At 41.5% G+C, this 144,179-nt stretch overlaps 2 protein-coding genes across 20 annotated transcripts; one reads left to right on the top strand and one right to left on the bottom strand.

Moving 5' to 3' along the window:
* Window positions 1-34,293: 34,293 nt before the first annotated feature.
* Window positions 34,294-79,212, bottom strand: ANKS6 (ankyrin repeat and sterile alpha motif domain containing 6). 18 transcript variants are annotated; one of them, XR_010371532.1, is made up of 20 exons: window positions 78,731-79,207; window positions 75,447-75,946; window positions 71,340-71,384; window positions 67,825-68,029; window positions 64,634-64,740; window positions 63,059-63,207; window positions 57,051-57,261; window positions 56,428-56,477; window positions 55,194-55,397; window positions 52,832-52,997; window positions 52,059-52,228; window positions 48,385-48,574; window positions 46,840-46,956; window positions 44,887-44,954; window positions 43,503-43,619; window positions 42,284-42,380; window positions 40,625-41,011; window positions 39,085-39,573; window positions 35,677-35,882; window positions 34,294-35,064 (listed from the first exon to the last, which is right to left on the bottom strand). XR_010371532.1 is itself a non-coding variant. In XM_064443210.1 (18 exons), the coding sequence occupies exons 1-18, from the start codon at window positions 79,081-79,083 to the stop codon at window positions 34,819-34,821; spliced, it is 2,805 nt and encodes a 934-aa protein (XP_064299280.1). In that variant the 5' UTR covers window positions 79,084-79,207; the 3' UTR covers window positions 34,294-34,818. The 18 variants fall into 18 exon arrangements, 5 of the variants coding, with proteins under 5 accessions (XP_064299280.1, XP_064299282.1, XP_064299284.1 ...); XR_010371536.1 differs by lacking the exon at window positions 35,677-35,882 and having other exon boundaries at window positions 34,294-34,705; window positions 35,019-35,064; XR_010371531.1 differs by lacking the exons at window positions 39,085-39,573; window positions 40,625-41,011 and adding an exon at window positions 35,150-35,309 and having other exon boundaries at window positions 34,294-34,705; window positions 35,019-35,064.
* Window positions 79,213-90,508: 11,296 nt separating this feature from the next.
* On the top strand, window positions 90,509-141,780 carry GALNT12 (polypeptide N-acetylgalactosaminyltransferase 12). 2 transcript variants are annotated; one of them, XM_064443208.1, is made up of 10 exons: window positions 90,509-91,077; window positions 105,083-105,252; window positions 105,966-106,155; window positions 108,711-108,896; window positions 111,218-111,335; window positions 118,617-118,793; window positions 121,459-121,590; window positions 128,948-129,061; window positions 133,756-133,911; window positions 141,216-141,780. In XM_064443208.1, the coding sequence occupies exons 1-10, from the start codon at window positions 90,686-90,688 to the stop codon at window positions 141,273-141,275; spliced, it is 1,695 nt and encodes a 564-aa protein (XP_064299278.1). In that variant the 5' UTR covers window positions 90,509-90,685; the 3' UTR covers window positions 141,276-141,780. The 2 variants fall into 2 exon arrangements, with proteins under 2 accessions (XP_064299278.1, XP_064299277.1); XM_064443207.1 differs by lacking the exon at window positions 141,216-141,780 and adding an exon at window positions 137,432-141,081 and having other exon boundaries at window positions 90,510-91,077.
* The last annotated feature ends 2,399 nt before the right edge of the window (window positions 141,781-144,179 follow it).

Genomic DNA, 144,179 nt, shown 5'->3' with positions numbered 1-144,179 from the left:
AATAGAAAGGCAGGTAAGCCAAATGTATTTATCTGCCTTGTCAACCTCCTTTGAACCAGCAGGCAAAACAGCCATGAACCAGCACAACCTGAGAATGCCACGGAGATGCAGATGTCTTTAAAATGTCTTCTTAAACATCTGTCTGGGCAAACACATCAAGAGGGTTTCTCATCCCACCAGCCCTTTGCCAGTCTGACACTGATGTAAGAATTGCCATTTCCATGAAAATACCAGCCCGTATTCAGAAATTTATCCAAAGTCCCTGTGAGCACAGAGAGCTCCATATTCGTTATATGTATATTGTTTGTATCACAGAACTGGATTATTTTGTGGTTTTAAGTTGATACGCTTCTTTGCTGACGTACTGTAGAGGTATGGATGTATTATTCCTCTTTCCCAGCAGGAAACTTCTTTTCATTGGGAGAATTTTTATGATTGTCAGCAAGAGGCAAATACTGGGTGAATTATTATTAAACACAGTATGCATGAGTTTTCCTATGAGTCTAATGGCAGCTTTGTTTTCATTTGGGGATCACTCAAATCTCTCAATTTAAGATTTCTTAAGTTTTTAGAATCATTCTCTTTGACCTCTTTAAAAAAAAAAAATCAAACTTCTCTTTTTATTCTTCTAATCATAATTTCACAGCAACACTTCCTCGCAGGGGAAGCCAGCTGCCACAGCACTCCTAACACCAGGCAGAGATCAGTGAATGATGCCACACTCCCCCAGCCTCCAGCTTACTGTGTGGGGACACAGAGAGGGAGAATCACTCTGCAAGTCTCCACTGTTGTGGTACTTCAGAAAGTTGCAAAGGGAACTGGGTCTGTGGTCACGTTCCCATTCCTCTGCTGTGGTGGTGGACAAGGCTAGCTGATGAACAAACCACCAGAATCTGCTAAGACCATCTGGAGAGTTACAAAGAAATGGTGGTTTTACTCCCATGGTGGAGAAAGAAGGAAAAGAGTCTACTGTCACTTCCCTCTGTGGTGAAGAGAACTTAAGAAAACTTGGCTCTTCCAGCCATAACAGGACTCTAAGATAACATATCTTTCAATTAAAAATGTTGACATTCTTGTTGAAAACTCCACAACTGCATCAAAAATCATCTTGCCTTCAGATATGAAGGAAAAATTTCTTATTTCCCTGCTTATATTGTGGCATGTGATCAGTCTAGCTACGTGCATTCGTGAGGGCATAGACACCTTTAGCAATAAACATAGCTTATAGAGCAAAAGCTCCTTCTCTTTAAGAAGTAATCTATAATAACCAACAGCTGAATAGCCTGAGAAGATTCATAATGAATCATGCCTAACACTACATGGTACAGGTCGCTCCAAATAAAAGGGAAGTTTAATTTATAAATTTAAAACTCCTCTGGTCCTGCATTGATGTCCCTTTTCTGATATTCCACAAGTTGCAGAGTGAAAACAAGAATCTGATGGTTTGACCCCTTGGGTCCTATTCAAGCGTGTACAGAAATGTAGCTATTCTTGATGTTGAAATATTTTCTGGCATCAGTGCCGTCTCGCAGCTAAGCACCAAATGTTACCATAATACCTCCCTCTCTCCCCCACGCAGTATTTGACAACACAAAATGCTGCTCATCCAGACATGAAAACCATATATGGATGCAGCCTTCAAACAAGTGCTGAGCACTCCAAATCTTCTTTCAGATCCAGCTGCTATACACATCTGTCTGTAAGTACCAAGTTAAAGCTTATTTATGCTTTGTCAGCAAGCAGACTTTCTGTTCCAGGCTTCCTCAATACCCACATTATTAGTCCACTGAATGCTGAATTATCAGAGGATAAGCAGGAAGCAAAGCTGCTCTGGTTGCTTACCACAGGGGAGAGGTGGAGAAATAGCAGGAAATCAGAACATTCAACAATTGCACATGGCTTCTCCTCTGAAAAATGTCAAAACAAAAGGAGGGAGAAAAGATTAATTCCCTCTCCAGGAATCTTCTTTTCAGTTTTCCCTTAAAGGGAGCATGGTCTACCTCTTCATAATAACACCAGTCATTCCCAAACTTAAATACAATTAATTCTCAGCAGACAGAATACCAGACTTACAAAAAAAAACCAACCCAAACCAAAAACCAAACTAACCAACCCCACCCTCCCCATGTATTCAGATCTACAGAGCCTGGAAGAAATAATTTGAGAAGACATTGCCAATATTTCTGTAATCAAGCCATATTTGAAAAATTTAGCACCATTCGGGGCTTCTGCAGGGAGAGCTGCTTGCCTGTCCCTCCTTGCTATCTCAGTCTTGCCATGTCTGCTGTGCTTCCTCTACTGCAAGAATGTGTCTGGCAATGATTTCTTAGCTCAGAATCAGTACCTTATTCCTGCTACCTCAAAATATCCCTGCTGCCTTATCTCTCACCGCCTGGTTAGAAACCGGCTTCCCTGGTGAGGAATCAGTGCCCTGCAATATTTAGGAGTCAGGATGATCTCTAAACCACTCATTCTTGAGAACTTGGAGAGGTTGATAGAGCAGCAAAAGTGAAACAAAGTACTTAAAAGGAAGGAAAAGGAAGATACAAGGAATTACAAAACATCCCAATTTCAAGACCTTAGAACTACATATTGAGGAATCAGGGTTTAAGCACGTAGAAGACAAAGAATTTGCCAACACACTGAGAACCTGTTGCATCACATCAAGCTCCTCATCTTCTTTAATAGCATAACTATAATAATGGAAAGAGAGAAGCAGCAGATATGATATACTAATTTTTCTAAAACTTGATATTTTCTGTCATGGTAGTCTTGTAAGTGAGCCTGCAAAGGCAGTGGAGATTAAGTTACAATAGGGTGACCATTTACTTGGCAGAAGACATGTACATTAGGAATATCAGTGTCAGATTGGGAATACATTTCAATTGGAACAGAACATGAATTTGTCTTTGGCCAAACTGTATTCAACACATTAATTTAAAACTTGAATGGCAGAGGAAAAAAATTACCAGTTTGCAGATGTCACTGATCTGGAAGGTCTCACACCAGAGATAGAAATGGTATTAAAATTAACTTAATAAGTCAGGAAGACATTCAATAGGCAAATGCAAAGAACTGCGGCCTGAAGAAGTGAAGTGCATAATGTGATATAAGAATAACTGCACAGCTAGAGCAGAGAGGAGTTATTATGGTCCATAAACTGACAGACTCAACATTGTGATTTTGCTGCTGTGAAAGGAAAATCTTTTTTAGCATATACTGGTAGGACTGTCATATACATGACCAAAGTGATAAAGATCGTTCTACTCTGTGTTCAGTCAGCCTTGGCTGGAACACAGCGACCAGTTCCTAGCAACATACTTCAAGAAAGCAGAGAAATTAGAGAAGTGCTCAGGAGAAGAACAGTGACAGGTCTAGGCAACATTGCCTGTGAAGACTGGTGGAAGGAATTATGGCTGTCCAGCCTTGGAAAGAATTACTGAGGAGCATCTCTCAAAATATTGTAAGATTTATAGTAAAACATAAAATTACCAATACTCTTTCATATTCAGTGAGAGAGAAACAAAAATAATCAGCTTCAATGGTAGCAGAAGACACTCAGGTTAGATCTCAGGCAAAATTTTAAGAACCGTTCCACTCTGGACAAAGTTGCCTGAGAGGCTGCAGAATCTCAGTCATCAAAGCTTTTGAAGAAAACGTTACATGGGTATCTGTAAGGTTAGGTAATTTATCTATGAGTGGAAAGGCACTAGCTGGCCTTTTTGAAGTCATTCCCAAACTTATATTGCTATGAAAGTTATTATTTGCTTTGTTCAGGATTTAGGAATGCTGTCAGGACCCTGAGTGCAGACTGCGAGGTGGAGGAAAGGTTTTGCACAACCCAAAGGCCAGACTCCACAGTGCTTGGCTCAAGGCTTAAGAAGGTCCAAGGCAACCAGCAAGGAGCAGCAAGGCCTGGCTCCTCCATAAAGGAAGGGGAGCCAGGCAGCATGGCAGGCAGAGGCTTCATCAGCAAGGAAGGACACAGACCCTCAGACCTAAAAAAGACCAAAGCAGGTCTAGTGGCAGCAATCAGAAGCAAGAGTTCAGACTACTAGACAAGTCTGTAATGCTGGGGCACATCCAAACAAGGCATTTAAGTCCACAAGTCGGTGTCTGGCTCAGTGGGGTATGTGGCCAAGCACAGGCATAGCTGCACTAAACATCAGGCAGCAGCAACAAGCAAGGGTCTGAGCTTAAATACAGCACTCAAGCAAAATGGGAATGAACCCAAACAAGACTTCTCACAGCTCTTTCTCACACAACTACTTTCACAGCAGTTGGGTCTAAGGCCACACAGCTGCACCATATCAGCACTTACCTTGAGCCCAGGCTGCCAAACCCACAGAGGTGAGTGGGTGCACTCAGAGACCTGGCAAATACTTTGGAAGCAACATGGAAACCAGTGCTGCATTCATTTACCTTTCTTTAGTAGGTGCTTCCTAATATTTCTGTGGTTTTTTATAAATATTATCTGCAAATTCCTACTCTGACATAAATTAACATTTTTAGTTGGCTCTTCAGGGGTGCTAGTACAGTTCCACAGTGAAACAACTGAACCAGCATAATAATATAAAATCCTAGCACATGCATGGATAATACTAATACACTAAAAACATTGCCTTCTTGGAATGAATACATATACAAACAAGTAGAAAATTATAGCAAATGAATATAAATGTTCAGACTGGTGATAGTAACTGCAATGTTTTTAAATGATAGTATTGTTTTGGTAAGATAAATTTTGTTAAGTAGATCAATTGTGAATGTATTCTCTAATTCCAGTATCATTATTAAAATTAAGAGAGATGAGGTTTGCAAGTATTCTTATTGATATAATAAGTAGAAGTACTTGAGAGTATGCCATCTGTTGAGTAAAAATCATAATGTAAATGTGATTAAAATTGTCACACTAATTAATAGCAATGCACCAAATATTTCCTTTTTAAAAAAGCTTCAAATATTTCAAAGCTACACCATTACAGGAGTGGCATACCCAGATTCCATCCAGGGATCAACTACATCCCTTTAAGGTAGATATTTCACCTGACCTTCTAATCTAAAGCTTGTGCTTGCTACTTTACAGTCAGCTTTTCTTCAAGCCAACTTCTCAAACACCTGGGTCACATTTTCCAAATGCCAGAGATAATCTGAAGAACGATCACCCAGAATGCCTTATCTTCAGGAAACCAATAGGTGGGGTCATTCTCTTCTGTTAAGAGAACAGAAATAAATGTTCAACATGACAAGTCTCAGATCTCTGAGAGTCAGCTAACCATGCAAAGCTCCGCTTATCAGAACCCACAATTCCCCATCAGCTTGGATTCCTCTCTCCTTTTGAAGAAAAACCTACCTGCCAGCTTGAACTGCTGCACAGGGTCTGGGCTTCCCCACAAACCTTCTCTAGGAAAAGGAGACCGTCCCTAGCCTGTCACGTTCCTACAGCCAAGTACTCTGATCAAATCTCAACGGAAGGGTCAGTGGTGGTCTGATGATAGACTGGTGAGAAAAATACATACCAACTGCAGTACTACTTACTGTTTTAACTATTAGAAGCTCCAACACTGCTGAAATCAATGGCCAAAGATCTGGAACAGGATTTTAGTTTTAAGATGGCTTAATCTTTATAATAAATGTGAGAAGTTCTCCACTATGTTTAGTTCAATTGTTGCAAATGTAATGTGTTATCTGTTGGGTAAGTGTGATTTTTCAGAGCTAATCTAGGTAGGTGATGGAGATGCTGCTGCTTCTGTATTTACATTCTATCTGTCCAACACTAGTCTTTACCTAAACTGGCACACACGTGAGGAATTGTGCCACCTGTGGTATCTGCTATCAAATCATTCAATGTACACAATACATGCAACTGAATCCTTTTAATATTCTACCACTGAGTGTAAAATTTGATGGATTAAGTCATTAGTTGATGCTTAAAATGATGGAATTTGCCAAATTATACTGACGTGGGATGTTGTAAGAATATGTCAAAAATTAAACCTAGAGTTTGGTGACAAATCAGACAAACTATGAAGTGTTGTGTTAATCAACCCCTTCACGATTCCTCCACCTCCTTGTTTGCCAGAGCCCAGAGTAGATCTGGATGCTTTGGCATATTTCTGTAAAAAGACCTTTGCATTATTAACCACATCCCAAGAACAATGAGTGACTGGAAAAAAGGCTCAGAGTTGTGAGATCACAGTTTATGGGGCAACAGTATCTGGAGATAAAAGAGTGAACTGACTAAATGTACTGAAGAGAAAAGGACAAATGAGGACCTTTCCCTCTGGATATTAAATATGATAACATTTGATATATTAAATAATTCTCATCCTTTTCTCAATCAAATGCTTTCCAAATTAAAACCAAAAAAAGCATTGTCGTTTTTAACGTTAAAGTTATTCCTTCTAGATCCTAGACTGCAGTTCTTCTCTTCTTCGCTAGCAACCCTTATTTTCTTAAAAACTTACTGAAATGTTTCCTCTGGTTCTTTTTGTTTAAGAAGACACACAAGATACTTTTATTTCATGGACACTACAAGCAGGTAAGAATTTAACAATGAATAGTGTGTTTTTCATACTAGTAGTGCCAATTATATGCTGTTTAAGCTTATTATCTAATTGCATGCTAGTGCTGGCTTCAGAGATGGCATGACATTAAGTCAGACTTGTGCTGCATTCCCCAGCAGTGGAATATTCAATTATTTGTTCTGACTCATGTAATTCCCTGTATTCCAAGCTTGTTAATGTCATTACAGGGCTGAAATAAAGTGATTACTCTAAATGAGTATTTATCCGAAAGGCAATGCAATTCCTGCCCCCTCCAGCTGACAACAGATGATTGCAAGTGTTCTTCTCTACTCCCTCACCTGCACTTGCACCTCCCCCTCCTTCCCCTGTCAAGGAGGAAACCATAACATTGTGGTGCTCTGTGAAATACTGTCAGATGGCGTAAAATATATATAATAAAATAAAAAGTAGTGCAACCTTCCCTGGCAGAGTTAAAGCTAATGACCACTGCTTCCACTCCCAGTCAGTGATGACAGGTTGAACTAACTGATAATGGCATGCCTGCTGTTGAGCTGGCCACTTATGTTATTTCTCTTGACATGGTTCTAGGGAAGGCCTAATTTTTTTGACATTTGACCATGCAAATTTGAGTCCTGATACATTATTCTGCATTTACATCCTCCCAGTGTTGCTGTTTAAAATGTGCTACAAGCTCCTTGAGCTCAGCTAATAAAGGCCACAGAATGAAAGAAAGTTAAATATGAATGTAAGAGGAGACCTAAATGAAGGGCTAGCTTGTACATCTCAGAGATGACCTTCTGGAAATGAGCAAGTGGAAAATCCTTTTTAAAGCAAATGGTAAGAGGTGTAACACTGATTTTTTTTCCTCAAAAAATTTTTTAAAGATTCTAAAATATTCACAAAAAGGAAAACATTAAGTTTTACATAGACATTTCTTCAGTCAGCAATTCAGCTGAGTGTATTTTAAGCCTAGGTTCCATTAATGACTCTTAGTCATACACCTTTCCCAAAGAGCCAGAAATTCATAGTGCTTCATTAAATATAAGGAAAAAATATGGCTTGCTCTCTCTTTCTTTTCACTTGCTCTTAAATTTTTCATGTTGTTGAAGTCCAAATGTATTACCTGTGAGCAAACTCAACTGTTTTCCATCTCTTAAAATTAATTTGTATAAATTTACTGCTTATGAACAGCAATAGCTTGACAGCTCTGAGAAAAACACATCTCCTTTCAGCACAGGCTGGACCTGGGACTCCTCAGCTAAGGGTTTTGCATCAGACCTGAATGGGTCATATGCAGGGACAGGTCAGCATTGCATGGGCTTTTTACATGTCTGGAGTCAGGGAAGTTGTGGTAAAACTTTCATTCCCAGGTTTTTCTTTGTTGTGTTCTCTCTTATTGACTCTATTACAATGAACCTCTCAGTGCATAAGCCAATATCCACTGAAGTCAACAGAAATTTTTCTGGCTTATGTGCTCTGCTTCACCCTCCCATAAAAACTCCAATAATGAGACGGCTGCAAGAGGATTACACTGCATGTAGCGTCCAATGTCTGGCATATGATTAGCACCCAGAATGTATCAGACTTCCCCCAGTCAATCACCCTGGAAAATAATACATTTTATAAAGAACCTAAATCAGCACCTCTAAGCACAAATATGATGAACAAGAAAACTTTGGTGTGGGCCTCCAAGTAAGCCATCCACTCTAAAGATACTGTAGCTTGTTCTTTTATGGTACTCATTTATGCATTTCTTACTTTCCTTGCAAGTTCCTCTGATTTCACCTGCATTTGCCAACAGCTAAAAACTCTGCAACACAAAATAAAGACACAATCTATGTGATATTGGTACATTTTAGCAAGAAAACTTGAAGATGTTAATATGGGACTGTATCTTGTTGCTATGACATTATACTATATCATATTGTTACCAGCTTAGGACATTATGTTGTAAACAAAGTGAAGTAACACCAAATGACTGATTCCATTTTCTTTTATTTCTACTATCTGCTGGTATCAAGACGGAGTTTTCAAATTCCTTTTTTGATGCACATGTTAGATGTATAACTTAAATCTAGCTCAGACTGACCAACACTGGGAAAAAACATCAACGATCTTCTCATCACTCACTAGCCATTTAAATATGAAGGTACTTCCTCCGGTTTTCAAGTGTTTCTTTTGCAAGACCAACACCACTGACAACTTGATCAGTCATCTTGTAGTCACACTGAGGACAAGGAACACGAATAATTTCTTTACTTGCTCTAAATGGATGGTCCCTCCAGAAGACTCAGTCAATTTGCACATATATCTGATTGTTAACCCTTAGCATTTCTCCTTTCCTTCTCACCTGATCAACCTAATCAACAAGGAATACCTCGATGAGAAGGAAGCCATTTGACCAATCTGTTCTCCTGCCTCTGTGGCTTACACAGGCCACAGGGTAATGTCCCCCCTGCCCTAGTGGAGAAGCAGGTGACTAGCAGGCAAGTATCCAAACACACATCACAAAAAGGAATACAGCAGTCCAAATAACTGTCTGCATCTTCTCATTTTTTACCAGAGTCTTCCTACTTCTCCTGTGATACCCTGTGTTCCCAAAATGTTTCTTCAAGCTACTGGGAATAGCCCAGTTTCTCCTTTCCTCCATTTTTTAAGAAGTCTAATTTAAAATAACATGGTAGATTCGTAGCACTGTACTGACCAGAATTTTCATATCATTTAACAGAAACAAACAGAAACAAACTCGAGTATGCATTCACTCTGCTAGACAGTGTTGTGAGTGAAAATCAAGGGAGGATGGAGACTATAGGAATTTTTCTTCTACTGAAGTAAATGCTAATGACATTTGAACAGCCAATAAACTAATTCAGAAATCAATTAGATTGCTACCAGGAAGCCTCAACTTGAGCAAATATCAATATCTCTAGTTGGTCAGAATGTGGCAGTAACAGCACCAACACCTCAAAAATATCTTGCAGATTTTTCTTTTTACTGCTGTCAAGAATATAAGAATATGTTCTTATCCTGCTAAAGCATGAATCACAGTGAAAATCCCCCACCTCAAGTGCTGCTTCGTTCCACAGCAGCTGAGGCTGCAGGGGAAGCCATGTGAAACAGCTGGCTATGCAATATCCTCTCACCCATTACCTCCCTTAAACTATAGAAGATACAATCGAAGGTACATGCTCCAAATCAAACAGCCTTTCCCTCTGCAATACTTTAATTCCACAAGGATTGATACCTAGATACATCAGAACATCCATGCTGGGTACCCATGATACAATTTTCAAAATAACAGTGTAGGCGTAAAAAGTCCCAAGTTTCCTTTGTCATTTCTCTTTGAAAACTCAATAGACACCTGTAACATTTGCTTTGCTAAAAGGAACTCTCATTTTGGCACTGTATTTCCCGGGGGGGGGGGGAAGTCACAAACACCCCAGTATTCATCACCAGTCTCTTTACGTAATCCAGTAAAACAATAACCATTAATCCAGTAATACAGAAAATAAAAGTTCTGAGGCAAACTGCCACCAGTTTTTCAAAGAACTGTGGTGCAGACAGTTTTTAAACACTGCAGAGTGTGTTTGTCTGGGGAAAAATAGATCCAAAGGCACAGTAACATGAGTGGAAACTGGAAAAGGAAAAAAGGACACTGGCCAACGCTATAAACACCTTGAAGATCATGATTTCTCCCCTTTTACTATTGGAAAAAATTCCACTGAGTGCAAGTGCTGCTCAGTAGTTATTTAGTTAGAAAGGCTGATGTCCGGCCATGTAAGCTCAAGGGTTTCTAGACTTACCCAAGCTGTCTCCACCTCACTACCAACATTTCTCACCTAAGTACTTCCCAGGGAAATGAAGAACTAAAATAAATGCTAAGAGATAATAACAGAATGGGATCCGATTAACCCCTTAGTAGAGAGTAAAAACATGAGCATTGCTATTCTGCTTCAAATATATAAGGCCACTTCTCAAGGTCAGTTTATTACACCATTCCTATACCAAAAAAAGACAAGTTAGGACTTGCAAGTACCTTACAGTTCTAATCTAATTTGTATAACAGATAACAACACTGCATAAATTGCAAGAGCTGACTGTCTTCTCGCAGATTCAGTTTAGCCTATTTCTACAGCAAATTACTTCAAATATTAGCATTTTCCTGTTTATATCTCAGCAAAACCAAATTTTGTAGCCATATTGAGTAACAGCTATTTACTACACTATTTGTCACATTTTTTTCAAGTGAAAGTGACTTTATAATGAGTAATACTAATATTGTTCATATTTATGCATTAGATACATGCATATACACTACTGTGCTCTGCAGAATAGAATTATACCACCTGCAGTGCTCTCTTTGAAGCCAGGGTATGTTTTTAAAATATATATAACAGATTTTGAAGCATTCAACTTCTATCCATATACTCACATAACTCAAAGCATACATTTCATCCTTTCCCCAGTTAGGACAATGCTTTATGAAATCACATTGCATCCATTCAGATTTTCACGTTGCAACTGAGAAGTATTTAGCCAGCAGCTGCATCTTTAAAAACGCAACCTGAGTTACTGACCGGTTATTAAAACATCAGTAAAACTCCCAAACTGAGACCTCTAATGATCAGTAGAATTTAAGGGCTATTACAAGGATTTCAAATAAATTCATAAAACTCACAGATAAGTGAGCAGTAAAACTAGGCTCTCTACTTAGCCAGGTTTTTAACAACAAAATCAGAATAGCAAATTCAGTTAATGCCTAAAAAGAGAAAACTGGTCTATGCAGAGGAAGCAGGTAGATCCCTTCCAAAGACCTCTATTTCTCAAAATCCCATCTCCTTACAAGATTAATACAGGCTTAATATCAGTGCAGCTGTATTTTTGTCACTTTAGCTAACCACAAATATTCTGCTTCTACATGACATTACCTTAATGCTAGCTAAGTATAACTCGCCATGCTCTGGGGTTATTTGCTGTTGCAATTTTAGCTTGCGTCCATACTTTGTCCCAAGCAATAAATAAAAAAACCCTACCTGACTAAAATAACTTTTGCCAGAGCCATTTTGATCTTGCCTGTCCCTACTTGCAGTTTCTGCTACCTTTGCAGTTTCTGTTATTAATATATATAACCTCGATTAAGCAATAGTTAGGTCACAAGCTTTCTGCTCTATTAGGCCTTGTGGTCTGTTAGACTACAGTCTTTATGCTCAGGTTACAGAAGTGACCTGGATTTTCCATTTTCCAGAGAGTCTATAAAGTAGCAGTTAGTTAATTTGGAGAGAAGAAACAGCAACTTACAATGCCAAACTTGTAACTAGAAGGCATAAAAACTCATTTAGCGACCAGGCTGAACAAACAGAGAACAAACTAACAGCAAGAAGCTGGGCAGCAAAGACCAGACAAATGACCTGAAAGAGCAAAAATGCATTCCCGACAGGGAGGCTACAGTGACGCAAACTGGAAAGGATGTGGCAATACAGAAAAATGAATAAACTCCTTTTCAAAATACAATCACTGGCTGTTGCTTCTAAAAAGAAAAATCTACATCAAAAGTACGAGAAGGACCACAGGCTGCAAGTGCACTGCAGAGGGAAATACTCTCCTGGCCTCTCCATCAACGATTCTGTCCAGTTCTCCCTGCCCTTGCCCTGGGAAGCCGAAGGGCGGCCCCTGCAAGTCCCACACTGCTTGCTACTTGAATCAATCTTCATTTACTGCTGTTTGTTTACTCTCACTACCAGCAATAAACACAAACAGCAAGCAGTATATATTGAAAGCAACATGAAAAGAGGAGGGAAGGCAGACTTGAGTGGGAAGTGGGAAGAAGGAGAAGGTTAAACAGGGAAGCATGTGCTCCAAGTTACTTCAGGCAACTCAACAGTAGCTGTAGTAAAGCATCATTCAAACAGTCCTGAAGTAGCTCTGCTGTAAAATTACATCCTAATACAGAGCCATGACTAACTCTTAGCAAACCTAAAAACCTACTCATGCCATTTCTCTATAGGACTTGGACTACTGGGACCCCTAGGAGACGAAGCATGGGAGCTGGCAGTGTAACACAGAATGTGCCACAGCCAGAGAATATTTCAGTGCTGTCAAGAAGCAACTGGGTCAAACACAATCTGATCTCAGGACAATGCATTATTAGCGGCTATGCCTCTCTTTCTTGAAGTGGCTTTCTGTCACTCTTCTTGTGTGGTGATCTGCTTACCTCCCATGTAGGTGCCATGTGCCTCATCTTTGCCAGATACGATGCCTTGCTCTCTTTGGAGCAGTTTCTGCTGTTCTGACAGATAAAAGGGGCTTTGGACATTTGTCCTAGACTACACGTCAGAGCAGAGGCAGTAGTGTGGTCTACTTGCCTGATGCCCAGAACTCAGTCACAAATGACTACTGCGTGTGTGCATGGCACACTTTGGATTTACTACTCAGGTGCAGAGGAGTCACTCTGGACACACAGCACAAGCTCAGCAAATCCAGAGTGTGTTGGATTTGCTGCACACACAGAGCTTGCGTGCACGGTGAGCCTGGCATGACCAGTATGTCAGAGTCATTGCACGTGCACAGCATCATGTGGGGTGGAGGGAATATAGCTGGGTGCTAAGCTGCTGGGCAACCTGGAAGTCCCAGCTGCACTGCAGCCAGGTGGTGGGGAGTGATTTGCAGGCTCACTGTCTGTACATACAACTGACTTAAGGGTAGCAGGATAGCCCTTTAGAGACAGTGCAAGCCTACCAGGGAATCTCAACACCCTCCTGACCCAACAGCCCTGCAGCCATAATGGTCATGGAGGTGTGGAGAGTAGCAGCTGCCATTTCAAGAAACAATCCAAAGTGACATCCCTGAGAAGAAAAATAGGGATGGAGCATCTGTGAAAGGAAATATCAAATCACTGTCCTCTTTCCCTCAGTTTCATGAAACTGCTTGAATACATGGTGGCTAAATCTCCTTAGTTTTGCCAAGGCTATCAAGTCTACAGAAATGTCACCTCTGGCCTTGCAGTTGGAAACGGCAAAGCACCATGGAGCATAGTTTAGTCAGAAATAAGCTGACCCAAATGAGGTGGTCTGTTTACACAAACCAATGCTATGAAGACAAAGTGTCCTGAAAAGAAAGTGTACTTTCATTACTCCAGCACAGACCTCTGCCTAGGCCAACTGCCTCTTTGCAGAGCTAATTAGAGCAGAGCGCATTAATCCAGACACTCCGCTTACCTTGCCAGCTGCTCCACTGAGATGCAGAATACAGTTGCGTCCTCTCAGCCAGCCACAAGACAAACGCATTAATGTCTGCTGTGGAAAATTCATTGTTAATACCCATTCTGTAGCTGGCAAGCTCTCATTTGTTACTGGTCTCATGGAGTGACTTCAAAAGATGATGAAAAGGTTCTTGCAAAACTAAGAATCTGGCTGCACATTTGAATATGACAAACACAAAGGTGGATGTATTAACAAGACCTTTTTATGGAGACAAAAGCAGAACAAGCATCAGGGAATTGAAGCTGGCATCCAGTCTACCCAGCTGATAGCAATGATGCTAGGTGAGTGAGTTCAGATACTCTACTAGGGCATTCACATGAACCAGGAAAACAAATGTTAATGAACACAAAGTTCTCGCTTATGAGTCGCAAACTCTTCGCTGGTGCTTCTGGAGTGTGAAATCACCCTGTCCTGTTTGGGGGAAAAATATCGTGAACTGCTTTTTCATAAAATAGTTGATAGAATGCGCTTAGAATTGGCCTCTGTATGTGGTTACTCTTTTGGAAGATGATTATATTTTTATATAGTAACAGAGGTATAACTTACTTTGGTTTCCATTTAAATCCCAACTTCTATTTGAAAGTTGTCCTTCTGTAAACATCAATATTGTTTCGTATTGTTTCAGAAGCCAGACCATTTCATAACTTTGCTATAGTGATTGTATTCTAAAACTTCCACTTTAGAAGTGGGAAAAATTGGTTATTCTAGGTAATAAAATTGTACAGCACAGCAGCATTTTAAGATATTGAATCCTACACTGAAATTTTGGTTTTGTACTTTTTAAAACCTTTGGATGGCATATAGAACTTGAAAGCATCTATTTACTTTTTTTAAATTCTCTCCTTCCAATGCTAGTGTTCTGATGGTTTTGTGAGTATTAGGCTGAATCAAATTTAAGGCTTTTTTTTTTCTTTTTTTTCCAAAAAGAGCTAGAATTTGGTCTGTAGCCTCATTTTCAGTAATCTGGAGCTGCTATCAGGCCTTTGATCACACTAAGCCTCACAGATGGAAAAGTTCTACAGTTCTACTTTAAAATTCCCCATGTGTTTGCGATGTCAATAAAGTTAAAGTGTCAGAAGCGATTGCTCTGTAGTTTTGCTAATACCTGTTACAATGGTATTGTCTCCAGTCAGAAGAGGATATAAAGAAACAACCAAATGAACCCTTCTTATTCCCCTACCCACTCCAGACATTAAACAACATACAAACACCTAGGCACATAAACGGATGCACACATGCACACACGGATGCCACCCTGCTTCTTTGGAAGGAATATATTAAAGTATTTCCACTTTGGGATAATGAAGGAAACATGTAAATACAGCGCTCTATTCTTTCAAGAAAAGCTTTCAAAACGCACATACTCCACTCCCCCTAAATTATGATGGAAGATGGGTCATAATAGCTGATGTAATAGGCAAGGAGGGAGAATGGAGCGCAATTCCCTAAACTCGATAAAATAAGCAATTACTCTTGTTATCTGAATGGCTCTGTCAGTGGAGAAGTTGTCTGTGTCATAACAGAATCTAACAAAGCCTGTTGCCTTTAAGCATCAAAGGCTTTGGCCTTATTATCTTCCTAAGATGTGCATGTATAATAAGTTTTCCCAACAAATGGTGAGGAAGCGTCTCTGGCAAAATATAAAATGGTGATAAACTATGTCCAAATGATTAATTCACAGAAATTCTCCATCACACTGCAGCTACATGTGCCCGTCTATTCTGTTATGCCCTTGGAGATTTTCACACTAAACGTATGTGCATATTTTTCATGGCTACTGATATTTGAATTGCAGCCTGCTCCCATGCAGAACATAAAACACTTCAAACCGCATAATGCCGACTAAATTATAAGTTCTCCAGTGGCCTGAGGTAGCAAGGGCCATAATAATGAGTGTGCTTAAGTGGTTTGTGTAGATTTTTTTCCCCTTTAATTTTAATGCCCTGACTTGCTGCTGCCTTTTCTAAAGCTAGGGATTGTCTCATACAATCATAACAACAGGGAAATAGAAACTGCATTATGCTTTGAAACACTGTAGGATGCAAAGCAGAAGCTTCAGTCATCTAGCACAGTGATAGCCAATTCAGCCCTGTTGGCCACATGGAATAGGAAATGCTTTGGTGACTTTGTTCATATTTGTAATCATATTTGGGTGTATAAAGACAATTCAGACCACATTTACTGGATACACCAAAAGAGCTGCAATCCTTCCAATCAAATTCACATTGCACATGCAAAAAATAATAAAACAAAATTTAAAAATATTCAGCTGAAATCTCATTTAATTGAAATGATAATGAAACCAGGTAAATGAAGCCTGCCAAAATACTGAGGACTTTACTCATGGCATTACAATAGGTCAAAGTGGACATCTGTATGAGCTGTAATGAACACTTACTGATTTTGCAATGTTTTCAATATACTGCTATTGGTTATTTTTCTTGGTTTTACTCAAAAGACAAATGGATGAAAATGCTTACACTGCAGCAATGCTCACTTCCATGGTAATTGGAAAAATATACACAAACTATGCTAATATCCATGGATGTTTATAGTCAGGCAGCTAAAAAGGACCTGGGCACATGTTAACTGTTTCCATCAACTTCCCCCACCTCTAAATAGAGACCATTTTTGGCCAGCACATTGAGGAGCAAGGAGCTATTGACTTCACAAATCAGTGCAGAGGAAGACAGGCTCCTTGCAAAATCCTTTTCATGTGCCCCTCTTTTGTCCCACAATGTTTTGGGAAGCTCATTTCTACATTCCCTGCTCTACAGAATTGAGGCAGATGTTTAAACTCACATCTCACAGGATTCAGACCGACCCCCATCTGCACATAACCACTTCATCTGGACTACAATCTGAGGCCGTCTTTGCAGAAGACTGAGAACCAATGTAGCTTGAGTGCTCCTATATCAATCTGGATACACAGATCTTCCTCTGGCACCAGTTTTTGGACCTCTTCTTCATTGTGAAAACACTGGCTAAAATTCTTTTGTAAGCAGTATCAAGACTTAAATGTGAGGAGTGAACACATGGACTTCTGCCCTACCTCCAGGTTGCTCCAGAATCCTGATGTGAAGCTCCTGTGTCAGGGAGCAGTAAGGGTGGCTGTTTTGGCATAGCAGGAAAAGATCTGCCATGGCTCTGCCAACTGCCTACATCAGAGAAGAACTCCTGATACAACAGCAGGACATCCGTGCAAGTATTGTCTCTTCCCTCTGGCCTCTCTTATGCATCTTCCTTTTTCTCTTTCCCTAAGTGAGGGTAATGGATACATCTCTCATTTGGGTGTTTAATTCCCCATTGTTTTGGATACTGTTTAGCCATTTTACTTACTCAAAGCAGGTCCAAAGTGAGACAATAAAACTACTGGTTAGTTTTTAGAGAACACAGCCCTACTTGTTGCAGTGTCTAGACCCTCTGCAGCTCTTTTCCTCACTAAAATTTTACACTTTGTGATTCAGATATTTGGTTGTAAATACAGATTAGAACTATTTATTTAATCTGTCTTCATACCTGAAATAAAAGCATGGCATAATTCACAGAGTCACAGCATGACTGAAGTTGGAAGGGACCTCTGGAGCTCATCCTGTCCAACCCCCCACACTCAAGCAAGGCTACCTAAAGCTGGCTGCCCATGACCATGACTGTTGAACCTCTACAAGGATGGAGACTCCACAGCCACCTGGCTCCATCTTCTTTGCACACTCCCTTCAGATATTTGTACAAGCTGATGAGATCACCCCTGGGCCTTCCCTTTACTAGGCTAAACAGTCCCAGCTCTCCCAGCTTTTCAACGTATGAGAGATGCTTCAGTCCCTTAATCATCTTAGTTGTCCTTCACTGGACTCTCTCTAGTTTTCCATCCACCTCACTTTCTGCTCAGACAACCCATACTTCATCAGCTTCCCCATGAAAACCTGTGGGAGACAGTGTTGAAAACCGTATGGAAGTTGAGATAGACAATACTCACTGCTCCCCGCTCATTTTCCAAGCCAGTCATTTCATTGTAGGTTATCAAAGTGGTCAGGTATGACTTCCGCTTAGTGAACCAATGCTGACTACTCCTGATTATTCTCTTGTCCTTCGTATGCCTGGAAATTGTTTCCAGGATTAGTTGCTCCATCACCTTCAAAGGGGTTGAGGTGAGGATTGCTGGCCTGTAGTTCCTTCAGTCCTCCTTCTTGCCCTTCCTGGAGCAATATTTGCTTTCCTCCAGTCCTCAGACACTTCTTCTAGTCACCCTGATCATTCAAAGATTATTGGGAGTGGCCTTGCAGTGACAGCCAGCTCTCTCAGCACTTGTGGGTGCATCCCATCAGGGCCCATGAACTTATATATGTCCAGTTTGATTAATTATTTTCTAACCTGATCCTCTTCCAGCAGCGGTAAGTCCTTGTCATGGTTTTAGCTGGGATAGAGTTAATTTCCTTCCCTGCAGCTGGCACAGCGCTGTGCTTTGGACTTAGTATGAAAATAATGCTGATAACACACCGATGTTTTGGTTGTTGCTGGATTGTGCTTGTACTAGTCAAGGACTCTTCTAGCTTCCCAAGCTCTGCCGGGTGCACAAGAAGCCGGGAGGGGAGGGGGCACAGCTAAGAGAGCGGATTCAAACTGGCCAAAGGGATATTCCATATCACGTAACGTCATGCCCAGTATGTTAACTGGGAGGAGCTGGCCGGGGGAGGGAGGCAGCAACTGCAGCTCGGGGACCGGCAGCATCAGTTGGCAGGTGGTGAGCAGTTGTATTGTTTGCGGTTTTGGTTTTTTTTCCTTTTTCCCTTTTCCTTTTTATATTATCATTATTGTTATTATTATCATAATCATTATTATTTTATTTTAATTATTAAACTGTTCATACCTCAACTCACAAATGTTTTTTTTTTTGCTTTTGCTTTTGCTCTTCCGATTCTCTCCCCCATCCCACAGGGGTGGGGGGAGTAAATGCGTGGCTGCGTGGTGTTTAGTTGCCGACTGGGGCTGAACCACAGCAGTCCTTCTTGCTCCAGATTTTTTCCCTGGTCTCTGGGCTCTCAGATTTCTGAAGGTGGGTCTCACTAGTAAAGACTGAGGTGAAGACGACATTCAGGACCTCAGCCTCTTCCATGTCATATGTAACCAGGGCCCTTGCCCAATTCAGCAGCAGGCACGCATTTTCCCTAGACTTCTTTTTTGCTATTTATGTACTTCAAGAAGCCTTTCTTGTTACTTTTAACATCCTTCACTAGATTCAATTACAGATGGGTTTTAGCTTTCTTAACAGCATTTCTGCATGCTCAATGTCTCTCTTTTTTATGTTTGAGTTTTGCTAGGACCTCCTTGTTAATCCATGCAACTCTCGTGGCATTTTTGCCTGACTTCCTGCTCGTTGCAATGAACTGCTCTTGATCTTGGAGGAGATGATCCTCAAATATCAACTAGCTTTCTTGGGCCACTCTTCCATCCAGGACCTTATCCCATAGGACTCTACCAAAAGATCCCTGAAGAGTTCAAAGTCTGCTCTCGTGAAGTTCAGGGTTGTGATCTTGCTTTTTGCCCCCATTTCCCTTCTCAGGATTCTGAACTCCACTATCTCATGGTCACTACAACCAAGGCTGCCTTCAACCTTCACATCCCCAAACAGCCCTTCCTTGTTGGTAATTATGAGGTCCAGCAGAGCCCCTGTCCTCATTGACTCCTCTGTCATTTGGGTCAGGAAGTTGTCCCCAGTGCTCTCCAAGAACCTCCAGAAATGCATATGCCCATCTGTGTTTTTCCTCCAGCAGATATTAACGTGGTCGAAGCTCCTCATGAGAAACACAGCCTGTGAACATGAGGCTATCTCTGTCTACAGAAGGCCTCATCCATTTGTTCTTCCTGGTCTGCTCAGGCCACCTTTAGCACACACCCACTACAATGTCACCCATATTGGTCTGCTCAGTAATTGATACTCATTAGCTCTCAGCTGGCTCATCATCCAACCCTAGACAGCTCTATATACTCCAGCTGTTCCCTCACATAAAGGGCAACTCCACCAGCTTGTCTTCCCAGCCTGTAACTCTCCATCGCAGCACTGCAGTCCTGCAAGCAATCCCACCTCATCTCTATGACCCCAACGTCACAGCCCTTCAGCTGCACACAGATCTCTACTTCCTCATGTTTATTCCCTATGCTGCATCCATTAGTGTAGAGGCACTTTGGAGAGGTACCCCAGGATGCTGATTTCCCAGTAAAGGTCTGGGGTCTTTCCATAATGGTGCCTTGTAAGCACTTCCTTGCTTATGTGCAAATGCTTGAGGAGACCCTGCATAAGCCCTGTTTTGTTGACTTTGATTACTATCACATTACCACTGTTAAAATTAAACAAGCTACTGAAAGCCCAGTAAAGAGGAAGGTGTTGGTCTCTGAGCAGTTTCTTTGGCCATGAGTATACATGGCTACCCATAAGTAATGAGATATATATTTATTCATTATTGTTGTACAGGGTGTGCCATCAAAAATAGGCAAGACTGACTCAGCATACCTGATTTGATTTCAAGGGGCATCAGGCATGTTTCATAATCTTGTGAAACATCTATCTGCATATTTTGGTACCTGAAGCTGTCTGACTGATTTAATTTCCAATCTTTGCAGGCATAGCTAGATCATCTGTTTGGTTTGGCCACCTTTTTCAATGTATTATCTGTTCAATACATTGCCTTTACTGGCAAAATTAAGTCAGGCATGTATTTTAACACATGAAAAGTCAAACAGGTATCTTGGTTTGTCAATCTGAATTCATGTGACAGAGATTTTTAAAAGGCAAAAACCCTGAAATTATTCTGTTCAGCTGTGTGAAGACCCTTGCTTGCTGAAAAAATAAATGGGTGGTCATCTGGCTTCAATTTGTTTCTTTGTCTCTTTCTCTAGTGTAACTTGTCCTAGATTTTAAAGAGTTGAAAGGGCTACTGTTTGTTACGGTGGAAGTCTCCTGCTTTGAAGTGCTTGAGGGCACTCTGGGCCTGCAAGCACCTGCAGGACAACAGTCTTCCTGAAGTCAAAGGTGCTTCAGTCAGCCCAAGTGGACCCCTAACCTCAAAGTGGCTTTCTGAGGAAAGTGCCAATTTTGATTTGTATCCTTATCTAGAGAGCAGTGAGCTGAGAACTCATCTGTGGCTTCAGGCAGATTTTAATTTAAAACTAAAAATACTACTACTAGAAGAGAATAGTTGTCTCCACCGACAGCATGGCATGTAGCCATCCTACATAACACTCTTCTGAGGCAGGCATTCCAGCTCTTAAGGCTGAACAAAATGTTTTCTTTATTGTACTGAACTTTGCTTATCCCCCGAGGATTTTTCAGAGAAAGTTTGAAAATAAAGGTGTGTTTTAGGAAATCTCATTTACAAAGCAGTATGTAAAACAGTCAGGTTTCTTTATATTTTAATGAGTGGGTAAGCTTTGTTTAGACCTAGCTTCAGAAGTGGAATATTTATACCACCTTCCACAGTAAAACAATTCATCACTTTTCTCTTGGGCATTCACGTGTGAGTCTTGTCAAGATCTATTGTGGAGTTTTCAAGTGTAATTTTTAGGATGAAAGATTCTTAGAGAAGTAGCTCACAAACAAACTTTCAAGAGTTGATTGATGTTTGAGGCATCTTGCTGTGAGTAAGACACTGTAGTTTGTTCAAATTAGTTTACAAGAGTTCTCATTTCAGCTCATTAGAAGCACAAATGTTGGTTGCTAATGACTTATGGAAGTAAGGTGATTTTTATGTATCCCCTTAGAACACACCCTGTGTTCCCTAGCCCTCTTAGGATTTAATACGCGATGAAAGGTTCAGTTTATAAAAGAGAAGGCTAAATTAACAATAAAAAGGGCTTTCACCCAGTACTTCAAAAGGACTTCTATGACATGCCTCCAAAATTCTACCTAGATTTTATGTTTTAATTAATTTCTGAGTGAAATACATGCACATTTTTCAATCCCACTGAACTACACAAGTTTTGAGCACCTATGTCCACCATGCCCTCTGGTAAACTAGATCTACCCTTTTCTAAATTCAAACCGAGTGCTCATAATTATGCTTCAGATGAACAGTCAGAAAAACCAGAAACATATTTTTCAAGCAAAATGCTGCACAAAACGGTCACTCAAACTGAAAACTTGTCTACCAAGGCCCTGTTTGTGCAGCACAGCTTCCTTGTTAAAGGATTTCCTTACCCCATAAGAAACAAATTCAGCTTTCCTACCAAAACCTGCCCTAATGAAACACTTATCAAGAGCAGCAAACAGGCTGATAACTTGGTAATGTGGCCACCTGTCAGTTAGGCACTGGTCCAACGTTACTGACTGATTTCTTAGAGGCTGCAGAAAAAGCATTAGCTTGTAGTAACTTCCAGGTGTAACTGGCATTGGGTGAATAGATCTGATGTCCCAGAAGGAGTAGGTTACTTATGCTGCAAAATTTTAGTTTCCCCACCCTGGAACATCATCTCTTTGCAAGCTGAAATAAACAGCGGACACGTGTTCCCTTTCCTTAAATTACTTTTGCTTTGGTATCATTCATGGCATGATTTTAAGGCTGCATAAATAAAATACAAGCCAGCATGTTAACAAAGCACTGGGCAGAAATAGGAGTGTAAACTGGTTCTGCTCATGGCTGTAAATAAATATATGCATTGTAAGACTTACTTTCTAGCTTCTGTGTACCACCCAGTAAAACCCTTGGCCTGGGTCTGTGAGGAATTACCCACAGCCAAAAGGAAGCCACAAAAGCTAGGTACTTAAATTAACCCCTTACACATGCCTGCGTAGTTAGGCACCTCACTCTTCTTGGATTTACAGTAATGCCTCCCACACACTAAAATTACCTAACAGGCCTCCAATTTTTACCTAAAAGCCAGTCAAACTACTTCTCCATTCCACATCTTGCCACCAGCTGAACAAATGTACTAGCTACAGTTCTTGTGGCTCAAGGGATACCATTGTCACTATCAAATCTTCCTATTAGCGTAATTGAACACTTTCCAGAGCAGTTTGGCCCACCCTAAGGAGATGTTGCTGAAAGACAAAAGGAATAATTGCTGATTACAGAAATATTCTATTGTCAGAATTATATACAGCATTTGCTCTTTATGTTAATTCAGTTTTGAGACTGCATCCTTCTGACAATGAAGACAGGTCATAGAGCTTTAGTGATGAAAAGGAGCACCTTCAATCCCCTTAATTTATAAAGTATTTAAATCTTTGTACTTCTGCAAGGGCTGTCACTTGCGTTATTTGTCCTTCTCTTTTTAATGGATAGTTGTAGTTCCCCTACGTTGATCTGAAATCTGACACATTCTTTTCTAATTAAGGACATCTAATGGGAAAGTTACACTTTCCCATGATGCCTGCTACAATAAATCTTTCTAATTATTAATGTATCCAGGCAAGTGACATCTCATTATTTTGGGCGACTTCACAAAACCATTTGACAGGAAATAATGATGACTCAACCCCAAACCTAAATTTGGAAGAATTTAAGCAGATCAGAGATTTTTCACTACCATAAAAATTTTTGATTCATATGGCTTAAACTAACAGATACCCAACCTGGAGGGTCCAACTTCTTCCCACTGCAATGGGAATGCTGACCACAACGCAGAACAACGCTGGTGTGTTTTGAGGTCTGTGTGAGAATGTGCCCTTCCAAGCACATTTCTCTTCCTTGAGCTTTCTACACCCTATTCCTACAGTAAATATAAATGATCATGTCTGGGGCAGAGGATGCACAAGGGCAATTTTAAATGGTACTTAAAATTTGGTTTGCTGCTCACTCACCCACGGGTATTATTTTGTGGGCTCTCCTTTCCTGTACATGAACAGGGGAAGCTCAGATCTCGCACCTGCTGGAGAGACGGTTTGGCGAGCTCACCCAGCTTCCCACGAAGCTGCCACAGCATCAGTTCCCGTGCAGCAATTGTGTTAAGTGGGAGAGAAACTGCCAGAAATGCTCTGATGGTGGCATTAAGCAGTCACGTCGGTGCAAGCTGGCTCCTCAGCCGTCCTCTCGCCGTAAACTTGGTGACTCTGTTCATGGTACAGCAAAAGAAGAGGTTGCAAGTGCTTTATGAGACTCCCTCAGCACCTGAAGCTGCTGCTGTGAGGGACGAGCGAGCTGGGCCGCCGCCCCACCGCAGGACACGCAGGCCTTGGCTGCAGTGACACTTTCCTGGCCCCCTACTACCGTCCTCGGGGAACAAGCCAGGGCCGCGGGCCACACCAGCTCCCCTCGCTGTACTTGGCAGGACCAGCGTGTTTAAACCACCCCTGACGCTGGAGGTGAGGGCTCCGTCCCTGCTGGGAAACACGGGGCTCCCCGAGAGCCATGGCGCAGCGGCTGAGGCGAGGCGAGGCGAGGTGATGTGGGACGTGTGAGTGCCTGTCAGCTCCACGGCGGTTTCATGAGAAAAGAGCCAGCTGCCAGCTATCCCCCCACTTGTCCCAGCGATCCCCCAGCTTGTCCCAGTGATCCCCCCGCTTGTCCCAGCTATCCCCCACTCCTGCCAGCTACCCCCCCCCCAGCTTCCCCTACCAGCTATTTCCCCCCCACCCCGCTCGGCTGCTTTCTGCTGGCGGCCGCCGCGGCCCCAACGCCGAGTCGGCAGCGCCCCCTGGCGGGCGGCCGCCGGCACCGCGCTCCTCCCGGCCGGGGCCGGGGCGGCGGCCGGGGCAGGGGCGGCGGCCGGGGCCGGGGCCGGGGCTGGGGCTGGGGCCGGGGCCGGGGCCGGGGCCGGGGCCCGGTGGGGAGGGCCGCGGGGGAGGCCCCGACGCTGAGGTCGCAGCCCGTAATCTCACTTAATCTTTGATCATTATTATCACGGTGCTGCAGTGCGCTCTCTTGGAGCTTTTGCTGAGGGAACGTTAATTTCTGTGATTGTGAAAGCCTTGAATAATTCAAAGCATTGTCGCAGAGACAGAGGTGCCCGTGATAAGGGTATCGAGAGGTCAGAGGAGACTCAAACTTTTCGAAAGTAAAGGGGAAACTGTTAAAGTAGATCTCTGATGCTTGCTCGGCCTGTATCAGCTGGCTCTCGCTAGCAGTTTTCATCCAGAAAAGTCCTGAAATGCTTAATGCACCCTTTCCTTTCCTGAAATGCGGCAGGAGGATGCAGGGAGCTGGCAGCGGGGGTATTTTCCTCTACAAAATGTCAAGCTTTCCCTTCACAGAGCTGACACAAAAGCTGACACGAGGCGGGAGGGGCTGGGCGGGACACTGTTTTTGGTGGAAGCCCTTCATTACAGATCTGTCGTTTCAAGGGGCCTCGGGAGGTTTAGTGCTCTAATGCAGCCCCCTGCTCAAGGCAGGGCCACCTACGAGGTAAGAGCAGCCTGTCCAGGGCTTCATCCACTCAGGTCTTGAAGTCCTGCAAAACTGGAGCCTGCACAGCCCTTTGGGCAGCCTGCTGCACTGCTTGGCCGGCTTCATGGTGAAAAAGCATCGCTGATACACAGCCTTGTTACAGCCTATGACAGCTGCCTCCTGTCCTCCTACCCTGCACCACTGAGAAGAGCCTGGCTCCATCTTCTCAATGGCCTCCTCGTGGGTATCAGAAGGCTGCTGTCTCCACTAGCTGCATAGCTACCAGAAGGTCACCTGAGGTCCTCTTTTCCCCATGCTGAACAAGCTCCATTCCCTCAGCCTCTCCTAACAGGGCGAGAGCTCCAGTCCCCAACCATTTTCATGCCCTTTGCTGAACTCACCCCAGTTTATCCATGTCCTTCCTACACTGGGGATCCCAAAACTGTATGCACTTGGGGTCTAACAAATGCTGAGTAGAGGGGGATTGTCACTCCTCTCAGCCTGCTGCTACTACAGCCTAGGTTGTTGGCTATCTTTGCAGACACTCCAGGCTGTGTCTTATATCCACTGGGCCCCCCAAGTCCTTTTCCACAGAGCTGCTCCTTCACCACTCTGCCTGTATTGTTGCACATGGTTTTTCCTTCTCACGTGCAGGACTTGGCATTTGTCCCTGCTGAATTTTGTAAGGTTTCTGCTGGCCCATTCCTATACACTGTGCAGATCCAACTGCATGACAGCTCTGCCCTTGAGCATATCAGCTGGTCCCCCAGTTTGGGGTTACCTGCAAACATGAGGAGAAAGCAGTGCATCACCTCCTGCAGGCCATTGATAAAAATGTTAAACAGGACAGATCCCAGGATAGACTGCTGAGGTACTCCACTTACTACTGGCTGCCAGGTAAAGCACGAACCATTAACTACTACCATTGGGGCCTGATTATCCAATCAATTTTTTTCTTTACTAGTTGTCTACTCATCCAAACTGTGGTATCTCACCTTGGATATAAGAATATTGTGAGACACAGTGTTAAAGCATTGCTAAAGTCAAGCTTCTGTCCTTGCATCCACAAACCTACACATTTTATCATAGGGGACAATCAGGTTGGTCAGGCAGTTGGTAAACTCATGCTGACTCTTCCCAATTACTTTCTTCTCCCAGCTTTCATCATGAATCCTGGGAAGGAGCATGATCCAAAGTCTGGGGGAGGGTGGTGTTCCTGTCTGGGCACCAACACATTTGCAAACGTTTTACAGAGTTTTTACTTTCTCATTTCAATGCCCAGAAGAAAATCCAGTTTACTACCAATGCCAATGTTAACTCTTCCTGGAGCTTTCTGTTGTCAGTGCTGGTCACTGCATAACCAGCTAAGGATGAAATATTACTAGCTGTCTATTGTTGAACGGAAACTCTGGCAGAAAATTGATTTACTCAACATCACACAACGTGTCTGTTGTCAAGACAGGATCAGAACTCAGGACCTCCTGGTCACATAATCATCCCTAAATTCGTTACATGACAACTATTGCCAAGAACATACTCTTCCATTCAAACCCATGAGACAAATAAATACTTCTTCCATCCAGTGACCTCAGCCTGAGGTTTCATTGCATTAGAAATATGCGTGTCTAATTTACAGACAAAAAAGCAATACAATGGTGAAGTGAATTATCTGGATTGCAACATGCACTTGGCTCTGATAATAAGCACTTACAGGGAACACGAGCTCATTGGGAATGTTAACAAACCTAGGATGACAGACTGAAAAAAGCAGGTACATGAACTGAAAACAGGCAAAAAAAATTCTGTTGGAAATGGAAAATAAAAGTTTCTTTTTTGGTGTTTTTATAAGAAATTTATAAATGTGGAGGGTTTTGTTTTGTTTTAAAAATACTACATTTCAACAGAAATGTAGTTATACAGCTCTCGTTCATGTTTTAAAACTTTCTATGCAATTTTTAATTTGAAAATGCAAAAAGCACAGAGGGGTGTCTTTCCCCCCCTTTCCCTTCCTGAATTACCCTTGCTCCATCTAAGAAATCACTGATGTGTCTTTGCCAGAAGTCTTCTTAAAGGCACAAAATGAAGAATCTGTTATTCTGTGCCTGTGTGGAAGTACACTAGAAGGAATCCAGAGTAACACAGTGAACCATACATGGAAGGTGAAAATGGCATACCATGGATTTCTATCCTATCATCAGCTCTGGCTTCTGTACTTGCTTTTTCTTTGGCTTTTCCTACCTGAGGAAGAAGAAGCTGCAGCAGAAAGCTGAGAATGCTTTTGTGAAACGGCTGTGCGACCCTTCCTATATTGCACATTGTTTCCAGGAGAGAAAGGAGGTGTTAGTCATGCTGTGCTTACGTACAGTTCTCCCAAATTAATTTAAAATATACACATGTAGATAATGGCTAACAAATGACAAGGTTGTTGCTAATTTTCACATAATAAACAGGCTAAATCATTTGCTTAGTTATGTTGCTATATCCAGTCAAGTCTGGGTTTTCTAGTGGGTTTCTTTTTAGTTTTCTTGTGTCTTCTTTGTCCCCCCATCTCTACTTATGAACTGCTTTTTATGTTGCTTTGATCCAACAGAAAAGAAAGGCAATATAAAATAAGTCCATTACTAACATTTATAATACTTGTTTTATCACATTTCTGCTTATCAGACCAGAGAGCAGCACGGCCTTCCAAGGTGTTAGACAGTGGCACAATGATTGCCAACAGGGAGGTGAGCTCTGACAAATTAAAGTGATATCTAAAGGGACGCAGCAGGCAAATTCCTCGTTACTTGTCTTAGAATATACCTATAGTCTCCTTGTGTACACACCAGGCTTGCACAGAAATGATGCAGTCCAACATGGTGGGTGGGATGCTCCATTTCCAGATTATCTCAGCCCAGATTCTGTTTCAGTTCCCTGCACTTAAATCCAGAGTGGCTTGCATTTGGTGGAGTTACACCAGTACAAATCAGGACAGTATTTGGCTCTTTATTTCATTAGTTATTTCATTCTTTTTTGTTAGAACTTCTCAGCAAGCATATTGGCCACAAGTAGAAAACCATTATTACATTTAAGCAGTACTATCACAAAACCCAGCACATTGAGGAGCTGTCACAGGGCACTACCTAATCTGAGAACACTGAGCAACAGTGTTGCTCTAAACAGAGCAACAAATTGACAATATTAATGTTATAAATCAGTATCTTTGTCTGATTATCAAGGTTAACATTTCAGGATACTTCAGAAGGTGCATATCTCCTCAGGCAGAGGAAATAAGGAAGAGCTTGGCAGCAAGTTAATTATTTCTGTGTGGAAAACAGCACCTGGAGCAATTGGCTTCCCCGAGAGTTGGACCCAGGTCTGCTGGCTAGCTGGCTGGCTGAGTCATACTACTAGTCAGCATGACTTCACAGTCAGTCTGTTATCTGGATAAAACACAGGAAAACACCTGTGGCTACACTAATAAGAGGTATTCTATTATTGCAGGATTTTATATCTGTTTCTAAATCTAATAGCTTGCTTCCTAACTGTGTGTTTATTTGAATGAATTTGTTTTATTGTACTCGCCAATGTAGTGAGTGCCAAAAGTGATGTTAGGTTGATTTAGGAAATATAGGGTATTGCAGTCTTTAGTATGTACTACGTTTTTTTCTCAGATTATTCAGAGCCCACCAAAGTCTCAGCATTTTAAAATAGACCCTCACCCACTTCATGATGATGCTGGACTTGCTTGAATGCTGGTAACACAAGAAAGGGTTGGCAAATTTTAGCTGGAACCTGTTCATTCAGTTTGCTCAAGGAAGTGGAAGGAGGACCCCAAAGTTGATGGGTCACTGTGTGTTGTGACACTGTTGTCACTGTGTTGCTAAGAAGCAACACAGCATGCCCGAAGAATGGCAACCATGAATACCATCACTGTGCAACCAAAATAAGGGGATGCTTGGAATATAGCTGACAAACTACTATGAAGCTCATTGTAAGAGGATGCCTATAAAGCATCAAAGGACTAGCAGAGGTGTACGCAGAACACCTGTGGTATTTTGTGGGGGACATGTAGGTGACAAAGTATCCTTATGTGACATTCCAAGACATGTATGATATACACAGAACCATGGGACCTGATGGGGGATGCACCCCTAAGTACTGAGGGAGCTGTTTGGTGTCATTGCAAGGCTCCTTTCAATTATCTTTGAAAGTTAGTGATGATTGGCCAAGGTCCCTGAGGACTGGAAGAAAGCACATGTCATCCCTCTCTTCAAGAAGGGAAAGGAAGAGGATCCAGGGTACCAGAACAAATCAGCCTCACCTTGATTGTGGGGAATGTGATGGAGAAAATAATACCAGAAATAATTTCCAAATATTTTAAGACGGTGCTTGGGAGTAATCAGCATGGATTTATGCAGAGGAAATAATGTCTGACTAACCTGATAACTTTCTACAATGACTGTCTCAGTGGATGGGGGCAGGCAATGGACATGGTTCCGGACAACCAGCTCTAGGTGGCCTGCTTGAGCAGGGAGGCATTGGACAGGGTGATCTACAAAGGTCCCTTCCAGCCTCAGCCATTCTGTGATTCTGTGAAATGAATCTGTGACATTCTTAAGGACTACAGTTTGTGTGTATGCTTGACACATACACCAAATAAGCAATTAAAATGCATGATAGGAGATAAACCATACAACGTATTAGGAGCATCTACAAATCAGAGTGGTATTCTGCAGCCCAGATGGCTGGAAAGGTGGACCTCTTCACACACCATTTAATTACCAGCACAGAGAATGCTGCTTCCTGTTTGCCTTCTGTCTGAGCAAAGGATTGTGAGCAATGGATTTTGAACTGAGTCTGTGATAAACAGTAAGTGCTTTGGAGTCCTGAGCTGCTGAAGAGAGTCCCAGGGCATTCAATATTAATTCTGACTATTCAGGAAACAGCCTAAAGGAGAGGCAGATCCTGGAAAGAAAACCAGTAATTCCAATCTAGTAAAAATCTCCTTCTATCCTTTTTTTCAGTTTGTTTTCCTTTTATTTCATCTTCCCCTTCTTAGGACAAACTGGCAGCCCAGGGTGACTTGGAAAAAAACATATATGAAGAAATCTGTTGAGGACAATTGATGTCAGGCCCACGGTGATCAAGTCCACTGCACTTTGCTGGCTGCTCTCTGTGCGAAGTTATTTTGTTCCACAAGTCAGCAAAACAGAAACCTCTCCTCCATCTAATTGCAGGCCACCGATTCTGTGGCGTTACAGATCACTTAGGCTTACTGTAAACAAGAACTCACAGCCGCATATCTAGTATATGTAGGAACACAGAATATTTTTAGACTATCTGTAAGAAGGTGCCTGGTTTTCTACATTCACATTTACCTGTCACCTTCAAGAACCCTGCTCCAGTACGGCACTAGCCACTCTGCTAACAGCCATGATACGGCGCTCCTCTTCAGACCAGACAGACCTATTTTGACTGTTGCACATACCTACTGATGAGAACTGAGGGGAATAAGAAGCCAATTAAAATGCAATAGATGCAATGTTGGGAATATGGCAATCATACCTCAAAAATCTGTTTGCTTTTGTTTTTATTACTGCATGTTAACTCCATTAAGTTTTAATGCACACTGGAATGCTGTGAATGACAAGTGGCAAAAATTGCTTTGAAAGAATTCTTTGCTGTAACACTGTAAGGAGAACATTGCATTAACAGTTTATTTCAACAATACAAACTTCTGAGAGACTGGAAATTACGTATCCCAAATGAACTTCAAATATAGCAGATGAAATTTCGCGGTTAATGGACAAAGCCTGTTCCCACTAAATGTACCCTTGTACCGCCAAGAGGACTTTGAAATAAAATAAAATCTAGAAGTGTCAGGTTTGAGACTATTAGCGCTAGAGACAGACCAGCCAAGGAATTCTAAACTAAGGTCATCTTGATATTAAAGAAATCTGTTTGCATGAACTTTTATGTTCCACTTCACTCTGGAAACCAAAGTTGTTCCCTTGAGAAGCTATCCTGCTTCTGAGGCATTCGCTGAAGCATAAGAAATACTACAGGTGACTGCTTGAATCATTTCCAGATAATGAAGTATTTTTATTTAAAATCTGATCTTGATCACTGCTCAAAGTGCAGGAAAAAAAGAAAGTGAAATTCAAAGAACTTCATAAAAGCTTCTTGTAAAATAACAGTACTCCTCAGCAAACTAAGCCATCTTAGAGTTAACAACTACAGATTAGTCAAGTCCATAATTCTAGACTGCATCAGAACAAGAACTCTTTCTTCTAGTGTTTACTTCTTCGGCAAAAGCTAGAAAGTATCACTTTTCATTATGAGGTAAGTAAACTTGGCCAATGATGATTTTCATTTAAACTAATGAGGGGGACACAGAAAATGAACAGCAAATGGGGAACAGCTTTTTACCTTTCAACATCTGTGACAAATCAGGACAGGTCAGTGAATGACAGTCTCCATCTCTGAATGGTCTCTTTGTCCAAGTGACTGTTTGCAACAAACAAACTGATCGTAACCTTCACTTAGTGCCACGTCTGGCACACCTTATGGGTGCTCTGGATGCCTTAGGGCATGCAAGTGCCAGTGGATGTCTGGGCAACTGAATCAAGCTTCTGGTCTCGGCTGGTCAGATACTGGCTTCTGAAGCCCCAGTGACCATGCTGACCAGGCTTCCTGTCGTGGTTTAGCGGCAGCTCAGCCCCACACAGCCGCTCGCTCACTCCCCCACCGTTGCTCGTGGGTTGGGATAAGAACAGTTTAATAATTAAAATTAAAAGAAACAACAACAGAAATGCAACGTAAAGGAGAACAACGAGACGCGCAAAGCCCCGAGGGAGGGGGGAGCGAACTGCCGAAACAAACCGCACGTGCCGCAGCCGCCCGCCGACCCGACGCTGCGCTGCTCCCGAGCCGCAACCGCCCCCCCCTTAATGTACTGCTCGTGGTGTCACGTGGTATGGAATGAACCTGCCATTGGCCAGTTGGGGTCAGCCGCCCCCGCCATGGCCCCGCCCCTCCCAGCCCCACCCCGCCACGCGGCAGAGCGCGGGAAGCTGGAAAGGTCCCTGACCCCCACAGTGAGGAGAATTAACCCCTTCTCAGCCAAAACCAGCGCACCTCCACTGCCTACAGTGGAGTTCACACAGCTACCCATGTCAGCCCTTACACACAGACACATAAACATAGGTGTTGGTCTCAAACTTACCTCCTCTCAGAACTATAAAAAGCAGCCGTGGTAAGCAACCCGTTTTGTTTCTCTGCTTACAACAGCAGCTAAATCAGGCAGCTAAATAAACCACCTTTAGGAAGTAAGTGCAGCAGAAGATATGAAAGGTTCCCAAACTCTAAAACCATGTCTTTTTGTTCCTGTGTCAATAAAGCTAATTCTTTATGTAGTGGGACTTGTGGATGGGACAGTCTGAGGAACCCTTTCTGGCTGTTGTGTAAACACAAAGCCTACACTTGTGCTCCAGTAGGTCTCCTTTGATAGTGCTGTGTTCCATTTAAACCTCTCTGCTCCTCATTCTTTGACTCACTTTGGCGAACATTCCCAAATTTATAGCACTGTTTATCCTATGTAGGTTAGGAATTGGAAAATAAATCAACTAGAGGAACTAAAGCCTAACTCTTCTCCATCCTCACCAATGTCTTATGGGGCAACAACCTGTCAATCTTGAATTATTTTCTGCACAGTGAGACAGATTCAGCCAGAGGAACGAAGCATGCCTCTACCTTGCCTCACAGCCTTAATGTTCCCACAGTCTTCTGGGCAGTGGTAGGAGTGGCTGAAGGAGCTGGGGTTGTGTTGCCTGGAGGAGGCTGAGGGGAGACCTTATTGCTCTCGGCAACTACCTGAAAGGAGGTTGTAGCAAGGTGGGTGTTGGTCTCTTCTCCCAAGTCACTAGCGACAGGACGAGAGGAAATGGCCTCAGGCTGCATCAGGGAGGTTTAGATTGGATATTAGGAAAAAATTCTTTACTGAAAGAGTGGTCAGGCATTGGAACAGGCTGCCCAGAGAGGTGATGGGAGTCGCCATCCCTGGAAGTGTTCAAGAAACATGTAGATGTGACACTTCGGGATATGGTTTAGGAGGCCTGGGGGCGTTGGGTTGATGGTTGGACTTGATGATCTTAGAGGTCTTTTCCAACCTTAATGATTCTATGAAAGTCTATGAAATTTGAACCCTCTTAGACTGTAGAAAGAATGCATCTCTCAACCTTGCAGTGTTTTTCACACTGAACTACTGTTCAATGTCTTACTAAAAAGGACCTTAAAAAAACCCCACACCAACCAACCACCCCCTCAATTTATTGCAGGTGAGTACTTCTTCCAAAGAATAAGGCCTGCAAGCTCTTATTAGGAATGGCTGAAGCCTTCTTGCCTTGAGGTTTCCTTATTAGCTGGCTCGAGGTGACTCTCTCCAAAGTGTATTTGGATGTTTGGATTGCCACCTGCTGCACTGAAAGCACAAAACTGTACAGGGAAATTGTGCTGCCATAGGGCCCACAGGCACTAGGTACTAGGTGAGATGTTTCACCTCGTTACAGATCACTTATTCCCAGTTACACTGACAGGGGCTCCAAGGTGCCACTGCACGTTTTTGGGTCAGAAGCAGTGACTGCTTTCTTGTCGTAATAAGAAGCTGCAATTACTTGTCTGCTGCATTTGGAAGTGTTTTAACCAAAGCCGTCCACAGGTTTGTTCAGGAAAGGACAAGGCCGTTAGCTTAATGCTATATGGTTTGTACCCAACATTTCTATAGATCTGGCCTGCCATGTCATCTTTAGCAGAAGCTCTTCAAAACCGTGAAAGCAGAAATTACATATTTATGAAATTAATCCTGAAGCACAGTTCTGCATAAGGAGTGGTTTTCTTAGGTGTAAGGCATGTTGGAAATATAAAATACTATGCTAAATGTTGTAAGTTTCTTGACATATGTGCACTGAAAAACAGAACACATTGTTTTGTCCATGTACACATACATGTGAGTCTTCAGAAACATAAATATCATGTCAGAGGCTTCTGATGACTTGTATTTTAATTGCTCAAGAATTTGTATTTACTAAGCAGAAAATTATGTCCACTCATAATTACTATAACTAGTCCTTTCAAAATTATTTAAAAATCAAGTTACAAAAACTTATTTTAAGGATCTGCTAGTGTTACTGTTCAAAAAAAACCTCCAGCCAGTAGCAGTTAAATGGTTTTATTCTTAAAACAACCAATCAGCAATATAAAATATTTTAACACTATTTGTTTAAATATTGGTGACAGATTATGCATTTCCTTAAATAAAGTGCTCTTTTTACAAATAGACATTTCATATTTACTTTTACTGCTGTTCTAACCCCTTAATGTTGAATAGATAAAGTGTATTTTGGTTAATGAAGAATGCAGCATTACTTTTCCTTTATACTCCTTCTCATTAAACCATGACATTTTGCATTTGGACTCCTTTATCTGTGTCCAGTCAACAGAGGCATAGTCCGTTTATATATTCCTCCGTATAGAAGCTCTCGTAGTTTGTGGTGGTTTTCATGCCTTCTTCCATGTTTTTATTGTTCTTGATTGTGCCCATGCAGGCCTCCTATGGGGTCTTCATCTATGGGCAAGAGTAGAATGAAAACATCAGTCTTCGTATATGGTCATTTATTCTTCCCGCTCTTCTTTGTTCTTCTCAAATCCAGACCACCGATGCCTTGAACAATTCAACACTTAGGTTGAAGTATAAAAACAATATCTTCATTATTTTCTTTGATTCTTTGTGGGATTCAATTTTTAAGCACATTACTGCAGAAAGTCCTATACAGGTGTAGTTAGGACTAACTTCAGACAGTCATCTGTACACTTGGATTTACTCAGCCAGATGCCAAATTTCACCATAAGAAAAAAAAATCTTTTTTTCCAGTAGCTACCTTTTAGGAGGAACAGCTTCTTGTGGTTTTACGGAGCAGCCAGGTGCTGTAAGAGAAAAAAAAAAAAATCTGAAAAACTGCAACCAGCAAGACTCGCAGCTTTAAAGACGACAGAGGAATTCCACAATTACCGGAGACAGGCCCACATTTCCCAATATCACTGTTATACCAGACTTCAGGGGGGCTGGATGAGACGATCTCCAGAGGTCCCTTCCAACCCCTGCCATTCTGTGATTCTGTGACTCCAACAATTGGACCCTGTTCTTGGTTTTACTCATCTTAAGCCCTCTCCTGTACAGAGAAGGTATGAAAAGACAATGTCAAATGTGAAAAGGTCATCTACTGCCACAAACTTTTCCGGTGTTTCTCTTTTTGCGATCTGTGTCTTTCCAGCAAGTTACTACCTGAATCCCGTATGATTTTTATTTGCAAAGCTATATTGGTTTTGCTCCTATTTTTACTTCTCACTCTACAATCTCTGTACCTTCCTCTTCTGGATAACTTCCATTTGGTATTTCTCACTCTGAATCCAAAAGTAGAAAGTAAATATACAAATGACTCCCCACTGTTTTCCACTTTGTTCTGTCACATCCTTTAAAATACCTACATGTGTATCTACAGATACATATGTGTAAGTATGTATCAATATGTAACATACCATCATATGTCAAGAGAAACTGGAAGACCAGAATTTCCGGAAAGAATTATAGATTGAATGGCATCATACTCTTTTTTTCATCATAGGCATAGTTACTCTTCATTTAACTTGTATCTGGAGAATATTCAGTTTATTCCTTTGATATCTAAATCCTCCCTTTGTTCAGTGCCCCTGCTAGATGGCGGGGTGTTCTCTTTTCTTCCCACCTGTTGTAAGAGAAGTGTTATATTTAGGTGGGAGAGAGAAACCAAATGTCTATACCAAGTGACAAGGCTCATCTTTGTCTTTTGAGCATTTCAATAAACTTGATAAGGTAAACTAAGCTAACTGGCAGTTAGCTTTACCTCCAACAGATCTTTGTTAGTTTTTTTTTATAATGAGGTTAAGAAATGCCCCAGGAGAAAAAGAAGATTGTGTCCTTGCGCTAGTTTCGGTGGGGGTAGAGTTAATTTTCCTCCTGGTAGCTGATGCAGTGCTGTGTTTTGGATTTATCATGAGAATGATATGATAGGACACCAATATTTTAGTTGTTGCTAAGCAGTGCTTATACTAAGTCAAGGAATTTTCACCTTCCCATGCTCTTCCAGTGAGGAGGTGCACAAGAAGCTGGGAGGGGACAGCTGGGACAGGTGACCCCCGCTGACCAAAGGGATATCCCACACCACGTGACGTCATGCCCAGCGTATTAACTGAGGGGAGTTGGTCCGGGGACAGCAATTGCTGCCCAGGGACTGGCTGGGCATTGGTCGGCTGGTGGTGAGCAGGTGCATTACTTTTTTTTTTCCTGGGTTTTGTTTCTTTTTGTTGTTTTCTTTTTATTACAGAATTATTACTATTATAATCATTAAACTGTTCTTATCTCAACCTAAGAGTTTTCTTTCTTTTGCCCTTCCAATTTTCTCCCCCATCCTAGCTGAGGGGGGAGTGTAAGCGAGCAGCTCCGTGGTGCTTGGTTGCGAACTGGGGTCAAACCACAACAGTCCTTCAGAATATAAACCTTGGATGCTCTCTTGCATTTTTAATGTCAGTTTTGTAGAAATGGCAAATTCTGTTACAAGCCTCAGACTTGGTCAAGGGAACTCCATAAACTGTTTCCATTTTTTAACACAGATCTAAAATATAGCACTTCCTTACGTATGTATTGTAACTAACATATGGAATTTTATTTCTACTGTTCTGGAAGAAATCATTCCACTTGGTTTGCTCTTTCTCTCTCCAGAGAATTTAATAGAATCCACATGAACTTTCTTCAGTTTTTAATTTCTGATTCAGCAAGTCTGTGTTGAGATGCAGTGCTCTCTCCTTTGGTGTAATTTCTTTCAAATTATCCTGCAGACCACTGCCAGATCTGTTCAACCCCTTAATTATCCACCTGATGACTGCATGAATCTTCACACACACACTCCCCTCCCAAACCGTAAACAATTAGTCCTGGCACTTAGGCATTCAAAAAGTCTCATTTTCTTTTTTACCAGAATCACGTAGCAAAAAGGTCACCTCAAACTACAAACATAAGCATTTCCTGGGGTGATATAATTTCTTAAATCCAGTTTCCTCAGAAATCTGGACTTCACGCTGCCACTTGCTGTTTCATTGAATTTGGAGTCCAGACCAAGGAGGAACATTTTGTTCCCCAGAGCAGTCATCTTGCCTCATGCCTCCAAGGGCTGGTCATCTGCTCTAAACCTAAATGAAGAAGCAGCAAGCTAATTCTGTGTTTGTTTGACACAATTCACTGGGTTATAAAGAAGCAGTATCTTCCTAGTAGTTTCTCTTATCAAGGACAGGGTGATTAGCATGCATGGCCAATTTTCCAAGCCGTGTTTTTATCCTTGAGAACTACCAAAGTGTCAAAAAACCCTGTAACATTCACACTTGGAACGAATTAATTTCAGCAAAATTTTCTGAAGGTAATTTCCATTAAAAAAAAAAAGAGATGGGGACAACACTCTCCATGCAAGTAATGTTTGCCTATTCAGAACAGGGACAAGGACTACGATGCCCCCAAACCTAATGACTTATGGGTCCACTAACCACTGAATTATTTATACTGGAGTCAGGGCAGTTATCTGCCTTATGCAGTTCAGGCAAGGACTGGAATATGGAGCTCCTGCAGCATAACCTAGGATCAGTGGCATGGGGTGGGGAGGATGTGGTTGCTGTATCCTTCTGACAGAAAACAAATGTATGTGAAAGCCTGTTTTCGACAAAGCAGAATCATCTCACTTCCAGTCCCAGGGATGACACAGCAACTGACGTAAAAAGGAACCTTTCTCCCAGCAGTGAGCTTTATTATAATTGCAATAGCTCATCTGCCAAAACCCAACAAACACTCAACAGTTTTCTGCAAGTTCTTGCAGTGAGTATCACAGTGAGTTCAGGAGCAGTAACCCCAGGCAGGAGGTGCTCACCCAGAAGCTAGCTGAGGATACAAGAGCAATTGATTTTCAACTGCCCAAAAAAACATGGAGAAGAAACTGTAGTATCTTCCCTAAATGACCCTGTTGTGTGAAATCAGTTTTACCACCAATCCTCTACTTCTGATGGTCTTGCTTTTACTTTATCTGCCTCTCATTGTTTTCCTTCTACTGCATGTCTTAGAAGCGTAAATGTAGATAACCACTGTAGTTCTTGACCATTCCAGAAACACTCATCTAGATGCTTTTCTATCTCTGATGCCTGCCATCTCACCCCAGGTTTAAAGAGCAGCAACAGCTGATCCTGTGGCACCAAGGGAGGGGCCGAGACTGGGCAGTGTAGATTGGGGCACTTTGGGGCAAACTGAAGCTGAGTGGGCTTTGGAGCTACGGATGCGGAAGGATGCAGAAGCTGTAGACATTCGCAAGCTTGGTGATGGTAGCCAGCCTACAGACCTCCCACAATTATAAACTACATTTCAAGAAAGTGAGGATTTAGTTTCTTTCCCCCTGCTTTATAATTTCTGAGTCTTATGGATATATTCAGGTAATATTTCATTATCTTCCTTACACCCCTACAGGTCGGAAACTTCACACAAGCAGAGCTACCTGACAGCCACACTGTTTTGGGTATTGAGCTTTTGAAATGACTGAAAGTATTGAGGAAGTGACAGTGATAGGTGTGAAAACAGTGATAGCGACACAGCTGGAAGAGCAGGATGTTTTCATCATCCTATGAGCTACCTCTAGCTTTCTAAAAGGGCTAATCATGAAGTGGCTTTCTTGCTAATGGTGTCCAGACAGGGTCCTAGGGAAAACCTATAGAGAAAGCAACGGTTGTGGACCATGCAAAAAGCATAAAAATTTCACTTATTACTTCTCAAACACATTACAGGAGCCAGCCAGTTACAGATGCCATGATGCCAATCAATTATTAGACTGTAATGAGCTAGAAAAGTAAGTTCACATCAGAAAAACTAAATGTATTCACCATGCAAAAGCTTGGGAAGGTTCCCATTTCAGAAGCCTTCTTTATGTGGGAGTCCAAGGTATCTTAACGTGAAGTATTGGTAAAAAAGGTTATGAAACAAATACACAAAGCAAATAATAAGTTGCTAAGCAAGACATTCTAAAGGAACACAAGGATTAAGCAGCTGAACTGCTAAGTACAGAGCACAGGTTCTTGTTTAAATTGCCACATAACGGAGAAGTGATAAAAATGATGCTAATTTTTTTTTTTAATGGTTCAAGGCAAGATCCAGGGAAACAGACCAGTGAGAAGGCCAGTAGTACCAGGCAGATTAACATATACCACAATAAAGAATCTGAAATTTTGTGGAAAACAATCAAAAAGAGATTTGAAAGTCTTGCATCACCAACCTACTGGAATTCCTTGAAGGTGCCAACAGTTTTGTAGATAACAGCGGTCCAGTTGATGCCTGGATTTTTACAAGGCATTTCACAAGGTCCAAGGCTGGCTCTTAAGACAATAAGGAATCCACAGGGTAAAAAGAAAATTTCTTGTGTGGATAAATAATCAGTTAGGAAGGCAGAGGACAGATCGTGGGAGTAAACAGTGATTTTTTCCATAGCAGAGAAATTCACCTCTAGCATTTCATAGGGATTCGTATGAGGACTCAGGATATTCAGTATATGATTTCAAAAGGGCATATAGAGTGAAGTGACAAACTTTCCCAAGTTATCCACGTAAATTAAAAAGAAAGGCAAACAGAAGACTGGCAAAAGGACTTCATGAGACATCAGTGCCCAAACAATAAGATGGCAGACAAACTTTGATGAAGATAAATATGAACTAATATGAAGCAAGGCATATGGAAAAAATTATGTATGAGTGGTTATATAAAATGACAGGGTCTGAGCTCAAACTCAGTAGACGAGCTGGTTTGTAAAAGGTAGTTCCCATTAATACCAATTCAGTCTTCAGTTAGAGCCAAAAAAGCAGAGTACTAGAAGTAACTGGGAAAGGGCAAGAGAACTGAAAATAGAGACCACCACTGAAAAACAAACATCACTCTGTCTTGTGTAAATCAACAGTATGCCTGTGTCTTTACTATTGTATGCTAGGCTGGTACCTCCCAGTCTGAAAGGATGTAGTGGAAAAGGAAAAGAGGCCAGAAAAACTATGGTATAGGGAATGATTAAGCGGCCTTTAAGTCTTCTGTCTGGAAAAAAACATGACTGAGGAAGAGTATCACAGATATCTGTAAAATCATCAGTGACATGGAGGCAGTGAGGAGAGAATAGTTGTCCACTGTATCTTCTGATCCAGTAGGATGAAGCAAAAGAAGTCAGGACATGGCAAGTTCACAGCAAATGAAAGCAAGAAGCTCTTCACACCAACGTCAAATGAGACTGGATGAAAAAGCTGAACACAACGGTATGCACCTTGGATCTGACTTGGTACAGCTGCTCTTACACTCTAAAGTATTACACATTCCTGGAAATTACTTCAAGTTCCAGAGACTGCATAAGAGTCCCACTGCTACTTTTTACAATAAAAAGCAGCTTACCTGGTGCAGAAACTTCTTCTATCTACATGTGCTCTTCCTCTTCCTTCTCTGTTTGTTGCTGTTTCACAGCCAAATCTCTTTCATGGAGCTCCAACACACAAAAACCCAAAAGCTAGATCTCTGATGGCAGCCTCCTTGCAGCACCTTGTCAACTGGTCAGCAGGAGCAACTGTTGCCTCCTTTCTTAGAAAAGGATGTTCTTCCCAGCTCTGTGCCACCATTACTGTCTTTTGCTGTTTTCAAGACACTTTTAAGCTCAGTGGTTAGGCTCAGCAAGTTGCTTGGAGACACGTTACATCTGTATGCTTCTTCAGTTCTTGAGTAATTCCAGTTCATTGCACCACATTATCAAATCCCAAATAGCAGCTTCTCTTCACCTAGTAGTACCTACAGAAGAGGCTCTTCAAGTCTGGGATGTTATCAAGAGACATCCAGAAGTTCCCACACATGCTGACTACTCTGAGAATGGGAAGTGAGCTGCACAATGCACACAGTGACACTCGATAGCAGCTTTCAGCCAAGCAGACTATACAGAATACAGAAAGTGGCCCAGGTTGACCAACGACCCCAGCAATGCCCAGGCTTCCCAAGACAGCAGTAGGACTAGAGTTAGCACCTGCTTTCCCCTATCTGTTGATATTCAGCTGACTGAGATTGAACAACTGGGACTTGCTCATTATTAAGGCCTCCTAAAGCATACAACACCTGAAATATTATTTAACTTAACCACTAAACAAATGGAATGATTCAGTGAGTGGATGCAAGCAGCAAAATAAGCAACTGAAGGAGAGTAAGCGGTGCTTTAACATGGTGAATTTCTCGAGGCTATTCAATGGCTTTCGTGTTCCTCCGAAAACATGGATCCAGAAATACACATTTAAACAGGTTTTGACCCATTCCTTAACCCTGCGTTACAGATGCATATCTGCCTTTGGCTCAGGTGCCTGGCAGGACAGAGATTTGCAACTTTTATATCTAGGGGTGACTGTAGTAAAGGTATTCGTTTTTTACAGGTCAGCAACACCTTTCTGTACATTTTGATTATAGATAGCACACTTTAAAAGGCAGTTTCTTCAGCAATGGCTAGCATTTAACACTGGTGGTTGGAATAGGTGTATTCCAAAGAAATTGACTACAGACAATCATATAAAAATATCACCTATATAAAACAACTAAATACATACATGCATAAGTACATAATCAACACAGCTCTCTAAGGCAGTATACTAAATTGTAAACTTTGAATATATTTAATCTACCTGATCACACTAAAGAAAACTGTCTCCTATAAAGAGTATGCAAATCTAAATTATGCATCATAAACACACCTCCCACTGCTGCTATATATATACACACTCACTATATACAGTATACTGTATACTATAGTTTGCTATACTTACGTCCATTTTCTGTGTTTAGTAACGCATAACAGAAATCTTATGCTTATTTAGATAGTACTGAAGCAGGTATAAAAATCTTAAGAGATATATCTACCTTTTTACCTTGAAATCTTCTCTACAGTCTCAGCAAAAGACACAGACGTGCATCAATCATTAACCCAGAAAGCAGTTAACTGGCTTGTTTGTCATATTCTGTCTTCTAGCCAGTATTAATTCAAAGTATTCACACATTTTTTAATTAATTTCAGGTGCTACTTACACTGGGAATGACCTGGAGGTCGTGTGTTACTAACACTACTCTCAAACGAAGAGTGGAAGTTGTGTATTGTTTCTTGTAAAATCTGTCTCTCTCGTCCCTGTAAAAGCACAATCAATTCAAATATGGTACTTTTAAATTTCTGTTTAAAAAATACATTTATTAAAAGTTCACCAAAAAAATGTCTAAATAAGTTTGTCTATGCCCAGACAGTCATTGTGTACTATTAGGAATAATAACAAATCCTTACCTCCCAGATTATGTAGAAAAACTTGTAGTCATCTTTTCCTTAAACTACCAGATAGCAATAGAAATATTTTCATTATTTTCTTCATAGCTTTATAGCATGGGGCATCATCCACCTCCCCTAATTTTTAGCCTCATCATTTGCTGCTGTTGATCTTAACTTGGGGAAATTATCTTTGTCTTGTTTATCTGAGCTTCCAGTATCAGAGAGAGTAAGGACCTCAAAACTGAAAAAGCAGCTAAGAAGTGTCAGCAGGCCTAATTAAAGAGATGCTCCGGTCCATAATCCCTCTGACAAGAAAATTGCTTACTGTATGCCACTCTTAGCAAATTTGTTTATGTCAATGGGTACTGGGAGCTGACCTAAGGGTCTCCCTGCCCAGCATTGCCTTTTTGCTCATCCCCATCACAGCCTGGCACCCTTTCTCGTATCATGCTGCTTCATATGCCAGAGGCTCCTTTAGGGTACTATCAGAGTACCTTCTCTCAGAGCCTTCTTATAAAATTAAACTCACTCAAACACACAACAGTCATGAGGCAGTAGAAGTGTAAGGAATGAAAGAAGTGCCATTTACCTAATCACCGAGAAATCAAAAACAAAGGAGACCTTTCCTTTTACATTATATTCTGTAGCTGGACTACAGTTGCCAGATGATTCTTTTTAGCATCACTGAAATAAATATTCAGTAACTGCAATATTGCAAATGTTTATGTTACCAGCAGCTTCTGATATAACTTCCAATAGTCTGTACAAGAACTGTACAGTCACTGAACTAGGAAAGAGTTAATGCAAGAGACAGGGAGTACCACAAAGGAAGATATTTTTCGCTAATCAAATACATTAAATATTTTGTTTGGAAAATATTCATTTGGCTTTTCTAACTAACATCTACAACTGAATTTTGAAATGTATGTTAAATTAACAATATAAGCAAACCTTGAATTAATTTACTAAGTACAGTACTTCAAAATGTACCTTTCCTGCATTCAGTTCAGAAATAGCTGCCAAAATTTGCTGCCTTGATCCATCAGTTTTAATACCCAGCTCTTTCAGATCACCATCAGTAAGTGTAAGGAAGGCTTCCATATCCACCTGCATATTACCAAAAAGGAAAAAAAAAAAATCACTATTACAGGTTAAAAGTGTTTGGTTTTTCTTTTAATTGTATAGACTTACTGTAAATATTGTGCACACAAAAATTTTTAATGAATTACCAGCACCAAATGGTACCCGCTTCACCACTCTGTTGTCAGGTTTTAAATCTGCTGTTAATAACTCAATTAATTATGATCGTATATCTAAAATATTAATTTTTAAAATTCTTTTTCAGACAGGCTCTATCAATACAAAATATATACTCTCCACAAAAATTCCTCTACTTACAGTAGCAGCTAGCTGAATAAGCCTAAGGTTTCTTTCTTTTCTCCCCACCCCTGGTGTTTTTTGAATTTCAGAATATTGTGCGTACGTTTCCAGTGTCTCCTGAGGAGAACCTAGGGTTCATTCATATACCATTTTATATTACATCAAAACATCCATAAGCCTGTGATAAAAACAAACATCTAAAACTTTTCATATTGATATAACCTTCACAGACAGAGCATATTCATTTCTACGAAGCACTCCCTTCCCTATCATGTAGTGGAGCAATAATAAGCCCAGTGTATTGTGATGCTGCTACACAGTCTGTGTTTGTGGTGCCGAATCCTGAACCCTGCAGCAATGTCCATTTATTGTACGTCCATTCACTACCCTCTGCCTCTGGCCAAACAAACACACAATTATTGCTCACTTCTGATACTGCCTTAAACATTGTAATAAATTAATTTTACTTATTTTCAGCAATATTTCCTTTCCTTGCATCCTTCAGGCAAGTCACTGTCACAGGCCTCATCTACAGTGATGCTTAGGTTCCCCAATTTAATTCTCCTGTTGCTTATTCATAGCAGGCAAAAAAGAGAAAGCAGCCATCTTGGTGACTCACACCATGCTGTTCTCTGTCTGGAAATGAGGTTCATGCTGTGATTCCAGGGATGATACAGTACATCCTATAAACCGTTTAGCCACACCGGATATAGACGTATATAGAAAAAGCAGAGTGTAAAAACAGAAAGGGAAAAAAAATCTGAAGCACCTATCTGTATCAAAATTGTAGGTTCAGTGTAAAAAGCACTGATATTTGTGGTACCCTGGAGAATGCCATGAACACCACTTGGTCCATGTTTCAGGGTCCTCTCTGCAACTAGAAACAGTTGTGAAAGTTTAAATTTGAGTTTCTCGATCACAATTCTGATGCAATGTCTGTTGCACCCTACTTTTTCTAAAACAGTACAAAATAAATCTTTTAAAAAAAACGTACCTCTTGTTCCTCAAAAATAGGCTGGTATTTCTCAAGTGACAATTTTTTAAGGATGCCAGTCAGCTCATCTGTAAAAATAGAAAACAAAAAAGCCCCCATGGATCAGGAAAGATTTTAGTGATCTCTGCATTGTTAAATGCTGAAAATATATATTAAAACATATATTCCACCCAGTGATATATGATAACAAAACCCCAATCACATTTACTCTGCATGAGAAATTAAAATATTGGTTTATTGTGTTCTCACCTAGTTCCACATACTGGAATTCCATCTGGTCTTACCTTGCTAGGATAAAATCTTTCTGCTGTATTGCCATTCATTCCTCATTAAAAGGATCTTAACAAACCAAACCACTAAGAACAGCTTTGGCATTTCAATGCCTAAAACGCAGGTGCTTGGCCCCAGATGGCTGACCCAGGTCATGCACGTTAGACAGGAAAACTCCTTAAGCAGGCAATGAACTAAAATGGTGTATTTCCATGTCACGATCATAGGAAGGCAAAGTGTAGAGCAAGCAACCACCCAGGTGCTTCAAAACACTGATACGCAAGGGTATATCTGAACCTCTTCTCCTTAAGTGCTTGATGTCCAGGCATCTTGAACACACAGAGAGCTGACGTCCAGCTAAGACAAGAGCTGGGCAGAATTTAAGCCCCATAAGCTTCTCTTCCAAGGCTAAACACTGGATATTGGGTTTCCTCTTAAAGTCTAAGGAAATTCAAAGTAGGAGGACCTGATACTGACTCTTCCCACACATTTAAGATGTTATTACCCAGTTAAAAAGGGTAAGTGCAGTTTTAGAATAACCCACTATCACCTCCCTTAATTACAAACTACCTCTCTCAACTAAGAATTCTGTTTATTTTTATTGCTTTGCTGTGACAAGCGACTCATTTTTTTTTTTTTCCAAGAAGTACCAAAGTGGTCAGTTAAACTAAGGAGTCAAAGTCAAAATGAAGAACAGGAATGACTACATTGCACAATCAAACTATATTAAACATTTCCCTTATAAACTAACTTTCATTGTGAAGACATCACTGTTCCACTCCCAAATATAATTTGCTTTTATTTATTTCACCTCTTTGACTTTTGACTTGCCCTTTTCTTTCATCATCAGTAGAAATGTGAAAGAGAATCTCACTCTCTAAGCTTCTCAGAAGACATGAAGTATCTTGAGACGGACACACCTTTCCATGCCCCATTCTGGAAACCTCCTTTATGTAGAAGAGCCCATAGAAAAATGAAGTGAAAAATTCTAGTGAAGTATTATTTTCTGCTCGGGTTTTGATTTTTACCTCAAGGCCAATTAATTTGGTACGCTTAACACGATTTGTAAAGGTTGGCATGGTTTCAGGCTAAAGCTTTAGTACCCTGAGGTTAATCCATGGGAAAAGGTAACAAGCTTTAAAAACACAGCACCATGCAGCTTGATGAAAAACACCATCTTACAGAAAGAAAATAAAAGTTTCATTAGAAGCTCTTAGATATATTATTAACCTTTTTCTCTTTTACGTTGTTAGTTAGGCTTCTCATTTTTCATCACACTAGTGTGCTTAAGTTATAGGTTTTGATATGGGAAGAAATTTTTAGTGTCTCTGAGCCCTGAACCTTGCTGTCATAAACAACTATAACATCTAACACTTATCGCACACAGCTGCAATGCTTTCACTTGTAGGCCGGCCTTTCATGTTTGCTTTTCCTCTTTCCCTCTTCCAGTTCCTGTATTATACATTAAGTATGAACAAAACCTGAAACCTCTCAGTTTTACAACTCTTGCATAACATATTGTTTCTCCTTTGCTTTTTCACTAAGTCTTTCTTTTGCCCTACCTTGTCTCCTTACCTACATCCCCAAAGAAAGGAAAGGTTCTCAGAGCTCTTACTACTTCTACCACATTACTCCTATTTAGCACCTCTTTTGTACTATTCTGTAGTAGTACGGTAAGATTACCTTTCTCCCAGTTTTCAGAGCCTCCTTTTACCCTCACATGGTTTCGTCTTTCATGATTCTCTACATCACTGGTTCTCAGAATAGGGACAAGCTGTTGATGGTCCACCAAGTGGTTGCCTAAAAAGAAACCATGCACACCTCTGAACCCTGCTGCCTACTGTTCCTTTCCAGTAATATTCAATGCAAATCAATTTTCTACTTAATGTGAGTTTATTTGAAAGAAAAAGAAAAGTTAACATTGCAGGTCTTCTGTACTTATTCTTCTGATTACTGCTGGGGCTATGAGGATTTGTACTGCTGCTGCTGAATCAAATCACAGTAAAAGAAGCCCTTAAAGGACCACTTAACTGCAAAAGCTTACAAGCACAATGAACCCAGAACTACTCAGGCTTCTGACAAGCTGCCCCTGTGCCTCAGAGGAAACTCACTGTGCCATGGCAGTAGTGGTGCAGTCACAAAGCCCAGCTTCACCAGGTGAGATGAGAACAGCTGATAGCTTGGGGAATTCCCCTTGTTATCCAACAGCAAGTTCTCTTCCCTTTATATATTTCTAAACTGACAACTCTTATGTTATCAAGCCATCGTTATAAAATGGCACTAACTAAAATGTGAAAGGATTTTCTCCAGCAGACAGTACAATATTTTACAGCTAAGACATGATATGAGGACAGAAAGCAGGTCAAATTTCACCCCTCTCTACCATCAAATTGAAGTACGGTGTCAATGGACAAAGTTAGCATAAATGAAAACATTACAAAATCAATATGGACACCTTCAAAAGAATCAAAAATAGTACACAGGGCGTCTTGCAGAAACCAGAAAGAAGGTACCTCTGTCTTATTTGAAAGATTCTGAGTCATGTTGCTTTTTTTCCACTATTTTTGAGATGTTTAAAGACGAAAGCAAAGTAATTGATATCCTGTTTCCAATGCAGTAACATGACTTTTTAAAATGAAGTATTGTAATTTAGACCTAAAAGTTCAACTTAAAAGGCAGTAATCTTGTCAGAAAAGTAGTAACATTTTTATCCTTTCTTATGACCTAAAGTTAAAAATAAGGTCAAAAGAAGGCTATTTTTGCAATTAAAAAAAATAAATGCAATACAGCTCTTAAAAAATCAGTTGCATGTAGCTATGACTTGCTATGAATCAAAATTGTATTTACGTAGTGATGCGTTTCACTGCATTTAAATAAAAATGTTGAGAAAGTGCATTTTCTACCCTCAGCAAAGGATGAAAAACAGGATCTAAGCTAGAAAGGGGGGTAAGGAGGGAGGCCACGTCAAAGTGGCCTACCTACATGCTCTATGCTAGCCTTGAGATGGTACCAATCTCCCTCTAAATGGAAGGGATCACAGCTTTTGGGAAAGAAATAGCCAGTTACTGTAGGAATGCCAATCTCGCAGCAAGAAACACCAAAATATTTCTTCCAGAAAGAAAAAAAGTTCTCACTCGTGCAGATACAAACTAATCCAGTACAGTTATAGCTTTAAACACTTTGTGCTCTTGACGAATGAGTCTCCTATAATTACAGTGACCTACTTACCATCTTCTGTAATGGTACCACTGCTGGAACCGTTGCTCTTGGCCTGTCTGTGAGAAGAAGAGAGAGAGGACTCTGCATTGTGAACCTTAGGAGACGGGGAGGGTGATGGGGAAGGTGTAAGAGTTGGTGATGTGCTTTTAGATGTAGATGAAGTCCCAGATGGAGGTCTTTTGTTCATCTCCAGTTTTTGCTGTAGTTAATGATACAATGATTTCAGTTTAAAAAAATAAAAAGTGTTTACCTATATATGATGCTTCGATATTACTTAAGTTGCATATCATTTCTGCAGAGCATGTAGCCACAGCTAGAAGCTTCTGCTTGATTCCTATTGAAATAATTGGAGCAACATTGATTTATCCCAGGTGAGAGTCTGTCCCTTCAAATTCGTCAAGAAAAATACATTTATTAAGGCTGTAATTCTGGAAAAAGAAAATGGTTTCTTATAAAACAATACTGTATACAAGCACTACAATTACTCTTTTTATAAAAGCTGAAATTATTTTGACTCTGAAAACAGGTCTTTTCCATTCAGAGATTTAATTAAATAAAGCCTCAATTAAAGCTTTTCAAAGTACATCTGATGCTAATTCAAAGTAGCACTTCATGCTGGATTAACCAGAAATATGTAGCAAGCAGAAACTAAGTTTCAGGTGTATTTAAACCCCTTGCTGCACTGGAATGAAAGTTTCAGTCAACCCTTAAAATTATTGCCTAACATGAGTCAAATGATTCAACTTTATTAAATATTTTGCCAGTATTTAATACATTTGGAGGCATAAAGAACAGGAAAATAGAAGAAGTAAAATGAGGAATAAGAATACACATGTACGTATATCAGTCTTTTCCAAAACAAGTTAATGGACCTCATCTCCTAAATTCCTCAATCTACATCTCGCTTCACACAATTCAATGTTTGCGTTATGTGACCTGAAAAGAAGTCTTAGGTGATTTTGCTCCTGGATTCCTGAATTCAGAGTTTAAATTAAAATACCTTTTGCCAGTCAGGCTGCTACAAGAAAAACATAAGAAGAAAGCTGAGCTGGGTAACAAGGCAAGAAGGGAGAATGACAGTGGCGCCTGCCCCTCTACAGTTTTGCTTCTGTGCTATGCCATAAATTGAACTTTGCCAGTCAATGAAAGAGATGCAGATTAAAAAGGTAAAACTGATCTGAGTGGCAACAGTCTTCCATTACTCCATCCTATGCCAGAATCTTCCACCCCCTTAGCCCTGCATCAAACTGACTAGAAGTAATGTAGTATGGTACAAATTTGAGAGGTCTCTGAAGAGCATCATGAACTAATTTCAATTTTTTGTCCCAAATTTCCCTGTATTCTGTTATTGGCCACTTGTGTTTCAGAAAGGTCTTCCCTCTCTAGCACACTGACTGCATTTATTTAAATTACATCACCCTGTAAATCATTATTCAGTTTTTATTTTCCTTTTCTTAAGGCTTGTACAATCCCACCCCTCATGGATAACTTTTGCAACACTGATCAGTGTAACATCTCTGCATTTTTAGATCAGCTATTTCCAAATTTAGACAGCCTGATCCTAGCGGGAGGGCACAAGCATTTCCACAATGGATATAAATGTTAAATTTTCAGCATTTATGTTGTTGATTACAACAACACAGTAGGCTGTTTAAGCTTTTGCAGCCAGCACGGATCCATGTGTGATTGTGTACTCCCAACAGACACTGATGTCCCAAAAATCACCTCAGATCTGTGACACATGAACTTCTATTGCGAGATCCACACTGATTACATGTTTCGTTATTGGTGGATAGACTGAAGTTCGTCTAGACATTTAAGCAAAGAGCACTGAAAGAACTGTTGCCTTTCCAACATACTGGCATCATTTTTATTTAAAAGTCTTTTCAACAGTATGATGAACTGCCCTTCCCTGAGACGATCTGCAGGGCATTGCACCTCACTACTACTTTATCCCCTAATGTCTTCTACCGTCAGTGGGAACAATAGTTAAACTTCTCAATGACAGAACTGTTGTAACAACAGGTCCCAAGATCTGCAGCCCAAAGATCACAGGCACAGGTATTATCTCTTAACAGGCTAACTAATATAACTGGAGAAAAATAAGACTTTTGGGGGCACACAAGCAGCTCTTCTGAAATTATCTCCAAGTTAAAAACAAGCTGAGAGGAACTGCTCAGAGTTTAATTAGAAATATATTGGTCAGCCCACCTCTGAAAGAAAAAGCATTTAGTAGCTGTTGAGTAAACACAACTTTAAGGAGGGAAGAGGATACTGAAGTGGCTTTGTCAACAGGAAAGAGACAGATCATTTATAACCCAGGGAGCAGTTACGTGGGATAGAAAGGGAGGAAAGACTATAATGTGCGAAAGAATCAGTATGAGCCCACAGCTTTTGGGGGTCCAGCAGAGTTATAAACTTTAGCTCCCAACCTCATCTTTGAAAAGCTACCAGTAGTCCCTTCAGAATCAGGACTGATAGATCAGAGACAAAGCGACTATTCACAGAAACTGTTTTGGCATTGGTAATTGCACACTTTTTCTGATTTTTGCCCTCCAGAAATTCCAGTTAAATAATTTACCAGCTTTGTAACTTCATTTATCATTGATATTTACTGATTAAGTATACATATTGCTTACTGTTGCCTTGTAAGACATCACAGTACAAGATAGAAAATATAACAACTTTATACTCTGGCCATTTTTGGTTCTTCAGGCAAAACTTCAAGAAGAATCTCATGAAGAGATGCAAAGAAAACACAACAAAGCTGTTTGGACATTACACAAGAAAAAAGTTGAGAAATTTTGCTCTTGGTCATGTATTCTAACATTTTCAGAATACCAGACATTAGAAGTAAACCCGCAAATTATGCGCTTTCTTTCTCTTGCTCTCTGAAATGCAATGTTTCCCTGTGTGAATAAACCCATACATTTCACACGAGTGTATCACATCTTTTGTTACGATGCTGCTTTCTAACTTGTGTCTCTGCAGATTTTGAAGATTTAAAATCTTAATCCTTAAAAATTTTGTACAAAGCAGTTGTTAACTTCAAAGTACATGCACAAAACCGGGTATGTCATGAGGGTAAAACTATTCCAGGAAATTGATAGGTAACTCAGCGCAGATAACATGGCCTGCACTCAGGATCAAAACCTGACTTTGGTGGTGACAACTTAATGTTCATACTGTTTAAAAATAACACCATGTGGAGCAGACTGGATTCACACATATTGTTGCGGTCAGCAGATCCTGGTACAAATTATCTCATGTCCTGCACACAGGTTGTGCCTTTGGAGGGAAAGTCACTATGCTACTTCAGAGTAAAGCCCAGGAATAACTAACATAAAACACTGGACTCAATCAGGGCCATAGAAAGAAATAACGAGAAACCAAAATAACAGTGCAGATCTACCCTAATATCAAGTATTACATTTACTGCTTTTAAAATAGAGTGAAATTAATAATGAAGCAAAATCATGCTTTATTATTAGGTCTGATCTTTTGTAGACTTGTAATGAAAAGGAAGGTTCGTGGAGCTGACAAGTTTCCACTACTGTAAGAGGTGTTCATTCATTTAAGGCTGTGCAATATCTTGCAGTTACATTTATCAACCATTCATGACTGAGACATGACATATTAAGATTAGCCAGCTTGGAAGTACAAAAATTTACGTTTCCCGGTACCTTCACAACATGTCCATTGCCAACAATTTGAGCACACTGCAGATCAGAGAGAGTGGATGAAGGAGTTGACTGGACTGGACTATGCTGTTGGTTGGGCTTCTGTTCAGGCAAGCCTGCTGCTTTTCTCCTTTGGGCTGCAATCTGAGACAAAACATTATCTGCACTTCCACCTAAGGAAAAAATAAAATCAAAATGGTGTCAAGGAAACCATCATTTAAAAATATTTGTTAATCCTCAATTCACCTCTGCCTACCACTCTCTCTTAAAAACTGACTGGATGAAGGAAGAGAGAGAATTTTAAGGTTCAGACCTGTTCAGCAGCTATCAGCAAATGCAATAAGAATCAGCTACAGCAGAAGCCAGCCTTGTCTGTGCACACACAGAGCTGACTTTCATACTCTTGGATATAGGTTTCATGAGCTGCTTCACCATATTGTCTTTAAACAAAAAGCACACAACATGAGTAGGGGACAGCTCTATGAAATATATGTTGCAATGAACAAGCATCCACCTGATCCATTGTGGGTTGACTCAATAAAATCAACATTTTTTCTGAGAGAGTGGCTAACCTATCAGACAGATGTGAGGCTTTTGTTCCCTTATGTAGGTGTCCAAAGCCCAATCCTGTTCCAACGAAATTTAGAGAAGTTTTGCTTACAGAGCAGTAGGAGCCCTCAGAAAAGGTACACCTTCTACCATCATCACAAACACTAATTTTTTAGCCGAACCAGATACAAACTGCTTTCTTATTAAAAGTAAAGGCAGCATGGTACCTGATCTGTTATGCAGTTCTCCTCCATGCCTGTTAATTCCTGCAATGTTGTTGGATCCACCAGAAGAATGGGGAGAATGGTTGAAGTTGTTGGAATTTGAAGGAGATGCAGGTCTTCTTGCAAATGTTGGTAATTTGACTGGTCTAGTACCCTTGCTAACAGATGTCTGGAAAACAAAAAGAAATATAATTTTCCTCTTTCTCGTTTAAGCAAAACAACACCACCAAGCTGAGTGGGGAAGTAGACACTCCAGAAGGGGGAACTGCTCTGCAGGGAGATCTGGATAGGCTGGAAGAGTGGGCCAGCAAGAACCTTATGAAATTCAACAAGGAGAAGTGTAAGATCATGCACCTGGGAAAACATAACCCAGGAGTGCAGCACAGACTGGGATCCACCTGGCTGGAGAGCAGCTCTGTGGAAAGGGACCTGGGGGTCCTGGTGGAGAGAAAGCTCAACATGAGCCAACAGTGTGCTGCTGCAGCCAAGAAGGCCAACAGGGTGCTGGGTTGCATCAAAAACGGCATCACCAGCAGAGATAAAGAAGTCATCATCCCACTCTACTCAGTGCTTGTCAGGCCACACCTGGAGTGCTGTATACAGTTCTGGTCCCCACTGTACAAACAGGATGTGGACAGGCTGGAAGGGGTCCAGAGAAGGGCCACCAAGATGATCAAAGGACTGGGAAGCTGCCATACGAGGATAGGCTGGGAGAGCTGGGTTTGTTCAGCCTTGAGAAAAGGAGGCTCAGAGGGGATCTCATCACCCTGTACCAGTACTTAAGGGGCAGATACAAAGAAGATGGAGACTCCCTTTTTACACGGAGTTCCCATGGAGAGGACAAGGGGGAATGGACACAAGTTGCTCTTGGGGAGATTCCGATTGGACACCAGAGGGAAATTTTTCACACTGAGGACAGTCACCCGTTGGAATAATCTCCCCAGGGAAGTGGTTGACTCAGCCACGTTGGACACCTTTAAGAGTCATCTGGACAGGGTGCTGGGCCATCTTGTCTAGACTCTGCTCTTCCTAGAAAGGTTGGACTAGATGATCCCTGAGGTCCCTTCCAACCTGTGATTCTGTGATTCTGTGAAAGATCAAACTTCAACTGCTGTTTTATTTATGATAAGCTCTGAAACTTCCACTGAAGAACAAAAGGGATATCTGAAATAATACTACTTTACATATACAAATACGTTGAATATATATTTACATAAATATATTAATTTATTTATACATAAATATATTTATGTAAATATATATACATTGAACATATATATTCCACAGAAGAAGTTACACCATAATAAAGGCTTTAGTTCTTCTTTACCTTTGGCCAACACAAAATGAGTATATGATGCACCTGAGATATGATATACAACATTACAAGCCAGAGCTGGTGGGGGGATTATCACATGTGAAGCTTCTTTCCTGCAGAATCCTGGTTTTGTCTCTCCCATCTTACAAGAGAGCTACCACCTACTTCTCATCCATCACATCCCTGTTTCTTACTAAGCTGCAAAAAGTGACATGAACTTTCCAGTTGCTTTTTCATTTCCCCTTCATTCTAAACATCTATCTGCACCATTTTATTGACTATTGTTAACTGAGGCACTAATGATCTAGCTATACACTAGCCAAATCCTCTGCCACATCCACATCCTCCTTCAATTCTTTTGCTCTTACACCACTGGCCACTGCCAACCATCTGACATACGGCTCCTGCAGCTCAGCTTTTTCATGTTTCTTATCCTGTTGCTCAAATCACTTCTTCCGACTCTACCTTACTAGGATTCTCTCCTTCTCCCTATTCCTTTAACAAAAACCCTTCTTTCCCCACAGAAGGATTGGTGGCTAGTCCTCCCCTACTTCCCCTGCTCCTCACTTTATATACAGATACCAATTATCCACTTATGTTATTGCAATCATCTTTTTTAGGATGATGAACATCTGTCTTCCTATGATCTATCACTTCCCTTCTAATACTCCACCTTATTCTACCTAAATCACCTCTACGGATATTAAGCTAACTTTTACTTAAAAAAGGAAGACAGAAAAAAAATCCTCCTAAAATATCTTCATTGTTCCATCTCTAGAACTGTCATAAAATACAGTTCTGGACTAGTAAAACAAACTCTTCTCTACACTTGGCTAGTACAGTCTAAAGTCAGGGGAGTAAGCACTTCTTTTTCTCCTACTAACTACGACAGCAAAGGTTGTTGAGGTTGTTTTGCTTCCTATCTCAAGATAAACAAGGACAAGGACAAGCTGTAACTGAGACAATTTCTGATCAGAAACACAGTGTGGCTCACCAGCCAGCATGGCCTGGACATAGCACAGTATTTTCATACACATTTTGTTTGCTTACTATATCAGAGTTCCCACTGCTGTTAAAATCATGCTTGATTGCCCTCTGTGGCCAGGCAGTTCTCATCTGTTCAGCTTTGCCATCTTTGCTGAGTCGCGTTCGGTCAGAATTCCAAAGCTCAAAACTTGAGGGCGGTAAGAAAGGCGGTATCACTGCTTTCAGTTTATCGCTGGGCAGCCTGGTAAATGGAGCACTACTTCTCAACTGAGAGAGGGAAACAAAGAAAGGGAAAAAGAAAAGACCCTCTTCATAAGAAAGATTACTGGGAGCTGATGATGTAGTTTCAAAATTTTAAGTTAAATAAAAAGATAGACAAAAATGCATTTTTAAACATTATAAAATGGAAATGAGACACAATAGTGGTATTTGTGAAGATCAACAACACATAACAGAGAAAATCCAATGGACATTCTGGCACCTGTCAGCATGCTCATTCATTTAATACAAGGAATATTGTTCATTAGGTGTAAGAAACTGTCTCTTCCTTCATTGGGCTGAATCTTTCTTCAAATCTATTTTAACAGGAATGTTAACAATTAATTTCCAAAGAACTAACAAGGTAGTCCCTCTCTGTATTCCCAATCAGGACACCTGGAAACAGCGAACAACTGCCTGTTCCTGCTGTACATGCTCTCTAGGAAGAGGAAATACCAACACAACTGGTTTGGCTCCCTGGAGTTCTGTCAGTCAGCCACATCAAAAGTTACTCAATCTTCTTAAAAAAGAACATAAAGCACAACCAGGCAAATTTAATGACATCTCCAGCAAGTAAGCTGTAGGGGAATTTAAAGCTACAGCATAGGGAAAAAGGAATAGAATAATACAAATAAAAAATATCCCAAACGAAATATTTCATGGTTGCCTCTACTAGTAATTTCTCACTTTCACATTTTACATGGTTCCATCCGTGTTTTCTTTACAGCGTACTGCTTGTCAGCAACTAATCAGCTGTTCCATCTTTTTTACTAATTCATCGCTGGTCATACAAGGTATGGGTAACTCTTGAAAAAAAGTCAGTACCTGTGAACAGCTCCCACACCATAGTACTTATAGTACTTCCTTGTCTAAGAACAACTGATGTATCATAGCCTGTCGGTTCCTGTCTAGTGATTACACATAAATGATAGCTCTCTTTCTAATGGTGACTTGGATAGGAGGGGAAAATAATAAAAATTATAGGAGCCGCATGACCTTCTGGACTGGGCTGAACACAGCCAAGAACACTGTGACATACCATGGTTGTCAATAATTCATCATCCTTTTCTCCTTTTGCAGTGTTTACACCTGAAAAATATATAAATGTTGTTTTATTGTATACACGCTCCTACTTTTGGTCTCATGGATAGCTTGTTGTTTTCAAACATTCAACAGCTTTGCCCTCAGTAAGCACACAGAACCAGGACTGCCAATGACACTGTCATGTCAGCGTGGAGAGCTGTACAATCTCAGTAGATGTGCTCTACCTCAGTAGATGTGCTTTATGATTTGGGCTTTTCCAATCTCTCTTTCTTCTCGAAATTATTTATTTGTTTAAATAAATTGGGTTTCATTACATAAATTAGTTTATCAAAGATGCTAAGAACTTTTGAGTGACCTGTCTCTATTGCCCAATTTAATGGTGCTTGCTACAGAACAGTAATATGGTTATATTAGCATTTTCTTGCTTAAATGATGCTACACTCAGCTTTCAGCATGATCAACAGTAAGGAGCTCAAACATCTCTCTACATACTACAAACACATTAGGTGTCTTTTCAGTTATACTAAGCTAAATAAAAACTAAATCAATAAATCAGAAATAGCATAATCTTGACTATCCCATGAGAGCTCACTTCCCACAAGACAACTCTGGCTTTACCACTAGCTTTGTTATTTGTGATCCGAGCTGTAGCAGCATCAGGGTTTCCAGAGGTGTCCGTATCGCTCTGTGGAACTGCTTTTATGGTGGAATTTAATGATGGTTCAGGCTCATCAGGAAAAGGCACAAACTGATTGGAAGGAAATCCATGGCGCAACGTCTGAGTCAACTTCAGCTTGCGGAATCGATTGGACATCCTGCTCCACCAGGACTAGATTGATAAGACGACACAACAATTTAGTTCCAAAGAAAAGAAAAAAAGAAGAAAAGAAATGTATAATTAAGTAAGCCTTACAGCAGTGATAAATCTGCCAAGGAGTTTTTGAGATAAACTACAAAAGCAATGTTAAAGCTGTTTGCAATTATCAGCAGAATCTTTCACCATAATTTGTACACGTAAGATTAATCTCTGTCCTTATTTTGCATCTGGCAAATGTGCCTTACAATATTTTTCCACACTATCTGGGAAGACAAGGTAGATAAAAGCATTAGGGCAATTTGAATAGGAAATTTTACAGCTACATTGCAAATATTTAACCTTCCCATTAACTTCCAATTTCACCATCCATTCTTACACTCTATGGCATCAATGAACTGGCATGTATATTTTCTGCTTTTTGGAGGTGTGCATATTAGTTTATCTGATCTGCATAAAAGCTTCTGCTTATGATTTCCTAAATTGGTGGCAAAGTAGAAGAGCTCTGATAGTATTCCTGTCAAACTAAAGATCCACAATCCATACAGAGCTACTATACAGATAACTTAAACCCTGCCAGATTGGAAAGGCTATAAACTGAAAAAGAGCAAGGCAAGGAAATGTCAGCTGTGAAAACACCACAAAACTTAGGACTATTGCACCTACAACCTCCATCCAATACAGGTACCACATATGCAGAAAATGTTACATGAAAGGACTGTCTTTGCTCAAAATAAAATTTATCCAAGTATTTATAGACGTATACATGTTTACAGGCAGACAGCGCAAGATGCTCCAAGTATTTAGCAGGATATTTCTCTAGACTATATGAGACCTATAGGCTATATTAAGATGACCTATGTGATCTGTATTAAAGATTATGTGGCTTGTAAATAAGTAAGACAGACTATATATATCTTCCGATTATTTCTTAGCAAAGCTTCTTCTTCCCTTTCTGGAACATTTTAAAAAAATAATAAAGTCATATAAAAGTGATGATACTTCATCTAGGCCAGCTTTACTTGACATCCAACCCAGATAACGCACTTTCCTAGTTTACTCTTTATTCTTAGCTATTCCTTCTCACCACACATATTCCCCTCTGCCCTTGGCATTTAACATTTTTCAGCTGCTTACTGATATATGTCTTCCCAACTGTCATACAGTAGAAGTAAGTAATATAAACTGTAAACTTATTCCCTGTAAATCAATCCTTCTAGCAGATGATCATTAAAAAGATTTTAAATCTGCACAGAGCATTAGTAATGGTTAGAGTTCTCAGACCTTTGTATCTCTTTGGAGACATAACTAATAAAGATTTACATTTCTTACAGCAACGAAGACCTGATGGAAAAAGGCAAGAGAGACAAATAGTTCCAAGAAAGCAATAAAAACCACACAGTTCAGCGTTTATTCACCTTCCAAAAGGAATTGAAAGAGCAAAAAAATCCATCTAGTTTTAACACAGAGTACAATGAGCTTACAAAAGAGACTGCTTGCACAACGTGGTTTGGTCTTGTTCACTGAAGCTAGCTTGCTTCTGTAACAAAGATCACTTCTAAGTTCCTATCATCTTTGTTACTCCTCCTCACAGTGCTTCTGCTTCCATAGCATACGCTTGCACCACAAACTAACCTGAAATGGATTAAGTACAGCCACTATGTTACCATATAAAGAACCACTGCTCTCCAGCAAGAAAGGAATGATAGTGGCGAAGTTCATCTTGTCCTCTGGTGTTGAAAGTATGGTGGTCTGAGCTCTGGAGTCTCCCACCTGCCTCTGCAGAAAGCTGCGGCCTCTCCATACACCCTACCACAGCACACACATAAGAAGCTGGAATAAAGGGCATTAAACTAGACTGAAGCAGCCAAGTAACAAAAATGCATTTTTGCTTAAAAATAGCATCTGTCAAAAGGCTGAAATCTAGCAGCAGTGGGAGAAGGCAACAGTATCAAAGAACAGAAAAATGGTGTTGCCGCTTGCCAAATGCCATAGACATTTGTAGCAATATTAGGAATGCAGAATAAGGGGAAGAACTAGAGATCTCTGCCCTCAAACAACTTTAATCTAAAAAAACTGAATGGGATAATTCACACAGCTTTAATACTGACATTGAGAGTATAACTTGCTGAAGAAGCACGGGCAGGAAGAAAGAAATAGAATTTTTGCATATGGGAAAGGCAGAACTTTGTTTTCAAGTCCGCAGAATGGTGAGAAACAAAGCAGTTGGGTACAGAATGAGATCATGGTTATCCAGTACTTAATCAGTAGGTAAAGGAACAAGGCCCTGTATTATGTATAAATTACAAATAAAAGAAACACACAACAAAATCAAAAGCCTACTAGTTAATGACAAAAGTGATCAAACAGGAGACGCTGAAAAGGGTTTCGGTTTTTTAAGCTTCCAAAGCAGCCTACTTGTGATCAAATATTTTAGTATGAATACCATTAAGGCGAGGAAGGAAGGAATATATGTGCATTTGCTTAACAGAGTAAGAATATTTAAATGAGCTTACACAAATTAAAACCAGACAAGAACTGATTAAAATTACCCTAGAGTAATCATAGGCAATATAACTTCTGAACAAATATTGATTATCTTCAAGGTAAGTTAAGAGGATGGAAGAAGTTACAGAAATCAGGCCAAAGGCAAATACATAATCACCCTTACCCCGAAGAGGAAAATCTGAAAATTTACTGATCAAAAAGCTTAACATGAAAGGATGTCACTGAAAAAACTTCATACGTGTAAGTTTGTAAGAGATAGCTGGCATGGATTTGTTGGGAATAAATCCCACCAAATCAATCTCTCTCTCTGATAGAATAACTGGTCAAGTGGAGCAGAAAGGAGGAAAAGCTGAAACATAGCTTCACTTTATTAATGCTTTTATTGCTATTCCAAGTAACATTCCTCAAATGACTGAGGAAAGCGTGGTTCAGGCAAAATTAATATAGGAGAAGCACCATAGCAAAAAAAATATATACTAAGAGACAAATCACCAACAATTTGATCTCAGATTGGGAAGACATACTTCATGGAGTGAAAAAGGAGTTTGGAAATGTTCATTAACAACGGCAGCAATGCAACATATTTTGCACGGTCTACAGAAGACATCTATCTGGTCAGTTTTGTGAGCACCTTAGATACTCTACATTTAAACGCTAAACATTGACATTATTCAGCATTGGTCAAGCTGACAGTTAAGAAGAAATCAAGTGTACAAACACAGAAAAGGAAGTAAGTCACAAAGCAGCTGTACTAAAGAAAAAAAAAGAAAATCAGAGTTGTAACATACCATAAACTAAGCATAGATGCACAGTGTCTTACTGCTGCTGCAGAAAAGGTGAATTTCACTGATAACAGCATGAAGCACACAACTGTGCAAGTAGTTTGTGTACGCCACTGTATGACACTGAGACCCAAGTTGGAATCCCATTACTCATTTTGCATCCCTCCCCTTGACAGATATGGACAAATTAGAAATAGTGAGTTTAGGAAACATAACCTGAAAACAAGGAAATCTGAATGAATGATTTTTGTTTATTCTAGGAAAAAAAGATTGCAGAGAATGATAATTCTTTCAGTATTTAGAGAGTTCTTACAAAAACTAAGGTGGCCACTGAACAAGAATCAATCAACTTAATACACAGCAAGAGAGACATAGATCAGATCAGGGGAAAAAATTGTGACTGCAAGAAGTGACAAGCAGTGGAACTGGGCGCTGATGGGGCCATGGGACCAAGGGACCTTCTTCACCAGAATGAAGGAAAAGGGAACAGACTTCTGTCAAGGATGTTCTTGGCGTGTTCATTCTGTCTCCTTACATAAAGACAGGTGAGCGCCTCTAACTTCTCTCGAGTTCCTTCTCATTTTTAGATTTCCATGATTCTGTAGACCCCACATTCTGTCATTTGCACTGATGTAGACAGAAAATTTATCTACTGGCTGAGTCACCACAAATATCTTTTATTTACAGTCCTGGCTCAGCACGCAGCAGTTATCCACATGAAAGCACTACTGCTACAAAACGTAGGTGAGGTCCCTCACTTTAGCACTCTCTTCACATACTGGTCCAAAGAGAGATAAGTTTGAGGACCCCACCTTGCCAACCTCGAAATGTCATTTTTACCCTCTCTGAATATTTTTTAAAAATGTAAGATATGTAGCATACTTGTGGTCAGACAGAATGGTTAATAAAGCATTAAGAAGTGATGGAAGAGGAGGCTTTATTGGCTTTCAGGTTATATGTATCAGAGAATTATACGGAATACAACTTCTGCTGAAAAAGTGCTTGACTAGGACTTAACTTGTCAACACTGCAATGTTTTGTAGTTTTGAGACCAAATACTTAAACATTCCACACATCAAAATATTAAATGTGTCACTACTCATGTGTACATCTTTATCATTGACAAATCTTATAGTTTTTTAATTTCATGTCACAATCTTTTATGACCCTCATTCCAGCTTGTGCGTCGTAACACTGCAAGAGTTGCAATCCAACCTGTTGTTCATCTGTATTCCATAAAGCCAAAAGCTGTTCTGACAATCTCCCACTGAAGTAACTGCATCCATCTAAATGGACACTGAAGTTGTATCATATAAAATAATAGAATAATATGAAGATAACCACTTGTGGCTTCATAGTTAAAACTGCAAAACAGATTTGAGCTAAAGTAGAACTTTAAATGAACTTTAAAATTCATGTGAATAATAGCCTGGAAATTACCATGTGTATTTCCAAGACCCTGGTAACTTTTATAAAAAAATATGTGAGATCATGGACTCAAGGAAATTCTGAGGTACACCATAATCAAAAACTATTCACCTAAATACAGAACAACGGCAACAACAACAAAATAAACTAATACTTTTTTCTTCTCATTTGCAAACAGACAACATAAGTCGCAATATCTCTGTTTAAGTGGCATGCACTTGTTCTGACTCTATGTTGTATCCTACTGGATCACCACCAGTTCTGAGTTAAGGATACAGCATACCAGAGGACACGTAAGCCTGAACTACACACTCTTTCGCTCTTCATATTAGAATTTTTCCTATGATCTTCCTAATTTTAAATGCCAATAGCCTGTTTCCATTTATGGTTGAAATTACTTCTACCCTCTGTCCCAGAGGTAGAAGGGTTATGGCCCTCAAACTCTTGGGCTGTCCCACACAGAGTCCCAGGAGTATTTTCAAGTACATTACCAGAGCTTCAGCTTCCTTCCTACATCACACTTTCTACTTTTAGAGTCTACTAAATACCATAAAAGTAAAATAAAAGAACTACCGCTCTCATTCCTACATAGAACAAACATATAAATAGACAGTTTCTCACAATGTTAGGAGATACTAGCCAGATCCTCATAACACATCCACTCCAATTAAAAAAAAAAAAACAACCAGAGAAAAAGAAAAAAATTAGCAATGAGTATAAAAACAGTCAACTAAAACTGAAGTACATTTGGATTTTAAAGGCAGATTAAGATCATAATGGGAATTCAGTTCCAGACTTATGAACATGGCACCTTCCACTACTTAATTACAAGATCTATTTCTAGGCACTGAAACACTTCAATGCAAACTCTTCCTTCGAAGTCTTCCCTTTGCCTTGTCATCCAACAAAACGAAAGCTGAACACATGCTACATTTCATAAAACTAGGAAGTGCTGTCAATGAGGAATTCAGAACACACACCCCAAAAAAACAGTTACATATTAGATCCAAAGTACTTCTTAGCAATTACTTTCTCTGCTTCATACATTACAGGAAACAATGCATTAGTTATTTATTAAGAGTGAATATATTTACCTTTAGTCCTCCTTTGTCATCTGGCAACATTGGGACATTTAAGGATTGTCTACTTCTAGAAAAAGGCAAAGATGATCTGTTGTTCAGTTTGTTCTTGTCTTTGTCTACTTGCATGCATGCTGATGCCAGTAACCGTACAAGCTCTGTGTCTAAAATAAAACAAATTAGGATAATGTTTAGTCTGTTCTGCTTTCCCAAATTATGACTGATATGCTGACACTTTCCCTATAAATCGCACATAAGTAGTAATTGATCTACCTCTCAAACACAAAGCAGATAAATCCCCCAAACCTCCTTTCTTGACCTAGGTTTCCCATACCTTCTCCCCACAGTGGGCTGCAGTCTTAACCATCACCTCTCTAAAGGTATTTCTCAGTATAAGCAAGCATGCTATTCAGTTGGAATCAGTCATGTGTGACCAAATGAACTGCCTCCTCTCATACTTTGTAGAAGTTGAGAATGAGATTGTGATGCTCCCTTTTCTCACCTGACACAGAAGAGAGTAGAGAAAAATGAATATTCTTTCTTCAAGCGTAGGTTGCAGAAAAGAAGCTTGGAATTAAATCCCAAAGAGAAAGATGTTCAGCCTGGACAATGAAGGGACTGAAAAGACATGGTAAGTAAAAAGGTGGACAAAAAAAAGTAAGGAAAAAAGAAAAGAAGAGGAAGAAAAAAAAAAAACCAGCATGAGATGAGGACAGGAAAGCAAAAAAAAAAATTCTTTAAATCTAGATTTTATACAGAAGTCAGGAAAGACTTTCAGAAGGGCAAACAGAACTTGTTGAAAGATAAAAAGATAAACTACTCTGTCCTACAAGAAATTAGTTTATCTTCTAAAATTTCATACCATTAGTGATCTACTTTTGACAAATAAAAGGTATCTGCTAGTGACCAATTAGTATATTAGTAAATACAGGGACAACAAACATTAATTCCATCAGCAGTAGTGCTTTTTGGCTTCAGATAAAGCAATTCAGGTACCAGGCAAAGTTAGCAATAACAAATTATATAGGCTAAACAAACTACAACAAAAACTAAATGTGTTTCCCTGAAGTCTCCCCCAAACATGCTGCCTTTTCTAAAGCACTCCCATAAAAACAACCTGAACTCTGAAGTGGGATTTATTCTCAGCCTTTACAGACTTAGTGGGAGGTTCAGCCAGGAGTTCACTAGTTTTGTTCTGCTTGTGCTCTCTTTGTCCTGTCCCTTTACTGCTGTTTACTGAGTGGAAATTGCCAGCTTCAGTTCATAGCTCTGTGCTAATGACACTACAGAACATCTGGGCCACCACAGGCAAATGCCACTGAACTCACTCTGGTGATACAAACAACACATTTTGGAGCATCTTCAAAAACAAAGGCAAGGAGGAAATCTGTTATCCCATAAACGTATACACTCACCTAACCAATTAACTCAAACCCCACCATTTTCAGGCAGCATCCTTTCTTGGTCTGGTCCAGTCCAGCCCAGACCTCAGAGGATACTTCCTAGCAACTTCAATCTATTTCCCAGGTTGGAAGGGATGTTTATCTGTTTATGTTGTACATTTCCTCAGTGCTCTTTGAAGTAACTTACCCGGATCATTCAGCAGCATGATGAGGTCAAAAGCTGTGTATCCATTTTTTGCACGAAGATTCACATCAGCTCCTTGATTTAACAAATACTTTACAACGTCTTTGTTTCTTTAAAGGAAGAAAAAAAGGCATTGCTCATGTTAAAAAAAAAAAAAAAGAAAAAAGAACCAAACCACCAAAAAAACCCCAATACTCCATTTTCATCCTTTCATATCATTGCTCCTCAGAGGTCAGAGTTTTCACCTTTCCTATAGCTAACCAAGTCTAAACTTTGTTCACAAGCTATTCAGAAGCTCCTGTGATTCCTTTGTCAGTCACTGTTTAGTCACTATAAAACAGACTAATCAACATGCAGAAAGACAGCCTAAAAAACCTGATTTGAAGAGTTAGTTTCTTAAGTGGACCCTTTGGAACTGACTCTGGAATTTGTTGCCAAACACCTTCTGAATGAAAGGGCATTAATGCCTAGGGCCAAAAAAAAAGATGGAAAGATACAGGTCAGTCCAGTAGTCATCATACACCATCACTAATACTTCCATACAACTTCATATTCAGAGCAGGTAATAAACTGCATACAGAAAAGCCAAATTTGCAGAAGATAATTTATAAACTCCAAACAGGACTTCACTCAGAGATATAAATTATATAATTGAGAAGAACACACTTCCTTGAGGTGTTTAAAATGCAAAAACAATCAGCATTACATGATAACCAACACAAATACCTTCCAACAAAAGCTCATAAAAGCTAGTTGCATGAAATGGACTCACCACCCCATTCCTATTAGCCTCTCTCCCCTCTCATACACCTGAATAAATAAGCAGGACTTGCCTTGTGAGTTAAAAATAATACTGTAATTCAGCCTACAAAATAAGTGAATGGACAACAAAGCTAGGGAAAATATATTTAATACAAAACTTCTCTTGAGCAGAGACTGACCTTGTATAAAAACAAACTCTGATATGCATAAGCAACGCAGAGCAAAAATTTCTTCAGTTGCAACAGGTGACTGCAAACTCTAACACTGAAGCTGACAAACAGATCTTGACCTCTCCATTTCAGAGCATTCTTATTGGACAGATTAAGTTTTCACTTCTGAACTCACTCCCGATAAAATCAACCTAAAATGGAGGAGGAATGTTCATCCTCTTTTCTAACAAAAATTCTGCTTATCCCCACCACAGTTCCTCTGCATACTTCCCATTACTTTCCTTCTCTTCCTTAAAACTGTGTCATTCCCCATCCTGCTTTCCAGTCCTCCACCTTGAGGGCACGCAGACACATGATCCTTTGGTGCCCCTGGCTGACACAGACCTTGCCTGCTCCCTCCCTCAAACCAGAGACCCTCCACACCACTGTTGATCCTGAGAAAGGGTAAGCTGAGGCTCTGTGAGGGCTAAAGATTTCCAGTTGTTAGGAAAATTCACAACCGGCCCATGCCGACTAAGGAGAAAGGCAAGGATGCGAAGTACAGAATTACACGGGTGAATATTTATTCATGCACATGAGGGGTCCCAGCCACATTGGGGCACCCTGAATGTGGTTCTACACAGGGTTCTTGTACACTCTGAGTGTTTAGGTACAACATGATTTGACTCATCACTGCCACGCACGCTGTCGATTACTAACCACGGTAAAACTTTGCAAAGCAACTGTATTTCTGCAGCATTCTTGCCACTCATCTATTGATCCAGATGTCCCTGGAGTCAGTCTTGCTAACGTTACTTATCTATGATGGCAGACAACACCGGGGGGGCTTCAAAGGTGTGTTAGAGGGGCTATGGTGCTGGTGTTATCTTGATTGACTAGGGGTATCTTTCATCCTTCATGGATAGCTCTGAGTTTCCAAGAAGCCCAGTCCTTATTTCCAAGGCTGGGATGTCCTTCTGGACACTGAGCCCATGTCCTCTAGTTTGCTTTATTTAAGCATGAACACCACCAAAGTCTGCAGTAAAATTCCACTACCTCAAACATTAAGACTATTAACAAAGGCAATACAATTTCATACTATAAAGACTGATTGATATAACAAGGAAGGGAGTTTTCGTAACAGTCCTCCAGGAAACCGAAAGGCCAGTATCTGAGCGCACATAGCACTCAGCTGCGCCCCGTGCTTCCACAGACAAGAGGAGCGCCTGTGCACCAGCAAGGGGACATGCCAGAAGCCCTGCACATTGTTTTCTGCTGGCTGCTTCTACTCCAGCTGTGCGCTGGGGTGGCTGCTGCTAAGCGAAATGGCTGCACCAGAAAAACTGATCTGCAGGCACTTCTGTGAAATGCCTGTCGCTACTATCAGTACTGTGTTGGTGAGGAAGCAGAGAATCTCATCTTACGTAGGCTCCAGGAACTACTTCAGAAATTTTTCACAAAGCAATGACAACTTGACCTCCTATTTTTCCCCTTTGTTGCACTTTCATAGCCCAGTGAGATCTGCTGACTAAAAATAAAAGCTGGAGCAGAATATCTAGATTTGACCAATTAATGAGAGCATTACCAGGCAGCGAAGTGAATCTTTATCTTGCTGAGGGCCTCATCTACAACAATGGAGAAAAGTTTACATTCCTAAAGGAAGTATTTGTAGGCAGACAATGCCAAGTACATGACAGAGATCACACATGAAGTACCAGGCCAATTTCTAGGGTCTGACTCTTAAGGGCCTACTTGTATTTATAAAGTAGCTTGGAGAAAATAGCAATCAGTTCTCCAGTGGGTGCATTTCAGAAAACTTCATAAAACCTAAAGGTCAAATAGGGGAACATAAGAATGGTTTTAAGACTGGAAAATACGGCACATAAAAGGGTGATTGCCTTGAAGTTTCACAACTTGATGTAGGCCTACAACCCTGGCAGGAGGTGATACTATCTTACAAAACTCCAAAAACCATCAAAGGATGGAAGTTGAAATCTGCACCAAAGCTCCTAGTGCCTGCCTGGAGCACTATGTTCCCCGCACTCACTGAGCCAGATTCAAGTTCCCAAATATGACACTCATTCTGAAATCTAAACAGCATTTGGGTCTGCTCTGAAAAGCTGAGGGCAGTGTAAGAGTCATGGAAAACTGAGGCCACAAGTCTTTGAATTTCTTGTAAGACATCTCTGCTCCCAGAGCCAGTATAAAAAAGACCTTTTCTATTGGGATGTAAGAAGAATGAAACTTCTTTACTGCTAGACCCAAAAAGATCGTGTTTCTTACCCGTGGTATGTGGCCTGCATTAGTGCTGTCCAGCCATGAACATTATCCTGCTTGTCAATATCAGCATTTTTCTCAACAAGGAGCTGAACAAGGGGCAGCTGTCCAGTTACAGCCGCAATCATTAATGGAGACGCGCCATCGACATTGGTAATATTGACCTGACTTGGGTCTTCATCAACAATCCCTTTAACCAGCTGAAAGTTTCCTGTAAAATAGTGATAAACACCATCTACATAAGCAACAGAGAACTGCTTAGCCAGTGAATTCATATGTATTTTCATTTGCTGACACTGGCCTACATTTAGTGGAATTAAAACAGAAAAAAATGAAGCACTAGAGCAACTGCAACACTAAAGCTAAATATTTGTACTGATCTTTGGTCTTTCCATTGATCACTGCATCTTCCCAGGCACTGTTTTCCTACATTTTTCCCACCTGTACACTTATAGTACAATCCCATTACAAGAATTGTATTCTGAAATTAACAGCTAAGCTATAAAGACTGTATGAACTGCAGTGCATCCCACATGTGAAGACATGAGTAGGGAATATTTCTAGTAAATTGTCCTAAGATGATGTCATGCAAGGAAAACTGATGATATTGAGACACCATGATTTATCCTTCAGTAGCACAAAGACCCCTGCTGCATTTCCATAGGCTGAAATCACAGAAAGCAATCATTTTAGAATCAAAGATAGTGGGTACAAAGGCACTTTGAAAGGTGGTGGAGGCCATCCCTTACCTTAAGCAGATAGAACAATGCCCCATGTCACACTGACCCGTAAGTTTCTCTTACAAAGGTGGTTCACCGATTCTAAAAAATTCCACTGATACAGTCCCACAACCTCCCAAGGAATTAATACATTGCAGTGCTCAACTTTCTTATATTCAGAAGTTTCTTTTTAATTCTGCCTCCAATATTTAAACTAACTCCCCAGTGTAAAACTTCTCTTTGCTCAAGAGTAATGCATTACTCCTGTCATCTTTCTAGTTCTTTAAGGTAAACCTAACATTCAGGTTTCCACATAGAGAGGCAGGTCGTCAGTGAGCTCTTGTCTAGATTACGAAAGGCAGTACAAAATAGGCTACTGAACATATTTTAACCAAGCTGTGAGGTTTTTTTCTAAATCTTAATAAAGGCAGGAACAAGCACTTTTTAAAATGTATCAGGTAGTCAGGGTCATCTTAAGCAGAGAACTTAAGCTCTCCCAGCTCCCTTATATTTTTGATCAGGTATGGCAGGCAAAAGCACAGAAGAAGCTAAGAGAAAAAAAAAAAAAAATCTCTGTGACCAAATATGTAACACCGTAAGAACCGAGGCAAGAAGCAGCAAATCATCAACTGTCATGGAAATGGAAAAATTATCACCTTTTAAAAAAACCTTCAGATGGTAAACTGCTTCATGACATGAGCTGGCTTCAACTCAATCACAGGCATGAACATTTTCCTTGGAAAGCCAGTCAGAATCCCAGACAACCCCTGCAGGCACTTGAATGCACTCACTGAAACTAACACCCACGCGCACCACTCAGCTAATTTCTTGGAACGGGAAAGATACAAAAGCACAGAACTACTTTTCTGAAGTCCCAATTTAGTAAAAGACACCAGGTGGCTTTTTTAACACAGACACACATCACAGAGTTTGTTAAACACAAACCCTGGAATCTATAGAGACTCCGGAATTGACTTTGAACTCTGGTCTGGACACTTTTTAACCTAGTGGGTTGTTTTTTTAACAGTGCTGCCATCCACAGCCAAGTACTTCAGAAAAAAATGAAAGGAATATGCTGACCAGTATTAATTTGGCTCACCCCCTAAGACTCCTTCCCACCCAACACTGAAGTTTATAAATCTCAAACTAAAAAAGTCACAGGGGTACAAGACAGGCAGCTGAACTCTAAAATCCCAGATGAGATCTGAATGCTAAGGCCAGGCTTGACCATTTAAACCACACCTCTAATTTTCCAATAGGAATGCACTGGCAATAAAACTTGGAAGATAATTGTCAATTTAAAGATGCATTGCTGAAATCCATTTGGACAGATGTTGAGAAAAAAAATGGTATTTTCCTTCACAAAAAACATTCATTTACTATTAATAAACAAAGATCTAAAGATCCATCAGAAGCTGTGAAAGTTGCTAAATCAGAGCTCTCTTCAGGTTGCAGCTCCCTGCTGAAAGCAAGAAGGTGAAACACACCGAAGACTTCATGATTATGTTACAGTCAGGAGTGGGTACATGGACAAATATGCTGAAATGAGAGGCAGTTGTGCTCAACCCTACAGCTCGCTTATTCTGTATGCACATATCACAGTCAGGAGGAGTAGAGTCAGCTTTCCGTGCAGTATGACCAGGTTTTCTATGTCTCAGACATGGAAAGCACAGCCCCAGTAAGGATTATTGGGTCTGCTGCATGCACAAGGCTGTATTACCAATGTTTCCTCATTGTCTGGGACATCTTAGTCCCAAGTAAGGGCAGGCTGACTGGAGAAGAAACAAACCTCTTGGGTCTCATGGGACACCTCTCACAATTTCACTGGATTTAAGACCTAATCTCACATGAGAATGACATCTTCCAATATTTGAAAAAAGAAAAAAAAATAGATCCATCAGGAACTTTTCTTTATGACTGACTATTTTTTCCCAGGACTGCTGGCAATAGGCTAAATGTGCTATCATATAGCTGAAAACATATTCACATGGAAAAATACCAATTGTTAGAGCAGTAATCAGGTAAAGTTCAAGCACTGAACCTCTCTAACCTATCAAAGAGATTGCAAACAGCGCAGAGTTTTCTAACCTGTGACATTATCAGAAAACTCAGCAGAAAAGTGAACAGTTCTGTTTCTCACGCCAAAACCATCAGATAGCAAGCCTCAAGTGAAACTTATCATTTCCGCACTTTTTCCTATGCTGGAAGATCCATGAAAATAGGTAACCAGAAAGCAGCTTGCCATCCACCACAGGTGCAGCCATCAGAGCCTGGATCAAATTTAAATCAACAGGATGGCACTGGCTCTTTCTGTTTGCCATGGAACAGTTTTACCAGTTGTGTGCTCATGAAAGTCACTCTTGCTCATGAGAGAACATGCAAGATCTGACACACTTATTCTTTCCTTGGAGCAACTTTAAAGAGCAATTACAATGCTCATAAAGAGGAGAGGCCAGCATATTTTTTTGCACCAATTAGCACTTTTGTTTTCATACTTCAAGTTTATCAGGAAAGAAAAAAAAGATCACATTAAAAGTAGCATGGTCTTAGAATAACTGGAACTACTAAATTGCACCATTTGGCATGAAGGGCACAACCAGGAGTTCATAAAGATTCTCTCATATTGGAATGTGAAGAAAGATAAACTACAGAAATATATGTTTTTAAAATGAAAAGAAAAATAAGGGAAAAAACAAAGTTGCATGTAAAAACAGAACACCTCATGGTTTTCCATGTTAACGAACAAACATGCTCTGAAGTTACAAGAACCAGACATTGCGGAAGAGTCCTGTCAGTACTTACCCAGTTTCAGAGCATGAAAGACATCAGGTTGCCTCTTTTCTGTGTCTAGAAGAAAAAAAAATATTTCTATTAGCAATCACTGAAAAAGCAATAATTTCTAGTAATATTTTTATAGCAAAAACTATTTAAAATGTACATAAAGGTATTGTAAAACAGAGCAAAGAAAGCAGTGATAACCTTTTCATTCCTTTTGGGAAGAATGACTCACCTGTATGGTCCCTGTGCAGAGTTAAAGCTACAAACTGTAATAAAATACTGGTACAGGCTTTTGCCTTTCAACTTCCATTCTCTATCAGGAAATCGTATTTGGAAACTTCTGTGTTTCCTGCCTGGAAGACTAAAATATCAATTAAAGAACCACAGTATAGTTCTGTGGTCTGGTCTAATCCTCTGTACAACAGCAAACACTCAAATAGCACAGGATTATTTTGAAAGGTGACTCAAAAGGAGTTTTACAAGATGTCCTATTTTTATTTCCTCTTCACTATTGCCAGGTTAATTTGTTAAGGTCACAAAAAAAAATAGTGATGTTTTAACCACATAGCTTGCTATTTTTGAAGATAGATATCCTCCAGGTCCCATATCATCATCCCCATAATAAGAACTGTAATTGTTACAAATTTTAATATTCTGAGTGAAGGATCTTTCCTTCGACATGCCTTCAAAGTGCTTTGAAACTGCTGACACTATGTAAGGTGAGGAAAAAATAGTGACATAGTTTGCACCTTCCACCCAAGCCAGAAAAATATACCATCCTCCATCTTCCAAAGCATTATTGACACTACAGAACCAATAGGGTAAAAAGATTTTAAGGATTTTAAGACCTTGAGAGATCTCCCAAGCTCAATTCTGTCATTTTTATGATAATACAGAAAATGTTAATGTTTAAAGCTTGACTCCAAAGGAAGTAATTTGAAAATAATGAACAAAAGCAATTGCTGGAAAGCCTGCAAAAACAGAAGAAACTCTTATTTTAAGACCAGGAAAGAGAGTCGTGGGTCCTACATTTTCTCCTGGTTCAGAAACTGATCTTATAGAATGAATTGTGTATGAGCCCACCATTGAAAAACAGATTCCAAAAGACTAGTTCAGAAAAGGACAAGATTCTGTACTTGGCATGTGAAAAGCCTGGAAGAGAGGCAGCCTCTGGGGAGCAGGAAACCACCAGGAGATGCCAGAAGGAAGGACTGCCGTCCCAGTAAGCTGAAACAAGGATAGGGACAGAACACAGGCAACACCCAGGCCATTTTAAGTAATTTTGGATTTGTTACTGAAAACGGCCCTGAGAAGAGAGTTGCTTGCTTTTGCATGGCAATTCACCCTATCTACGGCAATGGACCAGAAGACAAGGTCCTTTTCTGCTGCCTTCTGTAGGAAAGGTTCTTTTTTCTTCCCAGGATATACAAGACTCCAGTGCTACAAGAAGACTGAAGCCATGGTCAAAAAACAATGCAGAAATCTGTGTGGAAGCTTAACATTTTTACCCCCAATCAGTTACTAACCTTCTGCTGATGGGAACTCCCCCTCGGCAGAGGTGACGGGAACGCTCACCTGCTTTAACGCAAGTCCGCTCTCCCAACTTAAACAGACTTCTTCAATACTTTAAGTCGTATGACTACAAAAGACTTTCAAGACTCAGCAGGCCAACTCTGCGTGCACATACATTCCACATGTTCAAACACATGGACAAGGCATAAAGCACTACACTAGTGAATCCCACAGATGTCTGATTCTCCCTGTGTACTGTAACCGACTGACGTCTACTCCTCAGAGACTGGTCATAAGCATACGTCTACGGCCAGCTGGTCCTGTCTGGTAGCGTGGCTGTATGAAATCACTAACTCCAACTCAACCTATGAGTCAACATCTGACTAAGCGAACACCATCTCTGAGGCAGAAAGAAATGTCAGATTTTTGACCTTGCTTCTTAAAGTACAAGGGAAGCTTGACCTGCAGGAATGACACCAAGTTTGAAGAAAAATTGACGGCTTGGGGGATTGTGGACATGTCCACATGGTAGTGCAATATAGACATAATTAAGTCAGAGTTAAATAAGCCTATTTGGGTATCACAAGTGGCAAAGAGCTTGGAGGGGACTATCCTACCCTACAGGCTTTCTGCCACCATGGCTGGATGGGTGGAAGCACCTGGAAAAGGTTCTTTCTAGGGCTAGCCACACCCTTAGATTTCATAGTAAGTACTCCAAAGCTGAAAAATCCAGATGCAGCTCTTCTAAACCCTCTTGTTAAGCACCTCCCAGCACCGGTCTACATCATAAAGCACAAATACCTTTAAAAGTGTCCCCAAACAGACACAAACAGAATAAGGTCTCAACCTCTGAAATCACTTATTGATGTTCAAATGTCCAACACAATGTCCAAACCAAACTGGCTGATTTCAGGAACAGATTTAATGCATTTCTGTTAGCATAAACAAACTTCTGGAGAAGGAAAAAGAAGCAAATTCACAATACTTGAACAAAACTAACATAAGACATTCATAACATTATTTTATAGAAACAGCCAGAAATATGAGCTAATTTGGAAAGATATCTGGGAGAGATATCAACAGTAAGTAAAATATTTTTAAAAACTAAATTAATTAACATTTCAAACTGACAGGTGATAGCAAGTAGGTTTAACCTTTATCTTCAATAAAAATCCTAGGAAATTACCTATTAAAAACTGTCAAGAGAATACAAATTTGCTTAGTAATTAAAAAAATAAAACATCTTGGAAAATTACTGGTAAAGACACACAATATATTATTCTGTCCTTTTGGTTGTGTGCGCCATACTGGATATACTGGTTAAGACTGAAGGAAAAATGTTGTGGTCTAAGTTTGCTCACGCCTTCCTAAGCCTTCAGATCACCTAGTACAAGATATTACCTCTCTCTACAAAATCCTGGATTTCTTATATCCTTCCACGCTCATGGCTATAGCCACATGACCACCACACATGAGTTAAATATACGGTCACAAAATATTTATCAATTCTTTTATCTCGTTCAGCGCACATAACGAATGCATTATAGGGCAAAATTAAAAACCATAAAAGCAGCATTTCTTAACTTCATTTTATTTGAGATTTGCATTGAAATAACGTTATTTTAAATTAGTTTTGTACATACACAAGCACAGTGTGTGTGCACACACACAGAGGTATATTCACATTTGAGGGGAGGAAGTTGCTTATAAATTTTATGGAGCCCTGAAGTTAACTGAGTATTCCCCTCTCCAGCAAGGAATGGAAAAGTACGGGACATGCCAACTTGTTATTACTCCACATTAATACTTGGTTTTGTTAGAATACACAGACTACTATCAAAGGACTTCAAGGAGGTTTCACATATTCAGAGAGTGCTAGAAGAAAACATCAGGTTAGCCTCATCCGCCTTTCTGTATGTCACAGGCCTTGTATGCAACACCTAGCGAAAAGAATCTGATGATGAGTTTTAGAAAGGCATTTAACCTTGACTGAAACTGTTACAGATTGCACACCTCTACTAAGTCGCTCCAGGTCTAAGCTTCACTGCAAAACACAGCATCTTATTTCCCAATCAAAACCTTCTAATTTTAAACTCACAGTTTCTTCTTTGGCTGCCATATAAAAAGTGCCTCCAGTATTGGACCTCCTGTCCTTAACATGGGCATTTTATTAATCACACCTCTTAACCACTTCCTCATGAAACTAGACAAATTCAACTTCTTCAGTCTCTCCTTACAAGGCAGGTTTTCTAGATTTTGTATCTTTCAGGTTTTCTTTGAGTCTGTGATATCCTTTCTTTCATATCCCATTCTGGTTTTGATGTCCCTTCTTTAGTGCCATTTCAAGAAGGCCTTTTTAGTTGTCTTCCTAAATGAACACCTGGATCATGTGTTTTAAAAGCAAAAAAACATTTTAAACATTAAAACATTTTAAAACGTTTCACATTATTTTTATTGGAGGACAGGAATCTTGTCATGCTAACATGGAGGATATCTGCTGATGTTGGGCATTCCTGCCTCACCTGAGGTAGGTGTACCTACTCCAACATTTTCAGAAGACTCTAGTTACAAATTGTAAAGAACATCGTGTACATGAAACAAAAAACTAACGCTCCATACCTGCCTGGGGTCTGATCGTTGTGAGAGATTCCAAGTAGTCCTTCATGTCTTTGTGTTTGAAGCCAACAGAGATTTCAAAAGGTGTTTTATGTAGTACATTCAGGTGATCAGGATTGGCACCTTTCTCCATAAGCTGCTGTGCCAAGCTCACCTTTCCACTAACAGCTGCCAGCATTAGAGGACTCCAGCCCATAGTCTTCACAGTGTAATTACAATCAGCTCCCCAGTCTAATAACAGGTGCACCACTGCCTCATGTCCATGCTGAGCAGCTGCCATTAGCGGAGTAATATCAGGAAGGTCATCTCTGCTGCTGCTAAGTACACTTGTGCTAAAATGGTCGTAATTGTCTACAAAAGCTCCAGATTCCAGCAACAACTTCACCATGCTGACATGGCCGCCTCTGGAGGCCATTGTAAGGACACTGGCTCCTAACTTATTCTGTGCATTGAGGTCAGCACCATTCTCCAGCAAGATGTGAGCCACACTTAGATGTCCAAACCTTGAGAGAAAGAGATGAGGAGGAGAATTAACACCTTGGATGGCATAGGTTCCTCAAACAAAACCAACATACTCTGAACACGGAAAACTTTGTTACCAAATTGGCCTGTTGACTAATACACTACATGGGATCACGCATGTACCACTGAATGTGACAGTGGTGACCTTACTGGAGGGCACCAATCAACAGCTGAGGACTGCAAACTAAACTGTTCCACAGGTACCAGTGACCATACTAATGAATTAGGCACTGACTTAAGAGGATGTTCTGGCCAAAGCAGCAACATGCTAGCCTCATTTTCAACTGCATGACACCAACACGTAATTTCCATAAACCACACAGTCACTTTCATCCTCTTATTTCCAGGCCTGGATCACATTCAGGAATCAAAGCCAGTTTGTTTGCAGAGATCTTAATTAAGTACCCTCATTACTATTGAACAAGTAGAATAAAAACTTCAAACAGTCAATGCTAAAGGAAAAACAAAAAAAAGACCATTTTATGAATGGGGTAGCCAATCTTTTGTATTTGCATCATCACTTGCTTTCCAGTTATGAACCATGTTTGTCTTGTGGTTCATCTGTGTGCTGCAGTTGCTCAGTTAGGCTTCTGTTATGATTTCAGGAGATTGCTTTATCACTAGGCTAAATCAAAATCCTGCGTAACATCAAATATTTTCCAATAAGGAAGCATAGTATTAAAGCATTAAACCTAAAAGAACTTGGTCAGAGTACCGAACTCTGACACCATTTTCACCAGTAACGCAGCTTTAATACCACTTGGCTATTAGAGAGGCTCTGATAGTTTGTCAGTAAGCAAAAGACAATCATGCATGCCATACACCCAACCAGCTAGTTAACCATGAGAAAATGGAAACCCTTTACCATTCCTCAGCTCAGGAATCCCACATTTTAATAAACATAACACATTGAAAAGATGTGTACTTTGTGCTCTTGTTGCACCTATCATGCATTACTGTATGTTTGTGCAGTGTTCAACACAACCAAGCTTTGATCCTGAAAGCAGCCTTCATACACTGCAGCAAAGCAAACATTGGTTGAGAAAATCCCAAAGAACGCTACTGACCACTAACAGCAGGCATGTGACCAAAACTCCCTACTTTCCTTTCAGGAGGTACACAGTTGCAGAAGGAAGCCTCCAGGGCCTGTCTAGTCCCTAGGTCTATCCTGGTAGCCTTCACTGTGTCACCTCAGTAGAGCCTGCAACTACCGTACATGATAAATTTCATGCATATATGCTGCCTCTTGTCCAATTTCAACAGGACTAACCACAGCCAGAAAACTGAGCATGTACATAGTTCCAAACCTATGTTTGTACAAACACAACGTTTCCTCTTTGGTTATCCATTAAAAATAAAAAAAGAAACATGCTCTTCCGCTTTCAGCTTTCTCCCCAGATTACAATGATATCTACAGTACTTTTCAAATGGCAGCAGGACTTCTTTAAAGCAGTGAGAGGGTTATGGTGATTTAAGTTTATTGTTTTCAGAGAATGGAACGTACGGTTTTCATTAAGAAGGAAGAAATCTAAGAATGTTTCTGCAACTTTTTTCCTTTCTCTAACCTTCATAAAATAACAAAAGTGTTGAACCTTGTCTTCCTTGTTCTTACTGGGAAGCCAGCTGTGTGACTCATTCTTTGGGAACTTTCTATGGGCTTTAATTGAAAGGAGAAATATTGACTTTTAAACAGACTCTTTTCTTCCAAGTATTTTAATGTTATGAAACAAGAAAACACCAGACCCAAAAAACATTTATCCTCTCAATTAAACATTCAACTATTACAGGAAGACACTGCCCTCCAACCTTGCAAAACACGTTTGTAAACCCAGAGGGTACTTGTGTATGTAAAGAGAAGCGCAAACACAAGCATTAGCAATGTGTGAACCTCCCATAACCCAGCAGTGGGTTACCCAAAGCATAGCATCACTGATGCAGAAAGCAGTCCAGTTCTGTCATTAAAAACCTCAGCAATGATTTTCCATGTCCTCCAGCAAGCCATTTAGGAAGAGGTGGAAATGCCAAGTGCTTCAGTGTGCTTTTCAGAATCACAGAACATCCTGAGTTGGCAGGGACCCACAAGGATCATCAAGTCCATCTCCTACCCCTGCACAGGACAACCTCAAAATTCACACGTGTCTGAGGGCAAAGAGGTGACTTTTCAACAGGTAGGTAAGACACACACACACACCCGGGGCGGGGGGGAAGAGAAAATGAAGCAAGGGTGTGCACATATCTTATATCCACAAAAGGCAAGCAGGGAGCAGTGTTTTCATGTTCAGGTTACCTCTGACTACGGTCCTGCACTGGCTTACCCATGCAACAGCGTGCACAGCTTCCATCAGCACATCCTGAATATGGGAAGAGGAAACCTAACGCCCCAGTGTAAAACTTATCCAAATTTAAACGCGACAGCCCCCCCTCACCCACCCCCGGGGAAGGTAACAGGTGACCGCTCGGACCCCCCCGGGTAATGCCACCGGTGACGAGCGACCGCGGCCTACAACATGGCGCCTCCCCGCCCGCCCCCCCACCACGCCGACTCGCCCGCAATCCCCAGCGTCCCCGGGCACCCACCCCCAATCTGGGGAGCGGGGTTTTGAGGGCAAAGGGGCCGAGCGCCGGCGGCGGCCCTCGCTTCCCCGCCCCGGGGCCGCCGCCGGCGCGGTAGCCGCCCCGCTGCGGACTAGGCCGGTGCCCCGCGGCGAGGCGTGGCGGCGGCCGGAGACCCCCCGCCCCAGCCTTCCCCACGATCCGCCCCCTACCTGGCGGCCTGCATGAGGGGGCTCCATCCGTAGTGGTTCCTACTCTGTACTGAAGCCCCCTTCCGCAGCAGGAACCGCACCAGCTGCTCGTGTCCCCCCGCCGCGGCGAACTGCAGACCAGTGTTACCGGCCTCGTCGGTGCAATCCACGGGCACGGCGGGGGCCGGCGTGGCGGACGCTTCGCCGCGGGGCTCCGCCGCCACCGCCTCCTCGGTACCGCAGGAAGAGGGTGCCGCCGGATCGGCGGTACCGCCGCCGGGCAGCCCCAAGAGACGCCGGGCGGTCTCGCAGTCTCCCTGCTCGCAGGCGCGGAGGAAGAGCTGGACCTGGGGGGGCACCCCGCACTCCCCCATGGGCAGCGCCGGCGAGACCCGAGCAGCTCGGCCGCCAGCCACCGCCCCCGCCGCCGGCGGTTCGGCGGCCGCCGGGAAGGCGGCGGGGAGGAGGAGGGGACTCAGCTGGCGGGAGGAGGCCGGGCGAGGGCGGCTGTAGCGCCCCGGCCGCTCTCGCACGGCGGGGAGGGGACGCCGGGCTGGGCCGCACGCCGCCCTCCCTGAAGCCGGCGAGGGGCCTCCCCGCCCGGGCCGGGGGCCTCGGCGTCTCTCCCTGCCGGGTCGCCCTCCCCTGCCCCCGCTGGCAGTCCCCGCCGTGTCACACCCTCGTCGCCCCAGCCGACGCCTGGGTCGCAACGGCTCCTGACCCCTTCCCCAGGTGTCTTATAAAGCTACTAGAGAGTGTCTAGAGAAGGGCCACGAAGTTGGTGAAGGGTTTAGAGGAGAAACCGTATGAGGAGAGGCTAAAGTCACTTGGTCTGTTCAGCCTAGAGGAGACTGAGGGGAGACCTCGTGGTCTGCAGCTTCCTCACAAGGGGAGGAGGAGAGGCAGGCGCTGTTATCTTCTCTCTGGTGACCAGTGACAGGACCCGAGGCAATGGCAGGAAGATGTACCTGGGAAGGTTTAGGTTGGATATTGGGAAAAGGCTTTTCCCCCCGAGGGTGGTGGAGCACTGGAACAGGCTCCCCAGGGAGGCAGTCACGGCACCAAGTCTGATGGTATTCAAGAAGCACTTGGACAACACCCTCAGAGATATGGTGTGAATTTGGGGTTGTCCTGCGCAGGGACAGGAGTTGGACTTGATGATCCTTGTGAGTCCCTTCCAACTCAGGACATTCAATGATTCTTATGTCATCCACTCACATCTGCACTGCAGCTGTTTTCTACACCATGTTCCCGCTACCATTACTGACTCCCATACAAAGAAGCATCTCTGCATCACAGGTTTTTCTGCCCAGGGTCATCGCAGCAAGCCTTTGCTATGGGGCTTATTTGCTCTCACCAGCCACCACAATGCCTTCTTGCTTCACAACATGACTTCTACAGCCTGGCCTGGTCCCTATCTGTCAGCCCCACGCCGCTTACATATTTAAGCCTTGACTTGCACCCTCCTACTTTGTTTTTTCTTCAGTCTTTTCCTTCACTGAGATACAGGATACACAGCTGAGTTATTCCCCAACAAACATTATCTCCCACCCCCTGACAGCGCTGATCAGTTAGTCTTTCAGTTTAAAGAGTTTGAGCCTGAAGTTTTGATTTCTTGTGGTATTTCTAAGTATCTTCCCTTTAGCTTCAGCCTCCCAGGTAACCTGAAATCTCTTTCAGGTTATATTGATTTACAACAGCTAAAGTGACGGGAAAGATAAAGCACCAATGAAATAACTCCTGAACTGTAGTTGACCAGTTGTTTAAGAATATTGTGTTGTGTCCCTGTAAGTTCGGGCAGGTCATTATCTACTAAAATCAGTGACTTCAGTGGCAGAACATGGCACTTACTACAGCAGTGGAGGGTTTGTGGACGAGAGGGCTAGGACAGGTTATGGGGAGCATAGTGAAACCACCAAATGCCACTAAAATGGCACCATCCCCTGGTTTTAGACAGTGGGATCCATATCTTCCAAGTTATATGTCTTTCTGCCTCCAACTCACTTGAAAATCCCAATTGCCAGACCATCATGGCAAAGGGCCAAACAAGTTACACTTGGAGAAAGGCTCCAGCAAACAAAAGTCCTGGCTGTGTTTATAGCTGCTTAAACCAGTCCTCTGGGAATGTACCATTCACAGCAAAGGAAAAAAAAAAAGTACATACAACTTTGCAAATTTGTCATTACAGAAGAATAGGATGAATTTCTAGGCAGGGTAAATATTCAGTGATGCTTCCTCCATTATCGATACTATGTGTTAACTCATGTAAAATATGTAAAATACTTAAATATGTAATGTATGCACTTATGTTAAATAATTTCCTTAAGCATAAAAATGCTTATAGTGGCCATCATCAGAAGCAAGATGCATGGCTAAGCAGACTTTTGGTCTAGTCAGTACAGCCATTCTTAGATTACAATAGTATGAGGTGTTTGCCATTATCAATAAAGCTGAATGGTGCAATTCACTCTGCGTAAGATTTCCGAGCTTGGAAGAAGGGAATGGCAAGAGTGATTGATGCAATACATTATTCATGATTGACAAAAACTGGGTCACACTTACCATATCAAAGTGCATGCTCGGATGCAGTCAAATTAGTGACAGGATCACTCCAGTTTATCTTTGAGATAAGCTTCTGAACATGTTGACTGTACAAATTTATGTCATGCAGCTGATGATTACACTATAAAATTCTACTAATGGTTTGAAACTCCAGACAAAGATACCATGAATGTAATTAGGGACCTAACAGTAAAAGATGCAACTATTATTTAAAAAACTCTTCAGAAAGCATTAGGAAATATTTGCTGGGGTTTGAGAGGAAATTACTTGTGCTAAATTCTGTTGATGTCATCTGATGGCCATTACTATCTTCAGTCAGCATCCTAGGCATTTATACAGATATCATCACTCAGTGATTTCTCTCATGGATACAGAATCAAAATATGGGGCAAAAGAAAAATAATCAGATCTCTTCTTAAATGAATAAAGTGCTATGGAGTATTCCTACGAATGAAAAACAACCTAAGCCTTTCAAAATGCTCATTAGTAAGAGAATGGAGAAAGCTTAGGTTAGAAAAGAATACAGAAGAAAACAAAACTAAAATTCTCAAGTGCACATTGTGCATTAGTCACAGAATCACAGAATGGCAGGGGTTGGAAGGGACCTCTGGAGATGATTTTGTCCAACCCCCCTGCTTGAGCAGGCGCTCCTAGAGCAGGGGGCAGAGGAACGCGTCCAGGCGGGTTTTGAATGTCTCCAGGGAAGGAGACTCCACAGCCTCCCTGGGCGGCCTGTTCCACTGCTCTGTCACCTGCACAGGAAAGATGTTTTTTCTCATATTCAGGTGGAACTTCCTCTGTTCCAACTTGTGCCCATTGTCCATGTCCTGTCGTTGGGCACCACTGAAAAGAGTCTGGTCCCATTCCCTTAACACACACGCTTTAGATATTTATAAGCATTGATAAGATTCTCCCCTCAGCCTTCTCTTCTCCAGGCTGAACAAACCCAAGTGTCTCAGCCTTTCCTCATACGGGAGGTGCTCCAGTCCCCTGATCATCTTCATAGCTCTCTGCTGGACTCGCTCCAGTAGTTCCCTGTCTTTCTTGAACTGGGGAGCCTAGAACTGGATGCAGTACTCCAGAGGTGGCTTCACTAGGGTGGAGTACAGGGGGAGGATAACTTCCCTCAACCTGCTGGCCACACTCCTTTTAATGCAGCCCAGGATACCGTTGGCCTTCTTGGCCACAAGGGCACAGTGCTGGCTCATGCTCAGCTTGCTACCCACCAGCACTCCCAGGTTCTCCTCAACAGAGCTGCTTTCCAGCAGTTCCGCCCCCAGCCTGTACTGGTGCATGGGGTTGTTCCTCCCCAGGTGCAGGACCTTGCAGTTGCTTTTGTTGAATTTCATGAGGTTCCCCTGGGCCCAGCTCTCCAGCCTGTCCAGGTCTCGCTGGATGGCAGCACAGCCTTCTGGTGTATCAGCCACTCCTCCCAGTTTTGTACCATCAGCAAACTTGTTGAGGGTACACTCTATCCCATCGTCCACATCATTGATGAACATGTTGAACAGGACTGGATGCAGCACAGACCCCTGGGGAACACCACTTGTGACAGGCCTTCAACCAGACTCTGCCCTGTTGATCATGACCCTTAGAGTTCTGCCATTCAGCCAGTTCTCAATCCACCTCACTGTCCGCTCATCCAACCCACACTTCCTGAGCTTACCTATGAGGATGTTATGGGAGACAGTTCCAAAGCCTTGCTGAAGTCGAGGTAAACAACAGCCTCTGCTCTCCCTTCACCTTCCCAGCCAGTCATGCCATCACAGAAGGTCATCAGGTTGGTCAAGCATGGTCTCCCCTTGGTGAATCCATGTTGACTACTTCTGATAACCTTGTTCTCTACATACCTGGTGATGACCTCCAGAATGAACTGTTCCATCACCTTTCCAGGAATGGAGGTGAGGCTGACTGGCCTATAGTTTCCCAGGTCCTCCTTCTTGCCTTTTTTGAAGAGTGGAGAGACACTGGCTACCCTCCAGTCCTCGGGTACCTCTCCTGTCCTCCATGAGATTTCAAAGATGATGGAGAGTGGCTCAGGAAGAACATCCGCCAGCTCCCTCAGCACTCATGGGTGCATCCTATTGGGGCCCACGGATTTGCGAGGATCCAGTTTGCCTAGGTGATCTCTAACCCAATCCTCCTCAACCAAAAGCAAGTCCTCCTTTCTCCAGATTTTCTCTCCACTCCTTAACAGTAAAGACTGAAGCAAAGAAAGCATTTAGTAACTGCGTTCTCTGCATCCTGCGTCACCAGGGCACCCACCTCATTCAGCAGCGGGCCTACAGTTTCCCCAGTCTTCCTTTTACTAATGATGTATTTGAAGAAGCCCTTCTTCTCCTCAACATCCCTTGCCAGATTTAATTCCAAGTGGGCCTTGGCCTTCCTCATTGCATCTCTGCATATCCTGACAACGTTCCTATATTCCTCCCAAGTGGCCAGTCGCTTTTCCCACATATTGTAAACCTTCTTCCACTTGAGTTTCTCTAGAAGCTGTTTGCTCATCCATGGGGGTCTCATGGCTTCTTTGCCTGACTTCTTCCTCATAGGGATGCACCAATCTTGAGTTTGGAGGAAGTGGTACTTGAATATTGACCTGCTCTTTTGGACCCCCCTACCTTCTAGAGCCCTAACCCACGGGATTCCTCCTAGCAGGTCTTTGAAGAGGCCAAAGTTAGCTCTCCTGAAGTCCAGGCTTGTAATCCTACTTGTTGCCTTGCTTCTACCACACAGGATCCTGAACTCCACCATCACAGAGTCACTGCAGCCAAGGCTACCCCCAACCCTCACATCCTCAACTAGACCTTCTTTATTAGTATAAGGTCCAGCAGCACATCTCACCTCATTGGCTCCTCCTCCACCTGTGTCAAAAAGTTATCCTTCATCCTCTGCAGGAACCTCCCTGACTGTGTGTGCCTCCCTGTTTCACGTTTCCAGCAAATATCAGGGTGGTAGTTGCACAGAAGGTTTGCCCAAACTGCATCTGATTTATCCAGTCAGTGAAAAATACGTTGATTTTGACAAGAAATTCCTTCACGTCACCAATGTGCTAATTTGTGTAGGTCAGTGTGGGATTGCTCTGAGGTTAAAATAATAGAAATCTCCACTGTAAATTACATTAAAACACCAGCAGGGTGATAAATGGGCTAAGTTAAGCTTTATTAAAGCTACTCATAATACAAGGCGACATAAAGGAGATAAACTTAGAGCAAGAGACATTTTGCAAACGTCTGCAAGAGACATTTGCAAAACAAAGCCTAGGAAACCATTAGGGCATGTAATGTACCCGTGGAACTAGTAAAGTAAGTATAATATGGTAAATGTGCAGTGATGCAGAACTAGAAATTGGCCAGGTAACACGACAAAAAATTCTGTTGCTCTTACAGCAGTAATAGGATGTAATGCATTTGGACATATTCTCATATCATGACACGAGGAAATTTCTGTCTCATATGTAATTCAGAATCACATAATATGGAAGACTGTAAAATCACCATCATAATCAAAAGCATCTTGGAAATGGAAAAATGCGAGTAGTCAAGCAATCTGTTTCAAAGAAATCCAGAGACCTAGAGATAGCTGACTCAGTCATAATCTTTATTATGAGAGTCTGGGGATGATGGCATCTCAAATCCCCAAATACAATGGCATTCTTTTCATGGCAATTCAAGGAGTGAAAGGCTTATTTTCGACTGTAAAACGTTACTGATGTGAATCACAAGGAAGTCATACTTCTGAGAAAAGGAAAACTAAAAGTTTTAGTATGCATTTTGTGTGAAGACTCTTATCTCCGTCTTAAAGGAAAACATAGACACATATATTAGACATACCATCAGAGAAAAGCAGATGTTCCTCTGGTATCATTAGACTCATATGTTAACTTTGGTCCTTTCAGGCACAGGAAAAGAAATAACCTTGAAATATGGCTAAAAAAAAAAAAGCGGTGGTACGTGCCTACAGTATAGGATGACTAAAATTAATTCCACCACGTTCTTGGTTCAGAATTGTAATCATGGCATATATAGCAGGTCTCCACTTTGTCTACTATAGCCAACTGCTGTAACTTTGTGATGAAATGACTTCATTTATATGTTTCTGAATATGCCATAATCTTGATCAAACTTTCAAAAATAATTTGCAGCTCAGTATTTCAATTCACTGGGTCTGCCCAAGAACATATAAAAAATCAGCCAGGTTTCCCATAAAACAGACCTCAAATAGTCCCTTCAGTAATGCTTCTCGTTGTACCATGTCCTGTGCACAGGACTGCAGTTTTGTTCCTATAGCTTTTGACAGCTAGGCTTGCTAGCCACGTCTTCCTTTATGTACAGTATCTTTTCTACTGCCTGCAGTTCATGCTTGCTATTTAGCTAAAGAGAACATTTATATATCAACAATGCATTCCTATACCAAGCAAATATACTGATCGATGCCTTTGGCATGCACATCCTTACTACCTTTAAGCTATCCTGGCTTGCATATGACCTTTTGAACAAGATATCTGGTGTATGTGTATATTTATATATGTGTAGACATATATATCTACATATGCACATACAGGTACTACAGAGACCTGCAAACTGGTACAGGTTGGGCCTTGCCCGAGTGGCATCCACTGAACGCTGCCTGTTTTTACTGGCATGTCAGTATGAGAATTACACAGCATTCGTCAGTCTGATAGAAGATCCCTGAAATAGCTGACAGTTTCTATCTCACTCATCAAGTCTGTGTTTTTAATCTATTTTATTTTTAGGACTCCGTACCACTGTTCTTCCTCTCATCTCAATTCCTGGTATGTTCTGCCTCTGTGCTATGCACTCAGCTTCATTCTTGACCCAAAGCCTAACCTGTAAAACAGGGTCCCTGCCAAAGCACCGAGGACCTCAGCGCCCACCCTTCGGCGCAGACCTGCAGCTGGGAAAGCGGGGGCTCAGCCCATTTCATGTTTTGCCTGTGCTATGCTACTGCCTCAGATAACAGCACTTCCAATACAAACATGTTAATTAAAAAAAAAAATCCTTGGCACTGGTCGAACAATGGGATGAACAATAATATTTTAAAAATACAGGGGCATCTGTGCTGACAAAGGAGGGAAAAGAGCAGCCCAGGTGGAAGTTGAGGGGGGCTGTTTCTTTGCAGGGCAATGCTCTTTTACGCTAAGTGAAAGCAACATTGAAAAATGACCCACAGGTCCAAAGCTATCTCCAGTGGGCATGTTTTATAACTTGGCTGAATCGCTTCTCCTTGAACAAAATTCCTATCTATCTGCAATGTATTTGTACACCATGTTCCTCTGATAATTTGCTTTTTAAATACCTAAGCGTTGGCTGTTGCTAAAACTGGGAACATTAATTTGAAACACATTATTTGATACTTTCTTTTCGCTGAAATTATGAATTTAGGAAGCAATTTGAACTTTAGGTTTATTCAAAATGCAGTCTCTATCAGGTAATACTTCTCCAAACCCCATTTCCATTTTATAATTTTGTTCATTTTCACTGAAATTACAGATCTAATAAAAAAAGAGAAAATGTTAGATAAGGAAAATTTTAAAGCCTTAGCAAAATTCAATACCACATTTTTTTCCTGCAATGTGTATGTCATCACTATAAAATAAGAATAATGTTTAATAATAAAAGATGTGTAAAATAGTTCATCTTAGTTTATCATTTCAAGTTTTCCTTGTCTGTAGACCAATTTCTTCAATAAGGTCATGTATTTTAGGTAACTAAATACTGCCTGCAATTCAATGGATATTTCAGTGAGCAGCAGATACACTCTTAGTTTCAGCTATTGCATTCACTACAGTATAAGTTCTTATGGACAATTACATATTGTTGTGTTTAGTCGTCTTCTGTTAGTGCTTTTTGAAAGGTTTAGTTAATATTTTGTTTCTTCTTTTTTTTGGTGAAAAAATATGATTTCCCTTGTTTAAAATAAACTCTTTGAATGTATTCATTATTCCAGTGATGATCTGTTTTAATTTTGACAACTGAGGGCATAACAGATCTTCCTAGGTAAGTAATTATAGGTTTTATATGACTTGTCCAGTTACTCTGCATACTTCTGACCGCAACTCCTGAAGCAACTGAATTTATAGATTACCAAAGATTCTTACTAATCTTAAAAAAAAAAAAAATCTCAAAACCAATCATCTTAACTTCCGTTGTTATTAAACCTAAAAAACCCAACAGAATTGCTTAAAAGGAACTTTTCCATGAAAACATGCTTTACAGATAGCAGGAAACTCATTTGCCTTATTAATTGTAGATATTTTTTCCTCTGGGGCTTATTTTTACATTCAGAGCAGACGTCTTTATACTTTAAATGTTTCAGCTCAGAAATTTCAGTCTTCCCACCTTAATTAAACCCCGCAAACTTTTAAAAATGTTTAAGGAAAAGTGTCTTTGACTTCATATTCGTTACATCTTGTTCAAATTTATTTGTGAATGCCACTGATTTATTCTTAATGATTTTTGCATTAACACCATTGTTGTACTTTCCCTTGCTGAACTTCCTCAGATTATTGTGCTTGGGCATCATCCCCGGGGAACTACCTTTGAGCAGTATTACTTTTAATCCTCACTGCGATGATGATTGCAGAAAGCCTTCGGAGCTACTTTGCCTTAAGGGCGTTATTACTACTGAGAGCTGCCTCCCTTACTTTCCCACCAGCTGTAGCCCTTCTTGCTTCTGTGGAAGTGAGCTGATGCTCTCCTACCTTTTCTTCAAGCCCTTTCTTCCCTTTTAAAATCTGACTGAGAGGTAGCTATGCTTGTTATCTTCTTCAACAGTCTCGTCTGATCTTATCACTGATTGCAGCATGCCTCCTGCTGTCCTGTCACATTCCTTCTCCATTTCCCTTTTTTAATCTCAAAACTTCAGTCATGTGATCATATTCTTGTGTTTCTTCCATACTGCTCTAATACTTAAAATACTTAAATAAATACTTATTTTTCTAATACTTAAGAACTCCTGCAGCAGAACCCTCCTGTTTTCTTTCTCACTGTTGTTAATTAACACTCAGTCCTACATTTTGCTCTTTACATCTTCTCAGCCTCTCCCAATAATTTCTTTTGGGAGTCGAGGAGGATCTACTTCTCCTTTGATTCATTCCAGGAAGTCCTTGTTGGGCTCCTCATGCTTAGTATTTTTGTTACCCTATTCTAATTAATTTGCAACCTTACATAAAGGGTAAAAGCCAAGAATATTTGTTCCAAAGAACCAGATCTAAACCAGCAGCATGTTCCAGAAATGTTAGCTGTGTTTTTGGGGTTTACCCCTCCACCAGCCAGAAACTAGGGAACTCCTGCTATAAACTCTGTACGAACAACACCAGTTGGGCTTCCTTTATTCAGGAAGGATGGTGATCAAGGAGAAAACACAATCAACGGGAATGAAATTACTAGTGCCACCTAACTCTTCAGACCCAAACCTCGCTAGACACAGCTTCCTTTATATACAGTGTATATTCTCATGTCCAGCGTAGTGGTATGTGGTAGTTGTCTACAATGCACATTTACACACACATGCTTCACTACTATTATGCTTAAGTTATTCCAGCTGGTATGTATGCTTTGAAACTAGATTTTATGCATATATAATTATCTGTGATAGATATTAGTATAGCTGAAGAAGAAATAAATTATACCTATACATACACGCACACACACACTCATCTGCAAATCCACCCAAGCTACTTGATTCGTGCTAGTTTGTGCCAGGATGACTCCCTATTATTCAGCAACCTTCTGTCCAGAGCAAGGCCTCCACAGTAGTTGAGAGCCTCTGTGTTTGTTGTCACACAGAATATTTATTATCACGTAAAATCAGAAATGGCTCGTAGCTGTATGCTGTGACCCTGCCTGGTAGTAACAAGGTTTTTCCCTTTCCTTAGTATCAGACGTGTTTTCATCCACTCCTCAGCAAGACCGGTGAGCACCACCCAATACCACCTACCCGGCTGAAGTCCCTCTCTGGGGATGACCAGAGTCCTCTGCTGGATTGGCCTTGACAGGCCTCCAACAGCAGAGGATAGTGCAGTAAACAGACTCTTTGGAAAATGCATAGAGCAAGTGACACCTCGAACACAGAGTTTCGGCTCCCTGCTGAATGTGAGAGGTAAATTCTATCAGTTGTTACACTTACGTTAAGGTTTTTCAAACCCAAAGTCACAAACTGTCATGTAATCTCATGGCCTCAGGATTGCAAGTTTAGACATATGGGGCTGCATCCTATTAGGGGGTGAAGTGAAAAAGCAGTATGGATATGTTGTTGAGTATGAGGCAAATTAGAAAGTTTCTACTAAATGCCGCAGTTGCTTTTCTCCCACAATTCTGTCAAGCCACAAAATGGACTGCCCATTATCAAGATAATAAAATCGGGATTTTCACTTGTCTTCTGGATTTCTCTCCACAAGGCCACATTGGTTGACATTTTTTTTTCACCCAAGAACACTGCTCCCTTCAGCAAAAGAGTTTGTCATTCACTCCCACGGCTTCTCGGCCCATATTCTGTTTACTTTCACAGCACGCGCTATCCTAGAGGCAGCAGAATGGATGAAGCCTGGTTTCCTACCAACTTGTTTCCTTCAGCCCCAGAGTTCTTCCTAGTCCCTCCATGGCAACTTCCCTCCCTTGCTGTCCTCCTGCAGCCCTGGCTACCTCTGCCAGGAGGCAGTGAGCCTTGGGGCCATCCCCAAAGCGACTTGCTGCGGCCGCGCCAGCCAAAACTTCCCTTGCTGGGGGTACCCCCGCGTATCTGCCGCACAGCTACCAATGTTCGTGAAGCTCCCCCAAGCCTCAGGGAGATCGGATCGCCCCTTCCTTGAACGGGAACGGCATGTGTGCCAAGGCGACATGCCTTCCTCCCTCCTCCCCACGTCCCAGCAGCGCATGACCCAGCAGCACCGGGCCGGCCCTGCTCGGCTCCCCCCCCGCCGCGGGAGCTGTGCGTGGGGCCAGCGCCCGGGGCCGGGTCAGCACCATCACTGCCGTGCCCGCCGTGCCAGCCCGGCGCCGGCCGGAGGTGTGTGCCTGCCCCGGCGCCCTGGGGCCCCCGGGGCCGAGCAGCCCGCCGGCCACCGCGACACGGAGGAGCACGGCTCCCGGCGCGCCGCCTGGGGAGCGGGCGGGGCAGTTTCCCCGCCCGGGGGCGCCGGGGGGAGCCCCTCGCCGCCCCACGGCAACGCCCGTGCCCGGCTCTTCCGCGCCGCGCCCCTCCGGGCTGGCCGGCGGCGGGGCGGGGAGGAGGGAGGAGCCGGGCGCGTTTCCTGGCGGCGGGCGGCTGGCGCGGCGTGGGCAGGTCCGGGAGAAGTTCGCCGAGTCCGCCCCGGGGGCAGAGGCGCGTCCGTGTCCGTGTCCGTGTCCGTGTCGGTGAGGTAGAGGCCGCCCGCGGCCCCGCCGCCTGCTCGGCATGGCCGGCCGCCTCGGCCGCGGGATGTGCCGCGGGATGGGCAAGCGGGGCCGGGGCTGCCGGGGCTGCCGGGGCGGGGGCGCGCTGCTGGCCCTGGGGCTGCTGGCGGCCGTCGGCGTCCTCGCCTGGCGGCACGGCCCGCCGCCCCCCCCCGCCGCCCGCCGCCCCCCGCCGCCGCCGCCCGCCGATGCCGAGCTGCTGCGGAAGCCGGTGTACGCGAAGCCGGCCCTGGACCCGGGGGCGCTGGGCGAGCTGGGCCGGGCGGTGCGGCTGGAGCTGAGCCCCGCCGAGAAGCGCCGCCAGGAGGAGAGCATCCGCCGGCACCAGATCAACATCTACCTGAGCGACCGCATCTCGCTGCACCGCCGCCTCCCCGAGCGCTGGAACCCGCTGTGAGTACCCGCCGCTCCACCTGCCGCCGCCGCCGGGCGACCCTCGGGCGGGTGGGGACGGGGCGGAGGAGCCGCGTTGCCCCTGGTGCCGCTCCGAGGGCGGCTCTTCCAGCGAGAGGCGCGTTTGGCGGCAGCGGTCGGCGCGGGGTGCTCCTGTCCCGGCGGCAGCCCGCTCGGAAGCGTGGAGGCTTTTAAAACTTTCTGCTCCCACCCCCCCGCTTTCAAATCACAGCGTTTGGGCACAAAGGTAGAACCGTCGATGGTTTTGCTTGGCTCCCGCTCATCCACGGGGCAGGACCAGGATCCTGTCGGTGGTGCCTGTGCAACTGGGAGGAGGTAGTTTTCCCTCCGGTAGCCCCAGCGGTGTGGTTTCACCCCTTAAGCAGCAGCATGCTGCCCTGTGGCCGTCCCCTGGTGCCCTGTGGCCGTCCCCTGGATAAGTCGCCATAGATAGCAGCACGCTTTTCCAGTCACTCCCAGCTTTACCAATGTCACGCTTCCCAGACTGAAGCTTTGCATTGCATTGAAATGTCGTACGCCACACGGTATAAAGCAGACTGATTTATCATCAGATTTACCAGGAGCAATGTAGAAATACTCACAGAGATGTGTAACTTTCTCCTAAGCTGGGACGTTGCTTGTTCCTGGATACTTAGTTGCTGGGACAGTTTACATTTACAAATTACATTTACAATCATGACGCTAATGCCAGACGATGGCATAAACAATTGTAAACTAGGGATTAGATACTGCCTGATGAGATGGTTCTAGCTTACGGGCAGCGGTTCAGCGCAGTTGTTAGTGCTGCACAGCAGGCCCAACTGTAGGATCGGTTCTGGCCTAACGCAAACACTCAGGTTAGCTGGGTGGTGGTTCCCCTCAGCGCGGGCCGTCCTGCCGGTGAGCAGCCGGCTGGTGAGAGGAGTGGGCCCAGGAATTACAGGTATGTGCCTTCAGCCAAAGGGGTCGGGACGGAGCTGTGGCTGCAGAGCCCTCTCCTCTTTCACCTGAGCTTGGCTCCAGCCAGTTCATTTCATTGCGACAGGTTTGTGCGGTACGGTAGCAGAGGGGTGTGGAAAAAGCAGGGCTCTGTCTCTACCGTGCGTTTGCGTGGCGTCGGTGTGTCCTGTCCGGTAGCTCCCCAGCTCTGGTTGTAAGTGCTGAATCTAAAATGTGAATCCTACGATAGCTCTTAAAAAAACCCTGCAGTGTAGGTGCAAGATCTTTTTATCACAGACTTACACATGACAGTAGGCTTGTTTTTCTTAGTTATCTTTTATTCTTCCCTTAGCCTGTGGTCTATAGACTGCTTCTAAAAAGGACCATTTTAGTCGCATTTCTACAGGAAGAATTTAAACCATTTTGATTAATTATTCTGGACTGCTGCCATTTCTTTCAGACAGGACGTTGGAGGAAGTGGAAGATCACAGCCTTGAGCAGGGGACATTATAGATGGGGGGGGAAGATCCTTGAAATGAAAATAATGTAAGTGGGCAGGTGGATTTTGCTACAATGACGTATCCTTTTTTGTTTGAATATTTGGATGTTGAAATGAAAAAATGTATTCAAACCAAAAGGATTGCAAGGCATCAGTCACATAATCTCAGATATAATTGCCTTCTGAGGCTGGAGCTGTATTGTACTCTTGTAGTATCTACTGGCAGGTGCTTCGTGCCTTTTCACACAGTTAAATCTAAATTATGGCAGAAATATCACAGAATATCTATCCAACTCACACAGGAAATGTAAAAAAACTTATTCAAAGACAATTTTGCAATAAAGTTGTTAACTACGTCTCTTAAGAAGAGATCTAAGTAAAAAAAAGAAAGCTTTGGAAGAGATATCCACAAGCCTGTAGTGATAGAAAATGCATTGCACTTCAGTGTAAGATTAGAGTCTCTATAAGTTGAAAAGTCTTGTCTAGGAAAAATACAATTTAGTTTCTTTATTTTAAGGTTGGTAATGCTTGACCATTCATGATCTTTAATGAACATTTGGGTGAGGCTACAGTGGTAGGAAATAAGTAGTAATGGTAGACTTCAACTGGACTTCAGCTGTCCATAAATATGATGCAAAGGCTATATGTTCAAATGTGAACACTGAAGAATTTTGGTACCTGCAGACCAGAAGGTGACAATACACCAATTTTAAGTGGAGTCCAAGAGGAGAACCAGAGAAGAGTGTGCTGGCAAGCCTTGGATCTTTTCCAGACAGGTTGTTTACAAACCGTGGTAAGGAAAAGAATTAGTAGCAGATAGGTAGGTGTGATCACGAGTCAACTTGACCTTTGTCAAGGATGACGTGTCTCACAAACCTATTGGACTTCTTTGAAGGTCATAATTATATGGGTAAGGAAATGTGGTGTTATTTCCAGAGGCTTTTGATGAGTTCCTTAAACAGCTGTGAAGTAGGTGGAAATTGCTTGCATTTATGAATAACTGGGTAAAAGCCGAGAAGCACTTGTTTGGAGTTGGATTTTTTTGTGGGGGTTTTGTTTGTTTGTTTGTGTTGTGTTTTTTTTTTTTTTTAAATAGTGGAGAGTTACTGTTGAAGTTCCAGAGAAATCTGTGTTGGACCCAATGCTGTTCAACTTACGGCATGTCTTCCATACAGAAGTGACTAATTTTACAGCTCGTCAGCCTGACAGACACGCTACTGCGAGGGCACCTCTTGCTGAGCTGCTGTGATACGATGCGTGTACTGGATAACACAAATTCTGCCACCTCCTTGTTCCAAAAATCTATTTACTGTAAAGTATAAGGAATTCCATCTACTAGAAAATTGACATCAAGTATTCATGAGATATTAACAGATACTATGCTTGGAGACATTGCTCCGGGCTATGGGCTTTTGGTCTGTTTCAGCATATTCTTACATGTGTGGAGGCAAGTCTGGAAATTTTAGACCTCAGGAAAATGGGAAGAGGAGAGAAAGGGAAATAAAGATAGGCAATGTCCCCACCACCTGGATGGCCCACTGCTTCCTTTAACCTTAATGCCCTCCCACATTCATCAGTGAACCCGCACTCTGGGTGTGGACTGTGAAAATCATAAACATGAATCTAGTGAAAACTAGAATTTTGCTAATAATATTGAGAATATCTGAGCCAGTAAGCCTTTAAACCTGGTCTTCAAAATTATGTGTACAAGGTGTTGCTTTATCAGAAACCGATAACAAAAAACTTTTCCCACTGCTACATGTTGTACATCCTGGACCTGTCATCAGCCCAGAAATGTGGCAGTAGTTGTTTGCAAATACCCATGCCTGGTAATTCTGCGCAGGAAGAAAAGAAGAATAGTTTGACTTGAGGTTAGTCCCCCAAATAATGTATTGTTTATACGTATAGTCAAATGATACTTGACTATGAATCCTACCCAGATGTTATTTACTTTATTATGAAGTTCCTTAGACCTTAGGTGTTTTTCCTACTGATATACTCCAGCCAATGTAAATATTCAGAAGACCTTTATTCCTTCTTGTTCTCACAGACCACTGTGATATGTTTTTTCTGAGCACTGACTGTGTTTCTATTGAAACACAGACCTGGTGAACTCAGCAACTGCTGTCGTTTCCTTTAGACAGTTGCTGCCTCCTTTAACCGTGTGCGTTTGAGGTCAGCAACTGATAATACTGTGTTTCATCACACAGAAACTCTCTAGTTTTGTTGGTGGCTAGAATTGTGTGTGTATATATCTATGTATATATATGTACCTATATGTATATATATATGTAAACATATATATTTAAACATACATATAAACAAAGTAAGTAAACATACATATAAACAAACCATTAAAATGTTATTTTGGTAAAATATTATGCATAAGAAGATAAGCAAATTACTAAATGGTGATACAGTTTGTGCAAGACTAGAAGTGAAATATGCTATAGGGTCAGAGAATGACAGAGGTTGGAAGGGACCTCTGGGGCTTCTGGTCCAACCTCCTGCTCGAAGCAGGGCAAATTCAGTGTTAGAGCATGTTGCTAGAGGCCATCCTTGTCCTGTCAAATTTTGAAAGTCTCCAAGGATGGAGATTCAACAGCCCCTCTGGGCACTTCTTTCAAGGCTATATCGCTGCCACAGTGATTTTTGTTTTTCCACCGATTATAATGTGGTCTAGATAGCCCAGGTTGCCTTCTTAATGTCTGTTCTTCATTCTTTGAGTTTAACAACTAGAGCAGGTTTAAAACAAGCGAGCATCCATTGACCTACTGAGGGCCGTGCTGGGGCTGGTGCCCTGTAAGTGCAGCGATATGAGCTCTCTCTGGGCCGTGTGTTTTGGCCGCTGTTGCTCTGCCTTCCCCTTGCGCAACAGCACGGCCGCGTGCTGGGCTTCTCGTTGCGTGCTCATTTTACAAGACCGCAGGATTAGGCAGACAACTGATAGGGTCCCTTAAGCCTTTTACACTATATTACAAGGTGTAAGAAATACATTTCCAGTTTTTCTGCTTGGGTTCTTTTAGGTTAAGGACTGTTCTCAGGCATCGTTCCTGATTTTAAATATCCTACCTTCTTTCTTTTCTTTCTACGTTTCTCACAGTCAGGGCGCGTTGCACATTTATTTCAGCCTTCTTTTGGCTGACTCTTGTTACAAAAGGAACAAGGCAGGGATAGGCACTTTTGTGCTGACTCAGAATTTTATGTTGTCTCTTTCATGGCAGAAGCGTGAATCAGCCCTTGGGCCTCATTTCACTTGTGCTTACAAGCAAATGGGTTTGTAAGTCTGGCCTGCCTTTCCTTACGTGGCAAATGATTTTGAGTAGCCCGCAAAATATTGAATGTCGTCTGCATAATAATTAGTGGTTATGAAAAAAAAAGTTTTAGAGGTTTGTTCTTTTATTCTAGATAGTTTTCTGTGTTTTGGAGAGAGAGCTTGTTTATATATATGTTTTTAGGTTTTTACATATATTTAAATATCTGTATATAGATAGATACAAATACATACAAATACTTAAATTCCTCTGTCACCATCATTTATGCCTAAAAATTATTTAATTTTTGGGATATTGTCTTTGAGTTTAGCGTAATAATCTTGTGCTAAGAGTTTTCCAACTTTCAAAAGTGCTTTTCCTGTCCCCAGATTTGAATGCGATTCTCTTACAGTCTCACTTGCTACCATGGTTTGTTTTGTTTACTGGGTTGTAAGTATCAAATTATGCAAGCTGCTCATTTGATAGTATCTTGCTAGCAAAATCCCAGAATAATCCTCGAGACTAGGTTTTGGTCCCTCTTCTACTCCAAAATTCATAGCATCTGATGTTGATGGTCCCGCTGCTCCTGCCAGGAGTTTTAATCTGCCCCGTTGCAGGAAATGGCGCAGCAGCCAGGTGTTTCCTCCCCAGCACACCACGGCTGCCTGACTTCACCCGGGAGCTTCTCTTTCATCTGTTATCTAAAGGTGAAATCACTGCAGTGACTTTTGTTTTGCAGTGCATATAGTAGAAGTGAACTCTTCGGAGAGCGCATCTGTAGCAGCTTGACCACGCTGGCGTGTCCCTTCCCTCTGAACACATGGCATGCGTGTTCCCATGCATTACATTTGATCAGAGCCCAGAAGACACAACACTCTTCTACTTACAAGCAAATGCTTTGCTTAAAATACTCATGGCTGTATTCGCTTTAGTAGTTTTGTAATGCTGCGGCCACTGGTTTGTTGGGTTTTTTTTGTTTGTTTTCTGAGCTTTTCTGGAATGGATAACTGGTTACTGGTAACTGCATTAATGGTAATACTTTAATGGTAATACAATAAAGTCATTACTTTATTGTTAGTTGGCAGGATTCCTTGCATTTATAAACAGGATTTAGACCTGCGAAACAGTGTGTTTCTGGGACATCTCATTCCTCCCTCACACAGTTAAGTGGGGGAGTAATAAATCTGCAGCATTGTTTTTTGTTTGTTTTGGGGTTTGGTTTTTTTTTTTTTTAAATAAGCAGGCTTGCATTTAATAGCAGTACAGAATACAGCAATGTTGCCATAAGCACTTTGACATTTAGGATATTTTACTAGTTTTGTTTTGTATCCTCTGTAAAAATGTGTCAGTTTTCTTTGTCATTATGCTTTCACTAAATAGTTGCCTGCAAACATTTTCCAAAAGAGCTCACATGATTATTTTTTGACTGTTTTTCTTTATAGCTTCTGGTAGAGGACCTCAGCTTCCTCTGACATCTGGATGAGTGCTCGGTTTTGGTTGATCTCCTTTTTAACCTGGCAAAGTTCTCAGATCAGTGATAGTAACCACAAATTATGATTATTTTTTTTTCTTTATTGAAACAGTGCTTTTACTATACATGATTATCTGTAAAGACCAGGTGCATCCACATCCTACTATTAGCGATGGTTACAATAACTTCTTTCAGTTATGGTATTACTTTGCAAAATATTTTTCTTGTCCTGAACCCAATTACTCACACCAAAGTAAGTTTCTGAATAGGTAGGTGCAGGTAATCATTTGGCTCTGTGCAAATGTCCAGTGTATATCACTACCTTGGAAGAAAATTGCAAACATGGATAACCATTTGAGCAAAGTGAAACCTGTTTCAAATCAGCAAAATAAAATAAAAATTAATGTTTTTACCCCTGGACACATGCAGAAATGCCGTCTCATCTGCACATGCAGAATCTGGGCTACGTAGGAACTTCTGTTGCCTTTTTCTAACAATTTGGAATTAGGAGGATCTATGGGTTTCTTAAATATGTGAATTTTAGGATATAGGTTTAGTTCACCCTCATAGGTGGGCTTTCTAGACAATTTTTTAATGTATTTTTAATGTGTCTTAAACAGATCTGCTTTTTTGTTTGTTTCTCAAACTTCTTTGCAAATATTTTCTTCTGTTTCAGACTTTCCAGCTTTCTTCCTTGATTCTCACAATGTTTTTATACTAGACAGCATGGCCCTTTATTATCTGAAATCTTAAATCGGTGTTTGGCAGTCTGTCTTGTTGAGACCTTATTGTCACTGGGAAAATTGTTCTTTAAAACATCAAATAATCCGGAAAACCATTTCACAATCTAGCCAGCCTCTGTTTTTAAAGACTTTATCATATCATGGTGTCTTAGACTAAACCATATCCTGGAGGGCTCTTTCCTGGAAGGTTTGTTTCAGCAGATGCAATTTAGGGAGCTTTTACCTGGGCTGCTGGGCTGGGAGTGGGTGGTGGGGAAGTGTGGGCCAGCACCGCTTTTATTTGCACTGGTTAGGTGTTCCAGCCTTGCCCTAAATAATTTCACCCTTCTGGTGGTTATCAGCACCTTGCTTCTATTTGCTTTGCTAATTGGACCAAGACACGCCTTCTGTAACCGTCAGTGCCTTTTTCTGTAATACCCAAATACCATGGGATATGTAGGTGTGCAAAACCAGGTGCAGCCTGTCGATGCTCAGATAAGACTTTTTCTTTTTTTTTTTTTTTTTTTTTTTTTTTTTAAAAAACAAACCCAAGGCAGAACTGATAATTGGTCCAAGGTAGTTTTATATGAGAAAATAAATTAGCATGAAAAGTTGGGTAGTGTTTGGAGGAGATAAGAGTAGTCTGATTTATCATATCCTTTAATTCCACTGGAAATGTCACACGTGTATATCACAGGTTTTGATGTAATAGGGCTGCGTCGCTTTTTGCTCACACGCTCGATTTTATCCGGAGGTTATTTTCCCTCAGGGAGGGGTGAGGAGCGGCTGTTCAAATGCACATTCAGCCTGGAGTAGGTAACACGGCCTTGGATCTCTGCGGGGTCGCTCAGAAACCAGCACTGCGGCCCATGCCGTGCCGCTGAGCTTGGGATGCTCGTGGATGGACCCGGTGAACCCTCAGCTGCTGCTGGGAGCAGGAGGGAAGGGAGAAGCAGAAGTGGGGGGAGAAGAGGACCCCAGCACAGCTGTGTCCCCTGCCGTGGCTTTGGGAGGGCGGGAGGAGACTTTTTCTCTTGGGCGAAGATGCCCGGCAGACCCCTGCGTTCACATTGCCACCTCTGCAGTTTATGGGGTGGAGAGTGGAGAAGGTGAAATTGGATTGAGAAGACGCCCATTTGTCCAGATCAGCCGTTTACTACTTACAGCCTCCAAAACGCCACATCTGAGCACACCCCTTACTAAAAAGGCATCTGCTGTTCAACGTCCTAACCCTGTTCAAGTTAGGAAGAGAGGAGGAGTTAGTTGGTGGTGTGAGCCGGCATGCCCGCCACCCGCCGTAACAAACGCCGCAAGCCTGGTTCCTTGCCCACTGCGTGCAACCCGGCCTGAAGCAGGGTCCTGACAGTGTTTGATAGAGGATGCTGTGATGGTGCGTATACGGCAATGTCATGTACTGTACTTGGGTAAATCACATTAAATCAGATACAGCAGTGACATGTGCTGTTTTAAACTTCCTGAGAGAAGCTACAGAATCTTGCCTTTCTGCATTTTCAGGCATTCATAATGCAACTTCAAAAGCAAAACGTAGAAGTTTCAGGAGTGTAGAACAATTTGGGTTTTGTGGATTGCTGAGAACAATTTTAACATCTCGATTTTGAACACACACACCTTTTTCCATTAAAAATATTCCAGTAAACTATTTATAAAGAGAATTATACCTTTAGAAAGCATGAAATAGTTTGAGCCAATTGTATTCTTGACAAATCTTTGAAAACTCACAGAACATTTTGTACTTTTTCTTACAATACGAGTAGCTTGGCATATAGAACATAAAATCTGGAGATTAAAACTGTATTTTCTCTTGCCATATCGTTGTTGCAGTTGTGGTGAAAGTCTTATGTAGAAGTATGTCAGCAACCATTCCTAATTAACTCATGGCAGCCTGCCCGGTGCGCACACATTCATGCTTTTTCTCCCTGTGTATAGATACACATCTCTAAGACAGAAACATCTCCTCACAATGAAATTAATTGAGTGATTACATTAATTGACACAAATGTTCTCTAAAGTAGCCCATTTAATTTTGTTTAGGCGTTTCCTGACTGATGTCACCTTAGTTTCTAATAAATAACCTATTGTAAAACTTGCTAACAGAAGATTTTGTAGTGTAGTCGATTCCAAGCGTAAATTATTAAACTTGTCAGCTGTATGGTCTCAGTTAGACTGTGACTTGCAAATGCAGTGTGAAAACGTAAAACCAAAAACCCACAGGAATGTGGATGTAGGATGATACACTCTTACATGCTTTGCTTCAGCTTGCATTTTGTGGAGGTAGATGTTTGAGCGGGTGCTGTAGTGAAAGATCCAGGAAAGATGGTACACAGTGAGCCTGTTTTTAAGTTTGTGTTCAGGGACAATTGTTATTCTCCCTCTCCTCCTGTCTAGGAATTTAAAGATTCATGGCGAATACAATTAGAATTTTTTTAATGTAGATGTTTGGTTTATTATAAATTGATAAACAAGATCTGTGTCTTTTGGCATTTCTTGTTTTATTACCTGTCTTTTAAGCCGCGGTGATCAAGGAGGAGGATTAGGATTCCTGGAGCATCCACGCAGTGTGGCGGAGGGTGCCTGAGGGAAACCAAGGGCGATGCCGAAGGAGGCTGCTGCTGGAGCAGGGCAGTGTCGCAGCCCGCTCCCTGGGAGGTGGTTAGGGGCAGACCTGGCTGTGTTTCCTCTGGGTGCAGCTCTGCTGTGCACAGGCTCTGCTTGTGCATTTTCTAGTGGGGCTGCAGAGAACAGGAGCAGGGCACAGAGCTGCAGGGAAAAGGAGGGCAGAGGCTGAGGAGGTGTCACTCCTTTGCAACGCGTTACCCGTTATCATTGCTTTCCATTGTATATCAGTGTTTTTCAGTGAAATCCAAGTGCTATTTAAAACATGCCTTTTTTTTTTGTTGTTGGCTTTAAAAAAGCTGCTCTCATGTGCTGGCAATGGGTTTTTGCACAGTGACTGATCCTGGTAACTGGTAACTTTTTCCAAAAATCAGCTTGACTAGAGATAGGTGTGTACTTTTCTGAAGAAAATGAACCCACTCAACATGCACGCATTTTTAAGTGTTGGCTTTTTTTGTTTGTTTGTTTGTTTTTTAAATATGTGTAATAGTTACCTATGTAAATAGTAAAGTTCCTGTGGTCAAATAAGACAATGAGAGTAGTAAAGGAATATGTAGGACTACAAATGACAGTGCTTCTGCATTTGTTGTCCATGCTGGGAAACATCACATTTACAGACACCTCATTTCGTCGCGTCTATGTTATGTTTTTGCGAACCGTTTGGTAGTTATGATAACCAGGATCAAGGTGACGTATCAGGCAGCCAACAGTAGGGACTATAGGCAGTTTCCTGTTGTTTAACTTCAGCTGTAGAAAGTTAAGCATCTGCTCTGTAGTTAAACCTCTATAGACAAGGGGGAGGTGGGGGCCCACAAAGGACTGTGCGTCTGTGCTAGATGGGTGGCTTAAGGAGGGTGAGGTGAATCGCCTTCTGGATCCGCCTTCACGGACGTGCAGAGTCCAGACGATTAGCTCAAAGATAGCGCCTAGCTTTTAGATGGCTAAAGTGAGATGCAATTAATCCTGTCTTAATGTGGTCCCCTATACTGGGAAAGGACAGTGTTTCACAGTTGAGGGTGGCACGAAAGAGCGCCCTAGTCGGAAGCTGTAAGCAGCTTGCAGAATAGGCAGTTTAAATATACATTCCCAGTATCTGCAACAACATATTTTGGGACTGCTGTCACCAGTTTGTATCCTCCCTGTCATTTTAATGACATACTGTAACATACACATTTATTTTTCGGAATAACCCAAAGTAGGAGTGAAATGATTCACTTGGAAGGTAGGAGCTTGAATACTTGGCTGACACACGGAGAATAAAAACACATCCTGAAGCTTGCAAAGGTGAATACAGAAGGTGGTTCTGTTGTAAATAGGATCTGGAAAATGGAAAAACCGAGTTATGACCTAGGCTTTGAGTCAGGCTTCATACTTGTACTAAGTGTTTTTTGAAGGCTGTGTATCTTGTGTGAAGTGGTAATGTTCAGCGTCCATATGCACGCCGCTCAGTTGTTGCTCAACAACACTTCCAAGCATTTCAGTTTCAGGGATTAATTTTTTTTGTTTGTTTGTTTTTAAGATTTTCTTACACTATTATTTTTCCAGGGTTTAACACTTTAGGTTTGTAATCTCCCCAGTGGGATTATTTTTTAAGACTGAGCAAAATTCTCTGAAACCTCTTTCAAAACAGAAAGATAAGGAAAATTATGCTTCATTTTATCAACAATATTTGAGACTGCTAGCAGTTGAGGTCTTCCAGTAGTCTAGTAAGGAATATATGTCTTGGAAATGATTTCTGAGGTAAACATGCAAATCTGCATAGAAGTTGAATAACTCTTATTTTCTAATTTTTTTTAAAGTTTCAAATTTCAAGAGTTTAAAAAAGTTCCAAAATTTTAGTTGGTCTACATGTGATGCTTAGTTTTTGCCAAAATAAACATAATGTACTGAAAAGCAAAGCTTTTAGTCATGCTCCCCCTATTTCAACATGCAAGGCAAGAGGTGGCTTCTTTCTCCAGGAGGTTGTTGGCCTTGGCCAACCGGCCTGTTTGGGGGAAGCGGGCTGCGAGGGAACCGGGCACCACTCGGTGCGTGGCCGCGCCGGCCCGCAGCCTGCCCTGCCGCCCTGGTGAGTCACTTCCCTGCACTTGTGTGCTGCCTTCCACTGTGCAGCTAGTAAATAAAACGCCCTTTTTAGTTCTGGCCTTTTCTTTGACTTCGGAAACCTAAGAAACGCGTACTCTGGTATGTCCCGTAGGAGGCTGACCTTCTTCCGCAACATAGGGTGTGCTTAACGAAGGAGGCAGCAAGGCACCGTGAAGCAGAGTTTGGGGACTGCCTGGCTCTGCACCAAATAATGTTTCCCATCTCCAGCATGTAATTTTCAGGCAAATCCACTGAAGTCTTTAATCTATAATTAGGCTTATAAGCTTCTTTAGACTTTTTGGTTTCCTTTTCTAACTAATGGAATACAACATTATTATTGCATGAATCTTTCTGACGTATTTTCCAGAGAAAGCTTTCCTGGAGGGTTTCTATTTATTTCTTTTTTTCCTTCAGTTTTCTAAAATAGGTGGCTAAAGATCCCATTTCTATCAAGAAATGAACTGAAATTACCTGGTACAAGTGACAGTGACGTACAAGAATTTTTTCCTGGCAGTACTGAGCATAAATGTTTTTTAGTAGGCTGATGTATGAATCCAATTTTAGAAATACATATTTACAGTAGGTTTCCTCTGCATTATTTTTTAAAAGTTAATTACAGTGTCACTCCTTCTTCATGTGATAATACATGAACATTTGGCAAGATAAATCACTTCTGTCACCAGCCATTGGTGTGAGGCAGTTCTCTGTGTGAATGCCCGTTTGCCTCGGGACGACTTACAGCCTGGAGGGATGGACATTTTTGTACTTTTCTCTGTAAGTGTGTGTGTATGTGTATCTACCGATCTCTGTATATCTGTATGTGTACATACAGATCATATACAAAGAGTGTATACTTACGCTTAATCATATACAAAGAGTGTTGTTGCACAGCATTACTTTCATGTTTGAGAAGCAGCCTTCTGTGTGCCTCCTCTGCCCAAGTGTCATTTCTCCTCATCGATTCCTTATTTTTCAGGTGTTTGTTACAAAAGTACTCTACAGACTTTTTTTTTTCCTCATAAGAAATTTAATTTTAGGAATATTCAGATTCAGACTTCTGTTTTTTCTTTTTGTACCATGGATCTTGATAGATATTGTCTAATCTTTAAACAAACCTATAAGAAGTCTTTTTTAATTGCAAACTCAGCATCATTAAGTAGTCAGTAAATACATTCTCAATGTGCTATAGGTAAGCAATTTTCTTTTAATGTAATTTTCTGGGTGTTTTAGGGAATTATCTTTCCCCTAAATTAACCTAAAGGATTTTGCTGTCATGTTTTCTATTGATCAGTTCTGGTTGCCCTCTTCAGCTCCCCGTAGCATAGGTTTTGGGGGACTTGCTGCTGTACTGTTTTGGTAGGAGGGATGTCCTACCTGCTTCGGTATCTGTTGTGACCTAGCAGTCTACAGGAGCTGAAGTATGTCCTTCTGCCCCTTACGAGCCCTGGCAGTACGCTGGAGGCATACAAAAATGTAAACATCTCTAAACCATTTCTGTTGGCTTTTAACAAAACTGCTCATACAGAATGCTCTAAGAAAAGGAGAGAAATGGTAATAAATACCATCATTATTTTAAAATTCTTTCAGACCAGGGGAATCTTTAACAATTTACACATTTGGCTCAGATGTAAGTTTCTTGGCATGCTTATGCTCATTTAGGGAAGTTCATATAGATATATATATACACACACATATATTTATAGGAAATACATTCTGGAGCTTAATCCAAAGGGTTGCAAACTTGCTGGCTCTCCATAGAGCCAAACCCATGTATTTCTATGTCTGCCTGTGTATTTTGTGGATTTTACTATTATATCTTGGCAGTTCTGTTGCCTTCCCAAATTCTGCTTCAGTGTACATACGTCTCAGTTCTGTTGCTGGTTTGTTGTGGTTTTTTTTCTCTTTATATGTTGCTGTTCCTTCACAGTTATATTTTTACTGTCTAGCACTCATTTTAATCTCCAAAGCAGAAGTTATCAGTAATTTATGTTACTGTTTTTACTGCACTTAGGTTTTACATATATATATATATATTTTTTTTCATTCTGTAATCTGAGGCGTGCTTTGGCCGTTGCTTGTTCTTCTGCTTGATGTAATATTGTACAAAAACAGCTACTGCACACACACCAGCCTAGAATACCTCCTACTATTTTTCTTTTTAGTCATTTTGGAGGGTCGCAGAATTTTAGTCATAATCCTGCTGCAGAAATGGGACTTCTGGAAGACCAGCTTCCTGAAAGTGTGTACATGATTTTTCCATGTACATACAGTTCTTCAAGATCCTTTTATATGTTCTTGCTGACAGTTAGTAATAGCATACAAAATACTAATTTGAGAATAGATTTCTGAAGATTAACAAATGCTTTTGCACTTGTTCTAACTGTAATCCCCTCACTTACAGATGCAAAGAGATGAAGTATGATTATTACAGCCTGCCAAAAACCTCCGTTGTGATAGCTTTTTATAATGAGGCTTGGTCAACACTTCTGCGAACTGTTCATAGTGTTCTTGAGACATCTCCAGATATACTTTTGGAAGAAATTATCCTTGTAGATGATTACAGTGACAAAGGTAGGAGGAATAATTCTTAAATGATGTTGATGGGATTGGGTTTTTTTGGTCAGGCAGTCCACGTGAGAAAAAGATATGCTGTTCGGGTAACATAGCATAAAATTGTACAACATAGGCATCTAATTGGAAAACATTTTTTCTTGTATTGTGCCAGTGAAAAATTTGACTTCCAGACCAAATTTAGTTTAGAATGGGAAAGCACATTTGCTGTGTTGTAACATGAGTGCTTGCATATCTAGATAATGTACAGTCTGGTCAGAGCATTTCAGGTTTCCTAATTTGAGCAAGTTTCAATTGCTCCAGGGTTGCCTTGGTGTCTAGTATAGTGAGAGCTACTTGGTTATCTGTTTTCATTTGAATTATGGGACGCAAAGACAATGCTGGCATTTTCCACTGCATGTGAATTGTGTAAGGATAAAAATTTTACCTGGAAAAAGTTTTACGTAACATTTGAGAAGCACTTAACAGTTTGGGAATTAATTACAGAGGCAAATACTAAGCATTCAGTTTCTTGAAAGTAACTGCGATTTGTGCCCATCCAAGTTCTGTGCTTTTCCCTTGTCCTTTCCTAACATAGGCAGTACAGCAGAATCAGAGTTCAAAATGCAGTCTTCAAGGCACTGCTGTAAGTAATACGCTACTGAAAAAGAGCTTTCTGTAGCACGACGTAAACCATTTGTTTTTGTTTTGTTTGTTTTATTTGTTTGTTACAGAACATTTAAAGGAGAGGTTGGAAAACTACGTGGCTGGGTTACGCAAGGTGCGTCTTATCCGCGCCAATAAGCGAGAGGGGCTGGTTCGAGCCCGGCTGCTGGGGGCGTCTGTGGCAAAAGGAGACATCCTGACGTTCCTGGACTGCCACTGCGAATGCCACGAGGGCTGGCTGGAGCCGCTGCTGGCAAGGTGAGGTTACGCTCGGGGCTGGTTTTCTGTCCCGCTGCAGAAGGAGAAGAGATGGTTTGGCACATTTGTGCCGTGGAAAAATGGCTCTTGGTAGATGTTTACCGAAGGTTACCACAGTCTGGTCCCTGAGGCAATGCAAGTGTTGTTTCCCGGCAGTGGGGTAGTGAATGGAAGTGTGGAAGATCAGGAGGTGGATTTTTGTTTTCTCCCAAGGACCAGGCTGCTCTTTTTCTTCAGAGAAGGGAAAGTTTTGTTTTCAGGACGAGGAATCCTCCTCCAGCCTTGAAACTATCTTAGGAGTGGCTACTTCTGTCCACCTGGTTGGTGGATGAGAAGGGCTGGAAAGGTGCGTGCCCTGAGACGTCCCCTGTTGCAGGGCGATGTACTAAGCAGATTGGAAGAGGAGTCAACAAACTCCATCTTCCCAGTCCCGAGCTAATCTATCTAAAGAACACGCTGTCCTAAGGCATGTGAGTCTTCCTGAGTCCTGGCAGAACTTGTGTTCTCAAACTCCCCGTGTCCATTTGAAACTTTATCTGGAATAATTTTTTTTCTTAAAATTTTGATATTTAACTTGTTTCTAAATTTCATACCAAATATATTCCTGGTAACTGTGGGTTAACTATGAACAGTGTAGATGGTGTGAAGGCAGGAAAAGGGGTAAAAATCAAAGCATAAGCATGGTTTTAACAACCGTCCTCTGAATAAACACTACGGAACTGTGGAGACAACGCTGTAATTTCTTCACTTCTTTAGCAAACCACTAGATGGCAATCTTGAGGAAGGATTGGGATGATTTTCAGTGTCATAAATCACCTCCTGTAAAAAGTTAGCCCTGGATGTGTCTTGGAATTTTTGCCCTTGCTACAAATGCAGACGTACATCTCTAAGGGGATGTTTGCATGGCATATTTCGACTCAAAGTTTTGAAAGCAATACAACAGTGTTAGTATTTTGCAGTGCAAACATAGTTGTATTTGTAAGCCCGCCTGTGCATTGTACCATCTAGTCAAGAATTAACTTGCAGAAAAGATGATGGTTTTTCACTTACCTGATTCCTTTCGTAACTGAAATCACATGCCAGACACCTAATTCTTACTCCTTCTCCTTTACAGGAAAAACAAACCATTTTTACATTTTATTGGGATGGGAATTTTTTTCCTCTGTGTACGTATCATTCTCATTGCTTTGTGGTTTTGTCATACTGCTTTATGCAAGTGAGACAGGAGATAGCAATATTTGTATAAGCCCTTTTGTTACTTTACCACACAGGATTTCAGTGAGAGATCATAAAGAAGAAAACAGCTGTGTCACATCTTCCCTCTGGCAACAGGGGACCATTACATATTTAAGGCAGTCTTTCTCAGCTCAGACAATGCTTCTTTGGAACTGCTTCTGTTCTCTGCCGCATTTAACCACAAGCTGCTCTAATTCAGAGTCAGAGCCCCTCAGTCAGCCTGCGGGTTTTAAGCTTAATAATCCCATGAGGGACTGGTTCCCCTCGAATGATAGATACATCATCTCTTCCTTGTTTGGCGATATAATGTGTTCAGTTTTTCTTCTCCTCTGGAATACCCAAATCAGAAGATGCAAGACTAAAACAAGTACCAGCATCTTAAAGTCAAACAAGTCAGTTTTTCACTGAACTAACAGGAGATGTCTAAGAAGATGTGCTGAGAAGATTGCTGAAGAGTGATTTAGGAGAAAAGCCTTAGCTTGCGCTTGGGTGCTTGAAGTTGATCTCTCTTGGGGCTGAGAGGCCTTTCCAGAAGCTGAGGTGAAGGCAAAGGATCCCACGTTTTTTTGTAAGGGCAAATGCTTTTGGAAAGGAATCCAGAAAACCCTGCATGGTACTGAGAAATGGGAGGAAGGAGTTTATCTCCTTGCAGAAGTAAATCTGCAAGAAATGTTGTTAGTATTCCTAGTGCGGTAAATATCTTAACTATCTTTACATCAGCCTTGCCGATAGGTGTGTCATTCTGCAGTGCTATCTTGTTTCTCCTTTTCATCTCCTATGTTGTCAGGGTTTCTGGAGGCCTCCTGCACCTATGTTTCACTGTTGGAGATCTATCCTGTGTTGCATGTTTTTTTCTGTTTAAGCTCATGCCTTCTTTCTGAGCTACTGTTGTGCTCAGTGTAACTTTTTGAAGATGATTAGTTTCAAGAACAACCATGAGCCAAGAGCCCAGCCACCTTATTCTTCCTTGCAGAATGATAGTCATGCTGCTTTCTAAAGATCTTGAATGCCTGTACAAAACAAAATAGATGTTTTTGTTGAGAATGCGGTGCTGGATATGGCAGCCAGGCCAGATGCTGAATGTGTTATCTCAAGCCAGGTGCCTACAGCTGCGCCTGTCCTGATGCTTGCTCCTGATGCATCCTCAGCAAGAAATGGGTGGCCGTTGTTGAAGCTGTCCTTTCCTTGTATTGCAGCATCAGCTGAAAAGGAGCAAGGCTTTGCATTTGGTATTCGTAAGTGTTCTCTGTTCTTGAGAGTTCTAGTTTTTGAGAGACATTTCTAATGGAAGTCACCCTTTTCTTTTAAAATCATACCAGGATTGCAGAAGAAGAATCAGCCGTTGTCTGCCCTGTCATTGATGTTATTGACTGGAATACATTTGAGTACTTGGGAAATGCTGGTGAGCCGCAGATTGGTGGATTTGACTGGAGACTGGTCTTCACTTGGCATACTACCCCTGAAAGAGAACAAAAACGGAGGAAGTCCAAGACCGATGTGATCAGGTTAATTTTTATGCATCTTATGAAACTGTGAATGTTACCGGTGCTTTTGACTTCACTTGGAAATCCCAGGTGCTGAAAAATATTTGAGAAATTAGCATAATGCTAAGAATTATGTATCTTGTTTAGCTCCCCTTTCTTCCAAGATAGTTCCTGCTTACCATGCTCCTGAAAAAATACTTTTCTAAAAGCTGAAATGCCTGTGAAATCTTTCATATAGATTCCTTACTGCACAAGCAGTCTCTAGACTCCTGCAGGCAAACTCCCCGCAGATGCTTATCAGCAAGTGGAAAGGTTGTAACTGATTAATACTGCGGGATGTCCTCCATGCAAAGCAGAGATCTCCACGTTGTAAGAAATGTATCATGGTCAACAATGAAATGGGAAAAAAAATCATCAACCAGTACGAAGGCAAAAGTAGTTTTGAAGACTTTATCTGTGCTGTAGCGCTAGTGGTGGTTCCTTGCTCTGTTTTCAGAGGTGAGCCGTTTGCCAGTTCTTCATTGGGATGAAATGATACAGCTCTACTTACCATATTTCTACAAAGGGCTAAATCATAGGAGCTGACACAGATGTCTCCCTTGTGGGTTTTAGTTATGTTTTATTTTAAGACAAGTTGCAATCAGTTGGTATTATTTGTCACTCCATACTGTATTTTTAGGAGAGGTGAGGTACAAACAGTGCATCTGGAAAATGGACACTGTAGACAAAATCCTGAGAGTTGAGGGTCTGCTACGCTCGGTTTGGAAGTTGCTCTATTTTGGTAGTGTATTGTAAGAGATAAAGCAGTTTGGCATTTTTAACATCATGATTTTGTTAGTCCTTGCATTTTGTTTATAATCTGTTATTTTATGGATTACAACAAAACAGAATTCTCTCAGAATTTTCTCAGTCTTTTCTAGGTCGCTTATCATGGCAATGATACCCAGTACTTCACAAATATTAATGAACTTATCCTCAACTGAGAGAAGAAAACATTTTTTTATTTTTTTAATGGGAAAAGTGAGGCAGTAATTTAGTCCTTCATAGCATATATGAGTCCATGTCCTCCTGGAAAAACATTTCAAAATAGAGTAAGTGTTTTTAAAGCCTTTAGTTTAAATATGATGTTGTCTCCACGACAGGAAGACTTGTCTTTGGCATGCCAATGGGAAAATGATGAGGGATAAAGCCTCACAGTAGCCTAAGGACTGTGAGCTCGGCAAGTGTCTGGAGAAAGCAGCAATGCTGAGCGTGGTGTCGCTGACAGCTGTGTTTGGAAAGACGAGATCTGGAGTGAGACAGAAGAGCTTGACTGGTTATGGAGTTGGGGTTTTTTTTCCTTCTGTCTCACCTCATCTCTTTCTGTTCTTTGAAACAACATATGACGGTGCAAGACAGTGTTGCTTCAAAACGATGGCTGGTAAAAATAGTTTTGACAGATTAAGAGTAACTGATTACTGCATCTAGCATTTGTTAATGTTTACCTCAGCCGCAATTTAGTAAAACTCATAAATGTCAGCTGAATTTAGTTCCGGCCAGCATTATATGCTTGGCACTTTAAAGAGGGTCATTTTCTAAGACTGTAAATGATTAGGAACAATAATGAACAAATTCAAGTTTATATATATGTGCACACACCACCCTACAGAAAGTACATCCTCTAAGTGTGCTATTGCTCTGGGCCTTGTGGTCCTCAGTGAGGATCCAGTCGTGACCCCTGATTTTTCTTCCAAATGTAACAAAAAAAACCCCAACAAACCAAAAACCCCACAGATAAGCAGATCTTAGAAAGAAAAAAATCTTGTCAGGGGCTCTATTTACTTAATTCTGCTCAGTTGATGTGTAAGAGTTTTTCCACTTGATATTAATGCATCAGAAATGTTGTTATTAATTACTGAAGCACAAACATGTTTACTTACTACTAAAGTAAAATATATAAGGATACTGCACTTAGAATTTCAGAGCTGACTAAAACCATTCTGCCACAAAAAACCCTTATGTTGTACTATGTGAAGGTAAGAGGCTAGTAATTCATGGCCACTCACAAAGACACTGTAATTGCAAAAATTTGTATTAACACAATGTTTATCTTCTCTGATTTCGTTGTTATTTTTATTTTAGTACATTCTGGAGCTCGTTTCTGAAACAATTTTTTACTACAAAATTAAATTTAAATGGCCTGACAATATACTACTTAACTGATCAATGGCTGACTATTACTTTGTATCCAGAAAAGACTGAGAAAATGGAAAATAAAAAGATATTGTATTTTTGATCTGTGCTTTGTTAATTTATATTTTTTTGCTTTTTATTCAATTCAGAGTTTTTATTCTCTTTTATAGGTCTCCAACCATGGCAGGTGGATTGTTTTCTGTGAGCAAGAAGTATTTTGATTATCTTGGTTCATATGACACAGGAATGGAAGTCTGGGGAGGAGAAAACCTTGAATTCTCGTTTAGGGTAAGTGGCTCAATTGAAAGGTAAGGGTTTTTTTTTTTATTTTTTTCCCACTGAGAACAAAACAAGTTTCTTATTTCTTCACACCCTTTTAGTTAATGAGATAGCTGTAATCTAAGCAAGTGTTGAGAATATTTTGGGAGATGTTCATGCGAATCTCCTTTCTCCTCACGCCTCAGTATAGTTATATTTTCCTTCAGAATAGCCATTTAAAACCAATTAAAAACATCTTTTGTTTTGAATGCCAGTATAAAATGTAAGTAGTGTTGTGATATTAGTGGATGAAGTTTACATTCTGTGGCTTGAAGAGGACCATTGGAAAGAAACGTTTATAATGCTTTAATATGACTCTGGAGCTGTCACTGTGGTTGATGGAGTGAGCAGGAGGCAGCTGGTGGCAGTTACCAGTGGGACAGGACAAACCAGCCTCTGCACTTCTTTAAGGCTTCTATTCCGTTTTGCTTCAGGAAAAGTTTGTATAAACGTTATAAAAGGTGATGGGGAAATTCTCCAGGAACTGTAGAGCTGTACCCTGCCAGAGGGTGTACCAGTGCTCAGGTGTGAGGCAGATAGATAGCTGGAATGAGAAGGATTTATGTCAGGGGAAGAGGGAAGAGATACAAGACAGGCCAGGCTGATGAGCAAAACAGTCTTGTCCTTTTCAACTTCTGTTACCTGTGCTGCTGCTGATTCCCACTGAGCACAGGCTGCCTGTCGTTTGCCCTGTACCACACTTAGCTTACTGAAGCAATCCAGGGGTGGTGTAGGAGGTAACACTGCAGAGCCGGTTTTGGCTTGCAGGGAGTTCACAACTTCGTGCCCTGGATTTCCTGTGTGTTTTCTGCTCACATCAGGTACGCTTTATTGGTTATATTTACATATTTGTGTGTCAATGGATTGTGGGGCAGGAGGGTTGATGTTCTTGGTTTGGTTTTTACCAGGTGCAGCAGATATCAGGGGTAAATAGTATTTTAATGTTACAAAACCACTTTCTTGAGAAAGGAGACATCAGCAGCCTGTCTCACTTGATGCCTGCCCAGAGAGCATCGAGTCTTCCTGGCTGCTGTTCCTGTCTCCTGCTACCTGTAGTGCAGAAATCCTAGCAAAGAGAGCACAAAAATAAGGAAAGAGAAGGACTAGGGAGGAGAACAGCACAGACCTTGAGTTGACATGTTTTCTCTCTGGAGGGGGATTTCTCAGCTGGAGTCGCCGTTTGATATAAATTCATGACCACCTCCTTTCTCACATAGGGAAAAGTTGCTGGCATGTAAGTACAAACACACAGCCCACTTGTCTGGGTCAGTAAATTCAGCAGGCCTCCACCTGAATCTCAAAGCAGCTTACCCACCTCCCATCGGCTCTGTGAGCTTCTGAAGCAGGAGTCTTCCAGTTGCCTCCAGTTCTGGTGTAGCCTGCATTGCTGTGTAACATTCCAGTGGGTCCCTCCTTTCCACTGGAAGGGATTTATTTTCTGTGGGATAGTTGCTCAGTCACAGGGTCAGGAGCTATGAAATAGCTCTTGATGAAATTATTTTTATGCCTCCAAAAGGAGAGGATGCTCAGGGAGCCAGGAGTAGTAATGGATTGGGTTCATACTTGGGGGCACAAAGAAATGATCGTGCCCTTCATGAGTCACAACCCAAGGTAGGTTAAGCTGGAAAGCAGCCTGGTGGTGGACACCATCCCCAGCTAACTCTGGCAAGGGAAAATTGTTTTTCTTGCTTACTGAGGGATTGAAAGGGGTGATGACAACGAAGGAGTCATGCATTTTTGGGTACAAATGCTTCCTGCCGTGGGGCTTGCTGTGTCTTTTACTTTCTCAGCTATGACGCTATTTCAGCAGACAAACAAGCAGAAACAGGAGACTCGGTTTAGCAGCAAGCTACGTCAGAGAGCATGACACTATCTCCCACAAATGTAGCATACCAGCAGCAAGCGTGTTGGATATGCGCATCTCCTGAGGAAGACTGGCTCTTGCAGGCACTTGTTCGTGTCTGCTAGTGCACATGCAACCAGAGCAAGCACCTGTGGCGTGGAGAGGATGCTGCTTTTGAAAGTAGTACTATGTGCTCCGCCTTTTAGCCGAAGTTTGCACCTCTCCCAAAGCAGTAAGCTTGGAAACAACAGCCACAGTTGACAGAATTAGACATTACAGGATCTGCTTCACATTGTTTAAATGTCTGCAGTCTTCTGTGACCCTGGCTGCCTCAGATTTGGTGGCACCAAAATGGTTGCCCCCTAACTGGTAGGAGTTAGGGTTAGCGCTGCCCCTGGTGGCAGTGGTTTTCTCCTCTGAGACGGATTGTGGAAAGCCTCAAAACCAGCCCTTTCTGCATGCAGTTCTTGGCTTTCTGCTCTTCATGTTGCGCTTTTTGGGAGACCAAGGCTTGCAGCCAGGACAAGCCTGACCCCTGCCCTGTACAGCAGAGAGTTCCCCTGCACTGGCTGCTGCTTTAGACGCAAGCTATCGCTGCCAGGCTCTGGCATCAAGTCCCATTTTTGATGTCACTGGTTCCCTTGAACCAGGTGTCGTGGGTTGCAGCACCATGTGAGCAGTGCCTTTGCTCCTTCAGCATGGAGAAGACTGGTCATCTCGTGGGCTGGAGGAAGCCTCAGAGGCTGCCTAGCACACAGGAGGAGCACAAAGGGGGCAGCAGCAGAGTCCCCAGGAGCCAGCGCGCTGTGGGGTGTGCACGAGCCCGCCGTAGTACCCTGCAGGGGCTGAGCAGGCACCTGGGTGCACCAGCCTGGGGTCTCAGGGCACTCCTCCAGCAGCCACAGGCACGCAGTGTGTCATGCACAGGGCTGAGAGCAGGACTGTGGCTTGTGGTCGGTAAGAGAGGTGCTTAAATGAGGAAGCAGAGAGGCCAATGTGGGGTCCCTGTGGGCTGCAGGTGGATCGAGCAGCTCTCTTCCTGGAGGCCGACAGTTTTGCAGGATGGACTGTGCAATGGCCAGCAAATGCTGGCCAGCAAGTGCCTGGGCGTGTTGATATTACTGGTGCAGATTGCCAGTAGGATCTAGGCATTTGGATCCAAATTGTGCACAACATACTTACCTCTATTTCATTTCAAGCCCTTTTACTTTGTGCCTCCTGCAGTGAGGGTTTTGATGGAAGAGAGCAGAGTGCTATGATGTTGCTTAACTGTGTTCTTCTGGCTGCCCACGGTGCTAAAGAAGGTCAAGAGCGATAAATCAGCGTTAATTCTGTTGTCTCCGTGGTTTCTAGACCTGCCAGACCTGAAAATTAGGAGCAGGGAAACTGAAAAATGCTGTAAATGAATTCACTGTTCTTCTCATCTCTGAAAACACCACCCTCTTCTGATGACACGAAAGGACTTGTCCTCAAGCTTCCTCTTTCTTGTACTTTGATTATTCTAAACTAAAGGAATTATTTGTGGTTTTGAGAGGGGCAACAAGAACAAAGCTTCAGCTAAAAGCACGATGACTAAGAGAGGTGGAAGCTGCGTGCTGAATGCAGGATCAAGTCAATGTGCCTTGATTTCGAATTGCTTAATGCTATTTGGCTGGATAGAATTTCACTTCATGGGCATAATGGGCATTGAAACTACTCTTTCTGAGGCGTGCAAAACATGCCCTTTCATCTTCCCCCTCCTGTACATGAAGCGAGGGGAACCTGGTTGCAGCTTTCCCCCCCCCCCGCCCACTCTCTGCTCTTGGTCCTGCTAGTGGCACTGCAATGTAAGTTTGTTTCTGGGGACTGCCACTTGATACGCTTGCGGTCTGTCCTTCAGCTTAGCATCACGGCATGAGAGGAAACCACGCATGTGCAAAAAGGACTGCTAAGTCCTTTATTCTGTTGGAAATTTCATTGCCCACAGGCCTGGATGATATGCCTCTGATTTGCCTGGGTATTCTCTTTTCTCATCTTTTTGTACTGTTTCCTTCTGCCTGGATCTGGAAAACTGTCTTGGAGCAGGAGCAGCCGGGAGGGGTTCATGCAGCTGGGGAGGCCCTCTGCCCACCCAGCTCCCAGCAGATCATGCGTGAGCACCGTGCAGGGGGGCTCAGCCGCAAGTCAGCAAGCAAAACTGCAGCGGAGGCAGGGGCAGGAACAGATTATTTTCCACAGGTTGTCTTTGTTCAGGAGATAGCAACCTTTTTTTATTTTTCATTTCTTCCGGAGGGTCTTCAAACGTTAGAATGGAGGTGGCAGAGCTTAGAGCTTACAGAGCTTTTCTTATTTAGTGTTCATTGACCCAGCAATTAGGTCAGTTTTCCAAAGACCCTGGCAGGGATGGGGATCCCAACGCGAGATCTGTACTTTTACTGTAGCTTTTCATAATGCCACCATCTGCTTCCGAAAAGAAGAGAAAAAATACTGATAGTCTGCATGCGTCATGATGAAAGTGAAAGTAAAAATGAATGTCACCTTGTTTTCTTTTTGCGCTGAAGGAAAAAAGTATGCTTTTATAATGAGCTGTGAGCTAGCCAGACCTGGTAAAGAAACATATTTTCATGCACATGCAAAATATACATGAAATCTAATGTGCTTCCCTATTAAAGGAGGTGCGAATAGTTTTAGGGGACCTAACTGGAACCTTGTCCAGAGTCACTTATTTAGCCTTTAGTAGTCAGCTTTGTTTCTCTAGGGAATTCCTTGCTTTCTTTCTATTTTCCTTGCTCTTCAATTGTACCTGGTTTTATATAGAGGTCAAAATGTGTTTTCCATTAAAAAAAATAAATAAACCTTTGGAGGAATTGTTTAGCTAAAACATACTTAATTTTTTTGTAACAGGAAGACAAGAGTTTTGAACTTTTAATAAGCGAAGCAAAATTTAATGCACATTGCTTAGCGACTTAGAGTTACTTTTTAAAGAGAAATTCAGAATTTTAATTATTGAAAAATCAGCGCTTGTGGAATTCTCTTTTTGGCATCAATTTAACAGAGGTATGGTCAGTCTGTTTTACTCCATTTAAGTCAGACTTTATCACAGGTGAGTAGAAGAATGTGCTTCCTTCTTAACTGTACATTCAGTATTCAGTAGTCTTTATGGTCCATTCCTCATATCTTGTTTAAAAACAGACTGATCAAAACAGTAATGATCAATTAAAAAATGCTTATATTGAATATAACAAATATGGAAATTGTTAAACTTTAATAAATTTAATGGCGCTTAATATTTGCTGACAAACAAATCGTGTGTGATGAATTTAAACTTTAGAAAAGTAATCTCAGATATAGAAATAATATTGTAAGAAAGCTATTGTTTTGAAACAAACCTCAAAAAGGGAGATCGTAAAGTGGAAGTGGATAGCTGGTTTCTCAGCAGCTTTCAAAATGGCAGTAGTGTAACTTCAATGTGAAAATATGCAAATTTTTTAAAAGATCAGGACAGAATTCTAGATTTCTTGTATATTTCCTTTAATCATCTTTCTGTTCACATGACAAATACACCAATTCCCCAGAAAGCAACCGAAAAGAAGAAAGAAACCTCACATGAAAAGCAAGAAATTAAAATTTTAAATCCAGTAGGTAAAGATGATCCAGTGCTTCCTATAGTTGAATAATGAATTACCTATACCTTTAAGGAAACAGTTTGTTTTAAAAGTAAACTTATATATTAGAGTGCTTACAATTCTGCTGTTAAGCACAGTATTGTGCCATGTGTGAATGTCTGATATCATTATCCAAAACCAAATCAACGGAGACAACATTCATTGATTTCTAAATTAAGAAATTTGAGAGAATTCATAAGTAACTTTAAAAAAATAGCAGTCTGAAGACGTGTCCATCTTGTGTATGCTGAAAGCCGTCATCTGTAGTGACTTTCTAGATCCCTAAAAGTCCCAGGGAGAGAGATGGGAAAAGTCCCATCACTGATCTGTTGTCATTGTTATCATTTGCTACCTCACAGCTTTCACTGCTGCTGTGTTATTTGCTATACAAGAAGGTTGTCAGGGAGAAAAGCTCTCTACCCCTTAAACATAACTCAGCTGATTTCCCTTGTCCTCCATTTACAAAAGAAAGATGAGCTGCCGCCTACATGTCGTTGAATACTCAAGGAGAATTAGCTCACTGGAGTGCCAGGTCTCAAAAAGACTGCTACGGGAAGTCTGTCGGAGCCATTGGTGATAGCCCCGAGTTTGTTCAAGCGCAGCAACGTGTCCTACTCCCCCATCTGAGTAAACTGCAGAAACCTTTTTTCAGGCACCCTTCAGAAACAGGGTGCCTGCCACATCGTGGTCATGCACAGTATTAAATAGGAAATACTTAGCTGTGCTTTCCTTTCATAATACCAGACCTGAGATCAGAAGATAATGGGGAAGTGGCTGTGTGGATGAGCTGCCAAAAGGCCATGGTTTTCAAAGGAGTAGAGTATAATTACAAAAATTTGCACGGAGTGCTGAGGCTAGTGTGTCTGCTTGGTGGTCACTTATGGGCTTTATCTCCAGGGCCATACGTTTCCTGACCTGGGGAACCTGAGGCAGGAGGACGAGGACAAGGGCAGAGTGAGTTCTGCCAATTCCACATTCAGGTTCAAGTACTTCCCTTGACAGCAAGTAGGAATATTGCTTTAGATAGGGGGAGGTGGTTTCACTAATTTTGGCTAGACCACTGTGAGTTAGTTACAGAATTACTTTGCAGTTTCTTTTCATGCCTTGGGTCTAGGCTTCCTTTCCCAGCTTTATAATGGAAAAGGTTAGTTATGTTTTTATGACCAGGCACCCATGCCTCTCTTCTGAAATAGTGAATATGGAAATGGTAACACAACCTGTTGACAGTGTCACAAGCTTACCTGTTTTGTCAAGTCAGCTTTCCAGTAGAATATGGGCAAAGATTTCTGGTAAGAAATCAATTATCAGTCATCGGTTTCTTTCCGAGACAGCTATTTGCATGGTTAAGTTGGGCAACAAGCATGCCTCTTTTTTTATTTCCTCTTTCTTTTTTTTTTTTTTTTTTTCCAAATATAACTTGTATAACTCAAATTACAGACCACAGTTAGACCTGCAGAAATATTGTGGACCATTTCTTATCATGCCTTCAGAGAAAGTGAAGCTAAGAAAGGGATAATTGCATGCCAGATAAAACCAGAGATGGGGTTATCTCCTTGTTACTCACAGTGTTTTGCTCTGAGTTCACAAGAATGTCATTTTATCTGGCTTATTCATCAAATGAGACACAAAATTATTGTATATATTGCTTATAGCATGCTATGATATTCTTGAGAAGGTATTATCCTTACAAAAGCTTATTGTTACTGTATCCTTCTGCTTGCAAAGAGTCAAATTAATGATGCGCAATGTCAATTCTTTGTTCAGATATGGCAGTGTGGAGGAAGTCTTGAGATCCACCCGTGCTCGCATGTAGGTCATGTTTTCCCCAAACAAGCTCCCTACTCACGGTCCAAAGCTTTGGCAAACAGCGTGCGTGCAGCTGAAGTGTGGATGGATGACTATAAAGAACTTTATTACCACCGAAACCCACACGCTCGCCTGGTAAGTTGGAGACCATTATTCTTGGAATTTCAGTAGAATTTGTTTCCAGTGAAATAACTATTAGTTTAGCTAATATTTAACATGAATTATTTTTTTATGTTTATTTCTTATTTCTTCTGAAGCTTTTTCGCAAACATAGAATAAGTGTATATATAGTTAATTTGTAATTCCTTGGAAAAAATCAGAAATTCCTTAAGACTAGAAGGTGGCCACGTTTGTGTTAATATTAAATGAATGAATGAATAAATGAAAGAATAAAGTTAAGCAAGGTGACCTGAGTAAAGGGGAGCTGTTCAGCCTGAAATGTATGCTTCTGTGAAACAGCCGACACAGGATTCCATCAATAAAGAAGAGGCACCCAATTAACAAATGCTAATCAACAAGGTTCAATGGACAGTAGAGCTTTAAGTGAATGGCACGGTAATAATCTTTAGCAAAATTACCTGTCCTGTGATAATTGTAAAATTTTGGACTGATGTAAGACAAAATTGATTTTTCTGTTTGATTTACTGCTGCATAACATTTGATACAAAAAAACCCCCAAACCTACAAAAATAAACCAAACCAAACAAAACAGCAACAACAAAATCCATATTGCAAAGATTAAAATAATCAAAATCAGTTCTGGAAACTGAGATGAAAATGTTCCTAATAAAATGTTTGAAGTTCTGGTTTGTTTTTTATTTTTTAAAAAAAGCTAATATTTTTATTTTGTGAGAAAGAAAATACAAGATCATTTACTTGCAGAATTTTTCAGGAGATAAATACTGTGAAAATTGAGTAGGTCAGAGCAGTAAAGCACTGTGCAAATTCATAGCCTGGATATATTTATCACGAAGGGGCCTGTAGGCTGGAAGACAATAACACTGAAATATCCTCACAATGTCTAGAAATTACTTATACAAACCTCTGGCACAAAGTCCAAAATTCAGGCCTGAAAGAAATCACTCTCTGCTGTTGCTTGTTTCTGGAGGTGCTTAATCCCCCCAGGCACTTACTTCTCTTTGCACAGAAAGTGTTCTAAGTGCCCTTTTTCTGCTTTTGTGCATGGGGAAACCTGCCCTGCGGTGGGCTGCTGGGCACCCACCTCTGGCTACGTCAGACCAGAGCTTAGGGAATAGGCGGGGGGACAGGGAGCTCCCCACGCGTTTGGGTGACCCACCCCAATAGACACGCAGTGGGAGAAAATGCTCTTGAAACCATTACGCTTTTAAAAGATATGCTGGAGGACACTGGGGAAGCTGAATTTGGTTAGCTTCCATCTCGTGTTTCTTTGGATTAAACTGGGTAATGAGATTATTGTAGTCTATGCATTTGTAATAATTGTTTTACTTTAACATCATAAAAGCCATTTAGGTTTTATTATTAAAGTCTGACTTTGAGGGGAATATGGGGTTTGTGTATCTGAAGACTGGAGCTCCCAGGCAATGCCAGGCTGATTCTGCTTGTCATACGCAAAGAGAAAACGTCAATAAACACTGACAGTTTTTCTTGTAAAGTTCTGGGCAGCTGATATCTGCGATGAAAGAACTTTAACTTTAAACGATATTTGTGTGTTAGTATTGGAAGTTTTGCACATTGGCTTATTGTAACACAGTGGGTGTAAGCTGAGACTCGTCTGGTTTTTGCACATATCAAAGCTACCACCAATGCACTCTGTTTTCCGTAATACTCTGTGTACCACTTGTTGCAACGGTTGAGTTCAGACCCTTTTACTTCATCTAACCCAAATATTCAGTTCCATAGCATAATGAAAAAATGATTGATGCTATGGCTGCAAAATTTGGTTCCATAAAGTTTTACTTCAAGATTAATGTTCAGACCTCAGAGCTGTCGTGCTGTTTGTTTATTCCAGCAGGCATCTCTGCCTCTGTTTTACATCTGCTTTGTGTTTTCAGTGATATTTCCACAGCTTTGAGAAATGCAAACATATTTGTGGTTTGATGAAAGAGTGTGTCAAGTGACCTGTAAAAATCTGGGGGCTGCAAACAGTGTCTCATGCCTGACTGTCTGAAATCCCTAGTCAATATAAAGATAGATTTTTGAAGACAGACATGAAAAGATGCGAACTCTGCTCTGATCTATAGACAGGGAAAAGTCTGCAATGAAAGCTTTTCTCTGGAGGCTTAAGATTTCATACTCGCCACTCCCCAAAACTATGAGCTTCAAAGGAAACATTAGCAGATTTTACAGATTTCATCAGTTAAATGTAAAACTGTCTCTACAGGTAATTTGTAAATGGATGGTGGAATAACTTAAAATTCTCAAGATTCATTCACTGCTTTTGAGATTTTCAATTATCCAGCTAAAGGAAGTTTTATTTTCCAATACGCCTTCTCAGTTCCCAGCAAAATCTGTATTCAAGGACTTTCTTACGTGCGGATTTGGGGACTTTTCTTAGATGAACTGTCTTCTAGAATATTTTACAGTTTTACATGCACTGTTCCATTTCTTTTTTTGTCAACATTTAACAAATGTAAGGATAATGAAATCAAATGCAGCACCCAAATATGGGTATTTTTCCTGACTAAAAGTCCTACTCATCACTTTAGCATACGGTTCCTAATAATGTATACAAATAATTTAAAAGAGAGCATCTGTTCTGGTTGGTTTTTTTTTTTTTAATCTTTTTATCTTCTTTTTTTTTTCCCCCCTTCCCTTTCAGGAACCTTATGGAGATGTGACAGAAAGGAGACTTCTTAGAGAGAAGCTGAAATGTAAGGACTTCAAATGGTTCTTGGAGAACGTGTACCCAGAGCTTCACGTACCCGAAGACAGACCGGGTTTCTTTGGAATGGTACGTGGCAAGGGTCCTCCCTGCAGTTCTTGGAGTTCTACTAACTCAGTATGAAGGTATTTTTATGCCAAAATCTGTTGGGGATTTTGGTAGAAATCAGTTAGAATTGGTAGGCTTTAAAATGTGGTTTCTGTCAGAATCTTTACTCTAGGGGATGCTGCTTATGAAGGAGTTCTGTCAGGGGGTAGGAGAACAGGTAATGTTGCCATGAATTGCACCTTCCAAGTGGTATCTTGGGAGTGCTAAAGGCAGCAAAGGATGACTTTTTTATTTCTTGAAATGTTGCATAGCAAAAAAAAGAGAGCACTCAAGTGTTTCAGTTTTTAGTTGTCAACTTGAAAATAGAGTGTGCTTTGAAACATGTATTTGCACATTTTAGCTGGTGAAAACTACGATGATGCTCTGGTGATGGGAAAGAGAGCTGGTGCTGTGTGCTCCCAGATCATACAGGATTCTGTATGTCAAAACCAACATGTTCATTTTTAATCTGGAGGTGAGTTTAGACCAGCACAGGTTCACAAGCAATTTTCATCAGTTCAATATCAGAATCCTCTTCTCCTTTTTTAAGAGTCAACAACTTTCTATGCTATTTGCAGCTTACAAATAAATATAAGCTATAGCTCCATGTATATCACATTACTGTAATTTCATTTGGAAGGGATGAAGGCAGAGATGATGCAGCAAATACCTGCTTCCTCTGAAAAATCAGCAGATATCTGCTATGTGTCTTATTAGGAAGACAAGGCTGCACCTTTCTGCCAGGCAGAGATGTATAAAACACCTTCCTGATTAACAATGCCACATTGACTTAGAAGTACTTTTGCTGGTAACTTGACCACTGCAGATGAAGCTAAGCTGCATTCCCACACTGCTGCATCGCATCCCGCCCGTTTCACAACAGTCTTGTCTTGCTGCCATCTGCGCTTCAGTTACTCAGTCTCTGCTGGATCTCCTTTAGCAGAGGAAAGAGCCTGATCACCGTGGGTGTACAAAACATACAGGAACCAAGTCTCCCTGCAGTCTTCCCTAATAGCTTTGTTACCTGTTGAACAAAAAAGATGCTAATGTGGAAAAGCTGTGATTTCCCATAAGGAGCTGTATTTCCCACAGAGAGCTGTAGGAGCTCCCACAGGGAGCGCATCAGTTGGCAGCAAAGCCCTTAGGAGCCTCTGAGAGAGTAGCCACCCTCCTCCATTTGTCTTGGAGATTGCACTTGAGTTGGTATCTCTGTGTGATCACTGGCATGAAAGGTAGTATCCACCGTTACCCGGTTCCTTGAACAGACCCCGGTACAACATTGGTTCATTTTTTGTTGTTTTGTGCTGGATTGCTAACTGACAAGGTCAGAGAAAGTTGAAGCAATAAGATATTGTAAGACACCTTCCAGGAGCGTTTCAGTAACCTTATCCTCCCCTACACCTCCATCTTTCACCCTCAAAAAGAAAGCCTAGACTGGTGGCAGCGATAGTGCTTCAGCCTCCTAGGGAGGGGAATAGATTTGTGCAGTTTCTTTCATGATTTAACTGCACGTGTCATCCTCAAGAAAGGTGTTGACAATACCTAGAAATAATTCTCGTTCAGAGCTGCTTGAGGTATCTACGGCGTAATTTAGGTGTGCTCAATATATTTCTCTAAAAACAATTCTTAAATGCTGTCATCTAGTTGTGAGCATAATGAGAATACACCATATTTTTTTTTTTGGCAGGAGGAATTTAAAATGTGATTACAGTACAGTTATACTCTAAGAAAGTGACAGTGCAAAAATGACACCTACTGATTCAACTGATTTGTGGATATTGAGTCCCATCTGCTAACTTCAATGAATCATTGATCGTGTTCTTTACTGCTGCCTTAGCTGTGTAGTGCTTTTCTGGTTCAAAAAAATACTGTGTTTAAAAGTGTCGGTTTTGCTAACAGTTTGGCTTAGTGTGAGGTTACTTAATTGTTCAAAGAGATTGCAAAGGAACATGGGGATTTCCCCCTCCCTTGAAAAAATCAACATCAACAATGTTCATCATCAACATTTCAACATCAACAATGATGTTGAAAATCTTTCTAAGATTACCCGTAGGTCAGCCATATGTTACTGAAGTAAACGCAAGAATTATTGAGTAGCATTCAGTGCCATGCACTGACAAGTAGACACTTGTGCTAAATTTTTTCTCTTGATATGTAGATAAAAATATCTATACTAAACTTCATTGTCTAAAAAGTTAGCTCCCTAAAGCTTTATATAAACTTACTGAATTTTGAATATTTTTGCCTGAGGTATGATTACATTCCTGTAAACTGTCTTGAGGCCTAGAAATGTGGGAAATACCTTCTTACTTGTCCTTGGGCTCCATGCAGCTTTGGAACTTTGTGTGGGACATGAACTAAACCTTTCAACTTCAATGATTTATTTGGGGGGCGGGAGAGAGTGAAGCTGGCAGGCACTTAGTAGGTTAAAATAAGATGTCAGCATTGCTGGAGAGGCTGAAAATCTCTTTTAGGCTCTTGTGTAGAGCACTGATGTCTCTTTTTCTGGCGTAGCCCCTGGTTTGTCCATCCTTGAGCATGCACTTACTGCCAAAGCGTATACTGTACTTGTGCTTCAGCTGGTGCGAAATCTGAAAAAGATGTGAACCCCAGGTGTGTGCAGATTGCCCGCCTAGATATAGCCCAGACTAGGTCTGCTTGAAAAATCTTAGCTGCCCTGGAAAGGGATGGAGTGGGCACCTCTGGGAAGAACTTTGAGCTGTCTTATGTGTTTAATAATAGTACTGTGACATTGCTGCACTGTGCAGCTAGGTGAAGATAGCTCTGGGCAGCTCTGTGGTCTTTTCATGTTATTGGTGATTGTGTGTGACTGGAAATGTATGGCTGCAAAGCAAGGGAAGAGTCAGGGTTCCTCCCCCGCTAAGGTACACTAAGTATTGCTGGCATTCCAGGTGCATATCTGAGGATAAAGATTACGGTCAGCCAGTGAATTTGGCTTTGAACTTGGCATACAGATTGCTTTTAAAAGACAGTGTTGACACAAAAAATAAGGATTTTATCTCTCCTTTTCTGTAAGTTTGATCACTTGGCAGTGAGACTTTCCAACTGAATGTGAAACAACTAAGCTGATAGATGTCTGTGTGACTATCCAGCCGATGGTTCTTTTCACCACCTGTCCTTAAAGGCATCTGTGACTGACTGAATCAGTTGGGAGATCAAAAACCTGAAGTTTTCTATTGGCAGCTTCCTTCCACATTTTCCTGCAAGACCATCTCATCTTCAATGAATTTCCAAACGCTTAGTCATAATTTTCTTTTAATTTAGACCATATATAACCTTAAAAAAAAATCAGGAAGAAAGATTTTAAACCTTTAAAACTATGAAGAATTTTGTTTTGCTGTGACATGAAAGAGAACATTTTGTAAATTATCTAGATTAACACATGATATATATGGACAGGCTTACAGAAGAAGAGACCTTAGCTGGGTGGCTTAAGTTATGTAATCAAAAAGACTATTGCCTGTATGGTGTTACAAGTTCTCAGAAGGATCAGGCTCCAAAAGAGCCTCCTCTAGGGTATACCTCTAAAACTGCATTATAATACCATTTGTAGAGTTGCCACTTGAGATTGAATTGGTAACCAAGATTATGGCTGACTAGACCTGGAGATCTGATGCCCATCACAGGCACCACTCCGTTGGCTGTAGAGCCCCTGAAAGCTTGAGACAGGTTTTTTAAAAGGAAGTCGGAGAAATTAAAGTGTTTGATATTAGTCTCAAGTGAACACACCGTCACTTGAGACATGTGCTTCTGTATGTTCTTGAGCCTCCCAGGGAGAACTGGATTTGCTGGGGTGAGCAACTGAATTCCAACAGCAGTGTCTCATCACTGATTCCTTCAAAGGATCTTAGTCATCAACATTGTATACCCATTTCGGCATTGTACTTAAGAAGTCAACAGAAATCTGAGGATATTCACAATTTTTTTTTTTCCAAAAAGATTGATATGAAAATAGCATACACTCAGTAAAATCATTCCCTGTGACTGCTCAGGTTACCTTTGAGGCAAAAGCTTATGCCTGGTCAGTACCATGACACTGTTGGCTTACTACAAATTCATGTCTTACTGCATCCCACAGTATCATCTGCCCATACCACTAATGCATCAGCACTAGCGTTACCGTGGCAGAATAAAGAGGATTCTGATCTATTTTGTGGATGAAGGGAAAGGTTGGCTGTGCTCCACTGGCCGTATTTATCAACTAATGTAATGAAGTTTTAATGTCAAAAATCTGTTGTTGATGCTTTGCTTACAGTTATGTGAAATGGATTTTATCTTACAAAAAAAGGCAAATTGTTTACAGAATGCTGTCTGTATTGTGTTGTTTTATGCGAGTGTCCAGATGTTAGAAAACAACAGATTAAAATTTATTCAAGAAGTAAGGGCTAAAGGTCTGATGTGAGTATCTCAGTAGTTGCTGTTTAGTACATGTCTCAGCCTCTAAGCAGAATGGTAACTCAGTGGCACGTTAGAGTACATGGGCAACGCTTCAGTAGGAGGCAAAAGTCGTAGAAAGATGCAGCCAGTAATCCTGCACAGGCAGAACTTTTTAGAACTGAATTATGCATTTTAATGGCAAGGTGATCAACATTTTTCTTGCTTCTGTTTCTCTAATGCAGCGTTCTGCAAAAGAATTAAGGTAAGTCATGGAGAAAATTTTGTTCTTATTGCATGACTTTTTTATGGTGGATATGGGAACAAAGACAGCTTCAGAAATGAATGGATGATTGTTGTTTTGATAGAGCTGTTGTACACAAAAGGAACTTAAACTGCGTATTCTCATTTGACAAGAGAAAAATATTACTTTCACAAATTCTCTCAGTTTTTTCTGCCTTGGAACAGAGGGTGGGTTTTTGTTTTTTATATAAATGGTGCTGTGATCAGATTTTCAAATTTTATTATTTTCATATCTTTGTAATTTCAGATCAGGTCATTTAACAGCTTAGTATGGCTTTCCCCACAAATTAGGTCTTGAATGCCTATTAGGTTTCCTTATGAAGCATGGGTATAAAAGAACATCTACCAATAAAAGAAGCTAAAGAACCAGACTGAAATATGGACCATGTATGTTTAGGAATACGTCTGCACGTATCACAAGCATTTGTGCATGACAGAAAAATGAGAGAACATATGTGGTAGCATCCTGGGAGTACAGGCTCAGTTTTAAACCATCTGAAATGAAGCTTATGTTAGTAATCTTTTACACAACTTTTGTTTTGTTGTCTGTATTTGGGCATTGCATAACGTGTGTAGGAGAGTTACAGTACTTCTGGTGGTGCACGGCTTCTTAAAATAGGTTATTTAAAATTCCAGGCCGCAAAAAGGAGCATGTGCTCACGCACATGCTGGGGGCTGACAGCGAAGAGTGCACGCTCGGAGCAGTAGCGAAGGCATTGGGTTGTCTGGAAGGGCACCACGGAAAAGTGCTTTGCTACGTTTATCTTCCCTCAGAGCCAGTAGACAGTCAGGCAAAGTCATACGTTGTTAAACATAGTAATGAGCGACCCTTTGATCCCGAGGACAGCCACTGACAACAACTGAAACCAATTTATGTTTTTAGAGATACAGTTTCCATTTTTGAGTGGTTATGACTTTAAGTTGACATTTCTTGATATAGAATGTAGAAACATGAGAAGCTTATTGTTTGGTTTATGTAGTTCGGTGGTGGTGTTAAAAATTGTCCATAAAAGATACTTTCCTGTTTTTGTAAGTGTAATTCTTGCCTAGTGTTATGAAGCTAAACAAAATGTCGTCTTTTGACAGCTTGGAGAGGGGTGCAGTGGTCTAGCATGTTCCCATCAAACCAAGCAACATTTTCTGTTGAAAGGGTGCCATGGGGATTTCTTTTGCTTCTGGTAAACTTGGACACTAAATCTAAGGATGAATTTTATCATACACCAAACTTAGATGTTAGTTTATCCTTTACTGAAAAATTGCACCAAGTGCATAGTGGAAGCACGTTCAGAGAGGAGTTAAGAGGTGAAGCCTGTAAGGGTAGGGCTTCAGTCCTACATTTGTACATTTGGCTCCAACAGGAGAGCCTCACAGCCCCAGCAGCCCTGCACGAGGCCCCAAGCTGTGGCGGCTCGGTGGTCCTCCCTAGTCCCCCAGCGTATTGCTGTTGGCTTGGGCAGGCAGCCCAGTTATGCAGAGAACCGAGAGCTTGGCTGTCTTTCAGTGGGAGTGGGCACAAAGCAGTGGAAAGAAGACATCGGGTAGCAATAAAAGTAGAAGGTGGGAAATCAAAATATTTAATTTTCCAACTTGCGCGGTTTGCTCTATGTGGGTTTGGGTCCTGTGGGGTTTGTCTTGTTTGGTTGGTTTTAGCCTTCTGCAATCCCTTTGTCCGTTCATTCTCCACGTTAAGAACTGGGGATACAATTATCACGACTAGGGAAGAGCTGGTGAAATTACACCTTGCTGAAATAACTCTTCTGAGAGTTATTCTGCTTATTCTTTTTGTCTGCAATATAATATGCTCAGTAATGGGGGCGTTCAGCTTGAGCCTATGTTTACAGAACCTGTTTTGCTCTGTGCAATTTTAAATTTGGTTAAGTGGCTAATACTAGGAGTTAGTAATTGTTATGGCATCGTTTAACTTCTTTTCAGTTACTTTTGCATCCTGAATACTTGAATGCAAATCCTTGTTAATTAGCCTGATTATTCTGAAATAATGTAATTTAGTGTTTTAAAAATTAATCTAAAAGTTATGCAACTATTGTATCGGAGATCAACAATGCTAGTAAAGAACTTCTGAAGTAATTTCTAGTGTTTCTTTCCAAAGATGAATCTTACCCAGTTTCATGATTTCTGGTCTTAAAATCTGACTGCTTGTTCAACCTCAAGAGGGTACTGGAGTCCTTTCGAGAACAAATCCTTCTAACATCTCCCATTTGACAAACTGAGGAAAGTATGTAGTCGTGTTTTCATAAGAAAATTGAACAAGTGGATCCTGGGGAGGAAGTTAGAGACATGGCAGACTCTCTTGTTCTGTGGGAGTGCTGGCTTGTTGGGTTTCAACACAGCTTTCCGTAGTCCCTACCTACTTCATTTGCAAATACATTGGAACACTGTGTCATTCCTAGGGGAAGCCATCGCGTCTGGCTGCTTCAATGCCCAAAGTCAAGACTGTCCCAAAAGTTTTATTCACATTAGTCTGAGAGAGATGTTGCCATTGGATCCATTTGATCTATTCCAATTAGTCTGAACTAGCTCTGGGATGTAAACCTCACAGCCCAGCAGGATGGGTGTAAAGTGACTACAGCATATATTCCTCACTTTAGATTAATACTTCAAAATATTCTTTTGTTTTGATTAGCTGAAGAATAGAGGAATGGCAAACTTCTGTTTTGATTATAACCCTACAAATGAACACCAAGTAACTGGACACAGGATCATACTGTACCCATGTCATGGCATGGGACATAATCAGGTAAGATTCATGTTTTATTTTCATTTTGACCAATGCTGTGGATTAATGTAGAAAGTATGGTATAAAGCATTGCAGTATGGCTTCGAGAATATGTTTCCACAGTGAGGTGATCTTACATCTAATTTTGATTCTTACACTGGATGCTTTTAATTTTGATGTCTTGAGGTGAGACATAGGGTAAAAGGTAAAAGCAAAAGACAAGTATAATTCATAGGATAAATGTTCTTTTGAGATGACATTTTTAAAGTTATTCTTTGTTTAGCTAGCACTAAAAGATTAACTGAATTTACTGCAAAGATATTGCATCACCAGATATTAATGCTCCTACGTCTCTGCTGATGGTGTGATGCATCCGCATACCTGCGATAGCGGGCACCGGACTGACAGCAGCGATGCTCTCCGAGCTGTGCAATTAGTGCTCCCTCTGCTGGCATCCGGGGAGCAGGAGGAAGGAGAAATTAAGAAACTACCTGACTGCAATATAAACTGATAAAAGAAAACCTGAGATGACACAAGAGAATTGCAGAGCCTGAGGAGGGAAGGCCAAACACAGGAAATGGGCAAAACAATATTAATGAAATGGGGAAAAGGCATGGGAGGGCAGACAGGAGCCAGGGAAAGGGGTCCAAGGTGGCAGAGGTCAGAAGAAGTTTGGGATAGAGGTGGGGCAACAGATGAGGAGCGTGGCATGTGTGACAGAGGAAGGAGTAGCTACGAGCTACAGGGAAGGAGTGTGAAACAAGCAGAATCACTTAAGACTCCTTTAGTGGAAAGAGGCAAGGGGACTGAACATAGGAGCAGAGATACCAGTTGGCAAAAGGGGGCATGAGTAGGGGTGACAGGTAGTAGTTGCAAGAGGAGTGGACAGTAAGAAGAGCTGTGGCTGGGGGAACTGAGGGAGGCTAAAATAAGACAAGACCTAGAAGCACAAGTGAGATGGGAAATGGAAGTCAGGATTGCTGAACTTGCACCTCCTTTTTCTGGCTCACAAATAGCTGTGAAACCTACCGGCAGGATATTTCTCTCCATTTCCTTCCAATCCCCCTGCTCTTTCGACAGTCATTCTTAAAAGGTTACATGCTGCTCCTGGTGGTGTGAATTCCTTAGCTCAATGGGCAGGTGACAGTAGCAGGACCGAAAGAGTCAAATCTTCCATGTGTACATCCACCACTATCAGCTGATGGAACTGATGGTGACAAGGTTGGTCATCCTCTAGCTGTATCAGTGCTAAGGAGAGCAAGGCACTTCACCACAGAGTTTTCACAGATGTTTGCTGACAACAGGCAGCCCTTAACTTCTGTTTTGTCCTTGGAAGGGAATCTGCCATGCTAATACCGAGCTCTTCTGCCTGCTCTCCTCCAGTCTGCTTGCATCACTTCACTCATTGCCTATATACAGGTTTAACAGCAAACCCTCATTACAAAGCTTTACTCCAGTCCCCTGTACCGCATGTTGCAGGTGGCTCCAGTTTCTTCACTCCGTGCTATTTAACACTTTCTTTTTCCATGCTGACTGGCTCCCAGTCTCTAATGCCCTTGCTCTGTCTCTCCCCTCACTTGTTCCTCTCACTAGTTACTACCCACACTAGGTCACATTTTGTTCCTTTTCACATGCCCCCCTTCTTTCCTGGCTAGCTCCCATTTTTTAATCCTCTAGCCTCCTTCTCATCCCTTCTTCCTTCTCATCCCTTCCTCCAGTTGCAGAGTTTGTTCCACCATTCATCACTTTCTTCCTCAAATAATACTCGCTGCTGCATGTTCACACTGTCTCATGGTATAAAGGAATGAAGTTTATTCTCCAGAGTGCAGCTCAGTAAGGTTATTCTCAAAAAACATCTTGATAGGATTTAACATTAATGAAGGTTAACTTGGTCAGCCATATGTGCCTTACACTCCAGTAAACCCATCCTCTGGCATGATATGCTAGTGGCAGGTGGCTGTTTACGTAGGGGACAACTGCAAAAGCTCTTTTCACTGGAAGCAATTCTCCACTTAAAGTTATCTCTGAATATCTGTGTGCACTGTGCGGAGAGGAGAGAGCTCTGTGCTCTTGATTATTTACATAGTCCAGCACCTGCTCCCATTTTATGTCTTAGTAAGTAGAACCACTCTCAGAAAACTGATGTCCCTGGTAATTTGTTTCTATTTTTCATGGAATTCATGGAGTAAGTGAGAGGGTTCCCTTTAGTCCTTTTGAATTGCTGTTGTGTAAGCCGTAAGAAAGTGAGGTAGCCAAAATCTGCTTCCACCCCTTGTACCACAGAGCACTGACGCAGCTGAGGCATATCCCATAGATTGCCCAGAAGTGGTAGGCACTGGGTAAAAGGCCTCATCAAATTTCCCAGTAGCACTTAAGGGAATCTACTGGTTCTCTGAAGGAAAGAAATGAAGTAGGTACTGGGCCATGGATGAGTTTGAAAATGCTTCCTTTCTGCCCACAGAACCCACTGGGCAAGGAAAGAGCAATAAAAAACACTTCACCATTTGAGGAGGAAGAGATTTACCTCATGTATTACTGGAGCTTGAAAAAGCCTGAAGCCTGAAGTGTTTATTCTATTTGAAACAGTAGAAAGAACTGTATAATGTTCATTGGGCAAGGAGGCAGGAGTGCTTGGTTGCTAATACTATAACCCCAATCCTTAACATTATCCAGAAATTAACCATTTTACTTGCTCTTCTCCTCCAAATCTGAGGCACGTCCTTGAGAGACCGTTCAGGAAAGATGTCAGTAGTAAGAAGCGCTCTTGACCTAGTGGCTGCTCCCTCTATCTTGATGCACCTGGTACAATCAGCAGCTTGCAGGCTTTCATAGATATTGAATACAAACTGCTAAAAAGAGTTGTTATATCTTATAAATCCACTAATGAGCAAGGCTCTAAATGTGGCCTTGTAAAAGCGGCAGCTGTAAAAAAAGTGTCCATCCAGACAGAAATGAGCAGGAGTGAAGCTTTTTCTTAATTCACGAGCCATAGGCTTAAAATGAGTGTCCTTCCAGCTCACTGTGGTGCCCAGAGTAGCAGGCTTTCCATGTGCCAATCAGATACTGAACCTGGGAACTAAGCCTGAAGGCCAGGGAACAGCCCCTTCCTATTGGGGTAAAAAATAATAATAATTGAAAAAAATTGGGCCAATATTATTACATCTGACTTTTGTTGATGATGAGACATTTCTGGCATAAAGCAAATGCAGCCTACAGCATAGAAACAGTTCCTAGCAATAGGTTTCAAGGGGAAACCAGTGTCTCCTGGGTGTTATGTCAGCAGGTAGACTTCAAACCTGAAGTTGTTTTCACAAAACACTGACTTCCCTTTGCGGCTTACCACAAATGAATGATGGCAAACAGGTTAGTTCTTGGGGGGGTCACTTGCATCACTGCCGAAAGAAAAGCCACAGAGCTTCACGTGCTGACGCAGTGGACGACGCTGTGCTGTGTACGGCTGCGACAGCCACCTTGGCAGAGAAATGCCTGGTTGCAATAAAGGAAGGGGCAGAGGAGATTTCATGAAACTACTACCATAGTTTAGAACCGAGCTCTTACACCTGGAAATGGATAACTGCAGACTTTGTAATCACATGGTCCTTTTTGCATTAAAACTCCATTTCCAGTTTTTCTTTCAAGGTTAATTAGCCTTGGTGGTTGCTAAGGATGGTTTTGTGGTAAGTTCAAGCATATACAATATTTCTGAATAGGTACAGACCCCTTCACAAAGCCTTACAGTCTCCTCCGCTGGGGTGAAACAAAACAAAGGAGGATTCCTTCTCTCCCTCATCCTTTTATTGCTTTCCACTAATGCAGCTATACTATTGGTAACAGGCATTTTTTCTGATGTGTATTAAACTCCCCTGTACCCTACTGAGTATAATCTAAATCAGATCTAAACACACATCCGTGCACTATAGTCATCTAAATTATTTACAAGCGTGCTAAATGCAAACAACTCTCAAACTCTGCCGCTCTTTAATGAAATCCAAAATTTGGCATGTGTCCATGATAAATATAAAAATTTTAAGGAAGTCTTCAGCCATAATTGCTACAAAAGCCAAGATGTTTTAGAGCATGTTCAGAACACCTCTGTATAATATTGTACAACAAGCAAAGCCAGTAAATTGCCTTTAATATTCTGTCCATGTTTAAAAGCAGCTGTAGCTGATTTGCTCCAAATAATACCTTAAAACGTTATATAATAAAATGTTCATCACCATGCATCCCGAGTACCTTGTAACTGGAAATGAACCTTGACCAAACTGCATTTGAACTATGCAGTGAGCAACTCCTTAATTAAAAGTAACATTGTTTTGTGACAACCGAATTAAGAAGGCATAATGTCAGGCTATAAACTAGTTTCCATGCTATTTTTAAGGGTGCTCTAGAATGTGAAAGTAGAATATTACAGTCAAATTCTGTAAGTTCTTTAATGCTGGAATGTCTGTTTTCCAGGGAATTTATTCAGCATTTCATACATTTTAAGTGCTACCAGAGTAAAGCAGGGCTGTGGTGAGATTGATTTGTCTATAAAATAGTAAGGAAATGGCAGCAGTTAAGGCTCCTTGAATATTTCTGGCAGAATTTCTCTCCACAATAGCAACTTTGATATGTGAACTTAATTATAGTGTCTTAGTATATCCTCCTTATCCTCCTTTCTTGTGTACGTATGAAATAGCTATTGTCCTTTGTTTCTTCTCTTCGGTTTGTAGTTTTTCGAGTACACATCCCATAATGAAATACGTTACAACACCCGACAGCCAGAAGTCTGTGTGGCAGTGGATTCAGGGACTGACTACTTGACAATGTACTTGTGTCAAGAAAGCATCCACAGCGTTCCTGAAAACCAGAAGTTTGTTTTCAGGGAGGTAAGTATACCTGCTTGGTTTTGGGTTTGTTTTTTGGGCAGTTGGAGGAGAATTGTTGGTTTTTTTGGGAGAGGGACTGGGTGGGAGGGCAATTGTTGTTTGGTTGGGTTTTTTCTTTTTTTTTCTTTTTTTTTTTTTTTTTCTTTCTGCCCACGTCATGCAGGCCACAACATCAGTGTAAATTCTGGGAGAAAAAAGCTATATTGGATTTTAATGTCTGAATGTGGAACAGGGTAGTAGCAGCATGCAGGTGAAGAGTATGCCAGTCATAAGAATAGGAAGATGAGAGGAAGGAAAGCACCTTTCTTAACCTCAGAGGAGTTGGGAAGGTTGGCAGAGCTCTCTCTTCTCCCTGTCCACATCTAGAGCTTTCTCTGTGTGCTCAGTTCTCTCTCACATCCCACCCCTACTGTCCTCTCCTGAGAACTGAGGTGCTTCCATAACCCTTCCCCAGCTAGTCTCATGGCTGGCCTACTTTTGCTCTCCTTTCATTGCCTTCTTTCTTTTTCCTGATATTTATACCACCATGTATCCCTGACACTTCATATACCACGACTATTTTACACTCTCCTGTGCTTTCAAGCAGCTGCTGCTTCTCCTCTACAAACCATCTCTCTTGACCCTCCCCGTGAACACCAGAAGTGCTCCCTGAGCTTTTCTGCAATGTAATGTGCAGTTGTGTAATTTGATGCACCATAAGCAGCTGCCTGGAGAGAAGGACCTGGGGGTGCTGTTTGACAGCCAGCTGAACATGAGCCAGCAGTGTGCCCAGGTGGGCAAGAAGGCCAACAGCGTCCTGGCTTGTATCAGGAACAGTGTGGCCAGCAGGAGCAGGGAGGTGATCGTGCCCCTGTACTCGGCACTGGTGAGGCCACACCTCGAGTACTGTGTGTAGTTTTGGGCCCCTCACTACAAGAAGGACATCGAGGTGCTGGAGCGTGTCCAGAGATGGGCAATGAAGCTGGTGAAAGGTCTGGAGACCAAGTGTTGTGAGGAGCGGCTGAGGGAGCTAGAGTTGTTTAGCCTGGAGAAGAGGAGGCTGAGGGGGGAGACCTTATCACTCCCTAGAGCTTAAGTAACAAGCAATAGGACAAGAGGAAATGGCCTCAAGTTGTGCCAGGAGAGGTTTAGATTGGATATTAGGAAAAATTTCTTCACGGAAAGGGTGGTCAGGCATTGGAACAGGCTGCCCAGAGAGGTGGTGGAGTCACTATCCCTGGAGGTACGTAAAAGACACGTAGACATGGTACTTAGGGGCAGGGTTTAGTGGTTGACTTGTCAGTATTAGTTTTATGGTTGGACTTGATCCTAGAGGTCTTTTCCAACCTAAATAATTTTATGATCAAAAAGTAACTTGTGCCCTACTCCTACCCCTACACAGGACACACTTTACTGGCTGTGGGGACTCAGCAAATCTGTACCTTTCTTCTTCACGCTTAGTGTCTACTCCCAGAGGGGAGAGATACTGAGAAGTGTGAAGTATATTAATAAACATAACGTGTGATCTTACAAAACCTTGTGTTTAGTAGTTTTTAATCTCTGAAGGAGTTCCTGGGTGCCTGAAAGAGAAAATAAATTAGATGAAAAATTATGGCCTTGGTCAGGTTTTGGAGTGTTATTATTTGGTTAAGGGAAAAGGTCACATAATATATCAAAATGGTATATTTACATAATGTATCTGCATAATGCATCCAAACTCTACAGGCTCCATGGTTGCAAAATTTGATGCTTAGATACTACCACCAGTGATAGGTGGTAGAGTTTGTGTCTGTGCGTGATTTGAACGTACTGCTCTGCTCCGATTCCTCTTCTGTGGCATTAAATCAAAATCACCAGTCCCTACCTTTCAAGGCAAGTGATGGGTGAGGTGTCAGTACCGCATTTCTCTTGCTTTGTGTGGAGAAGTGTCAGACACTGGAAAAGCTGTCCTTATGGATGTAGCATAATCAAAGATTTGAACAGCCTTCCCAGCAGCCTGGCAAGAATTAAGTTCTTACGGTCACTGAGTCAAAACTGAGTGAGGCAGATATTGATTAATCCACTTAAAAATTTGAATTATCACAACGGAAACAGGAAGTTCATTCAGCAGCTATGTCTGTCAGCAAGCCTGTGAGCAAGCGCACACCATTGGGCATCAGGGGCTGCAGCTCGAGGCGCAATTAGTGTGACATTCCTGACGATGGAAGAGCAGAATTTCAGAGAAGTCAGGCGTGTGCTCAGAAACAAGGTGTTGGCGTTTTTCTTTTGAGGCCATCAGAGGCTTTGGAAATGGTTACGTGTCAGAACGTCACCTGGGAGGGAAGGGTCTTGGAGCCGGGCACTTCTCTGCAATTGGACACGCCACCTTTTTGCGCTCGCTATCCTAGTTGACAGCGCTCCTGGATTAGAGCAAGTGACGTGAACTGGAGATAAAATGTTCCTGGAGACTCCCGTAATAGGAGGGCCTGAGGTCTCAAAATATGTTCTCTGGGGAACCTCATTGTGAGGGCCGAGGCAGCTGTGCTGCCCTCCAGCAAAGCAAAGCTAGCTTCACACACATCTGCAGGCAAGGAGCATGCTTAGATTATTTTGCCTTCTCCACTAAAAATATATCCTGTGAAGAAAGGGGAAATTTTTTTTGCTAAAAATATATCCAACATCTACAGTTGACTAAAAACATTTACATTTTACTTGCAAGATGTACAATAAGTTGGTGAATTTGGATGAATTTTAGTAATGCCTGTATTTAGCTTTGGTTTTCTCTGCCCGTATTCTGGTGCAGTGACAACAGGCAACGAAAGTGAAGTTAGCACAACCTTTACAGGCATGAATCACTCTAAAGCAATGTTAATATAAGTTTAAAAGCAGCGTCTTTTGATAAAGTTTCAGAGTTCCTCAAGTTAGGCATTTGGCTTCACTGCATGGCCCCATGAGATTGTGTTCGGTTTTGGGCCCCTCACTACAAGGGTGACATTGAGTTGCTGGAGCGTGTCCAAAGAAGGGCAATGAAGCTGGTGAAAGGTCTGGAGACCAAGTCTTACGAGGAGAGGTTGAGGGAGCTGGGGTGGTTTAGTCTGGAGAAGAGGACACTGAGGGGAGACCTTATCGCTCTCTAAAACTACCTGAAAGGAGGTTGTAGCGAGGTGGGGGTTGGTCTTGTCTCTCAAATAACAAGCAATAGGGCAAGAGGAAGCGGCCTCAAGTTGTGTCAGGGGAGGTTTAGATTGGATATTAGGAAAAATTTCTTCACGGAAAGGGTGGTCAGGCATTGGAACAGGCTGCCCAGAGAGGTGGTGGAGTCACTATCCCTGGAGGTATTTAGAAGATGTGTAGACGCAGCACTTCAGGGCATGGTTTAGGAGACATGGTAGTGTGTTGGGTTGATGGTTGGACTTGATTATCCTAGAGGTCTTTTGCAACCTTAATGATTCTGTGATTCTGTATTTATTTGTTACAAATATCTTCTGTTATTATTAGAACACAGTGAAATGCCTGTAACTTTTAAGACCTGAAAAGCAAAAATTATTTCTGTCTTTTGTAGGACGGTACTTTGTTTCATCTACACACCCAGAAGTGTGTGCAAGCTGAATCAAACGCTTACAATGGTAACCCAGCGCCATTATTACGACCATGTACCAACTCGGACTACCAAAAATGGTTCTTCAGAGAAAGAAGTTGATCCAGATGTCATCTAGGATATAGCTGAATATGAAAATGTTCTCTTTCTAGTCAGCACTTAGTCAGCCTTCTGAAAATCACATAAGTGATATATTTTTGTATGGAAAGAACTGTCATTAGTTTACAAGCCTTGGATTTTGTTTTCTGGAGCATTAAAAGGCACTAAGCATTGAGAGCTACATAAAGTAAGTGCTGTGGTTATATCATGCCACATAATCTGCTCCTCTTTTCTCTTTATTTGGCAGCTACATAACTGCTTCTGAAGTGACTTAGGTTCTTTTCACAAGTGACAATATATTTTTTTAATCTACTGTGTGGAAGTAAGGCAGTCAAAATAATTGCACTAACGTTATCTGCCAATAACTTAAAATGTTTATTTTTCTACTAAAACATTCTGCAGTTGGGCCTTTTTAACAGAGAGTAGTTAATAATTCTTGTTCCTTAAAAACCAAGGAGGTAAATATAGGACAGATTCTGCCCTAAGTGACTGCCACAAAACCCTTACTGAAGACAGTGTGGATTTGCACATGAAGACAGAGTGGGTCTTTTGCACAAACAACAATCTAGATGCATACAGATTGCACATGCTTGTCAGTACTATACATTAAATGTTGTGACGATTTTAGATGCTCATGGCACTTGATGAGTTTCTAATCATGCTTAAGCCTGGGGAGTAAAACGGGGATTTTCCCATATTTCTTAAAGAAGTAAGGCAACAATATTTAAAGGCGATGCTCTGGGAAAAGCTGTTTAGATTCACATAGATCTAGCTATGTGTCTGTGTCCCAGGCTGTACAACTTACTTTAACATGATGTGGATTTTTGAACACTTATAAAACTTGTGAGATCAGACCTAGCAATACTTTTTTTTGACAGATTTCAAAATCACAGAGAAAATGAATCTAAGAAATTATCATTCATTAAATTGTAAATGTTTAAATGGTTCATACAAAAATGATTGTATAAACAAAAATGGTTTTGCAAGGAATCGATAATGATATGCAGCTGATATTAATACAAAAAGAATTGTCTTTCAGAAATAACTTGCATTTTGTCTGGGAACTCCTTTTCTGATAACTTTTTTGTGTCAGCACATACAGTCCTTTTGAAAACACGGGGTTTAATCTGCACTGGTACAAGTTGTCTTCTGCTGTGGTGTGTAGGATCTGCTTTACCCAATCAGACAAGTGGTGTGTATAGCGATGATTTGGTCATTGACCATCATCATTACAATATTGATTAAAAGGGTTTCAACTCATACGGAAAGCTTCTCTCTATATTAGTTGGAGGTATGCTTATGTGTAGAAGTATGAAGATTTCAGCCTTTTTTCCCCAGAAGTCTGTCTTGGCATCTGTTTAATTTAGTTTGGGATTTCTACTATTATTTGCCTTTGTTCATGTTTTCTGTAAAAAAATGTGCAGCCCTTTGAGTCCTCATAAGCTCGTGTCATTTTGGCATATCTATTTATATGATTAGGGTGTGGGGGGGGAGGGTTTGTGCCTGTAGGAGATGCATACGTAGGTTCTTCCAAGTTCTTTCTAGACCCATGTAGATGGGATGTTTTTGTGAGCACCTTTCAAGTTTTGTCCCTGTGGGCTGGACTGATGAAATTGATGTTAGAATTAATAAAACATTTTGTGATTCAGTAGGTTAGGAGCTGTCATTCCAACTATGGGAGTGTTTTTCTTATGGCCGCTGCCTTTCTTTTAATAATTTTGCTGATCTCTTAGGCTCTGATCCCTGCAGCACTTGGGACAAGACAGCTTTATTTTATGGTCTCTTAAGTTCCCTTTCCTCAGTAATTTCCTCATTCACTCAGTAATGCTTCTGTTCACCTGCTAGCAGCAGTGGTGTGCACTTTGTGGAGCCACAAATGAAAACTTGTTGGCTGCATGAGAGAACTGTGAGAGCTCCAGCAACGCAGCAAGGTTTTTCTGTTCATTTCTTCTGCTTTGTCTTCGTGACTGTTGAATGAATTACATTAGTAACTTAATGAGAGCCCAGCTATTACAACTGTGTTGTAATAGTCATAGTCATATGTAATAGTCGATAGTCAATGGTCAGTGAGGTTTTCTTAGTTTCAGCACTTCAAGATTTCATCACCAGATGGTGGTAGGCAAGGGAAACTTGTATGAAAAATATTTTCCAATTACTGTCTTCCCACTCAGCACTTGTTTAGAGGGAAGTATTGATGTTTTGGGCTTCTAGTTACAGGCAGCAGAGCTGTTTTCTCATATGCCAGCAAACGTGCTAGCCTGGGTTGGATATTTGCTAGGCAAACACATGTATATTGCAGTCAAAAGCAGACACTGAATGTAGCAACGTCACCAGCTTGCTCTCCCTATAGTGGCCTTTTAGTCAATTTACTTACCATTTTTCTCCTTTATATCCTTTTCTTCTCAACTCACTGGAATTGTATTAATGTCTGGCTTCAGATTTGGAGGGTGAAGGACTCCATCAAGCATCTGAGTCACAATGCATATCTTCAGACTTCCTTTTGGGGAAGGTCAGAGCTATCTGCTGAGAAATGCACTTGGACTTTGGGCTTCTCCTCAGTAGAGGAGGGGCTGGATGCCTCACAGGAATGGAAAAATTGGAGGACCTCAGTGGCAAATCGATACTTCGTCTGGTTCTGACCTCTTAGGGCGCTCTCTGAAAAAGAGAGAGAGCGGAATACTTCCCACACAGTCCAAGTCAAGAAGCAGTAGGTCCCCCCTTTCTTAGTATTCATCTTCCTTTTATACTGGGAGCCATTTCTTTTCCCCTTTGCCACTAACCATGTGAAGCACCCATAAAACCAAAACTTGCAACTCAAGCCTTTTGATAACGTTAGATTGAAATAATGGGATGCTGGCAGCACAAACTGGGAAATCTCAAGGGTCCTTCTTCCATTTGGTACCATCACTCTGTTCAAAACAAGAAAGGACGTTTTTTAAATATGGAAAGATGGACTGAACAAATTGTCCTAAGAAGGTGTTGTCCCAGCGCACAGTACGCTGTATAAAATTCTATGATAGAGACAAAGAAATCTGTCCTCTAAATGGATTGTATTCATTCCTCGTTGCCTAGCTGTGAATAAGCCCTTCCCATGTTTACTGCCTTTTTAGGCATTATACTGGATCAGTGTGATTTTGTGTTCTCCCAGGTTCCTTCCCTTCGTCTGGTGTTCCTTGGATGTCCCTAGATATGGGGCGTATTTGGCATGGTTGGGGCACAAAAGATTAAGTCAGGAGACAGTTTAATTCACAGAATTAAACTGTGCAAAATGTTTTCCCAATTTTCCATATCCTGTGCTGAATACACCTTGTGAAGGGAATAGTAATGTGCAAGGACCCTTTAACCTTTAATAAATTACCTGATGGTATTATCCCCAAAAGGAGAATTTGGCGTTGTAAGTACTGATGGAACTTGCTGAATTTTTTGAAATTCAAAAGTAATTAAAAAATTTGTAATTAAAAACCTGCTTATTTCTTAGTCTTTGCATTCCTTTATTAAAAAAAAATTGCAATCCAGAGTGTAGTCTGGTGCCTACTTCTGTATCATATTCCTTTGAACACATCAGGTAACTATTTTGCTGGGGTTTTTTCTTTTATTCTTCCACCATTCTCCTTTCATTTAAACACTGTGGGTCTTCGACATGGGCTAGAACTTACTGGACTTTCACTTCATCAGAAGACAGTATATGAACCTTCCTTCGAAGATATAAACCACTAAAACCTCTGTATGTGCAGTCTTGACCAAACCATTGTGATGGAGGATTACTAGAGCTTGCACAAGCACCCTGGAACAACAGTCGTCATTGTATACGCATCAGCCAACATGAACTGGAAGCGGTAATTCTTGCTAGCTCTACTGAAACAGAGGCTCAAAATTGTGTTCAATTTTTGTTACGTTTATAGGAAGTGATAAGGTTTACTGGAAGAGGAAATTCATGTTGGTTGGTAACACCGGGACTGATGGGATTGTGTTATATTCCCTATGTAGGAAAACATGGGCGGTGACACAGTGATACTGGTGGGCTGGTAATTCAAAATATGATGTTCTTTTAATTTAATTTGGCTCTCTTAAAGCCTTTCGATTGGGAGATTAATTTTAAGTTGAGGTTTGTTCTGATACCCTGATATAAAGATGTAGCAGTCAAGATGTCCAGAGAGAGTGTAGGGTTAGGATTATGCAGTTGTGTATATACGCTTATAACTGGGGGGGGGGGGGGGGGCTGGCAGTGTTTGGGACTGAGAATGCTGTATAAGCTCATAATGAAGGTAAAATCCTAACTGTGCTAGCAAGTTAGCTGAGGTGGGTGGGAAAGTCCTTGGGAGGGTGGGAAGAGAGGGGCAGCAGAGCTTGGGGTGCTAGCAGTTAAACCCCAACAGCCATAGCTGGGATTGAATTGGAGCATTGCAGTATTCTTCCACTTCCCATTTACAGAATATAAAAATTAGGTATGTACATGCAGTACTAAAAGTACTATGCCTAGATCAACATTTTTCAGTCTTTCTTTTTCAGTCCATTACTCACTGACATTTAGATGAATAGACAAAGCCTCTAGACCGGTCCTAGTGAGCACCGACAGGAATGATGTACCTGTAGATGTCATACTTTTAGAGGCTTCCAGGATTTCCAAAGGGGGTTGGAGACAGAAACAGGGCAGGACCTCCCCAAGGACTTCTCCTAACTCCAAAAGCAATAATAAAGAAGATGGAAGGTGCAGGAAGTGAGTCACTGGCCTGATGGGTAGCATGACATGTTTGATGTAGCATCAGACCATCTCTCAGAGTGGGAGAGGCCTTGCAGTAGATGCAATTTCTTTCTTGGTGGTAAGGGAAAAGTCACTTTTCTGGGTTTCTTGAACTTACCCATGCTCTGAAGGTATTTAACTTGCAGCTGAAGAAAAAGTGGTCAAGGGAGCCATACCAGTATAGATACTTAGATCTTAAATTCATGAATTAGGTACTCTGAGATGAGCAAATATAAAGAATATATAATGAACAAAAATGTTAACTGTGCGTACACTGTAAGAAGACTTAATAATAACTGAGAGAAATTGGAAATGGTCCTTAGCAGGAAGACATTCGACATAACTGTTTTTACTGAAATATATTTGAAGGACTCACATGACTGGAATGCTGAGGTGACTGGGTAACATGCCGGGAAGAAAGCGACATTTGATTTTTGAGCAAAGAGAACAGAATTTACAACTCTTGTGAACCGGTAATTTAGCCAACAAAAAATTGATACAGAGGGTGTCTGGTGTAGACCACCAAATAAGAATATAAAGCCTTTTTTGCCTAACAGATAAAGGATGTCTGCTGCTTTAGAGGATTTCATTCTAGGGGATGCATTTTACTGATTTCCTGGTAGCAAAACATTCTGGAGATTTCTAAGGGAAAAAAAAAAAAAGGCAGCTGGGCAGGCAGCCGTGTCTGACACAATCTTTAATAAGCAGTTTGGTCCAATTCTCCTTTAGGACTCCTTTTATTTAAAAGTAGCTGTTACCTGGGCATCTGTTATGCATAAACAAAGGGTAGTACCTATGAAATAAGAAATTTCTTAGTGCTGAGAATTGGAAAGAAGCAGGGTTTACAAAATATATGTATACATCATGTGGGAAACTTGTATGTGTACAACATGGAAGTTTTTGATGGGATTGCAAATGCAATATTTAAACATGTCAGAAATAAAGTTTTTTGTTAAATCTAAATTTAGCCTCGGTGCATCTATTAAACTGTTGTCTTTACTTACATGATTTTCTTGCATTATGTTCCATGGGTTTTTTAACCAAAGATACGGAAACTGTCTTTTTCATGCCTCACTGAGTATAGAGGAAGGATTTTGAGAGGCTTACTTTGCCTAATCCTCGTTGTTCAATATATGGCCTTATTTACTTCCCCATAGTAAATCCCTAGCCTGAAAAATAAAGGTTATTTTCTTAGATTTTTTTTTTTTTAGTGAACTTGAATGTTACAGTGTCTTAGTGCTTCCCCAATGTTTATTACTCTATCTTCAGATTATGACCATGAAGGAAGAGCACCCCTGTTTTACTGACAGGGAATGCAGGGACAAAACGATTAAAGTCAGAAGTACCATGTTATTTAAATACTCTAATTCGAAGCATAGCTTTGCTTGGTTTCAGGGATATCCAGCAATACTCGACTTCCGCAGTTCAGACAAGACACAGCAGCTGGGATTGATCTGACCAGAAACACGCATACAGATGAACTGTCGCCCCAGGGCTCCCATCGCGCACACGAGGACGCACAGAATGGCGTATAGAAAGGATCTGCCAAGCGCCCCCAAAATGAGGAAGGCATCGTCAGAGACTGCCTCTGGAAAGTCTGCCTTAGCATTCCGGGCAAATAGGGGTAAATCTTGGTTTCCTGGGCCTGCTTTTGGAACTGTTTTTGTACTCCCTGGTAAGCGTTAGCTCCACGATGCAGTACTTCCGAGGTGCGCTTCTTTAACCTACCTCCCCAGCGTACCTGAGCTGCGGGTGCTCTGCGCGGGCACCACCGGCGGCTGGGCTCTGCCTCCCGCGCCAGAGCAAGCCTCCAGCCTCAACGCTGGAGGGAACTGTGCAATAGCTGCCCAACCCGAAGCGAGGAGGTGCATT

Source organism: Phalacrocorax carbo, chromosome 2 (genome assembly GCF_963921805.1).
Source record: "Phalacrocorax carbo chromosome 2, bPhaCar2.1, whole genome shotgun sequence".
In the NCBI taxonomy this organism is placed as follows: Eukaryota; Metazoa; Chordata; class Aves; order Suliformes; family Phalacrocoracidae; genus Phalacrocorax; species Phalacrocorax carbo.
Note: the sequence above shows the minus strand (reverse complement) of the source record. Positions and strands in the feature narration are given on the sequence as shown.

Bases quoted from the DNA above. Each gene is read 5' to 3' on its own strand.
- ANKS6 (XM_064443210.1), bottom strand. From the start codon at position 79,083: ATGGGGGAGTGCGGGGTGCCCCCCCAGGTCCAGCTCTTCCTCCGCGCC. The intron at 75,947-78,730 runs GTAGGGGGCGGA...CTTTCTCTCAAG, and splicing joins CCCCTCATGCAGGCCGCCAG to GTTTGGACATCTAAGTGTGG. The intron at 48,575-52,058 runs GTACCGGGAAAC...CATTAACTACAG, and splicing joins GCAATGGACATGTTGTGAAG to CAAAAACTGGAGATGAACAA.
- GALNT12 (XM_064443207.1), top strand. From the start codon at position 90,686: ATGGCCGGCCGCCTCGGCCGCGGGATGTGCCGCGGGATGGGCAAGCGG. The intron at 106,156-108,710 runs GTGAGGTTACGC...AAATCATACCAG, and splicing joins CTGGAGCCGCTGCTGGCAAG to GATTGCAGAAGAAGAATCAG. The intron at 129,062-133,755 runs GTAAGATTCATG...TTCGGTTTGTAG, and splicing joins ATGGCATGGGACATAATCAG to TTTTTCGAGTACACATCCCA.